Source organism: Schistocerca piceifrons, chromosome 3 (genome assembly GCF_021461385.2).
Source record: "Schistocerca piceifrons isolate TAMUIC-IGC-003096 chromosome 3, iqSchPice1.1, whole genome shotgun sequence".
Classification (NCBI taxonomy): domain Eukaryota; kingdom Metazoa; phylum Arthropoda; class Insecta; order Orthoptera; family Acrididae; genus Schistocerca; species Schistocerca piceifrons.
Window position 1 is genome coordinate 176,221,852 of NC_060140.1, and position 121,896 is coordinate 176,343,747.

General features: G+C 43.0%; 1 protein-coding gene across 1 annotated transcript; it reads left to right on the forward strand.

Annotated features, from left to right (window-relative positions):
* The first annotated feature begins 61,563 nt into the window (after positions 1-61,563).
* Positions 61,564-116,917, forward strand: LOC124789865 (tether containing UBX domain for GLUT4). The gene is made up of 9 exons (XM_047257377.1): positions 61,564-61,805; positions 72,255-72,310; positions 92,211-92,380; positions 92,466-92,625; positions 92,701-93,157; positions 93,476-93,609; positions 108,891-109,114; positions 114,121-114,304; positions 116,623-116,917. Exons 1-9 carry the CDS (start codon positions 61,719-61,721, stop codon positions 116,798-116,800), a joined length of 1,650 nt encoding a protein of 549 aa, XP_047113333.1. The 5' UTR covers positions 61,564-61,718; the 3' UTR covers positions 116,801-116,917.
* Positions 116,918-121,896: the final 4,979 nt, after the last annotated feature.

Sequence of the window (121,896 nt, forward strand, 5' to 3'; positions counted from 1 at the left end):
CTCGCAATCTGGGGAAAGCATTTGTATCTCGCAGATGAGAACGAGATGTTCATTAAGATAATCATAACTGGTAGTGTGACGTAGGTCTACGGTTGTGATGTTGAGACCAGGGTTCAATCTTCATAATGAGTCGGGAAAGGTTCTCTAAGACCAAAAAAAGCTCGTCAGGTCAGGTCAAATGTCAAAGTGAAGCTAATAGTTTTCTTTGACTTTGAAGGATTAGTTCATCATGAATTCGTGCAACAGGGAGAAACAATTAATCGATGGTACTATCGGGATGTGTTGCGACGCCTGGAAGAAAATGTGAGAAGGAAACGGCCTGAATTGTGGCAAGACATTTCATGGCTCTTGCATCACGATAATGCACCCACATATTCATCCTTATTGATGTGTGACTATTGAAGGAAAAATGAATTCACTGTGCTGCTTCATCCTCCGTACTCTCCAGATCTGGTCACTGCAGACTTAGTTTCATTTTTGAAGTTGAAAACCCCTTTCAAAGAATGAAGATTTGCAACGACAGACGAGATACAAGAAATTTCGTAGACGGCGCCTTGCTCAATCCAGCAAGAGGCGTACCAAGACTGCTTTCGGAAATGGGAACGGCGTTGGGAGCGGTTGGTTGGTTGGTTTGTTTAAAAGAGGGGGGGGGGGGGGGGGGAGGGACCAGACAGCTAGGTCATTGGTCCCTTGGGAGCGGTGTATGAAGTATGGAGACTATGCACAATCACCAAAAGGTAAGCGTAAAAAAATAAATAAATAAATAGTGGTCAAAGTTCCGGAATTTGTTGAACAGAGCTCGTATTTCATTCTATTTTCCACTATCTATACACCCTGAAACATAAACTCATGTAGACGTATAATTTTTGATGTAATTGTGTTCCCGAAAGAAGCAGTCATGGAATGGAAGCAACTTCCTCACGTTCCATCGTTATCAGGGTCGTTAGCTCAGAGGGTTAAGACTGGAAAATGAAATCTCACTGCTTTGATTTCGCAAACAAGGAGTAATATTCCTGAATTAATTTGAGGGAACCTCGGAATAAACAAATAATATGGCGGAAAGAGCATTTGCACATTATCAGGATTAGCCGCCATAGGTGTCATAATCAGAATTTTACTAACAGCTCGAATACCGGATAACGATCCAATCACTTACACAAGTTCTATCACAACTAATAGCGCAAACTGATACGTGTGAAAATATACCATAACAGACCAGAAACACGGGACTGCAAATGAGCCGTTCGAGAGGAAAGTGCAAATGTAAGTTACAGTTACAAGCCTTCCACTAACATCACTGTGAAATATCGTCCTAGATAGTACATACTTATTTGAAATGTAATCAATTGGATTATGTCCTCATCTAGTGTCGGTCAGTTTTCGCCTATGACCTACCTTAACAACAAATGCAACGCAGCTTCAGGACTTTGCTGCGACTGTGCAGTAAATTGTAACAGTAGTTTGCTACTGCCGTTCTTTAACTTATCAAAGGGGAATCTACGTCTACATCCGTACTCTAAAACCACTGTGAAGTGCACAGCAGAGAGTATTTCCCATCGTACTAGTTATTAACTTTTCTTCCCGTTCCGTTCAAGTAAGGACAGCGAAAGTATGGTCGTTTAAACACCTCTGCGTGCACCTTAATTTGCCTAATCTTGTCTTAAACATCCGTACGGGAATGATGCGTAGGGAATTGTAGTATATTCCAAGATTCCCCACTTAAAACTGATTCTTGAAACTTTCTAAGCAGGCTTTCACGGCACAGTTTGCGTCTGTCTTAAAGCGTCTGCCTGTCCAGTTTTTCCAACATCTCTTGAAACCGCCTGATGGATCAAACAAAAATGTGGCCATTCGTGCTGCCTTTCTTTGTATCCGTTCAGTATCCCCTGTTAGTACTGTTTGGCGTGGGTCTCTCACACTTGACCAATAGGATGGCTCACACTAGTGTTATGTGAACAACCTCCTTTGCAGACTTCTAGCATTTTCTTAGTATCCTTCCAAAGAAGCAATATCTGCCACCTATGTGTGTGTGCTGTAAACTTCACTTTTGAGATTACTCTAGGCAGATAAATCTAGAGGACTGAGGTCAGGTAATCTCGGGGGCCAAGAAACAGGTCTGAGCGACCCAACCATGTTGAGCCACACTGGCGTCGACTTACATCAGCAGCAAAACATGCCGGTCACACTTCATCCACGTACATATTCCTCAATCATGGGCTATCAGCTGGCCGGGGTGGCCGAGCGGTTCTAGGCGCTACAGTCTGTGCACTCGTAGTCGTTTAACGATTTGTGCAAAGTGCCGTAATAGAGGAACTGCCCAACACGTCTTTACAAAGCTTCATCGGATGTTCACTGTGGTTTCTATTTCGCGCCCGATCGGACCTTACTTTCCGATTAGCCTCGTATTTCAAAAGTAATCACCATAACTATTACTACATTTATCCCACTGTGAGACCACACCGGCCAGTGTCTTCACGGCAAAATGTTTGCGGTTTCTTTAGGGCTCCGGAAATATGGAAATCGCAAGCGGTGAGATCAGAACTGTATGGAGGATGTCTAAGGTGTTCCCCGTGAAACACCTGCAACGTATTCTAAACAACCTTGGCAACGTGTGGGCGGGTATATCCTGCAACAGAATGATAAGTTCCGTCAAAATTCCTGGAAGTTGACCTACATTGCAGAAATTTAGCTGGGAAGACTGTACACATCCTTCACACAATCCGGATCTCTCCCCACGTGATTTCCATATTTTTGGAGCCCCGAAGAAAGACAATCGTGTCCGTCGATTTGCTCTTGACAAAGACTTAACGCCTGCGTACAATCATGTTTCCTTACGGAACAACAAACATTTTCCCATGAAGGCAATGACCGTCTTGTCTCACAGTGACATAAACGTATTAGCAGTTATGGTGATTACTTTTGAAATAATAAACAGTTTAGTTACTTCTTTTCCATCTCTATAGTTCTCATTTGACTGCCCATTATACGAGGGTTGGAACTTTAATAGTGGCAACTATTTATTTACAGCTCGTACAAAATAGATACGTGTTTCATACTGACCTTCAAAGTAGTCACCAGCATTGTGTATAACCCGTTGCCAGCGATGTGGCAGTCGTAGGATACTCTTAGCAGGACCAATTGTATTGACAGTTCGAGCGGCGCGGTCTATTGCCCGACGAATTTGTAGCAGTTCTGAAGAGAATTCCGTGAAGTGTTTCCTTCAGTTTAGAAATCGAGTTGAACTCACGAGGGATTAAGTCAGGGGAGTGCAGTAGGTGGTATAGCACATAGCAGCCCCATCAGTCAAACAAATCCGTAACAGCTTGCACTGTACGTGCTTGAGCATTGTCCTGCAAAATGATGGTCAGGTTCTGCAGAAAGTGTCATCACTTCTGTCTGTAAGCTGGTCGTAGGTGGTGTTCCAAAAATGAACAGCACAGAGACAGGAGTGGTGACACTTTCTGCAGGACCTCACCATCATTTTGCAGGACAGTGCTCAAGCACGTACAGTGCAAGCTCTTACTGGTTTGTTTGACTGATGGGGCAGCTAAGTGCTGTACCACCTATTGCACTCCCCTGACTTAAGCCCTCGTAATTTCAACTCGATTTGTAAACTGAAGGAAACACTTTACGGCATACGCTTCAGAACTGCTACAAATTCGTTGGGCACTAGACCGCACTGCTCGAACTGTCAACACAACTGGCACTGCTAAGAGTATTCTACGACTTCCACATCGCTCGCAACGGGTTATACATAATGCTGGTGACTACTCTGAAGGTCAGTAAAACTTTGAAACCCGCATCTATTTTGTTCGAGCTGTAAATAAATACACTCCTGGAAATTGAAATAAGAACACCGTGAATTCATGGTCCCAGGAAGGGGAAACTTTATTGACACATTCCTGGGGTCAGATACATCACATGATCACACTGACAGAACCACAGGCACATAGACACAGGCAACAGAGCATGCACAATGTCGGCACTAGTACAGTGTATATCCACCTTTCGCAGCAATGCAGGCTGCTATTCTCCCATGGAGACGATCGTAGAGATGCTGGATGTAGTCCTGTGGAACGGCTTGCCATGCCATTTCCACCTGGCGCCTCAGTTGGACCAGCGTTCGTGCTGGACGTGCAGACCGCGTGAGACGACGCTTCATCCAGTCCCAAACATGCTCAATGGGGGACAGATCCGGAGATCTTGCTGGCCAGGGTAGTTGACTTACACCTTCTAGAGCACGTTGGGTGGCACGGGATACATGCGGACGTGCATTGTCCTGTTGGAACAGCAAGTTCCCTTGCCGGTCTAGGAATGGTAGAACGATGGGTTCGATGACGGTTTGGATGTACCGTGCACTATTCAGTGTCCCCTCGACGATCACCAGTGGTGTACGGCCAGTGTAGGAGATCGCTCCCCACACCATGATGCCGGGTGTTGGCCCTGTGTGCCTCGGTCGTATGCAGTCCTGATTGTGGCGCTCACCTGCACGGCGCCAAACACGCATACGACCATCATTGGCACCAAGGCAGAAGCGACTCTCATCGCTGAAGACGACACGTCTCCATTCGTCCCTCCATTCACGCCTGTCGCGACACCACTGGAGGCGGACTGCACGATGTTGGGGCGTGAGCGGAAGACAGCCTAACGGTGTGCGGGACCGTAGCCCAGCTTCATGGAGACGGTTGCGAATGGTCCTCGCCGATACCCCAGGAGCAACAGTGTCCCTAATTTGCTGGGAAGTGGCGGTGCGGTCCCCTACGGCACTGCGTAGGATCCTACGGTCTTGGCGTGCATCCGTGCGTCGCTGCGGTCCGGTCCCAGGTCGACGGGCACGTGCACCTTCCGCCGACCACTGGCGACAACATCGATGTACTGTGGAGACCTCACGCCCCACGTGTTGAGCAATTCGGCGGTACGTCCACCCGGCCTCCCGCATGCCCACTATACGCCCTCGCTCAAAGTCCGTCAACTGCACATACGGTTCACGTCCACGCTGTCGCGGCATGCTACCAGTGTTAAAGACTGCGATGGAGCTCCGTATGCCACGGCAAACTGGCTGACACTGACGGCGGCGGTGCACAAATGCTGCGCAGCTAGCGCCATTCGACGGCCAACACCGCGGTTCCTGGTGTGTCCGCTGTGCCGTGCGTGTGATCATTGCTTGTACAGCTCTCTCGCAGTGTCCGGAGCAAGTATGGTGGGTCTGACACACTGGTGTCAATGTGTTCTTTTTTCCATTTCCAGGAGTGTAGTTGCCACTATCAAAGTTCCAACCTTCGTATTATCACCTACTTTTATCTGCGTCAATTTACGTTGCTAATTATAATACACCCTGTCCACTGCAGCAACTCTTGTTCCAATAAAACTGGCGAAGTTCTAAGATTACATAAAAGGTGGTGGTTGTTAGTGTTTAACGTCCCATCGACAACGAGGTAATTAGAGACGGAGCGCAAGCTCGGGTTAGGGAAGGATTGGGAAGGAAATCGGCCGTGCCCTTTCAAAGGAACCATCCCGGCATTTGCCTGAAGCGATATAAGGAAATCACGGAAAACCTAAATCAGGATGGCCGGAGACGGGATTGAAGCGTCGTCCTCCCGAATGCGAGTGCAGTGTGCTAACCACTGCGCCACCTCGCTCGGTCTAAGATTACATAAAAAGTTGCATGCCATTTGCATTCTCTGACCTTTGAATTGACTTACTTAGCCAGTTGTAGGGACATCTACAGTTTACCCCTTTTGCTACCACTGGATCGCATGAGTCCCACGACAGATTATCAGCGAACAAGTGGGAATTTTCTGCACATTATTTCTATGTATCAGTGTCCAACTGGTAAGGGATAACCTGCCAATTATTTGCACAAATCTTATAGATGCGTTGTGCTGTCTTCAATTTTCACTGTTAACCCTCTACTCCGCTGCGCTCTGTAGTATCGTATCGAAATATATCGCGCCTGCAGATAAGCAACTCAACGAACAAGTTTGCATAGTGGGCTGCTGTTGCGCCTTTTCGGAACAGTCGTATCAATGAAATGAAATGTCTTGTGGCTAAAGCCTCCCGCGGGTAGACCGATCGCCTGGTGCACGTCTTTTGAGTTGACGCAACTTCGGCGACTTGCGCGGCGATGGGGATGATATGGCGATGATGAGGATAACACAACACCCAGTCCCTGAGCGGAGAAAATCACCGACCCAGCCGGGAAACGAACCCGGGCCCCTTTGCACTGCATTCCGTCGCGCTGACGTGGCGGACAGTCGTATAAATTAATCATACTTATTAGAGTTTACCGTGCTACAAATGGTACCCTTGTATGTTAAAAACTTGGAGATGCTCTATCCGCCGATGTGTGGCTGTTTTTGTTATGTCTTGTAGTTTTTGTGCAGTTGTATTCTGAAACCCCGGAGGGACGTATCAGTAACCCTGCATGTCCAACCCTCCTCGCACTGGAAAACGAAACGGCAGGAGATATACACTACTGGCCATTAAAATTGCTACACCACGAAGATGACGTGCTACAGACGCGAAATTTAATCGACAGAAAGAAGATGCTGTGATATGCAAATTATTAGCTTCTCAGAGCATTCACACAAGGTTGGTGTCGCTGGCGACACCTACAAAATGCTGACATGAGGAAAGTTTTCAACCGATTTCTCATACACAAACAGCAGTTGACCGGCGTTGCCTGGTGAGACGTTGTTGTGATGCCTCGTGTAAGGAGGAGAAATGCGTACCACCACGTTTCCGACTTTGATAAAGGTCGGATTGTAGCCTATCGCGATTACCCTTGACGCTGCATCACAGACAGGAGCGCCTGCGATGGTGTAGTCAACGACGAACCTGGGTCCACGAATGGTAAAACGTCATTTTTTCGAATGAATGCAGGTTCTGTTTACAGCATCATGATGGTCGCATCCGTGTTTGGCGACATCGCGGTGAACGCACATTAGAAATGTGTATTCATATCGCCATACTGGCGTATCACCCGACGTGATGGTATGAGGTGCCATTGGTTATACGTCTCGGTTACCTCTTGTTCGCATTTACGGCACTTTGAACAGTGGGCGGTACATTTCAGATGTGTTACGACCCGTTGCCCTACCCTTCATTCGATCCCTGCGAAACCCTACATTTCAGCACGATAATACACGACCGCATGTTGCAGGTCCTGTACGGGCCTTTCTGGATACAGAAAATGTTCTACTGCTGCCCTGGCCAGCACATTCTCCAGATCTCTCACCAACTGAAAACGTCTGGTCAATGGTGGCCGAGCAACTGGCTCGTCACAATACGCCAGTCACTACTCTTGATGAACTGTGGTATCGTGTTGAAGCTGCTTGGGCAGCTGTACCTGTACACGCCATCCAAGCTCTGTTTGACTCAGTGCCCAGGCGTATTAAGGCCGTTATTACGGCCAGAGGTGGTTGTTCTGGGTATTGATTTATCAGGATCTATGCACCCAAATTGCGTGAAAATGTAATCACATGTCAGTTGTAGCATAATATATTTGTCCAATGAATACCCGTTTATCATCTGCATTTCTTCGTGGTGTAGCAATTTTAATGGCCAGTAGTGTATTTCTCACCTGATATTACTGTCGACGACGTTAATTAAAATAACCATGCATTAATGTCTTTCACTCCGAAGAAAATGCTAACGTACTTCTGAACCACGGTGTCACTGAGTACGTCTCACATTAACAAACTTTGCTAGAGGTGAGAAAAGTGAAAAGCGACAGATAATAATCCTAGAACTAATCGAGGATCGAGATCTTTGGATTGGTAATCTTGCACTTTACTTCTGGGCCACCGAACCGCATCAGCTGCCCGATTATGGACTAGCACTCGGCGCTAGCAAAATTTACACTGGCAGGCAAAGCGGGCGTGTAATGCAGCAGATCAGGCGGGGTTGAACGACAGTGCATAATTAATGAGGCGAGCCCGTTAAAGGCGAAAACGCCGGCCGAGACCCCAGGCGGCGAGCGGCGGCGGTAACGATCAGTCAGCTAGGCACCACGCCGCGACGCGCCGCGCCGTCGTACTCTCCGCGCCGGCGTTCGGAGGAAGTTACTTGCTACTTGTTCCTCACTTCTCGAGCCTGCCACAAATAGAGTCGGCGCCGTGGATAACACTAGAGCCACATGCACTGTCTGACAAAAAACGTGGAGCACTCAGAAGGGGAAGAGGAAACGAAATGAAACTTCGCAAGTTCAGAGGATATGTCATTTTATTTCAGTGATTACAAAATCGAGCCAAATTTACAAAAAAATTGGCATTATGAGCCCGCGTTGTACCCTCTCTGGCCCCTGATGCATGCCCTTATTCAGTCGGGAAGGGCGTCATAATGCCGTTGTACCGCCTTCCGAGGCGAGATAACCCACAACTGCTTTAACCGGTCCCCAATATACTGGATACTGACACTGGGATGAACTTTATGTTCGAGCTGGTGCCCCATATGTTCCATTGGGGGGCCAGATCTGAGAATCGTGCTGGACTTGAGAGTGCCTCAATGTCACGCGGACAGTTCACAGGGACCCTTGCGATATATGGACGAGCATACTTGCATTGAAGTGATACACCCTGTCTGTTGGCAGGAGTAACAACCCTCTGCCTCTCGTAAACATCTAAACTATGATGACTCTCCCAGTAGAGGTGTTGGCAAAATATCTATATATCGATGCGTTTCCCAAAAAAATATCGATATATATCGGCGGCCTTACTTTCACCAACACATCGGTATCGAAATTACAATATCGGGTGCCGATATTTTTATTTTATATTTTTTTCGCAGTTTCCGGTAAATACTTGAAACATTCTTTTAGAATTATAGTAGAGCATAACTTTAATGTGTGAAGAATTATTATTGCTTTTTGAGCTTTCATCGGGTCTGGTCTTTCTCCTAGCTGTGTGAAGTAAGTACGGATGCCAAAAAAGAAGTCCGATTGCACTGGGGGTTGGCGGTGTGATTGGAATAACAAGATATTTGATGTGAAAAAGTAGCACACCAGTTACGTTAAAAATTGTTTTTTAGCGCAACTAGTGTGCTATTTCTTCACATCGGCATTCTTCAAAAACAGTTGCTCGCTCGGTGGTGCAGAATGACACACATTAATGCAGGATGACCGCTGCTTGTTCTCGGATCGTAAGCGCAGATTAGAAGGGGTTACACAGTGCTTGATGTATACTGCGGTGATCCTCTGTTGTGGGCGTCAGACGAGGTCGACGAGGACCTTGACGATGAGTATGCCTGCCCTCACGCTCCCACGCAGTCCAACATCCATCCACTGCCACGTGCTAATGTCCCACAAATCTGGATATTGCACGATCTGAGCAGACGACCAAATGGAGACCCATAATGAGGTCCCTTTCGGACTCTGTTAGGTGATGATAATGCAGTCTCACACGAGTACGTGGGATCTCCGTGTTATTCATAATGACCATGCAACTTCTGACGCTTTTCATAACACTTATAAATCCCGCCAGACTTGGTAAAATCACTAAACGCGAACAACACTAATGAATTCTCGTGGTCGTTCTACCTGTCGCAGATATTTGCAACTACACTCCTGGAAATTGAAATAAGAACACCGTGAATTCATTGTCCCAGGAAAGGAAAACTTTATTGACACATTCCTGGGGTCAGATACATCACATGATCACACTGACAGAACCACAGGCACATAGACACAGGCAACAGAGCATGCACAATGTCGGCACTAGCACAGTGTATATCCACCTTTAGCAGCAATGCAGGCTGCTATTCTCCCATGGAGACGATCGTAGAGATGCTGGATGTAGTCCTGTGGAACGGCTTGCCATGCCATTTCCACCTGGCGCCTCAGTTGGACCAGCGTTCGTGCTGGACGTGCAGACCGCGTGAGATGACGCTTCATCCAGTCCCAAACATGCTCAATGGGGGACAGATCCGGAGATCTTGCTGGCCAGGGTAGTTGACTTACACCTTCTAGAGCACGTTGGGTGGCACGGGATACATGCGGACGTGCATTGTCCTGTTGGAACAGCAAGTTCCCTTGCCGGTCTAGGAATGGTAGAACGATGGGTTCGATGACGGTTTGGATGTACCGTGCACTATTCAGTGTCCCCTCGACGATCACCAGTGGTGTACGGCCAGTGTAGGAGATCGCTCCCCACACCATGATGCCGGGTGTTGGCCCTGTGTGCCTCGGTCGTATGCAGTCCTGATTGTGGCGCTCACCTGCACGGCGCCAAACACGCATACGGCCATCATTGGCACCAAGGCAGAAGCGACTCTCATCGCTGAAGACGACACGTCTCCATTCGTCCCTCCATTCACGCCTGTCGCGACACCACTGGAGGCGGGCTGCAAGATGTTGGGGCGTGAGCGGAAGACGGCCTAACGGTGTGCTGGACCGTAGCCCAGCTTCATGGAGACGGTTGCGAATGGTCCTCGCCGATACCCCAGGAGCAACAGTGTCCCTAATTTGCTGGGAAGTGGCGGTGCGGTCCCCTACGGCACTGCGTAGGATCCTACGGTCTTGGCGTGCATCCGTGCGTCGCTGCGGTCCGGTCCCAGGTCGACGGGCACGTGCACCTTCCGCCGACCACTGGCGACAACATCGATGTACTGTGGAGACCTCACGCCCCACGTGTTGAGCAAATCGGCGGTACGTCCACCCGGCCTCCCGCATGCCCACTATACGCCCTCGCTCGAAGTCTGTCAACTGCACATACGGTTCACGTCCACGCTGTCGCGGCATGCTACCAGTGTTAAAGACTGCGATGGAGCTCCGTATGCCACGGCAAACTGGCTGACACTGACGGCGGCGGTGCACAAATGCTGCGCAGCTAGCGCCATTCGACGGCCAACACCGCGGTTCCTGGTGTGTCCGCTGTGCCGTGCGTGTGATCATTGCTTGTACAGCCCTCTCGCAGTGTCCGGAGCAAGTATGGTGGGTCTGACACACCGGTGTCAATGTGTTCTTTTTTCCATTTCCAGGAGTGTATTAATCATTTACATAGCTGCCGATGACGTGTACGCGTACGGAGTTACAATGACAACCGACCCTGCCTTCTGGATGATTCACTTTTTTGTCAGGCAGTGTAGTTGTCGTTAATTTCACATGTCTTCCTGCACCCACAAACTGTGTCCAGGACGGAGCGAAAATACACTGGATGCTACCGTCAACTAAAATAAAAAGTTTTAATGAAACCACTCTGGTTGTTTGGCCCTGACAGTATAAAATACTAGAACAACTATACAACAATTGTATAAAACATTCTCTGACATCTTGTCGAGGATTACCTCCATCGTCTCGTAAGAAGCAAGAGACAAAGTGCTTCTGACGAAGATGATGGAGGTAATCATGGAAAGCTCGAGGTTTTACCCTGAATTGACGCAGAAAGAAGTCAAGAATGTTTTATACAACAATGCCATCGAGAAAGACTTCGTTCTCTTATGACTACAAGATCGACGATTCGACCATCATTGCAGCAGTTGCCTTCGGGGCGACTAGACTACTAGATTATGGGGATGGGTCTTCCCTATACAGGGAGTTTGACTACTGTAGCAAAAACGAAAAGGGCGAGTACAGGGCAGGGAGACAAGCAAACAGTCCTAATAAACGTAGGTCCGGGACGTATCACGACTGAGTACATGAACACCATATAACAGAGCCCTAAGGGTGCAAACTGCTAATATGTACATGAGCACAAACACACCACAAGTGTTCAACATGGCCACACTTCATGTGAAGGCTGGCTTCAACATGTCTCCTTATCTACATTGATACTCCGCAAGCCACCCAACGGTGTGTGGCGGAGGGCACTTTACGTGCCACTGTCATTACCTCCCTTTCCTGTTCCAGTCGCGTATGGTTCGCGGGAAGAACGACTGTCTGAAAGCCTCCGTGCGCGCTCTAATCTCTCTAATTTTACATTCGTGATCTCCTCGGGAGGTATAAGTAGGGGGAAGCAATATATTCGATACCTCATCCAGAAACGCACCCTCTCGAAACCTGGACAGCAAGCTACACCGCGATGCAGAGCGCCTCTCTTGCAGAGTCTGCCACTTGAGTTTATTAAACATCTCCGTAACGCTATCACGGTTACCAAATAACCCTGTGACGAAACGCGCCGCTCTTCTTTGGATCATGGCGATACATGTTCCAAAATTCCACGCTTGTTCCGAATGCACCGACAATCACAGACAGTACATTCCCAGAGTTCATCGACACTATCAAGAGGTCTGGAATACACCGAAGATTTCAAATACTCCCTCACAAAAGAATCCATCGGGTTAAAGTCGGGGGATTTGGGAGCCCATGGTGCTGCCGAGCCACCACTGATACACCTGTAGTCGAAACGCTGTTTCCCAGTACTTGCATATCCAGAATAATGATAAAATGAAACGAGGGAAGTTTTCATTTTGTACTTTACGCCTAACTTGTGGTGTTTAGAAATAAAAGTAGCCTTGATATGAACATTGGCATGACAGCACTGGGGCATCGGTTTCCAGAACAATGTTTAGTAGGATTATTTGCTTATTTTATTGCTCTCTACTCGCCCCTTTTGTTTGCAGCTACAAGGAGCGATCACAAAGTTTCCGTTTGAAACCGACAAGTAGGTAGTGGTTTAGTGTGCCACTCATATCTTCCTCACTTGCGTGCAGTAAATGCAGAAACGTGAACTATGCTGACTTTATTACCAAATGCGTCCAAAGAGGACCGACGTGCTGTTATTCTTTTCTTGGCTACCCAAAGACAAACACTGGAAGACATCCACGAGAGAACGAAGAATATGTATGGGGCAGCACATCTACCGAAAACTACCATTCTGGAATGGTGCGCCAAGTTTCGTGCTGATCGCGATACGATAAAAGACGCCCATCGATATGGGTCGTCAGCCTCGTCCAATACGGAGAATAACAAGTAGGCGGTTGATGCGATTGAGGCGGATCGGCGCATGTCTTACGCTAACAAAGGATCTCTACGTCAGCTTCGGTAGTATGCGAAACATTATTCGGCAAGTGCCATGCTATCGTAAGGTCTTCAGCTACTGGATACCGAAGGCGTTGAGTGCTGATCACAAAGCAAACTGGATGGTTCTTTGCCTGAAACACCTGATGCCTTTCAATGTTGAAGGCGCCCGCCCGCGGAAGCTGAGTGGTCAGCGCGACAGAATGTGAATCCTGAGAGGCCGGGTTCGATTCACAGGTGGGTCGGAGATTTTCTCCGCTCAGGGACTGGGTGTTGCGTTGTCCTAATCATCATAATTTCATCCCCATCGACGAGCAAGTCGCCGAAGTGGCGTCAAATCGAAAGACTTGCACCCGGCGAACGGTCTACCCGACAGGAGGCCCTAGTCACACGACAGTGTTGAAGGCAACACGTTCCTTGAGCGCATTGTTGCAAGCGAAGAAAGCTGGTGCCACCAAAAGGAGTCGAAAGCGTTGACGATGCAGTGGTGGTGGTGATTATTTTGGGTGAGGGCGCTCAACATGTAGTGGTGTCATCCGTCATCCCCTCGTCCCAATAAGTTCAAGAGCAAGTCACCTGCTGGAAAGATGATCCTCATCTTGTTCTTTGATTACCAGGGCCCATTGCTTGTTTATATCTAGCAACCTGGTATCTCCATCACTGGGGAATGGTGCAGTTCAACGCTATAGAAATTATGGCGTACAATTAAGGCGAAACGTCCAGAAAAACTGCGACAAGGGGTACTGCTGTTTCACGTCTCCACATCGCAAATGTCGTAACGCAGAAGTTACCTCAATTCACAAGGAAGATACCCGAGTACCAGCCCTATAGTCTTGATCTCTGCCAATGCTATTATCACGCCTACGGTCCCTTAAGAAAGGCCTTGAAGCGTTGACGATGTGCAGCAGGGAGTTACTGACTTCATGACGCAGCAGCATGTGGTCTTATACCAAACGGTTATCTCCAACCTGGTGCGCCAGTGGAACGATTGCCACAATGCTCACGGCAGTTGTGCGTGACTGGCATACCAATTCTGGGCTGTAAGTTCTTCAAATGGAAACTTTCTAATCGCCCCTTATATGGTAGTTAAACACCCTGTATATATTGCTTCGTGTAGGTTGTCAGCTGTATGTAGGGAAGACAATTCTCATAATCTAGCAGTGTAGTTGGTCTATCGAGAACCTATGCAAAGCTGGTCTAAACTCCGTTTGTATAACTGTCGTAATGTTTTAAAGTGACGCAACTTAACACTCAAAGTGATTTAATTCAAACTGACACTGACTGCGGAGCTCGACGAACTTAAAGAAGATAACATAGTCGACGAGAGAAATATCCGACTGCAACAATGAAGTGGTTCGAAGATAATACTGAAATAAAATACAAGGAGACCTGTACAGTGATGCAAACGTTTGTTTCCGGAACAGCGTAATTAAGGAGTCAGTCGAAATAAAGACGTCGAAATAAATGACAAACTGGAGCGGATGTTTGAACTGAAACCAGGTTTGGAGTACGGCATTCGGTTTATCACGATTTCGTCGGAGAGCCGGAACACGCTGAGAAAATATTCATTGTTTTGTTTTTTTTAAAAAAAATTCTTTATTAAATCCAATAGTATCATACATCATAACTCACCACCTTATACATTAATGGGTCTTAAAATCTACATACATTTTAATAGTATTAGCAGCATTTTTACTTTTTTTATTTCTAGTTTTTAGTAAACCTACATGCTACAGGAGATAATGAGTTAGTTTCTTAATGCGTAAGATCTACTGTCTACTCTTAGCTAACTATTCTAAGGGCTATTTCCTTCATTTCGCTGAATAGCAGTGTGGTACCTGACAAACAAATGAGCATCGAAGGGCGAGAGCCGGGACTCGAACTCTGCTATAAATAGCGGCGCGATACCAACAGTAAGTCACAGTCTGGTTGGAGTCCAGTCTGATTAATGTGACCTCCTGTCAAAAGCCTGAATAACCACATTTTGCAGCGCGGACTGCTGCGTGACGTGCATGAAGAGTGCCAGTGAGTGGAAGGTACTGATACGCATGTGGAGCCATGCCGACTCCAGGGCTGCGGACAGCTGCGCTAGGGTTCTCTGTTGAGAATCCATAGCGGGAACAGCCCGATCGAAGTGGTCCCGCCGGCTGCTGTTGCCGAGCGGTTCTAGGCGCTTCAGTCCGGAACCATGCGGCTACTACGGTCAGGTTCGAATCCTGCCTCGGGCATGAATATGTGTGATGTCCTTAGGTTAGTTAGGGTTACGTAGTTCTAAGTCTAGGGGACTCATGATTTCAGATGTTAAGTCCCATAGTGCTAAGAGCCATTTGAACCATTTTGAACTGGTCCCACAGATTCTCGATTAGGTTTACATCAGGGACAGTGGAGTACGGTAAACTCATTCTGGTCCCGGCGGAGGTTCGAGTGCTCCCTCGGGCATGGGTGTGTGTGTGTGTGTGTGTGTGTGTGTGTGTGTGTGTGTGTGTTTGTCCTTAGGATAATTTAGGTTAAGTAGTGTGTAAGCTTAGGGACTGATGACCTTAGCAGTTGAGTCCCATAAGATTTCACATTTGAACATTTTTTTGAACAAACTCACTCTGGTGCCCTTCGAACCACGGACCTTCACAGCAAGGTGTGTGACGTGTTGCAGTGTCCTGCTGATAGGTGCCATCGTGCCAAGGAAAAACAAATTGCATATAAGGGTGGACATAGTCCCCAAGGATAGATGCATGGTTGTGCTGATTCACTGTGCCACGAAAACATTCTCCAGGCCGTAATGCTCCCTCCTCCAGCCTGGACCCTTCTGACGATTGCTGCAGGGTATTTGCTTTCGGATATTTCACGCTGTACGCGCCAGCGGTCATCTGTCCGACAGAGCAAAAATTTGATTCATCTGAGGAGGCCACTTAGTGGACATCCATTTGCAGTGCTGGCGTGCAAATTCCAACCTTCGTCACTGATGAGCTGCACTCAGTGTTGGACCACGAACCAGGCGCCTGCTGCGGAGGCCCATACGCATCAACGTTCGTTGCAAGGCCATAACGGAAACATCGTTGGTACCCCCTTTGTCCATCTGGGCGGTCAGTTGCTCAACAGTTGCACGTCTGTTCGTCCGAACACATTTCCGCAGCCGTCGTTCGCAGCTAGCATGTATGGCTCATGGTGCACTACTGCTGCCTCAGCGCCGGTTTTGGATGGCGCCGTTTCGTCATACACGGTATATTTTAACCACAATAGTGCGTGAAAATTTTACAAACTTAGTCGTTTCTGGATGATCTCTTTATGTACCCTCCATTGTTAGTGCTGCGACCTGCCCTCTATGACTAGTTATTGCACGTTGACGTCGAACATACACTCATGCTCATAAATTAAGGATAATTGCAGAATATGGTGCCACACAACGTGGCACTACACAAAACTAAAGCTAATAGCATAGGCACATAGGGAACACACACGACACAGATCTTTAAGACCACGGTATTGGTAATAAGTTGAGAAAACCGTCGCGAAACACATGCGCTACAAAACGCCACTGTTTGCTGCGCATGTGCCCCGACATCAATGTGGGATATGATCACCATGCACATGAACACAGGCCGCATAACGGGTTGGCATGCTCTGGAACAGGTGGTCGAGCAGCTGCTGGGGTATAGCTTCCCATTCTTGCACCAGTGCTTGTCGGAGCTCCTGAAGTGTCGTAGAGGTTTGAAGACGTGCAGCTATATGTCGACCGAGAGCATCTCAGACGTGCTCGATAGGGTTTAGGTCTTGAAAACAGGCAGGCCACTCCATTCGCCTGATATCTAGTGTTTCAAGATACTGCTCCACGATGGCATCTCGGTGTGGCCGTGCGTTATCATCCATCAGGAGAAAGGTGGGACCAACTGCACCCCTGAAAAGGCGGACATACTGGTGCAAAATGACGTCCCAATACACCGGACCTGTTACAGTTCCTCTGTCAAAGACATGCAGGGGCGTACGTGCACCAATCATAATCCCACTTCACACCATCAAACCACGACCTCCGTACAGGTCCCTTTCAAGGACATTAAGGGGTTCGTATCTGGATCCTGGATCACGCCAAATGAAAACCCGGCGAGAATCACTGTTCAGACTGTGCCTAGACTCGTCCGTGAACATAACCTGGGACCACTGTTCCAATGACCATGTATTGTGTTCTTGACACCAGGCTTTACGGGCTCTCTTGTGACCAGGGATCACTGCATGCACCTTGCAGATCTCCGGGAGAATAAACCATGTCTGTTCAGTTGTCTGCAGACTGTGTGTCTGGAGACAACTGTTCCAATGGCTGCGGTAAGGTCCCGAGCAAGGCTACATGCAGTACTCCGTGGCCGTCTGCGGACACTGATGGTGAGATATCGGTCTTCTTGTGGTGTTGTACACTGTGGACGTCCCCTACTGTAGCGCCCGGACACGTTTCCTGTCTGCTGGAATCGTTGCCATAATCTTGAGATCACACTTTGTGGCAGACGGAGGGCCCGTGCTGCGACCTGCTGTGTTTGAACAGCCTCCAGTCGCCCTAGTATTCTACCCCTCATAACGTCATCAATATGTGTTCTTTGAGCCATTTTCAACACACAATCACCATTAGCACGTCTGAAACGTCTGCACACTTACTCGCTGCACCGTACTCTTACATGCATCAACACATCTCTGCATATGTGGACTGCTGCCAGCGCCACCATGCGACGACCGCAGGTCAAATGCACCGCAAACCGCCCACAACAGCGTTGTTTCACCGTGTATCAGCATTATCCTTAATTTATGAGCATGAGTGTAGATGGTGGTCACATTAATGTGGTTGGACTATGTACAATTAACTACAACGTTTTAAAAATGTTGATCCACAGCTAAACCATTATCAACATATTCTTCGAGTTACATTAAGCCAACATTTAATGAAAACAAGGATAATAAAAAGATTAACTAGAGCAGGATTCATTTTGCATCACGAGAGCTTTCTTATATGACCTACATATTTTTTTTAAATTGCGTCGTACTGCTTTAGGAAATTGTTGTCCAAGCACTCGCCTTCAAATTCTATAAGCATAAAAAAAAGGAAGAGGGCCAGTCCGTATGACACTTTTGTAAGTGACACGCCTGGAAGTACTATGAAGGTGCATTCATGTTGGATTATTCCTGCAAGTGTTTCCTGGGATAAGCTTCATAAGGATCGTTTCGGACAATGAGAAGTCTTCCCTGACACAGTCTCTGAGTTAGTTTCATTCTGCATTATGCAACGGCCCCTGTCATGCGATTGCTACGCAGGCTGTGTGGGCGCAGAACTATGCACTTCCCTCACGCAAACTCTAGCACTTCACGTCTACCCATGCCACGAGCGGCACTTTAAAAGTGACGTTTTACAAGAATCTTGCAAGAACTCAAAAATCTGTAGCAGCTTTCACTGCGGCTCAGTCATCACCGGTTCAACCCTTCCTCGAACGATCCCAGACGTAAAGAACGTAAATTACGTCTTAAAAAGGGAGGAAGGATTATTAGGGTTTAAAGTGCGGTCGACAGCGAGGTAATTGTAGACGCGGTAAGAGCTCTAATTGTTTCAAGGATAGGGAAGGAAATCGGTCGTATTCATTCAAAGGAACCATACCGGCAACTGCCTGGAGTGATTTATGGCAATGACGGAAAACTTAAGTCGGGGGGGGGGGGGGGGCGACGCGCATCTGAACCGTCTTTCTCCAGAATCCGAGCCCAGTGTGTTAACCACTGCGCCACCTCGCTCAGTTTAGGGCTTAACGTCCCCTCGATGTTGGAGTCTTCTGGTCTTGTGTAAGATAGCTCCCTCGCCCATTTTTCGCTTATCCCATTCCATTTTTGTTCAGGAAATACTTACATGTGCATGATCTGAAACAAGTCTACTGAACTAGATAGCGCACTGATTAAGACACTGGACTAGCGCTCAGGTTAAAATTCAATTCTGAGCTTCTCTATTTAGATTTTCTGTGGTTCCCTGAAATAATATCATTCGAACTTTGTAATGGTTGTTTCGAGCAGGCGCCGTTCAGTTTCCTTCCCCGTCATTATGAAACCAAGTTAGCGCTCGGTCTAGAAACGTCTTTGCTATCAAAGAGACAATTATTTACTACCCTTCTTTTACGTCTCTGCCCTCATACGTTCCCATAAATACATGTAAAGTAAATTTAATTGTTATATACAAAGTTATCGTTGACAACATTATTTTATGTTATTTACGCTAGTTAGTTTTTAATATGTCATATCTGCTTAGTTTAGTCTATATAAAATGTATTTGATGTAAAGGTGAACATAAAAGCAACCTGTGACCACTGAAAGGTATCGACATTTGTATTACAGTTTATTTATGCAATCAAGTAACCACCACATAACTTTGAACCTTGTACTAATATGGTTTTTTTTCCTCTGCTGTCAGACAGTGCAACAGGTTACTCAAACTCATGCTTACAGCTCATACACACATTCCTTATTAACTGACGATAGTACACCTGATGAAAGAGGTGTACCTCTCTGAAATGCCAGTGGAAACAATACTAAGAGTATATTCAATGCCTCATCGATGTGTGGACGAGGAAGAGTAGTGTGACAAAGTTGTTATGCTTCACTCAGGTTACGTTTCGCATTGCCGGTTCACCTTGAATATAGCCTGCTAGCTGGTTCCCATGTAGGCAATCACTTACGTTGGTAATCCGTCAATTATGGTATTATGGTACGACTTTTGTTACGTGTGCTTCTTCACTGCGGCAGTGCGCTCGCTCCCCCCCCCCCCCCCCCCCCCCCCCCCGCCACGCCCCGCCCCGCCCCTGTGTGTGTGTGTGTGTGTGTGTGTGTGTGTGTGTGTGTTGTAATTTGTCAGGCACATCTGTGGACCCAGCACAGCCTAAAATGACGTCAGAAGCCTCCTGGAAGTCATGGTGAAAGGTTTAACCCAACGTGGACATTTCAAATGTGTTAGGCTTACATCCCCGATGCAAAAACAAGTGCACTACATACCATGTCAAGCAAGCACTTCATCTTTAAAACGACTATCACTAAATTTTAAAGAGGACCGAAAAAAAACAAGAACAGGAATGGGTCAAGTGACACATAGAAGAGGTTTTTTATTTCTGCACTTGGAGCCAACTGTTCGAAGAGGAGGCCGTGTCTTTTACGGCGTCGGCACTGTTTTTATTAAGGCAATGGAGCATCGAGCAAACGGCTTATTACGCTGTGGCCGTGCGCAGAATATCGGTGTACGACGAATCGGGTGTAGAATTTTTACGAATAACAGAGTAAAGTGTTTACAATAGATACATAACAACTAGAAAGGCACTCATAATTGTGTGGCAATGATGACTGCTCGAGACCGCACCGAGTAAGATAATTACCGCAGCGTGGAACTCCAATCCTCTAACTCAAGGCACCTTGAGAAGATGGATAGCTGGGCGCACTCAGATATCTGGTACACCGAATCATATATGTCAGACGACGCACACAAAACAGTGGACAATGGACTGACGCAGCGTTGTTGAGGTTGGCTTATCACGTCTTCCGTTCGCGTGAGCACAATTGTACCCGTGTGAATCGATTACCAGCCGCACCCATCCATCCATTATGTAATGGGCTTTTTTACGGACGTTGGTTGGTTGGTTTGTGGGATTAAAGGGGCCAGACTGCTACGGTCATCGGTCCCTTACGGACGTTGGCCTCAAGGGTTCCATTGAAAGGAAAAATAGTCCCAGTGACACTGCAGTCCCTCCATATAGGCGAGATTTACACAGATCCCCTGAACATCTTCACCGAATACATTCAACTACAATATTCTTCCACAAACGGTGGGGAGATTATCATCGGGAGGACGAGAAAGATTTCCGGAGATCCTGACAGCCATCCCACTCCTCGTCTCTTACGGGAGAAGATGAATACATGTGTGATGTTGAACAAGAACCATGACAGCATATTCTTTGGGGTTCGAGCCACAGCGCGTGAGGACCACCAGACCCGCAAAATAGTAGGAAATATTTGAACAGGCGAGACACCTATTATTCAACTCCAACTTTGAACACAGTTTATACTGAATTTTAATAGAGAAGTGTAATTTGAGAAACTGATACTGTAGTAACAACAAAGAAGTAGATAAGTGAATAGCGCAGTATCATGTTGCGTGTCTTTTGTATTCCGGCTGTGTATAGCTGTCCATCAGTTTGCCAGAGGGCTAAAGTATAGCAAGTAGACGTGGAATATATCGTGTAATAGGTTGGTTTCTGTTTGGGATCGTCAGTTCTCTGGCTAGTTTGTTGCCAACTGCCACAACTTCTTCTCTTGTGCCAAACTCGCCAACCCAGAGCAGCATTTGCACACAGCGTTCTCAATTGCTGGTTTGATGTATTCCAGTGTCTGTCTTCCCCTACACTTTTTACCCTCCGCATTTCTAAACCTTACCAGTCCACCTACCGTCAACACACTTCTGTAGCACCTCGTCTGAATGACTTGGATTCTCTTTCTTTCTTTTTCTTTTTTTTTCACCTTTCCGACAGTTCAATGTCCCCACGCTGTATAACATTGTCTTTATAATTTCTAAGCTCCCATGTCACTGTGCAAAGCTATCAACAGACAAACAAATACAAATAATTAATACTGGTACCATGCCAACAGCTACCACGGTTATTTCTTCTGTTATTGAGTGAAGTCTGAGACATGCTTTATCTACGATTAAGCCTATGTGATCATTCCATTTCATATTGCCCCTCAGTTGTGACTGGATTGACAGAGTGTGTGTTGTCTACGAAGCATTTGTTGTATGTTAGTAGGTATTGGTTTAACTGTTGGTATATTCGCTTTGTAAGATTGATCAGCCTGAAATTTACCTAAACTGGCGCGGAAAATAGCTTAAACTACAACCAGGCTGCAGAATGTACAACACTGAAGGCTATTAGTATAACAAGAACATCGCAACAGCTTTGGCCCACTCCTTTGGTTTTTCAAGCTAACTGTTCTACGTAATATTTAGAACTAGCGAGTAAATAAAAAATATATCATCAATCCGAATGTTGGTTTGAACAATGCAGTGCTGCAATAGAAGACGTCCTATCACAGAAAGATTACCCTTACCTTACACCGACATGAGAAGCGTCACCCTTCCAACATGCCAGCCAGAGGGACCTACATTTAAAATTAAATTCAGATCACAGTGAAACATGATTCTTTGACGTTCACAATGCACTGCCAGAAAAATTTCTAGGCTGCTCAGCGATCGAACCCATTATCTACAGATTTATATAGAGCACAAGAAAGGGCAAATACTTGTGCCCATTGTTCTTTAACGCAGACTCTGCTCCCAAGTAATATCGCGATAAGCATACATGGCTGAGATATAAACTCAGGTGCGAAATCCGGATGATACATTGTAAATAACCTTATGTACTGTTATGACACCACTTTGACAGTTGAAACAACAACTATTCTTCAAGGTAAAACAAGCAAGCAATGAATCGGAATGATCTAATTGCGAAAAAAATCATGATAACGACCACAGCAGCTAACAGAGACATTAATCTCAAGAATACTTGGACATGAGTTACTGGAGGTTTTCTTTTTAGCGGCTCTATGATAAGCTGTTGAGTACAAGGTCCAAGTAGTCACGCCTCGGCAGACAGACAGAAGATAGTCGAGATGATATAGTGGCTTATGGGAGTTGAAACAAGGAAAAGTATTATATGCCTTTTCTTTGCTACCGAAGGCGATCGCTACAGATTCTGCCAATGTTGTACTGAAATGAAACGAAATGGCGGAATTATTAATCAGAGTTTTTGAGTGGCTCGAAGATTTCTTACGTGATATACACTGAAGAGCCACAGAAACTGGAACACTTGCCTAATATTATGTAGCACCCCCGAGAGCACGCAGAAATGCCGCAACACGACGTGGCATGGACTCTTGACTAATGTCTGAAGTTGTGCTGCGAGAAACTGACACCATGAATCCTGCAAGGTTATTCATAAATCCGTAAAAGCACGAAGGGGTGGAGATCTCTTCTGAAGACATCCCAGATATGCTCAATCATGTTCATGTCTGGAGAGTTTGGTGGCCAGCGGAAGTGTTTCAACTTAGAAGAGTGTTCCTGGAGACACTCTGTAGCAATTCTGGACGTGTGGGGTGTCGCATTGTCCTGATGAAATTACCCAAGTCCGTCGGAATGCACAATGGTCATGAATGAACGCAGGTGATCAGACAGGATGCTTACGTACCTGTCATCTGTCAGTTGTATCTAGACGTATCAGGGGTCCCATATCGTTGCACATACCCCACTTCATTACAGAGCCTCCACCAGTTTTAACAGTCCCCTGCTGACATGTAGGGTCCATGGATTCATGAGGTTGACTCCATATCCGTACACGTCCACCCATTCGATACAGTTTGAAACGAGACTCGTCCGACCAGGCAACATGTTTCCAGTCAGTACCAATCCAATGTCGGTGTTGATGGCCCAAGGCGAAGCGTAAAGCTTTTATGTCGAGCGGTGGGCTTTGGCTCCGAAAGCCCATATCTATGATGTTTCGTTGAATGGCAGTGTTGCACTTTTGTACATTGAACGATTCTCTTCAGTCGTCGTTGGTCCCATTCTTGCGGGATCTTTTTCCGACCGCAGCGATGTCTGAGATTTGATGTTTTACCGGATTCCTGATATTCACGGTACACTCGTGAAATGGTCGCACGGAAAAATTCCCACTTCAGCGCTACCTCGGAGATGTGTCCCATCGCTCGTGCGCCGACTATAACACTAAGTTCAATCTCACTTAAATCTTGATAACCTGCCATTGTAGCAACCGTAACCGATCAAACAACTGCGCCAGACATTTAATGTCTTACAGCGCCGTGTTCTACCTGTTTACATAAACTATGTGATCAAAAGTATCCGGACACTTGGCTGAAAATGAATTACAAGTTCGTGGCGCCCTCCATCGGTAATGCTGCATTTCGATATAGTGTTGGCCCATCCTTAGCCTGGATGACAGCTTTCACTCTCGCAGGCATAAGTTAAATCAGGTACTTGAAGGATTTTTGGGGAATGGCAGCACATTCTTCACGGAGTGCTGCACTGAGGTGAGGTATCGATGTCGGTCAGTGAGGCCTGGCACGAAGTCGGCGTTCCTAAACATCCCAAATATGTTCTGTAGGATTCAAGTCAGGACTGTGTGCAGGCCAGTACATTACAGGGATATTATAGTCGTCTAACCACTCCGGCACAGGCCGTGCATTATAAACTGGTGGTCGATCATGTTGAAAGATACAATCGCCATTCCCGAATTGCTCTTCAACAGTGGGAAGCAAGAAGGTTCTTAAAACATCAATGTAGGCCTGTGCTGTGATAGTGCCACGCAAAACAACAAGGTGTGCAAGTCCCCTCCATGAAAAACACGACCACACCCTAACACCACCGCCTCTAAATTTTACTGTTGGCACTACACACGCTGGCAGTTGACGCTCACCCGGCATTCGCCAAACCCACACCCTGCCATCTGATCGGCACATTGTGTACCGTGATTCGTCACTCCACACAACGTTTTTCCACTGTTCAGTCGTCCAATGTTTACGCTCCTTACACCATGCGAGGCGTCGTTTGGCATTTACCGGGGTCATGTGTGGCTTATGAGCAGCCGCTCAACATGCAATCCAAGTTTTCTCACCTCCTGCCTAACTGTCATAGTACTTGCAGTGGATCCTGAAGCAGTTTGGAATTCCTGTGGGATGGTTTGGATAGATTTCTGCCTGTTACACATTACGACCCTCTTCAATTGTTGGCGGTCTCTGTCAGTCAACAGACGAGGTTGGCCTGTACGCTTTTGTGCTGTACGTGTCCCTTCACGTTTCCATTTCACTATCACATCGGTAACAGTGGACCTAGGGGTGTTTAGGAGTGTGGAAATCTCGCGTACAGACGGTTGACACAAATGACACCTAATCATGTGACCACGTTGGAAGTCCGTTAGTTCCGCGCAGCGCCCTATTCTGCTCTCTCACGATGTGTAGTGACTACTGAGGTCGCTGATATGAAGTACCTAGCAGTAGGTGGCAGCACAATGCACTTAATATGAAAAACTTATTTTTTGCGGTGTCCGGATATTTTTGATCACATAGTGTATCTCTGCATTTGAATTCGCACGCTTATACCAATTTCTTTGGCGCTTCAGGGTAGAACCCAATACGCTGTCCTGGATGTCGAGTGTTCATAAGAGACTAAGGTATCGTCAGGAGTGCCCCAGGGAAGTCTGATACCTCCGGTCCTTTTCTCTATGTACGTAAACGATATGACTGATAGGGTGAGTAGCAATCAGTGACGCTGTAGTGTATGGGGGATTGTTGCCGTTGACAGACTGTAGGATGATATAAGGTGACTTAGACGGAATTTCTATTTTGCGCGATGAACGGCAGCATGCTCTAAATGTAGAAAAATATAAACTAATACTGACGAGTAGAGAAAAACAATCCTGTAATGTTCGAATACAATATTAGCGGTGTGCTGCTTAACCCAGTCACGTTGATTAAATATCTAGGCGTAAGGTTGCAAAGTCGTATGAAATGAACTACCATATAAGGATGGTAGTAGGGATGGCAAATAACGGGCTTCGGTTTATTGGAACAATTCTAGGAAAGTGTAGCTCATCTACAAAGGAGGCCGCGTATAGAATAGTAGTGCGACAGAGTTAAGAGAACTGCTCAACTGTTTGGAATGTCCTCCACGTCAGATTAAAGGTAGAAATCGAAGGCATCAAAAGGCGGACTGCTAGGTTTGTTACCGCTAGGTTCGATCAGCACGCGAGTATTACGGTGATTTGTCGTGAACTCAAAGGGAAACCCTAGAGGGGCGACGACGCTCTTTTCGTGAAACATTAAACAGGAAATTTAGAGAAACTGCATTGTCAGCTGCCTGAAGAACGGTTCTACTGTCGCCCAAGTACATTTCGTGTAAGGACCGAGAGCACGGGATAAGAGAAAGTATGGCTCGCACGGGGGCATACAGACAGTCATTTTCCCCTCGCTCCAATTGCGGGTGTAACAGGAATGGCTAGCAATGGTAGATGGTACCCTCCGCCGTGCACCGTATGGTGGTTTGGTGCGTATTATATAGAGATCTAGAACTTATCGGGCGTGGTTACGTCGTGGAAGATTTTTCCCTTCGAGGGGGATATGACAGACAGAAGGGAAAAGTAGAGGCCGTCTAAGGACCTAAGAGTAGAAACAGTGGTGCAGAATATTGGAATTCCTTCAATCTACATCAGCAGTTGGCAAATCTCTGAACGGTGTGCGGCGAAAGAGGCCGCTCACCCCCCACCCCCCCTCCGCGCAACTTCCTATTCCATTCGCGAATGCTGCGCGAGAAGAACGGGAGACGATATGCCTCTGCCTAGGTCAGAATTTCTAATTTTAGTATTATGTTCGTAACCTAAGAGAAATCAATGATGTATATATTCAGACTAAAGCGATGAATGAAAATTTGTCCCAAGGCCGGGCTTCGAACTCGTGTCTCCCGCTCGTTAGGCAGATGCACCAACGACTGCGCCACCCTGGGACAGTAGATTTGCACAACTCTACGGACTACCCTAGCACGCCTCCCTCGTCAGTCCAAGTTCCCATTCGCGCCTCAGTCCATTTGGTATTCCTCTATACTCGAACAGCATCCCGGCCTTGGTACAATGTTTCATTCGTCGCTTCAGTCTGCATATATACAGCACAGATGTTTGAGACCTGAAAAAGTCGCTGGAATCAAAGTTTCATTTGATTAAGATAATCTCGTCAGAAAAAGTATGTTTCTTTAGTCGTCTTGAAGTTTCATTCTCGGGGCAAGTAGAGTAAAGTAAATGAAAGCTGTTACAAGCTACGCTACTATTGACAAAAATCTTCCAAATTCACTTGTGTTCGGAGTCGCAAGCAGAAGAAGGAAGGAGGATTAGGGTTTAGTATCTCGTCGACATCGAGGTCATTAGGGAGAGAGCACAAGCTCGGATCATTTCAAGGATGGGGAAGGAAATCGGCCGTGTGCTTTCAAAGGAACCATCCCGGCATGGAAAACCTAAATCTGGATGGCCGGACGCGGATTTGAACCGCCGTCCTCTGCACTGCGAGTCCAGTATTTTAACCGCTGCACCATCTCGCTCGGTGCAAGCAGAAGAGCTTCTTCTGCGCGAGATGCAGGGCGTAGTTGATAATCCAGTACGTTTTCAATGGTCTGTGCTTCTCCGAAGTCAGAATTGGTAGTATCCACAGGGAAGTGCCGTTCCTGGATATTCTCCTGGATATTTCAACTCCAGAAAGAAGACGGCTGAGTGACCTCCACAGATGCAAATCTGTTCATGCCCAGGTGGGAGGGTTTCCGGAGGGAGAGGCTAAGTAATGTTATTCTTACGTCGAGAACTGCATCATTGGGTCCTTGCTGTAGCTGCCGTTTGCAAGAGTGATGGGCTATTGAGGAAACATCTTCTGGACCTCAAACTTGGGGCTGCTGCAACGTGGCCATATAAAGAGTGGTTTTCCCGATGAATCTGATTGTTCTCTCCGCGATGGCAGCTACTTCACGACGAGTATCTCGTGGCGCTATGCATATGAGCTGGTGATATTTTACAAGTGGAGTAGGTTTCAAAAAACCTGTAATAAGCCCACACGTTTCGTTTAACTATGTTTGCGTCAGTATAATTGTACCAGTGTAGGCACGCGTTCTCTGTAGCACTGTTCCATATTGCTAGTGTCGTCGTTCTCAGGGTTTGTGGTCGAGAGCCCCACCTGCTACCAGTGATCTAGCGAAGGATGTTATTCCTGGCTCGCCGGTCGCGGTGGTCTAGCGGTTCTAGGCGCTCAGTCCGGAGCCGCGCGACTGTTACGGTCGCAGGTTCGAATCCTGCCTCGGGCGTGGATGTGTGCGATGTCCTTAGGTTAGTTAGGTTTAAGTAGTTCTGAGTTCTAGGGGACTGATGACCATAGATGTTAAGTCCCATAGTGCTCAGAGCCATTCCTGGCTCGTATTCTCGCAAAGCTATTTGTGCGTCGGAGTACGATGCAGAGTGACTCCCACATGTTTTGGATGGAGGGTTATTTCCGAAGTGTATCTCCTGTCATGTGATGTTAAGTTTGCGACGTGCTTGACTGTGCTCAACGGAACGCACACAGTTGGGTTTTAGCTGGGTCTCTATTGTTTGTTATAGAAATAGACACTCAACTATCTCAATGCTTGTGCCACGTGGGCTTCAACGTCTTCAAATTTCCCTTGACTTGCTAATGCCAGATCATCGGCATAAAGGAAACTCCATATGTTCCTCGAAGTGAGTGGTCATTCCGGACTGAAAAGAAGCAATTCCATATTCAGCCAGACTTCAGTTTGGTAAGCTATCTCCTTCGTGTATTTTTCCAATGAAATGAGGTTTATTTTTTTTTTAATGAAATTCAGCCTGGCGCCAGCCGGTGTGGCCGAGCGGTTCCAGGCGCTTCAGTCTGGAACCGCGCGACCGCTACGGGCGCAGGTTCGAATCCTGCCTCGGGCATGGATGTGTGTGGTGTCCTTAGGTTTAAGTAGTTCTAAGTTATAGGGGACTGATGACCTCAGAAGTTTAGTCCCATTGTGCTCAGAGCCATTTGAACCATTTTTCAGCCTCGCGTCAGCCTCCCCAGGAACTAGATTTATGTTCAAATGGCTCTGAGCACTATGGGACTTAACAGCTACAGTCATCAGTCCCTTAGAACTTAACTACTTAAATACTTAAACCTAACTAACCTAAGGACATCATTCACATCCATTCCCGAGGCACGATTCGAACCTGCGACCGTAGCAGTCGCGCGGTTCCAGACTGAAGCGCCTAGAACAGCTCGGCCACCGCAGCCGGCCTAGATTTATGTAATCGTCTTACACTGAATTACCTCTGATGGGAGACTGTGTCGACTAACTCTAGTCACAATCATTGCGCTGCATCTGGTTAATCCGATTATACTAGAATGAGTCTATGATGGAAGTTGTGGAAGTGATTTGGATAGGTAGAGATGGAAAAGCCTGAAACAACCGATATCAAAGTCGTTCGGTACTGTCTGAATTAGGATGTGGTGCACAAAATCCATAATCCCCACGGATAATATGCCATCACAATAGTCAATAACTACCTGGAAATCTTTGCACTACGATACCATCACCTGGAACTACTCCCACACCATTCAAATGGAGTACTACGTCGTCGGTTACGTAAGGGAACTAGTTAGCATGCGATATCCAGAAGAATCTGGGTGCGATAGAGAACCTAACAGGCATAACACAATACTTTGTGCTCGGTAGAGAGGACGATGTGATTTATTGTGTGCCACTGAAAACTGAGATAGTGTAATTGTTGATGGTACGCAGGGCAACTCAAAATGACTATAGCGATTACAAACAGCTATAGGTATTACAGAAGATGTGAAACAAAGTTCAAACTCTGGGCTATTGCGCAACAAAAAATGGTTCAAATGGCTCTGAGCACTATGGGATTCAACTTCTGAGGTCATTAGTCCCCTAGAACTTAGAACTAGTTAAACCTAACTAACCTAAGGACATCACAAACATCCATGCCCGAGGCAGGATTCGAACCTGCGACCGTAGCGGTCTTGCGGTTCCAGACTGCAGCGCCTTTAACCGCACGGCCACTTCGGCCAGCCTATTGCGCAACACAGTTAACTGGAAGCCGGCAATGCTGGATTTCAGGAGGGAGAAAGATTTGCTGCAATTCTCATTTTTAACGATGAAGGTAACCTCCTACGTGCGTGGCAGGGTAACTGCAATAACGTCCGAATATGGCGTAGAGAAAACCCTTCGTGCGCTATCGAACATCAGCCTATCTCACCGCAGGTTAATGTGTTCTATTGCGATGCCAGCACAAAAATTGCACATTTCATTTTTTTTTCTTCACTGTTTCAACAAACCTGTGTCTACACACATATGAGCAATGCTGATGTCACAGGTTGATACGGATTACTTCTTTCATCAAATGGAGCAACCCCCCCCCCCCCTCCCCAATGGAGTATTGAGGTTCACATCTTTCAAACTACTAGATCGGTCGTACGGCACTAGAAGTTGTGTTCCGCTCTTGGCCACCTAAAACCTCAGACCTGACACCCTGACGTAATTCATACATACTGACATTCAAATACTTTTTATTCGTTTTGGCTTTCAGAACGTACCCATACAGCCTCTCAACACTGGAGGTGTTATACTGCAGTTTGTTTTGACAATTCAGAGTTTATATTAGGCCTAGTTTAAGTCACATAAGCTTAACTAAGGACAGATTCCGACATGACACAAATTTTAAACCCACAGTGTACTGGTCCGAGAATTTATATACTTACAGATCAAGGTCTACAAGGATGGAGCAGGTAGTGGACCTAGGCCATTCAGCAGGAACTTCTCGGCATTTGCATGACGTCATTAGGGAAACCACGGAAAATCTAAATCAGGATGGCCGGACGGAGACTCCATACTCCCATTTAAAAAAAACAGCCTGTTTAAAATAGCGCAACATCATTCGTGTTATCTGTAGTCTACAATACAGTTTCCTTTATAGGGTGTTGCCAAGAAGTTATTTCGTAGTGCAAAAAGCTATTCGTTTATTTCTCAAAACAGATTATCCCACACACTATACTATTCACACATTATTTTATAATGAAAAGACTACACACATTATCAACCGAAATCAAGATCATGACGGCGATGTTTGGTTTCAGTTTTGTCTACCCAAAATTGTAGCAGTAATTGATTGTGTATTTAATCGTTCATAAATGCAGTCAGCCTCGTAACGCGCATATGTTCCTCCGTTGCTCTTTATAGCCTTCTGTTAGCCAGCGAGACGCCCAGCGGTCACACACTTTTGAGAACGCCAACTGGTGGACGAGTGTGTCAGCATTACCAACAGAGATGTCCAGTTCTGCAGCGAAGTGTTTGGTTGTGATCCGTCGATCACCTCTAATGAGAGTGTTCGCACGTTCCAGCTTCGCAGGAATCACAGCTGCGTGCGGCCGGCCGGCACGCGGGAAATCGGAAATGTTTGCGCGACCTTGTTGCGATGCTGAAAAACGCCTCACCCAACGACTCATCGTGCTTTTGTTCACTGCCTGGTCTCCGCAGACATTCTACAAGCGCCTGTTGTGACGTTCTCTGGCAGCACGCATCCAAAGTGAAACTTAAAAGGACATTTCGATGTTTAATGCTCACTGTAACAAATAATTTTTATGTATTTCTGTTAATTGAATTTCAAAAGGACACTTAATTTTGTGAGGAAAAAGATACTTATGAATTTTGCTATTATAAATGATTATTCAAAGAGTGTGAAATACTATCTGTGGCAGAGGATGTGAAAACCGCCACAGAAGAAACGATATGTAATTAAAAATGACAAAGAATGTACAAGAATTAGTTAAGATCTAAATAGGCAATATATTGTAATAGAATCGCTTGTCTTCTGCACGGACTGACTGGGAGAGGAATCCGTGACATTGCATTAGGCTCTTAGGTAGTCTTCATTTGTCATAAGTCGATGATCGACGCCATTTGTTGCTGGGATTGCAGAAGGTGTGTAAAGATTTTAATTGTTTCTGTTAAAATATATTTATCTAGTAAAATCTGTTTGTCACTATTACTGTAAAGTCCGCACCGGACATTACCCACTTTATTTAAGAAATTTCAGCATTTTATTGGATATCGCTGGCGGTGAGGAGCTGCCCCGCGAGCGAGCAGTCTGCAGCAGCGGCAGATCTAAATATACGATCGCAATAACGACCACACCCTAAAAAGGGTACAGGTAGAGGTGAAGGAAAATAATAAAGTGTTTCTTTTCACAGCATTCCAGACGCAGAATAAAAAGAGATAGTAGATTTTATCTTGTGCATTTACAAGTGGATACAAGCTGCAGCTTTTGTAAATTTTCATTCAAAAAAGTGATAAATTCTGAACATATCGTAAAGTGTATTTAAGAGTGGATAATTTTCATGAGAGCTTAGCAATATAAAAAAAGAAAACATTTTCATATAGTAAAGATAGTCTTATGCTTCAAAGCTAGTCGGGGTATATCCAGTTAAACAAAAATCCACTGCAACGTGAAAATGTTTGCTAAATTCGATGGACAATAATAATTTCATTCTTGCACAAACATCCTTAGTACTTGAATAAAAGTAAAACTTGAATCATTATTTTGGAATATTCAAAGAAATTCATTTTTATTAATCTGCAACAAAATATTTCATACGTAAAGTAATGATCAGAGATGAAAAATTTATTGTAACCTTTCATTTCTCATATCCATCCATGAATATGTTAAGTTCAATCTCAACGGTTTCCCAATCAAATTAAACGCAAAAAGCAAAGAAAGTGTAAAACCAGATGGTCTACTCCCGAATAATTAAACAGACAGAATCGCATTAAACTGTGAATATCTGCGATGCTCTGGTTCTCCGTCAAAGGCCACTCAACAATAACTCTCTGCTTGAATCGCATCTCCGTTACGTACATCTACCGGAACTTCATGAAACAACAGGGACCGAAGTGGGAATATTCTACGATGTCCCACAACAAATTCCGCATTTTTTTTTTCAACCGAACTTGGTGGAGTAAAAAGAGGTGTTGCATTACTTATTAGACGCCCCTCGTACATTACTAAATGGCTAGTAACGTAAGTCCTAGTTGTAGGTTGCCTCTCCAGTGGCTTCCAAGAGCAACAAACATTTGATTTCGAGTAGTTCATATAATTATTGACAGAATTTAATAATTCTGTCATTATCTACTAAATAAGAGGCATAATCTTACGTTAAAGATTTAACAACCAATTAAAGCTAGAAATAGTGTGTATGTGCCGAGAGAACTTAATACACAGCGCGCAAAGTATCCAGAATATATTCATCCAGTATTTGAGAATGAGATCACTTAGCGAATTCCACCAATCTCCACACACAATTTTAAATCTCTTCTCGGTGAACCCCCCCCCCCCCCCCCCCCACACACACAAACAAAGTAATGAAAGGAAAAATGTTTATCGCTTCCTACATTTCCGCTGTTCATGTACTGAAACTTCACATCACGCATGACGTTTTCGTATACTACTCCTTCACTACTAACTCCATTGGCGAAACACTTTGCAGACAGTATCCACACACATGTACCTGCAAAATTATATCATTGCACGAGATATAGTTCAGGATATATGACGTCATAAACACTGAGAAGCATGAAAACTGGTTTTTCTTAAACCGGAACTGCTTTATATGTGAGAGTTCGATTCTTTAAAGAACCAGGGTGGGGTTACTGGTGTCGGATTAACAGGCGAGAACGAGCTCAGAGGCCTGGGCCAGTGGCCACAGGCTTGTTAAGATCAACAGGGAATCTGCGATATTTCTGCGTATGGCTTAAATGGCAGCCGCTCTAAGAAATTAAGAAAAGTACCGAATATTTCGTGTGTATCCACGTACAGGGACTGGGTTTCAAGGTAGAATCTGTGAATATTTCTCAGATCCTCGTGTATCGCGCCAGAAGCGAAGAGGGATACGAAATAACATTGACGACAGCCTGCGCAGAAGCCTGTAAACAACCACTCTTCCCACGCTGCACGTGAATGAAATGGGGGAAAACTGTAATATGGGGTACAAAAATAAATCCCTACCTTTCACTTTATACCAATTCACAGAGATTAGGTGCGGATGCGTAATGCAACCAGGCAGCAGACTACGGCAATGAGGGGCCGAAGGCATGCTGCGTACCTGAAAACTGCTCACCTGGAACGAGCCAGGTCCACGGAACTTCTTCTACTCACTCCACTCCCTATAAAAAAGAGCTCTGAAACCGAGCGAGGTGGCGCAGTAGAAAGACACTGCACTCGTATTCAGGACGACGGCGGTTTAAATTCCCGTTAGGCCATCCAGATTTACGATATTGCAGTGCCTGTGTTCTTCAGAAATCCGACGTAATGTTCCTTGGGACATGCATGCATCTCCGAAGGAACAGGAACAGCGGCAACTACGGTCGGTCCGGCACAAATTCGCATTGTCATCATTCCATTATACAGTTGATGCCTGTCTATATTCGCAGCTGCGAATACATTTGATGCATCCAGATTTAGTTTTATGGGCTAACCGCACACAGTGGTTTCATCAAAAAGAACAAGACCAGCTTCCGTCCATCTCCAAGTCTTTCCCCAATCCGAGCTTGTACTCCGTCACTAACGACCTCGTCATCGACGACATAACCAAAACCATGCATCCTTTAAAAACACTGAAGGTATTGTTGTTGTTTCCATAACGCTGGAAGTAGGAGAGTAATCTGTGAAACATTTTCCTATGCCACGATCGTGTGGCATTGATGGCCGGGAGGCCCCATCCGGAGAAGTTCGGCCGCCGGATGCAAGTCTTATTTCAGGTGAAGCCACATTGTGCAACGATGAAGGGATGATGAGGAAAACACAACAGCCAGTCCACGAGCGGAGAAAATCTCCAACCCGACCCGGAATCGAACCCGGGCCCGCTGCATGGTAGGCAAACACCACTCAGCTAAGCAGGCGGACTTTCCTGTCGAGGACTGGACTATTTCTTAGTATTTTTCACCCACGAAGCTGCGTTATTGTTTTAATTTATTTGCGATCGGTTTTTGCGGAACTAAGGCTTAATCTTTACGCACTTTACCATTGCGATCAGTGTGGTACGACACCGCATGTAGATTCTGTCAATGAAACGTAGCATCTAGAGTCGTAGCTATGACTTATACTTTGTTCGTAGGGCTGGGCGTTCCAACGGATTCGAGATTGCCCGATACGCCCACAGAACTCCATACGGCATCGAGCGCTGCTCGAGCAATCGTTTGACATTTCACGCAAATGGCGCGAGTGCAAGCGATACGCGAGAAACTCAAACGAGCAACAACTTTGCTTGATATTTCGACAATTCACGTGAAGCACGAGTGGAGATAGCGATAAATACAAACTCCGTACAAACTCCTGTTGCGTTTAAACAAAGTCGCTATAAGAGTTCTCATACGGTTTCTATGGACATATAAACATTTATGGTGATTTTTAGGTGAACTACAGTAAAGGGAGCAAATGTGCTCAAAAATGGTTCAAATGGCTCTGAGCACTATGCGACTTAACTTCTGAGGTCAACAGTCGCCTAGAACTTAGAACTAATTAAACCTAACTAACCTAAGGACAACACACAGATCCATGTACCCAATAAAATATTTTATTTACTTATTACAGGCTATAATGATTTACCAAGTTAAGCTGCAAACGAACATTTCGGTCCTGTTCACAGATTAGAATGACGTGCATAAAAGTTACCAGTTTTGGATCGTCGGGAAACAAGACGGTAACGTTAAGATGAAAAATGAAGAAAATTAATAAAGGAATGCCTAATAAACGAACTAAATACTATTAAATTGATTGCGATCGCGAGAATAAATTACAGCGGTAAGATCCAACGTGTCAGTAGTATCAACAGACGTCACGACATCACAGAACGAGAGGAAACTGTAATTAGACTGAGTCGTGACTTCCATAATTTATTTACTCATTAGTTGCCATTTTTACATATGACCTGCACTCTTTAGACACTGCTGTCCATGTCTCAAGGTTATTTTTATTATTACAATGCATAATAGATTAATAATGCTGATCCTTTGTGGAGGAAGTATCAACTTTAGATCGAACAACGATCGACAGCTCGAACAAAGCCCGAGATTTCTCGATCTGTTCAACTGTTCGAACCATGCTCAAGCAAAGCATTATTTGTTCGTCCTAAGTTTAAACTTAATGGTAACAAACGCCCACTAAGGAAGCTCAGCGATTGGTCTTCCGGCGCAGTGCACCTAAGCCAAAAATGTTGTGACAACATTGAAACTAGGTCGTGCTTAAGTACTAGTTATTTAGTGGTTATTCTAACGCGAACGACACATTGAGGCGCGCAATGTGTAGCTTTTGTTCAAATCTCATTGGACAGTCGCTTTCTCAGTCTCCTCCATCGTGTTCACGGAGTCCTGTCGTTCGAAGGCGCTGGGAAATTTGTTTGGGAAGAAACGTCTGCTGCCACCGATACAACAGATTTCACAAATAACACCTGCGTTTACAGGTGTTTCTTTGTCGAGTGCATTAGGTGCGCGTAAACCTCGACAATACTACACATTTCTCACGCGGGTGAAATACAGGGTGATTCAAAAAGAATACCACAACTTTAAAAATGTGTATTTAATGAAAGAAACATAATATAACCTTCTGTTATACATCATTACAAAGAGTATTTAAAAAGGTTTTTTTCACTCAAAAACAAGTTCAGAGATGTTCAATGTGGCCCCCTCCAGACACACGAGCAATATCAACCCGATACTCCAACTCGTTCCACACTCTCTGTAGCATATCAGGCGTAACAGTTTGGATAGCTGCTGTTATTTCTCGTTTCAAATCATCAATGGTGGCTGGGAGAGGTGGCCGAAACACCATATCCTTAACATACCCCCATAAGAAAAAATCGCAGGGGGTAAGATCAGGGCTTCTTGGAGGCCAGTGATGAAGTGCTCTGTCACGGGCTGCCTGGCGGCCGATCCATCGCCTCGGGTAGTTGACGTTCAGGTAGTTACGGACAGATAAGTGCCAATGTGGTGGCGCTCCATCCTGCTGAAATATGAATTGTTGTGCTTCTTGTTCGAGCTGAGGGAACAGCCAATTCTCTAACATCTCCAGATACTGTAGTCCAGTTACAGTAGCACCTTCGAAGAAAAAGGGACCAAAAACTTTATTAGCTGAAATGGCGAACAAATGTACAACTAAATGAAACTTTATAGCTCCCTTAATTCGCTGACAGATAGTGCTTAGCTCTGCCTTTTGTCGTTGCAGAGTTTTAAATTCCTAAAGTTGTGGTGTTCTTTTTGAATCACCCTGTATATGTTTGCGATAGGTTTTTCAGCGGCTCGTTTCCTCTCTCCCCCTCCTCCCTCTCTCTCGTAGCTTCCACTTTCTGCTTGCTCTCTTCTCGTAGCATATTACGGAGTTTTGCCGTACATTATTTCACTGTGCTTACAAACTGTACTAAATGGATCTTGAAGTTATACGGTCTGTCGGCTGTTCATCATTTTATGAATCACGTATCCAGGGAATTTAATGTTTCGTTGCCCGGTTGTTGCAACAAGTTAATGCTACAGCGTAGCCCAGTTAATCCTTGGCGTTGATTCCAACGGCCATACTTCGTTCATCATAAGAATAAATCTGATGTAAATAAACAAAAACGTGATAATTGGCTGGCTCAAATGGCTCTAAGCGCTATGAGACTTAACATCTGAGGTCATCAGTCCCCCAGAACTTAGAACTACTAAAACTTAACTAATGTAAGGACATTACACACATCCATGCCTGAGGCAGGATTCGAACCTGCCACCGTAGCGGTCGCGCGGTGCCAGACTGAAGCGCCTAGAACCGCTCGGCCACAACGGCCGGCCGTGATGATTGGTCAGCAGCCGTACCACATGTATACTGGTGTTGTTACGCTCTTGGAAGTAGGTCTTATTTACGTATTCGGTAGATTGTTACTACGTTACGGCAAATGATACTTTAAACTCTTCTAATGAATTAACAGCCATCAACGTTTTTCTTAATCACACTTTACCTATGTAGTTTTCATTTCGCAAATCGTGTACTGTCGCAGTCTCTATGCTGTTGTGCTCTGATTGTCAAGCTTTTGTGTAGTGTGAAAATGGCTGACGCTGGTTCCTGTTCCGTAGTAAAACACGAGCGTGGAACACTGTTAAAAAGTGCCGAGAAATAGATTGTTCTTAAAGTTTTTCATAAGTTTACGGAAAAAACTGGCTTTGAACTTTTCGTGAAATTTATTTACTAAATTAAGGCGTTTTTGTAAACGGGACGTATGGCTGAAACGGTAGCGTTGTAAAATCGTAAGCTGGAATAATCTTAGTTTGGTCTTCTTTTTTTCGTTCACTTTGGAATACCTGCATATTTGAAATATAAAATTCAAACGTATGCTACTCAATATTGCTCGTAAAATTTCAGTTTTTATTGCAAATACACATTCTTGATTATCCGAGATTGTTTAAATTAAGGAAACGTAACAGATTAAATGTTTAAGACAAATTGTCTATTTGGTCTACGTTCATTGTTTTATATCGCATATGTGGTCTCACACGAGCCGGAGAGATTATGCTTTGTAGAAACACGGAAAACAATTTTCACGGCGCCGAGCACACCATACAAATGCTGCACTTTTAAACTGCCACAGTACCTCGGTAATATGAACCCAACAGAACTGATCTGGAGCCATTTAAGGTACCAGACGCATTGGGACTAATGCACTTGTCACACGTCACTGCCGAACGCCGGCAGGGTACGGAATGGCAGTTCATGAAAGACGAGGGGAAAATGTTGTGCTAGGATAGCTTCGTGGATTCCATTGTTGATCGACTCGTTATCAACGTGGCAGATCTAGAACGAGTTCAGAATTATCAGACGGCTGACTGTAAGTAACACCTTAAGTGGTTTCAATATTTAATTGTACGATGAAAACCCAGCAATGCACTTTTGAGTCAAAGATTGCTCGCGCAGAAAAATTACCCTGTGTTTCAGTTAGGCATTTTCACTACTCTGTTTATAATTACAGTACTATGTTAGCTAAGAAGGAGAGCATGTTATGCTTTCCGTCTGGTCCCCTAAGACCGATGGCGTGGTGGTAGTGCGCCCCATCTCCACCGTCAGTTTTTGACAGGGTCAAAGGAGGTTAGGTTAGAATCTATTCTATGTAAGAAGTAGGTTAGATTTTATCCTCTTAGGGTGGGGTGGATACCACGACGTATCTGTGCTTGGATACGAGTGCTGCATAGCGGCTTTTGCTTTTAAAGAGAAGTCGAACGCATGTGAATGAGCGTTCCTGTCTCGTAAGGTACGTGGCGAGTACTATATATTCTGCCGTCAGTTATCGGAATAACCTGACAAGTTTTGCAAAATTATGAGATGACGGGAGAAACGTTCGGCTGCATACTCGATGTAATTGGTGGTGACCTTGAAAATCAAGTTATAAACACTCTGTTTCGCTGTATATGTTCAAGTGTGTGTGAAATCTTATGGGACTTAACTACTCAGGCCATCAGTCCCTAAGCTTACACACTACTTGACCTAAACTATCCTCAGGACAAACACACACACCCATGCCCGAGGGAGGACTCGAACCTCCGCCGGGACCAGCTGCACAGTCCATGACTGCAGCGCCTTAGACCGCTCGGCTAATCCCGCGCGGCGCTGTATTTGTTTACTTTTGCAGACGTACATTAATTACCCTTCAATGACTGACGTTTAGCACACGAGTGAAAGACAAGCCTAAAGTGTAGCGTAAGATATCTGAAAACCTAAAGCACTAAGAAAAGGACAGTCCACATTTGTAAACAATTTCATATTAACAGAATCACTACCCTGCTGGCATAAAACGCCAGTCAGCAGTAATAACAATTTGCAGACTACTAACGACAACCTATCACAAAAAAGATCCAGTACAGTCGCTGTAAGCATATAGATACGCCACCCTTTTCACTTGAACAAATTATTTTTTGAGGTTATAACGTATGCCTAAAATTTCCAATAAAGATTTTGCCTATTTGAGGTTTCAAATAAACCTGCGATTTCAGTCCATAGCTCGCGAATTATAATACGATGGTATTTTCATCCTCATGATGCCACTAACTCATTATTTCGTGGACTAAATTTATCAGTTTCTCAAGCTCCAAATTTCGGGTGCGAGAACGTCGGTCGATTTGACCGAAGAAAGCAATTTGAATTTCGTCCGAAGTCTGTACGTTCCGGAGATGATAACGACTATGTGTGGCCGCGCATGTCGTTGCGCACTGATTTGAAAAAATCGGCCGTCTCCGGCCGATGTCTGTCGTCGGCGGACTTTACCGATATCGGAGCCAATGTGACGGCACCCTAAGAAGCGTTCTAGAATTTTGCCGAATATTATTTAATTCTGTTTATAAGTTAAATGATGTTCGAAGCTATATTGTTTCTCTGCTCGCCTCTTTTTACGTCTTAACTGCAGCTGCTTACATCACTGTAGGTTGGTTGGACCATCTGGCTGACCTGTGCTGTCCAAGTTAAGCGCGCCTGTAAAGCTTTGTCCCGTATTATCGTTCAGTTGATGTGCGTGTAACGCCAGCATAAAACGTATCGGTATTATCGTACTTAACTGTACTCTAGACAGCTTGGCTTCCGTTCCACATGAACAGAAATCCAATGAGATCTCAGCAAACGAGGAAGACTACAGTCGTATTGTTTAAATCATGTTTATTCTTCCGATGAACAAAGTATAGATGGTCAGCGCAGACGAAGGTTAAAAAAGCTGGAAGGCCATGTGCGAGTTGCAGCGCAACCGTACCGATAGGGCGCCGTTAAACTATGTGGGAAGGAGATCCCAACAAAGTAACAGCAAACATGAAGAATGTATCTACATCTACATCCATACTCCGCAAGTCACCTGACGGTGTATGGCGGAGGGTACCTAGAGTACCTCTACCGGTTCTCCCTTCCATTCCAGTCTCGTATTGTTCGTGGAAAGAGGATTGTCGGTATGCCTCTGTGTGGGCTCTAATCTCTCTGATTTTATCCTCGTGGTCTCTTCGCGAAATATACGTAGGAGGGAGCAATATACTGCTTGACTCCTCGGTGAAGATATGTTTCTCGAAACTTCACCAAAAGCCCGTATCGAGCTACTGAGCGTCTCTCCTGCAGAGTCTTCCACTGGAGTTTATCTATCATCTCCGTAACGCTTTCGCGATTACTAAATGATCCTGTAACGAAGCGCGCTGCTCTCCGTTGGATCTTCTCTATCTCTTCTATCAACCCTATCTGGTACGGATCCCACACTGCTGAGCAGTATTCAAGCAGTGGGCGAACAAACGTACTGTAACCTACTTCCTTTGTTTTCGGATTCCATTTCCTTAGGATTCTTCCAATGTATCTCAGTCTGGCATCTGCTTTACCGACGATCAACTTTATATGATCATTCCATTTTAAATCACTCCTAATGCGTACTCCCAGATAATTTATGGAATTAACTGCTTCCAACTGCTGACCTGCTATATTGTAGCTAAATGATAAAGGATCTTTCTTTCTTACACTTGTCTACATTGAGATTCAATTGCCATTCCCTTCACCATGCGTCAATTCGCTGCAGATCCTCCTGCATTTCAGTACAATTTTCCATTGTTACAACCTCTCGATGTACCACAGCATAATCCGCAAAAAGCCTCAGTGAGCTTCCGATGTCATCCACAAGGTCATTTATGTATATTGTGAATAGAAACGGTCCTAGGACACTCCCCTGCGGCACACCTGAAATCACTCTTACATCGGAAGACTTCTCTCCATTGAGAATGACATGCTGCGTTCTGTTATCTAGGAACTCTTCAATCCAATCACACAATTGGTCTGATAGTCCATATGCTCTTACTTTGTTCATTAAACGACTGTGGGGAACTGTATCGAACGCCTTGCGGAAGTCAAGAAACACGGAATCTACCTGGGAACTCGTGTCTATGGCCCTCTGAGTCTCGTGGACGATTAGCGTGAGCTCGGTTTCACACGATCGTCTTTTTCGAAAGCCATGCTGATTACTACAGAGTAGATTCCTAGTGTCCAGAAAAGTCATTATACTCTGACATAATACGTGTTCCAAAATTCTACAACTGATTGACGTTAGAAATATAGGTCTGTAGTTCTGCACATCTGTTCGACGTCCCTTCTTGAAAACGGAGATGACCTGTGCCCTTTTCCAACCCTTTGGAACGCTACGCTCTTCTAGAGGCCTACGGTACACCGCTGCAAGAAGGGAGACAAGTTCCTTCAGGTAATCTGTGTAAAATCGAACTGGTATCTCGTCAGGTCCAGCGGCCTTTCCTCTTTTGAGCGATTTTAATTGTTTCTCTATTCCTCTGTCGCCTATTTCGATATCTACCATTTTGTCATCTGTGCGACAATCTAGAGAAGGAACTACAATGCAGTCTTCCTCTGTGAAACAGAGTGTCTGGACATTTTGTTTTGATCCACCTACCGCTTTGACATAAGACCAAAATTTCTTAGGATTTTCTGCCAAGTCAGTACATAGAACATTACTTTCGAATTCATTGAACGCCTCTCGCATAGCCCTCCTCACACTACATTTCGCTTCGCGTAATTTTTGTTTGTCTGCAAGGCTTTGGCTATGTTTATGCTTGCTGCGAAGTTCCCTTTGCTTCCGCAGCAGTTTTCTAACTCGGTTGTTGTACCACGGTGGCTATTTTCCATCTCTTACGATCTTGATTGGCACATACTCATCTAACGCATATTGTACGATGGTTTTGAGCTTTGTCCACTGATCCTCAACACTATCTGTACTTGAGAAAAAAACTTTTGTGTTGAGCCGTCAGGTACAACGTGTATTTCCGTGTTAAACTTACGATAGAGTATAGTACTACTACTGCTATACTACACCACTACAAGACAGTGTCCTGGGATACATTCGTAGGGTAGAGTTGTAGTGAACTGCCTAAAGATGGAGCCACAATTGCTTCGAAATGACAGCAACTAAATTACAACAATTAGCAAGAAAATAGCCTATTTCCTCCCCTTCCACCCCCCTTCCCCCTCATAACAAACTAAAGGGATTCTTCACCACGCTTCCCCGTTTTTCGATCGTCCTTTCTCACTTTCACTCGGTGATGTCTTGTTGCCAACTGTCAGCTTGGGCAACAGTATTGTATTTCCAAGTTTTAAGAAAGTCTTGGCACGAAGGCGTGTACAAGATAATGAGGTTCTAGGCGTGTGTCATAAATTACTTCGTAAACACCCAGCAGTGTTTATACTCGCCGATTACCGCGCGCAGCTGCTGCAGCTGCTCAAGCGGATAAGGTCCGGATTGCCGCGTGACGCTTGCGACTGCAGCGTGGCACTGGCTCAGCTGTTGACTTGACTCAATCTATTCCGGAGTGCGCGCTGCCTTCCGCATGCAGGTTATTTTTAAAATGAACTGGGTCAGCGCGTACTCCCATAACCAAGAATACCAGGGCAGACTTTGTTCTGACCAACATACACCCACATGGAACGGCCGCTATGTTATCTCGTCAAAAATATCCAGACACCACTATGCAATGCAGAACGGACCACAACATGTCACGAGAGGCAGACCCCAGTATTAAAGGAGGCAACGAATACTGTGTTGTCAGTAAAGCAGCAGTAACAGAATGTATCGGTTGGAGAAATCAGTGACTTCGAAATAGGCCTGTCGATAGAACATCGATACATTTCCCAAGAGGTATCGATACACACTACTGGCCATTAAAATTGCTACACCACGAAGATGACGTGCTACAGACGCGAAATTTAACCGACAGGAAGAAGATGCTGTGATATGCAAATGATTAGCTTTTCAGAGCATTCACAGAAGGTTGGCGCCGGTTGCGACACCTACAACGTGCTCACATGAGGAAAGTTTCCAACCGATTTCTCATACACAAACAGCAGTTGACCGGCTTTGCCTGGTGAAACGCTTTTGTGATGCCTCGTGTAAAGAGGAGAAATGCGTACCATCACGTTACCGACTTTGATAAAGGTCGGATTGTAGCCTATCGCGATTGCGGTTTATCGCATCGCGACATTGCTGCTCGCGTTGGTCGAGATCCTATGACCGTTAGCAGAATATGGAATCGGTGGGTTCAGGAGGGTAATACGGAACGCCGTGCTGGATCCCAACGGCCTCGTATCACTAGCAGTCGAGATGACAGGCATCTTATCCGCATGGCTGTAACGGATCGTGCAGCCACGTCTCGATCCCTGAGTCAACACATGGGGACGTTTGCAAGACAACAACCATCTGCACGAACAGTTCGACGACGTTTGCAGCTGCATGGACTATCAGCTCGGAGACCGTGGCTGCGGTTACCCTTGACGCTGCATCAAAGACAGGAGCGCCTGCGATGATGTACTCAAGGACGAACCTGGGTGCACGAATGGCGAAACGTCACTTTTTCGGATGAATCCAGGTTCTGTTTACAGCATCATGATGATGGCATCCGTGTTTGGCGACATCGCGGTGAACGCACATTGGAAGCTTGTATTCGTCATCACCATACTGGCGTATCACCGTGCGTGATGGTATGGGGTGCCACTGGTTACACGTCTCGGTCACCTCTTGTTCGCATTGACAGCACTCTGAACAGTGGACGTTACATTTCAGATGTGTTACGACCCGTGGCTCTACCCTTCATTCGATCCCTGCGAAAACCTACACTTCAGCAGGATAATGCACGACCGCATGTTGCAGGTCCTGTACGGGCCTTTCTGGATACAGAAAATGTTCAACTGCTGCCCTGGTCGCACGTTCTCCAGATCCCTCACCAACTGAAAACGTCTGGTCAGTGGTGGCCGAGCAACTGGCTCGTCACAATACGCCAGTCACTACTCTTGATGAACTGTGGTATCGTGTTGGCGCTGCATGGGCAGCTGTACCTGTACACGCCATCCAAGCTCTGTTTGACTCAATGCCCAGAAGTATAAAGGCCGTTATTACGGCCGGAGGTGGTTGTTCTGGGCACTGATTTCTCAGAATCTAGGCACCCATATTGCGTGAAAATGTAACCACGTGTCAGTTCTGGTATAATATATTTGTCCAATGAATATCGGATTGTCATCTGCATTTCTTCTTGGTGTAGCAATTTTAATGACCAGTAGTGTATGTCGGCGATATTTTTTCCACAGATATATCTATATCGAAATGGCAATTTCGGCTGCCGATATTTATACTTTTTATATTTTTTTCGCAATATTCGATAAATATATGTGGCTCTTTTGAAACTGTAGTAGAACATAATTTTACTTTCACTGTATGAAGGCGTCTTACTGCTTCTTGAGCCTTCATCACGTCCAGTCTTCCTCTTTGACTGTGTGAAGCAAGTGTAAATGACTTAAAGAAGTAGTCTCATTGCACACGGGTGGGAGGGGGGCGGGGGAGTGGCGTGTGAATGGAATAACAATATCTCCGCTGAGAAGAAATAGCACACCAGTTGCATTAAAAAACAATTTTAACACAACTAGTGTGGTGTTTCTTCACATCAGCATTCTTCAAAAACAGCTGCTGAAACTGATGAAAAAAATCTAAATGACAAGACGTGTGAGGGGAATTGCTGACGTAATCGGCGTTCGGTGCTACCAAAAGAACCTGCAACGTTTAACTTCACCACGCATTCTGACACTACAACTGCTAGGTCGCTGGCGTTTGCAGAAACGAAGAAAACAGGGAAGTCGAAGGTTCCAGACAAACCCGTTATGTGACGAAACCGAACGACATTAGCAAAGTGATTATCGCCAAGTGTGAACGGCATAGTTTTCCTTTCAATTCTTGTATAAGGGGCATAAGCAGGCTGCTAGCTTGTTGACGTACTGAATATCTATTATCAAATCAATACTTAAACAAACGGCACTAAAACCAGCTCTATATTTACAATGTGCAGCCGATATATATATATTGCCGGTACGTCGATATGTTTTCCGTCAATACAGGGTGTTTATAAATGAATATCGGGGTTTTAACGCTTTATAATATTTGGTATATTAAACTTACAGTTATAAATGATATGTCAAAAGAAAGAGCAACTCAAACAGTTTTACCAAGAACCTTATAAATGTTCAATGTGAGCACCATTTGTCACACAGCACACATCAAGTCTATAGCCGAGTTCTTCGCAAACGTTGATAAGTGTGTCTTCAGTGATTGTAGCAACAGCTGCTTCAATCCGGTTTCTTAATTCGAGGTGGTTTGCTGGTAGCAGAGGCGCGTACACACGATCCTTGATGAAGCCCCAAAGGAAAAAATATCGTATGGCGTTAGGTCGGGTGAACGTGGAGGCCATGCAAAGCAAGCCCTGTCATTGGGCCCCTTGCGGCCTATCCAGTGCTTGGGTACAGTGAAGTTCAACCAATCGCGCATTCGCTATGCCAGTGAGGTGGTGCACCATCTTGCTGGAAAATGAAGTACTCTGGCTCATCTTCTTCCAACTGAGGGAAGAGCCATTGCTCTAGTGTATCAAGGTAAGAAGTGCCAGTTACGGTAGGTTCACCAAACTCGGCTGTAGACTTGATGTGTGCCGTGTGACAAATGGTGCTCATATTGAACATTTATGAGGTTCTTGGTAAAACTGTTTTAATGATTATTAAGAATCCGACTTGATAGCTAATAGACCGGATGTTGACCTAGGTTTCGGCGCGGATAACACGCCTTCTTCGGAACACACTAAACTACAAACTGCCTAAAGAGGCATGGTCCAACATTAACATTAGTTCTTTAGACCATGCCTCTTTAGGCAGTTTGTAGTTTAGTGTGTTCCGAAGAAGGCGTGGTTATCCGCGCCGAAACCTAGGTCAACATCCCGTTTCTATTTGCAATCGAGGCGGTTTCTTTATAATCATTAAATGACTCACGATTGTTAACGCGCTGCAATGTTAAAAGTTCTCAAAACTGTTTGAGTTGCTCTTTCATTTGACATATCATTTATAACTGTAAGTTTAATGGAATAAATATTATAAAGCGTTAAAACCCCGATATACATTTATAAACACCCTGTATATCGAGAAATTTTTCGATATGACGAGGTCCAACTGTGACATGTTTTAAATATCGATATGTCGAATTCCCGACATTTTTAAAAGTATCAACAGTCCTACTTCGAACGTCGACTACTAATTGGAGGTCACTTGAGTATCATACCCATCGGGGGCATTGCAACCCTTCCTAAAGCTGCCCAAGTCAACTGTTGGTTTTGTGACTCTGAATTAAAAGAAGCTAACGGACAATCAGACCCAAGCAGTGTCCAGACGGACCTCGTGTATTGACGAACAGGGGCTTCTGACTATTACAGAGGGCGGCTATAAAAAACCGCATGAAATCATTTCACAGAACTATCAACAGTACAGCTAGCCCAATAATTATGCGTAGGCACTTAAAAAGAATGGGGTGCAATGTGCGAGCAGCTCCTCATAAGACACATGTTCATGTGAACAGTGCTATGCGACACCTGAGGTGGCGTAAAGAGCTACGCCACTGGATCGTAGATGGCTGGAAACGAATGATTTGGAGTGTTGAGCCATGCCATAACATGTAGCAATTCCAATAGAAGGGTTTGGGTTTGGCAAATGGCTATAGAACGTTATCTGACATCATGTGTAGTTCCAATAGTAATAATAATAATAATAATAATAATGGCGTGTGACGAGTGAAGTAAAAAGCAGGTGGTGTTATATGGGGGTGTTATTCTTACGCTTTAGAAAACGCTAAATGCGGAAGGATATGAAAACATTTAACGCACTGTGTACTGCTTTCTTTTAATGAAGCTGACGCCATTCGCCTGTAATATTTTTGATTTTAATCTTATACGATCCAGATTTGGGCCTTAGACCATTTCTAAGTACAAAAACTAGAACAAACAATAGAACTATAAATCACAAAAACAAGAAACAGGGCAACCATGAAAAATAGTGCATAAATACAATGGTTCTTTACTTTATTTATGTCTCAAAAGAGATCAGACTGACACGAAATACAAATCCTTGTTGAAGAAGCATATCTGGTCATATAGGCCAAATATCTCATTAGTAAAAGTAATAACAGCTCTAAAACTCCTAAATATATTGCAGACTTTCATTGCCGCATTATTGTGTCTGTACAACAACCGGCATAGCCATAGATGAAACGGTCTTCTAAAGATCGCGTAAGAGACACCACGCAATGCAACCTGTGGTGTTAGGGAACAAGATAGATGAACCGTTTATTTTGCCTTATAATTAGATTATCTTTGCTTGCACTGATAAATAAGAGTGTTTACAGTATTAAGACATGGAACTCCACTATTAAAGTTCACATTTAAACATCGTGAAGTGTAACAAACATGGAATTTCCATCTTTGTAAAACATCTCCATCTAGATCCATCTACATCCACACCCCGCAAGCCACCTGACGGTGTGTAGCGGAGGGTACTTGAGTACCTCTATCGGTTCTCCCTTCTATTCCACTCACGTACTGTTCGTAGAAAGAAATATTGTCGGTATTCCTCTGTGTGGCTTCTAATCTCTCTGATTTTATCCTCATGGTCTCTTCGCAAGATATACGTAGGAGGGAGCAATATACTGCTTGACTCCTCGGTGAAGATATGTTCTCGAAACTTCAACAAAAGCCCGTACCGAGCTACTGAGCGTCTCTCTTGCAGAGTCTTCCACTGGAGTTTATCTACCATCTCCGTAACGCTTTCGCGATTACTAAATGGTCCTGTAACGAAGCGCGCTGCTCTCCGTTGGATCTTCGCTATCTCTCCTATCAACCCTATTCGGTACGGATCTCACACCGGCAAGCAGCATTCAAACAGTGGGCGAGCAAGTGTACTGTAACCTACTTCCTTTGTTTTCGGACTGCATTTCCTTAGGATTCTTCCAATCAATCTCAGTCTGGCATCTGCTTTACCCACGATTAATTTTATATGGTCATTCCATTTTAAATCACTCCTAATGCGTACTCCCAGATAGTTTATGGAATTAACTGCTTCCAGTTGCTGACCTGCTATACTGCAGCTAAATGATAAGGGATCTTTCTTTCTATGTATTCGCAGCACATTACACTTGTCTACATCGAGATGCAATTGCTATTCCCTGCACCATGCGCCAATTCGTTGCAGATCCTCCTGTATTTCAGTACAATTTTCCATTGTTACAACCTCTCGATATCATCCGCAAAAAGCCCTAGTGAACTTACGATGTTATCCACAAGGTCATTTATATATATTGTGAATAGCAACGGCCCTGCGACACTCTCCTGCGGCACACCTGAAATGACCCTTACTTCGGAAGACTTCTCTCCATTGAGAATGACATGCTGCGTTCTGTTATCTAGGAACTCTTCAATCCAATCACACAATTGGTCTGATAGCCCATATGCTCTTACTTTGCTCATTGAACGACTGTGGGGAACATGGTGCACTATGTAGGCGATTAGTAATATACATTGTTACAAATTGCAACAGCAATACGTGAATGCTCCTAAATGCTCCTAAAGGTCCAACACGCCAGCACAATGAACCAAGAAATGGCCCGCCCCGAAATCTGCACCGTATAACAATAAAATAAAAATTATTACAGTCAAATTGCAGCAGCATTATTCAAAAAATTTACAGTGACTGCGGCTCCAGCCAAGATAAAAATTATCGACTGTGTACTGCGTTTGAAGGAGCATCTGTGACGCGACAGTTTGTGAACAGTAGCATGTAATGGAGAGACCTGATCAGAGTCCCCACCTGAACTGAATGGAACACCTTTCAAATGGTTTCGGACGTCGACTTTGCTAGCGTCCAACATCATTACCTATCCTAGTTTGAGTTCGAGGAAGAACGGGCTGCCATTCCTCAACAGACAAACAAATATCTCACTGTAAGTGTCCTCGGAATAGTCCAAGCCACCATAAAGGCAAAGGACGGCCACAACACATTTGACGTCCAATACATTTAACGTCTCCGGATACTTCTGATCAGGTAGTACATATGCTGAGAAACACAAGGCACAGAAACATAGCTTTTCTTTTCAGCTCTGGAGTTCTTTGTTTAATCAGACGGACTACAAGAACACTTCTTCTCAATATAGATAGTTATTTACTCCTACAGAGTCTCACTTTTGCTTGGGAGATGGAAAGAAAAAAAACTGCGTCTCAGAAGGAAGAATCAAGTAGGTGTAATGAAACTAAAATATCAAGGAAGACAAATTAGTGTTGAGAAGGGTGTAAGGCAAGGTTGTAACTTATCGCACCTGTTTTTGATTCTAAATGAACCATTTGCGGTATCTCCTGACATTTGGAAAGACTACGTTCAAAACAGCGAATCTATATTGTTAGAGAATAAATTACGAAAATCTATCTGCAGTAGTTACACTGCTTGCAAATAAAATTGCAGCACCATCAAGGCGGTATATAAAAGACATCAAAATTGGCATGAAATGGACTACATGCTTATATAAGTAAATGATTGGCATTTCAGCACAATCGCATGCAGTACTTCTACGAGGAGTGTTTTTAAGGTAAGTACCGTTTTGAAATTCCGCCGCTGCAGCATCGCGGTCGGCATTTGTCGCATTTACCGCACTCTGTTGGCAAGCCACAGACGCCATTACCGAGTCATTTGGCGTGTTTAAGTTTGTTTGTGAGTATTTGAAATGCCTGCTCCGATTGAGAATCCCGTTGACTGAAGTACGTGCTGTGAATTGTTTTCTTAGTACTAGAGACGTGAAAACGGCTGAAATTCCATCGTCAAATGAGTGAAGTGTATGGGGAAAACATTATGAGCGATAGGATGGTATGGAAATGGATGAGAGCTTTTAAAGATGACCGTACGAATGTGCACGATGAGGAACAAAGTGGACGACCTTCAGTCATTACTGTTGATTTGGTGCAAAAGTTGATAAAGTGAGAGAGAACAGACCATTTACGATTTCGATGTTGTATGATAAATTTCCTCAGGTATCAAGAAATGTCCTTTTTGCAGTTGTTACAGAACGTTTAAATTATCGCATGTATGCTCACTGTTGGAAAATTTTGAGGAGCTTCTAAATGTGGAAGACAGCGACTGGGTGTTTGTTTCATGACCACCTTTAAGCTCAGACAATTTTGTGCCACCCCACTGCTCCCTGTGTTTTAAGAGAGATGTCGCACACGAGCGTCGTTTCTTCTTTTTCTTATGACCAGCTTCTTGCAGTAAAATATATGCTGCGCATGTGACGAATGCTAAATCCTCTCCTTCTCTCGCAATACTGGCCAATGAAACTGTAACTAAAACGCTACTTTATAACAATTATCAAACAGAATGAATGTAGAAAGTTGTCTTAGCCAACTGTGATTCCACATGAAATAATCTCTTGACCCCAAGCCCTTCGTTTGGTGCGGATAAGAAGCCCTGTCGTTGGTTGGACTTCGTTGGTCTACTATGTTTGCGCCTTAATTCGAGACATTGTCCGCTTGGCCTTGAAGGATCACACAGCCATGCCAGGACAGTGCGACGACATCAGAAGCAACACAGGCTGCCAACACTAAGACTATTGTTGCAGCCTGAGCTGCAACAGCAGCAGAGAAAGGCAAGCCGACTGTGGGGCACCCACAGACAACAGTGGACACAGGAGTGACACCTTGTCTTTTCAGATGAGTCCTGGTTGCGCGTAGGCATATCTGAATGTGAAGGCTCTGAGAACAACGAACGTTGCCGGACTGAATTCGTATTCGTAATACGGGCCGAGAACATGACATGGAAGTGCGGGGTGACAGTGGGTACACAATGTGATCGTTTCTGGTTTGTATAGCCAGTAACGTGGACAACAGGCGTTACGTTTCTGACGTGCAAATGCCGTTTGCTGTGCCCTATCTTCGAGGTTTCCGTGACATTTTACAAGATAATGCAAGGCTATTGGAATTAAAAAATCTGCTTATGGGTTGCGATGAGACTGCCGTGCCACCACTTGATGAATCTGGCATAGAGTTGAAGCAGCACGGAATGACATATCCGTATTTGTCACGCAAGCCTGGTTGGAGCTAATGCTCAGTCAAAGCAGAACGACTGTTGATGCCAGAGGTGGCATATCTGTGTACTAAAGTTACCCCAAAATCACCTGTATTCTGCCTGCTTTACTGCACCCATCAACAAAAGTTTTGTATCTACCGTTTATTCCGAAATTCATAAACCAGAAAACAATTTTTGCAGCCTGAGCTGAGTTGGATTGTGTCCAGAACATAAAAAAAAAGTTTGTGTAACGACAAAATCTTCTGTTTCCCACGGGGGGTTTTTACAGCACCCGAGTGACTTCAGTACAAGGTGGAATGTCCTCTTGCTCAGATGCTTACTTGAATCCGTTGTGGAATACCATCGATGTGATCATAAAGCCAGCTGTAGTCCAAATTGTGCTAGTCTTCAATGGGGAGCCTGTGTAAGATGTGCACAGTATGTGGTCACTGTCAACTTCCAAAAACAGGTCGTTTCAATCGATTCCTCACATGCTCGATTGGTTTCATCCCGGCGAACAGGCGGGCCACTCCATTCTGGTGATCCTAGAATGCTGAAGGAACGTGTTCACCAGAAGAGCACGATGAGCATGCGAATTCTAATCTGTGAAGAAGAAATTCACCAAAATGTCGGCAATGCAGTCCCACTATTGGTTGTAGGATTTCATCCCGGCACCACAGAGCAGCGAGATTGTTCTTAATAACAACAAGAGGTGTACGGTGGTCCCATGTAATGCCAACCCAGATGTCACTCGTTGCACATGTAGGATAGTGTCGGTGGCGTTCTATATTACCAGGTTGTCTCCAAACATGTCTGTGGTTACCAGGGTACAAACAAATCACAGTTTGCTCTATAAGCAACACCCGGTGACAATTCTGAGGTGTTCATCTTGCACGATTTCTTGCTCATCTGCAACGGAATCCATGGTGCTGTGCTGTACGATGTGGTGCTCGCCATGGTCGTTAGGAATGGGAGTCACATGATGCAATCATCTCCTACGAGTTTGACGTGAAACATGATATCCTGCAGCCTCTTTGAACGGCAGATTCGGTTGTCGAGCACTCAACCCACAGTTACTTTGATTTGAAAGTCGTAGGTATCTATCATCATGTGCAACTGTCGAGCCTGTATTGTAAGTCGTTTACACTACCTGCCTACTCGAACTAGTTCCATGTCCGCACCACATCACTTTGATCTCAGTGCATACGTCGAGCAAAGCCCTGATTGACAAGCCTTCTTCACATTATGTGATGATGTAGGTCCGAACATTGGTTGAGATTGTCCTTCGCGGCATGACAGATGTTCACTTCACTGTTACACAGACTTCTGCAATGCGCCCCTACTGGTGATTTACTTTCGGCTGAAATGCTGCAGTCTATTCGAGTGCGGCGTTCTACCCCACGCTGCGCTCACGGCAACTGTCTAAAAGTTTACAAACAACGTTAGAGGTGACCTTCTGATCGGTACAGAAACAGTCACAACAGCAACACACCTGCCTGACATAACCAGGTGGCGCAAAATTTCTCGCTTATAATTTAACAATGTACTTCATTAATCCAGCTACTATCCAATAGCCTGGATGTTCAAAACACCTCTATTTTATTTGAATTGTAATCCTGCCTTCCTCTTAAGACTATCCGCTGGCCTTTTTTTCCTGGCTCTCCTAGCAATTACCCACATGTATCTCTCCGTTCCTTGCTAATAAGCCCTCAGTTTTTGAATGGATTTTTCAGTAAATGTTTATGTCTCACTATAGTAACTGAAAGGAGGTGAAAGCTGTCAGAAGCTTCGCTTCCTAAATCAAACATACACTACTCTCCATTAAAATGCAGATGATACACGGGTATTCATTCGACAAATATATTACACTAGAACTGACATGCGATTACATTTTCACGCAATTTGGGTGCATATATCCTGAGAAATCTGAACCCAAAACAACCACCTCTGGCCGTAATAACGGCCTTGATACGCCTGGGCACTGAGTCAAACAGAGCTTGGATGGCGTGTACAGGTACAGCTGCAAATGCAGCTTCAACACGATATCACAGTTCATCAAGAGGAGTGACTGGCGTATTGTAACGAACCAGTTGCTCGGCCACCATTGACCAGACGTTTTCAACTGGTGAAAGATCTGGAGAATGTGCTGGCCAGAGCAGCAGTCGAACATTTTCTGTATCCAGAAAGGCTCATACAGGACCTGCAACATGCGGTCGTGCATTATCCTGCTGAACTGTAGAGTTTAACAGAGATCGAATGAAGGGTAGAGCCACGTGTCGTAACACATCTGAAATGTAACGTCCACTGTTCAAAGTGCCGTCAATGCGAACAAGAGGTACCCGAGACATGTATCCCATGGCACCCCATACCATCACGCCGGGTGATACTCCAGTATGGCGATGGAGAATACACGCTTCCAATGTGCGTTCACCGCGATGTCGCCAAACACGGATGCGACCATCATGATGCTGTACACAGAACCTGGATTCATCCGAAAAAAATGACGTTTTACCATTCGTGCACCCAGGTTCGTCGCTGAGTACACCATCACAGGCGCTCCTGTCTGCGATGCAGCCATTGTCTCCGAGCTGATAGTTCATGCTGCTGCAAACGTCATCGAACTGTTCGTGCAGATGGTTGTTGTCTTGCAAACGTCCCCATCTGTTGACTCAGGGATCGAGACGTGGCTGCACCATCCGTTACAGTCATACGGATAAGATGCCTGTCATCTCAACTGCTAGTGATACGAAGCCGTTGAGATCCAGCACGGCGTTCCGTATTACCCTCCTGAACCCACCGATTCCATATTCTGCTAACAGTCATTGGATCTCGAGCAACGCGAGAAGCAATGTCGCGATACGATAAACCGCAATCGCGATAGGCTACAATCCAGCCTTTATCAAAGTCGGAAACGTGATGGTACGTATTTCTCCTCCTTACACGAGGCATCGCAACAACGTTTCACCAGGCAACGCTAGTCAGCTGCTGTTTGTGTTTGAGAAATCGGTTGAAAACTTTCCTCACGTCAGCACGGCGCCAACCTTGTGTGAATGCTCTGAAAAGCTAATCATTTGCATATCACACTATCTTGTTCCTGTCGGTTAAATTTCGCATCTGTAGCACGTCATCTTCGTGGTGTAGCAATTTTAATGGCCAGTAGTGTATTTTATTAAGAAGCATTCCAGGCCATCATTACTCTTATGTCCGTTGTGTAGTCTTCAATTGTCTCAACTATAAATATTTTACTAGTTCTATGATTTCACTGTGAAGTATTTTCTTTTCGATGTGGTCAATGTACATCATTTTAGTCTTACTATACTTCATTTTCAGATCTAGTTTCAAAATTACTCTGTCACCTTCTTCACTCCTCCTTGAAGTTCATCTGCACTAGTGGCAAACAGAACTACATCGTCAGCAACACGAATGTGGCACACACAATTGTCTTCCATTAACCGACATTTCTACTTCGTTTTCCAGTTTTAAGGATGTGACAACTTCCCCTGGGACTGCTAAAAATAAATATGGTGATACAGTTTCTCCAGACCTGACTTTTCTTTTAATTCTCAATTTCCCACATCCCTGGTGAAGTTTATGGAAGCTGTAAACAAAAATCATTGTATTGTCTATTAGGCTGTTAGCACATATTTTGTGAAAACAAATTCAAAATTCTTTGCAGGATCTATGAATCTCACACAAAGTGATAAACGTCACTCATTGATTCACTTCATAGTAGCTTTTACAACTCGAAAATAGTCCACTGTGCTTTATCTATCTCTAAAGCCAGCTTTTTCCTTTGCTTACGTACAATGAGGTGACGAGAATCGTGGCACAGCTCCTAATATCGTGTTGGACCTCCTTTTGCCCGGTGTAGCGCAGGAACTCGGCGTGGCATGGACACAACAAGTCGTTCGAAGTCCTCTGCAGAACTATTGAGCTGTGCTGTCTCTTTAGCTGTCCATAACTGTGAAAGAGTTCCCCTTGCAGGATGTTGTGCACGAATTAACCTCTCGATTATGTCACACAAATGTTCGATGGGATTCATGTCTAGCGATCTGGGTGGCCAAATCATTCGCTCGAATTGTCCATAATGTTCTCCAAACCAGACGCGAACAATTGTGGCCCAGTAACATGACATCATTGTTTGGGATCATGAAGTCCACGAATGGCTGCAAATGGTCTCCAAGTAGCCGAATATAACCATTTCCAATTAATAACTGGTTCAGTTGGACCAGAGGACCCAGTACATTCCATATAAATGCAGCTGACATCATTTTGAAGCTACCACCAGCTTGTACAGTGCCTTGTTGACAACTTGGGTCCATGGCTTCGTGGGGTCTACGCCACACTCGAATTCTGTCAGTAGCTCTTACTAACTGAATCGGGATTCATCCAATCAGGCAATGATTTTGCAGTCGCCTAGTATCTGACCGATACTTTAACGAGTCCAGGAGAGGCGCTGAAGGCGATGTCGTGCTGTCAGCAAAGGCACTCGTGTCGATCGTCTGTTGCCATAGCCCATTAACTCCAAATTTCGCCGTACTGACCTAAAGGATACGTTCGTCGTACATCCCACACTGATTCTGCGGTTATTTCATGTAGTGCTGTTTGTATGTTAGCACTGACAACTCTATACGCAAACGCCGCTGCTCTCGGTTGTTAAGTGAAGGCCTTCCGGCCACTGCACTGACTGTGGCGAGTGGTAATGCCTGAAATTTGGTATTATCGGTACACTCTTGAAACTGGATCTCTGAATACTGAATTCCCGAACGACTTTCGAAATGGACTGTCCCATGCATCTATCTCCAACTACCCTTCCACGTTCTAACTCTGTTAATTCTCGCTGTGTGGCCACAACCACGTCGGAAACGTATTCACATGAATCTCCTGTGTACAAACAGCATTTGCACCTAATGTACGCGATACTACCGCCATCTGTGTATATGCTTATCGCTATCTCCCAACTTCTGTCACCTCAGTGCAAACAACAAGCAGCAGCAAATCTGAAGAGCACGGCGCCCACCAAGTTGGTCAATCGTTTGTAGCGCCCTTTATAGATCTCTGATTAAAATTCAAATAATCTAAAACGCGTATCTTAATTAAAAGGCCCTTGTCTAAATGGGGGATGTGTGTAAGGTATCACAGATAACTAAAGTAAATATGTCTTCGGCATAACACCAAGTTATTAACTTTGGAATGAAAGGGCGCAGTTGCACAGTGCAGTCATATGGCACTTTGTATTTAGCGTTCACTGGATAATCCATCGTACTAAAAGTCATTTGGTGTAATAACTGCACGCGGTCAGAGAGACTGCTGAAAAAGAGGCAATCAGGCAAAGAGGCAATAGTGTGACGGAACAAAACAGAGTGATATGTGGGTAATTTTGAAGTAAAACAATGAATTTTGTCCAAATGACTTTATTTTATGACTGCTACATTGCATGTTCAACTATGTAGAATCGATGGTTTAAACACAGACAGCCATGTGTTAACATTGCTTTATTGTGTGTTAAATTCTGAATTAATATAACGAGGTAAAAAATATTGAGCTGTTTGATGAAACTGCGTCTTGACATACGTTTTGAAGAGCGGTAATTATTGCTACAGATTCCGCTATCTTGTAATTACCGTAGCAATATTCACATTAACGACTATTTTCCTCATTTCGCTCTGTATTCTAACAAATCTCTGAGGAGTCGTATGCAGCGCTAGTGGTGGGCTTGGAAATGCCTCCTAACAAGCTAACTTGACAGCACACAACCTATTGTAATGGCTACTTAGATAATATAAAGTTTATTATTACTGTCTGATCTGTAACGTTGGCAGTGATCATACATTAAACACTAACAACTGGAAGTCTTCTAAGATTCAAAAATAGCGAGCTCAGCGATCAAGAAAACCTTGATAAGTAGTACAGGTTAGTCTGCCTGCATAATTTTACCAGTGCTCCTGCTTACAGGGTGTCCAAAACAAAAATTTTGTGAACATATTCAAGTCAAGACATTTCGTGCCACACTTATATCCCACAGGCTTATCAGCGTTGCGAGATTTCGTTCTCTTTCCAAAAGTGAACGGAATCATATATACTGTAGACACGGTTAGGCCCCAGAAGCAACTGCCATACATAGAAAGCATTCTCGAAGAGCTTCCGACGGACGAGTCAAGGTGTTGATGAAGCGAGTCAAACATCGGTTTTCCGATCGTCAGTTGTTCTAGGCCTCCGAAATCAGCTGTTCCGGTTTCCGATTTCGTCAGCACTCGACACGAAGGCCTTATTCTTGAATTGTATACGGAGGAAGGTAACTCTTGATCAGAGCAGAGTAGCCAACTTTTTAAAATAGATCTTTTTTTTAATAGATTGACGATGTAATTTACATTATGATGTAACAGTGCGTAGTTCATTCTTTTACCAACTGGCGATAGCTATATTTCACGTAACATGATACTGCGAATACTTTTATAAACCTGCTGATTGTCAGACGACTAAATCTGGTTGTATAATTGAAGTTATTTCCCAGCAGTTCAAGGCGCGCGCATATATATATATATATATAAGAGCTGTGGGTCATAACCTCCTGAAAATGTAGTTTTAAAAGGAAATAGAAACTTGATAATCCACGCACGTTTTAAAGACGGTGGAGCATTTACTTGGAAGCTAATATCGACTCTGAAGAGGAAATCCGGCAGCTGTAACTCCACATCCAGAACTGATATTCGGAGCATAGACTATACAAGGCTAACTACAAATGGTTTTGGGAGGGTTAACGGAAACCGAAGTTGGAAGTCTCATCTAGTGATCAGTTGTTATCATGAAATCTATACTGAAATATAAGCATTCCTAACAACAACTCCGAGAGAACCTCGTTTCTGGAACAGGGAGCTGCCGCCGTCTTGTTAGTAACCTTCATGCTGTAGGCAGAAGTATTCACGGCAACGCCTTTCATCTCAAAGTTCACGTTGTTTCAGAAAGTATATTCTTTTTAATTTCCGTGGTGACGTCTTAATTTTTTGGTACTTAATGCTTACGTCACATAGCACCTAAAAGGCGACGAAAATCATGGCAATATCTATCCCTGCAGATCAGATGAGTTATCTGTTACTTGTTATATTTCACATATTTGCTACATTCTTTCGATCTACACTTTTAGCAGCAGTTTTGTGCAAATGAATTTTCGGGTTACGTTATACCAAGACTTGAACCAGACTGTCAACCACATTGTTTTATTAAAACGTAATAAAAAAGGAGCCGCAAGTACACCAGATTTTGATATGCGTGCTCAGTAACCTTCCGCGTAGTGAACGGTGATCGTAAGGAGTCCGAAATCCCTTGGCCCCGCACCGCTATCAGCTTCGTCTTCGGACGGGCTCATAACAGCTGACGTCAATACTGCCGCTGACGGGTTAAAATGGCGCGCAACTCGAAATGAATAGCGTCGCGTACTCTAAGATAGCCAAGCGCGCTTTACAATACAAGAGTGGTAGCTACTTTGTGACAGTCGTAGGAATAAGGGAGGGCTGCTTTTTGAATCTTATTCTGACAGTAACATTTAAATCAGCGCACAGCAAGTTTCCTTAAATATATTTAGTGGACAAAGTACATATGCAAAAACTCTACACAACGAACGTAATACAACAACCCCCGAATGTAACTTGTGGGAGATCACCCTATTGTCGACAATACATGAAATAAGATATTTTCCGCGGCGACCGGTGAAGCGCTCAGCATTTAAAATAAGTCATCTAGAAAAATGTGCGGTAAGATAAGTGTTAAATTGCTGTAAATTTTATATTCTTTGTCTGTATGTATGAATGTCATGAAATATAGTATAAAAATTAAACGGCAAAGTAAGGCTCCATGTAAATTCGCCAGTTTCTATTCACAAAGCGTGCACAGTACATGAAAACTTACTACTTTCTTTTCGGTAGTCATTTCGGTATTAAGTATGCCATGCTGCAATCAGCTCCCTGTAATTATTGTGGAATTTGCTAAATCCTTGAAGTCAAAAATAACCTCTAGTTCCAAGAACGTACTGTGCAATATAATAACGTCGTAAATACGCATCCATCACGAAATTTCGAGGAACATAAACTCATCGCAGAAAATGAACCGTCGTAGATGAAAATGAATATCTGTTACTGGCCTTAAACACTTGAAGACTTACAGTAACGTAGTTGTACCTAACGAACGATTGATTCTTTTTATTTCATTGTTATAAAAATTAAATATTTTCCCCTGGTACGTGCATGGTGTATAAAATTATTCATCGCCGAGTATTTTGAAAACTTATGCCAATATCGTTGCGACCTCATTGTGCTGCGCAGTCCTGACATGGACGAAAATTCTTCAGTTCAGATTTCTAAGATAACCAATACTGGAGGAAAAACAGTTTTCGCCTACGTCTCCTAGTATTGTTTCAGGCAACACACGGTCAGTCAGTAGCGAGATGCCCTTTTTCCATAAACTTCCCGCCTCATTGTAGGTATGTTGCAGGTTCGGCAACGATTATGACACAAATACAACGCTGAATGGCAGAAAGTTCTGTAAGATCAACATAGCTGAAATTACTGTTTTCAAAAATTTCTCAAAATATACCCATTTTAATATCTATTCTTTTCTCATCTGCATAACTTATACAATATTCTGCGCTTAAGAGTTAAAGTTTAATGTCTACTTCGGTGGAATACGAGACAACAGAATCAACCAAAATACTTCTCCTAAAACAAACGATGTCTCATGCCGCTGATCACGGATTTGTCATTACGGGAAGTCAAAGCGCATCTTTCATGCTTATAATGGTTGCCGATGTTACATTCATAGAAATAAAAATTGATTACGAATACTACACGCTATGAAATTAAAGGCAAATTTTATACAAACAGCAGCTCGATCAATTCAAACATTTCTCGCAATCCTGAACACACAACAGGGGTGAACTCAGTTCACAGCATGGAAAGGTAGCCTACTGAAATTGAAACAGACAAATAGTAAAATAGATATTAAAGCAGGTATTTACCAGTTTCCACCGGCGTGAGAGGTCCTTCTCCGTTTGTCAAGATATTTCGTGGCACTGGTTTATTCCTTATCAAACACTTCAATGCTATTCGCCACTTTTGAGCTTCCTTCATATTGTCTTCGTACCTGTCAAATGATCTGAATCGCAGAGTTATTGTCATTCGTTCTCTCTTCTGTCCAGATTTCATTTTAATTTTTTTGAGTACGTAGGCGTATATGTAAAGGTACGCACTTATGTCGGTCTCATCTTGTTCACTCGAATTTTCCTCAACAACTCTTAAGTCATTTCGCTTGTTGGAGCTAGGATGACATGCACACGATTTTCCTGATCTTCTTTTACTTCTCATACAGCGACAACCCACAATATCATTTATTCTAATAGTTTCAGTTTTTGTATTGCCATTACTTTCCTTTTGCAAACTCAGTCCCTTTTCTGTCAGTTTCACCCTATAGACCGTATTTTTTTTGGAAAGAATGTAAAAAGTTTCTTCAAGAACTGGACCACCGCTTATATTCCCGCCTTCCATGTTATTTATTAAACACGCGAACCATTTAAAGCAATACACATCACACACCGCTCACTTTGCAAAGCACACGCGGACTTCGCAGCGCATCCCCCCACCGCCTATTGCAGACTGGCAGGACCTTAACAAGATATGTCAGTACCAAACAAAAACACAAGCCTGAGAGTATCATACGAAAGATAGAAGTTCGAAAGAGACTTGGCAGCCATGACCTAACACAACGTTCACACGTCAGCGAAAGTATTTTCCTCGCGAAACATTTCGTAACTTGGAAACTTTAGTTTTATCCGTAGTCTTTTGAGTAGTTTTCTTGCTGTACACTATAGAAATGAAATTCTAAAAGTGGTATTTCGTTTGAATGAAGCATATTGTCTTCAATATTCTGTTAATACTTTTCAATGCTTGTATCGAATCTTTTTAGGCGTAAAGAGTTTCTGATTTCGATCTATAATTCTCAAAATTTCTGTTTTTCTCCGATCTTCCTTTTTCATAGGAATATCTGTCGTTTTCAGTCATTGCAGATGTTCATGAATCAAAATACTTTGGTGTTGTTTTCGTCTGTTTGAATTTCGCGTAGTAATGCATTCGTGACAGGTCAGTGTTTTCACGTGTGAATAAGTGAGATGCCTTAATGAAATATTGCTGGTGAACACTTTCAGTGTCATAATGTCCGGTGGCAAATCAGTAATTGTACTAACACCGAACGGCAGACGCCAAACAGTGAAGGTTACACCGAACACCACGATTTTGCAGGTATAAAAGCAAATTTAGAGCTGTATCCTATATGATTGTGTTAACAGTTGTCAGATTACTTTTAGCTGTCACTTTTTAGCATTGACTCAACAGACATACGAAGTGGAAACGCATTTAATAGCTAATGCAATCGACACATAAACGGATTTTTTTCTTGTCTTCTGCATTTGTCAGTAATATTCGCGTGAACGCTTGTTGAGTGTAGTTGGACCACACAATATACGTAGTCTGCAAACTATGAAGTCCGGAAAGAGGAAAAAAGGAATTTGTCTCTTGAGAGCTAAATGTAGCAGTATTTTTCTTTTCCACGCCCACGTACCATTTAGATAAACCTCGACCTTTGTTGTACAAAAAAGTATACCGACCAGAGCAGGAATTGATATAAAGAAATATGAATAAATAACTAAAAATTTCCGGTTGCGTTCATAGTAAGTCCTGCCGGTACTTTTCTACCGTAAATATTGAGCGTACTACAGCCAACATTATCGGCTGTGGCATGGAACATTGTGTCTTTTGGATGATTGGGAACATGGCTTAACTTGCTGAACCACAAGGAAGGTACAAAGCTCTCTTAAAACACCCTCAAGATGTGTTATGTGCCAAGGGGGTGGATGATTGTTGAGGTGAAACAGTTGCTAGTAGGCAACCTCTGGGCATCTCTCACAATTCCATTGTATGTGGAAAGCTCAGGAAAGTGAAACTCTGCCTAAGTTGACATTTAATTCCTTAGTTGCTCATGAGATTTCTATGGGGCCAACAATACACAATATGGGAAGGACGTGCCATGAGGCAGCACCTACACCCAACCAACAAAGAGAGACTGGGCAGTTAGCCCATCTGAGAAGTAACATCAGAAAGATATAAATAGGGCTCGAGTTTGCCATTATATCTTCATAGTAATGAAGACAGAGGAGTGAATCTTTGAAAAGACCTCACCTTACTATACTCACAAATATCTGGAGAGTATTGCTGGGTGTAGGGTGCAAGACTGGGGTAGTGAAAAACTGCATGAAAACGTCACTGGTACACTGGAATAAAATGGGACCATGTATTTTAACTACCTGAAACATTATTATAGGTTGTATCCACCTTAAAATTGGATCGTATGTCCCAAACTGTTATGATACATCAAATGCCAAAAATTTGGTGATAATGCAGTGTTCTGTCATGATGAGTTACATGTGGGAGTTGTGGAGGCACAACAAACGGATCAGTAGCAACTCGGACATCAGAGCTGAGCGTGAATGTGGAATACGAGCACTTTTGGAGGTAGGATTGCATCCGATCCGGAAACCACTCCGAAGCCAACAAGAGCTTCAACACTTCACTTAAATATGCATCATCACAAAAGATGATGTCTTCATGTACACAATCACCACTTTCAGCAATCAAAGAACAACATTTAACAAAATGTCATCCATAGATAAAGAAAACAGCAGTAAAACCGTCAGCTTTGTAAGCACTCAACTTTCCAATGACGATTGCAATGTTAACGACATTGATGCACCCATTGAGGAACCAGAGAATCACACTCGGACTAATGTTCCTCAGAATCTCTACTGTGCATCCTTGTGGCTGAGAGAGATGGGAAAGGAAAACCCACAACAATCTAAGGCTCTCGCCAATACGTTTCTAGACTACAGAGGAACTTAAATAGGTTCAGAAAGTTTTGGGAGAAAGAATTGAAGCTGTTGGTGCAGGAAAAACCAATTTATACCTGTTTATAAAGCACTCATTTCCAATTCACTGACAATTTTCTAAGTGGATATGCTTCTAGAAGAACAATGATATTACAGGAAAAAGACTAAGGTTAGGGTACCTCTTTTTGTTAGCTTCAGATAACCATCTTTTCCACTCCCTCTTGCCATGGATATATGGGTGAGTGCAGTGGCAGTTCATACAGCTATCAAGATCACAGTATGTTCTACGTACCTGCCACCCCACAATCCTCTGAATGAAAATGTACTGAAGAAGCTTCTTAAAGAACTCCTTTCTCCCACCCATTTCTTGCAATGGGGCAGTTCAATGCATTTGATGTGTTGTGAGGTTCAGCTACCACATGCCCCATGTTTTTAGTCATTGGGAGGCTTCTTCGTGTAGAAGAGATATCTTTTGAACTGCAGTCAGTTGATACACTCTCATACAGCTACTAGTTTGTTTTCAGCTATTGGCTTTTGCCTCGGCTCTCCAGTTCTTGCAAACTCTGTTCAGTGAGAAGAAGCTGTAGATATGAATTCCAGAGATCACTTTCCAATGTGTATCCGTCTGATGAATGAAGCTGAGCTCGAAAAGACCCCACAAAAGTCAATACTTAACAGGGCAAATTGGACACTGGCATAATCCGTATCACTTCAGGTGGGGGGGGGGGGGGGGTACCTTCATAGTCTTGGATGTTATTGAATTTAGCATATGTTGAAAGTCAGGAGTATGTAAGAAACACACATTTTTTTTTTTGTTTCTCCAAAAAAAAAAATCCTGCCCCAAGGTGCAGGCATCCAAAGATGACACTGCGAAAACCATTTTGACTATGCAATTTTTGGAAAAAAATTTAAAATGCTATGTCTCTTTAACAGTTCTAGATATTTTGTTAACAATTTTTTTATTTCAAAGATAATTGCTTTATGATTACAATGGTATCTTCTGTTTGGACATATCTGTAACAGTTGTTTTACTGTCACCTTGTGAATTTTTTTTATTTACATTTTTTATTTTTTTATTTACTTTTTTTTTTCAGAAAATGCCAATCCAGGAAAGTTAAGATTTTTCTCTGTTGATTAATACCATGTAGTACTATATTGTCTGTAAAGGAGAGCTTCCAATTTTAAGTTGGACAGGTTTATTTTAAAAAATCTTTTTTTACTTTCAAGGGTAATGTACGTCTTCACTAAAGTTGTTTCTTATTAATTTCTTTTTTACAATGTTTATTTGTATTTTCTTTGATGCAGTTAATTGTTTTCACTTTTTTTGTTGAATATTGTGCATCCTACAGGAAAAGGTGTAAGTGTTAGCTATTATTCTAGAAACATTTTCAAAGAAAACCATTTTGAACCACGTTCCATCAGTATCAAAGTACGTGGTAGGCAAATCAAGAAATGTGTGGTGTGTAAAAGGAGTCTTTGGTAGACCAGTTCCCTGTTATAGTCTTCCTGTAGAAGCAGCTTAAGTTCAAATAGTGCAGTCATTTTATCTGGAAGATAAATGGGACTGTTCTTGTCAGAGTGCCAACAAAAAAAACACACTATAACTGTAACAGTTGAAGGTCAGAAATTTGTGAAAGTGAAGAGGTACATGACTCGTAGTATTAAAGACACTTTTGCAGTTTATAAGAGCAACTATACAACTTCACATATTGGAAGATCAAAATTTTATGCACTACAACCTAAGTGGGTAGTTCCACACCCACCTAGAGATGTCTGTTTATGTATGTACTGCACAAATTTTGAACTTTGTGTGGTAACTTTGAAGATGTTACTGGAACACTTGACGTATGACACCTTGCTTGGGTGTGTCGGACCATTAGTACTCTGTGACATAAAGTGAGAGTCTTGTTTGTTTCAAGAATGTGGTGACTGCCATGGAAAGGAAGGACTGTCTTTACAGACACTTGGCCTGGAAGACGTAGCAGGTAACTCTGCAGAAATTATATGTGTGACATGGGAGGAAAGTAAACTAATTAAGAAATTTGTTGCCTTTGACAGTTTCATTGATGAACTTGGTAAATGGTCAGTGAAACGAGTAACGCACCAGCTTCTGAAGAAATTGCAACAACAAAACGTTGCAGAAGTGGAAGGATGTGTACAGGCTGAAGAACTATATTTATTGCTTCACTATGATTTTGCTGAGAGCACTGGTCTGTAATTCTACCACAAGAAGTACAAGGATATCATTGGAGTAATGACCAGGTTTCAATTTTTAAAGGAGTGACATATTTTCAAAACAAGACCACAAGTGTTGGAGTTATAAGTGATGACACAGGACATGACTCAGCACATGCTTTGCCAGCAATGTGCAAAATTCTTCAACTGCAAACAGGGGCAGAGAAGATCTCCATTATTTCTGATGGTGCTCCTAGTCATTTTAATAATCATTGTGATAGTGTGGGCGGGCTGCTGAAGCACCTTTCTACAAAACATAATCTTTCCACACCAAATACATCTGTGATTCAGAATGCTGAGGATTTTAAGAGTTTCACGAAATCTTACACATCCCCATCTTTTGTCCAAAGAGGAACTTGAAGAATTCCGTGAGCAGAAAAAAGAATAATGGTCCAGACAAACTCCTGTGAAAGGAATTAAAAGACACATTTTTGGACTCAAAATGATGAGTGAACTCATATTGCAAGCACTTCAAAGAGCAAGAAAGAAGAAATTTCGTTCATTTGGCCAACACCTCAGAAACAGTAGGATAACATTCAGATTCGTAATCTGAGAAGGGGGGGGGGGGGGAGAGAGAGAGAGAGAGAGAGAGAGAGAGAGAGAGAGAGAGAGAGAGTGTGTGTGTGTGTGTGTGTGTGTGTGTGTGTGTGTGTGTGTGTGTGTGTGTGTGTGTGTGTGTGTGTGTGTGAGAGACTGGTGGATTGCAGAAATTATAGACTCCGAGTTAAACGAAATTGTACTTTATGCTACCACATGGACCAGCTGCTGGAAATAGGTTTCCAGCTGATGGACAGCAACAATGCCACCAGTGCTCACCTCCTGTTCAGTGTTTTGAAGACTGTAAGTACTCCAGTTCCTATTGATTCAATAGGAAGGCATCACTCTATATCAAAATCATGAAAAATGAGTCTGTTACTCATCTTTCAAAACTAAAAATATGTTAAATAAGACTAGGGTTTGATTTTTATGAGCCTGTTGTGTGATAATGTGGTAATAAAACAGATTTTATGTACGGCAAAAGTTTCAACTGTTTATAAAACATGTTCAACCTACAAGTGTAAGCTCTCCTTTTCAGGGAATGTAGAATTATATGGTACTAATCAACAGAAGAAAATCAAATTTTATGGATTGGCAGTTTTGAAAAAGAGATCCATAAATTACAAAAAAAGTTAAGAATGCTATACTAAAAGAACTTTGACAGATAAGTCCAAATGGGGGATTTCTTTGTAATCATAAAGCAATTATCTTTCAAATAATAATAAAAAAATCTAGAACTGCTTCAGAGATACAGCGTTTTAAATTTTTTTCCAAAATTTTCATCGTCAAAATAGTATGCACTGTGTCATCTTTGGAGGGCTGTATCTCGGAGCAGAAATTTTTTTGGAGAAAACAAAAAAATATATGTTCCTTACTTAGTCCTTCATTTTAACATATGCTAAATTCAATAACATCAGAGACTATGAAGGTAAGATTTTTTTTCTTATCCTGCTTGAATTGATATGGACTATTCCTATACAGCCAGGACAGGTTAGACCATATTAGCTGTTGACCCACCAAATTGCTGGAGAATCCATTGCAAAGTCTAGCAATCATATCGGAAGAAAACCTGCCCCACGGTGTAATGAAGAATGCCACACAGCAATTGGAGCCAGGTGCGTAACTTTGTGGAAGTTCAAACATAGACCATCAACAGTAAATGGAACAAATTTGTGAATTCTGTTCCCCATCAACTATGCAAGTTCAGGAGTTCATGAGGAGGCTTGGAGTGCATAATCAGAAATGAATCATGTACAACGAAGTCATTTGGGATCTGCACTGAAGGACATTACATTGATCTGAATGTATTAGACCTCAGGATAAGGAGCCAGGGATGTATCAAACTGCCACTTTGGCATCTATGGAGACCCAGAGTGATATTAAGTTTTATGGAGTGCAAGAAATCTCTTATTACACATTACATTTTTAAATGTTTGTTTTCCGCAATTCTAAGCCTGTATCAAGTATTTTCGTTACGTATTTGGATTGCTTTAAGAAGGGAAATGGAGTCCGCTGTTCAGCTGTTTTCTCTGATTTTCAGAGTTTATCTTCCAGAGCTACTACAAATTATAATGCTGGGAACAAGAAGTCATGAGTGAGAAGCCATTGCAGTAGAAAGTTTCTCGTATGATCTGACTCAGGCCCTGAAATCTGTTCATCAAATATATTGAGCAGAAAAATATTCAGACCACATAAGATGCCATACAGCAGATCAAAAATAAAGGCAAAGAGCTAGTATTATGGTGGGTATCATGATAATTTGGGATATGGTAAAAAGGTGCAGCTGTCAAAGTAGCCAAGGAAGCATGTAGAGTAGGTGTTCGGATTTGGTGTGCCGTTCTCTAGCAGAGATCATGTACTTGTTGGACAGCGCTCTGGACCGTGCTTTAGTGAGAAGACAAGTGGTTGGAGATGGTAAACAAATAATTTTTGTGGAAAACTACTGAGAAAGTTCAGAGAACAGGCATTTACGATGGATTGCAGGACAGTTGTATTGGCAATAATGCATATCTCACGTAAGGACAATAAATACAAGGTAAGAGAAATCAGGATTCATATGGAAGCATATGGACAGTTTTTGTTATAAGTAAAATGGAAAAGGGAATGGTTAACAGCAATAGAAGGTACCCTCTGCTGTGTACTGTATGGTGACTTGAAGAGTACGGTATGTATGTAGATGTGCATGAAGCACCATTATTTTAAAAGTTATGTATATTGGTATTTCAAACCAAGGCACATTCTTGGCAGTTCAGTAATATTTTTCTGCTGTGTCATTGTGTTTACCTTCCCAGTTAATTCACAGTACTTTCTGAGTTATAAGCTATCATCAAGTCACTGTATCGATTTCTTCTTCTTGTTTCAAATGGGCCTACTTTGTATCATGCTTGTTCAACAGTTGGCTTTGATCTTTGTCCAGCACTGTCGCATCCTCTGCCGATATAACTCCTTCCTTTCTTTTGTCCAGGGGGTACCATTCCTTCGGGGATTTTCCTGAAATCCTCGGACTTCCTTCAGGGTACATCTCACAGACTGTCTGCTCTGGAGATAAGTTATTCCCAGTTCTTTAATGTCCTTTTCAGTTTCTGTCAGCTAAGTGGTGCGAACCTTCTTGTTTTCCCAGAAGATGAACAGGTGGTTGGTCAATCAATTTGGAGACAATCTTGCAACATGGCTATAGAAAATTATCCTTCTTTTTCTTGCTCAGTCAGAGAGCCTCTTGATACGTTCATAGAGATCAGAAGTATGTTGCCTTCTCAATTCCCCATCTTCTTCTACCAGGCCTAGGATCTTCCTGAGGAATCTCCTCTCCCTGACTTTCAATTTCTCCATCAGACCTCTCTGGTTCGTGGAAAGACATTCAATGGCATACAGGGCATCTGGTTTGTATGACTTATGTGTAGTGCTTAAGTTTCAGGTTGCGCGACAGGCATTTTTTGTTGTAGGTGTTTGTAGTTAGTCGATAGGTTAGTTCCACTTGTTGACTCTCGTGGATAATTACGTTTTTTCTGATAAGCTGGGTTCAATCCGTTCACCAAGATACCTAAACTTCTCAGTCCTTTTGATGTTTCTCTGGTCTAGTAACATCTCTCTATTAGCTTCTTTGATGTTGGTGAAGAACTATTTTCTCCAGCGACACTTGAAGACCCCCTTTGGCTGCCTGTTTGCTGAGGCAGTTTACCTGCATTGTTGCCATTTCAAGAGAATCAGCAATCAGTGCCATGTCATCTGTGAAAGCCCCGCGATCTACAATCAGTCCCTTGTTCTTACGGCCCAGATAGACACCAACCTGAACACCCAAATTGATCAGTTCCTTACGCTATTCTCTCTCAACCTTTTCAAGGCCACAGTTGAAGAGAAGTGGGGAGAGTCCATCCCCCTGGCTCACTACAGGTTTTATCTCGAAGCTTTCTGAGATCTCAACTCTAAATTTGACCTTGAAATAGGTGTTGATCAAGGTTTATTGAATGAGTCTGCAGGTTTTGTTGTCTAGTCCTAGTACCTGGAGTATTTTGTTAAGCGTTTCTCTATCAACAGAGTTGTAGGCCTTCCTGAAACTGACAAACGTGACTACCACCTTGCGTTTTTTCATCTTGGAGTATGCAAGTATTGTTTTAAGGTTGAGGATCTGTTCAGCACAGGCTCAGGTCTTCCTGAAACCTCCCTCATATTCTCCAAGTTGACTATCCAGTCGATCTTCTGCCCTTATTACTAATATTTTGGAGAGAATCTTGTATGTTACCGAAATGAGGAATTCCACGGTAGTTGTTCAGATCAGTAAAATTTCCCTTTTCGTGAAGCAGATGGATCAGAGCCGTGTTCCAATCAGGTAGTAATTTTTCTGTTTTCCAGATGTCCTTGGCCAAGGCATTTCTTCCAGCGCATTTCCAGTGTTGAACAATGATAGTCCTCTCCAGCTGCCTTATTATTCTTTCAAAGTTGAATTATTTGTCCAACTTCTTCCAATGAAGGAGGCAGCGAGTCTGGGTTTGGTGTGTTTTTTTTGGAGTCAAAGTCTTCACTGGGTGGATCACAGTTGAGTAGGTTTGTAAAGTACTGAGCAAAGAGATGGCAGTTGTCCTTGTTGTTAAAAACCAGTTTGCCCTGTGAGTGTGTGAAGTGGAGGCTTGGCAGATTGTATTTTCTGAGTGTATACTTGAAGGCTTTGTAGAAATCACAGGAATTATACCTAGCAAAGCTCTCTTCAATTCGGGTTACTTGGTTTTGTGTGAAGATCCATGTGGTTCCTTGAATTATCTTGGCTGTAAGCCTTCTGTGTTCCAAAAAGTTCTCCCAATTTTTCTTGGTTTTCTTACAATTCCACTTCCCCCAGAGTGTCTGTCTTTGGGCTATTGCATTGTCACAGTCTTCATTCCATTACGGATGCTTCCTTCTTCTCATGAGGGAGTGAATCATTGGGCGTCTTAACAAGTCTTCTTCAGTTGGTCCCAGCTGTTTAAATCTGTACTGTTCTGTCTCTGGCTTACTTCTTGTCTGTTCGTAAGTCGCTTTTTGTCAAATCTTAAATTTAGATGACCCCTATATAGACTGTGTAACAAATGCAGAATTTCTAGGAATGAATATTGATTCTCAGTTGAAGTGGTGTGAACACACAAAGGTACTAGCAAAAAGAAGTCATCAGCATGTTATGCCCTTAGAATCCTATCATCAGTGTGTAACATGCAGTGTCTTTTAGTTACAATTTATTCATATGTACACTCATTTCTTAGCTATGGCATTCTTTTTTGGGGACACACACACAAAATATGAACACAATTTTCAAATTCCAGAAAAGACCCATAAGAATAATAACCAAAAATACTAGTTGAGCTCATTGTAAAGATCTGTTCAAAACAAAGGGGATTTTAACTACTCCATGTGAATACATTTACCAGTCAGTTGTACACATCAAAAATAACATTGGTAATTACTGCATAAACAGCTCTGTCCATGACAATGCAACAAAAGATAGACTCAGCTTACAATTACCAAGAAAAAATAAACATAAAACTCAGAACAGCATTTTCTACCAAGGAATAAAACTGTACAATAAATTACCAAAAGAGATTAAAGAAATTGCAAAATACACTTATTTAAAAAGGAAGCTAAAAAGTACCTGTTATGCAGTACATTTTATAGATTGAAGGATTACTTAGATAAAACAAAGTAGGGGTTTGATAAAAAAGTTATACAAATAAATAATAATAATAATAATAATAATAATAATAATAATAATAATAATAATAATATTATAAAACATCCAACATTCCCCATAACATCTTCACTTTATGCTTTTTCCCTTCTTTTTTCCTTTCTAGAAATACTGAGTGCCAAGCTATGCATAGCACAATACTAACACCTCTTCCTCTTTCTGAGCTCAATGTGTCACTCATTATGGAGGGATGCTGACTCAGTTTTTCATGATAGCAAATGGGAAGTTGCGGTACAGAGAGAGAGAGAGAGAGAGAGAGAGAGAGAGAGAGAGAGAGAGAGAGAGAGAGAGTGTGAGTGGAGGGGGGGGGGGGGGTGTTTACGCACGTGTTTGTGTGTGTGTGTAGTGAGTGAAGTGTTATGAAACAATGTGTGTATAGTGTGTGCATTGATTGATGATGAGATATGAGTGAACAGAGTGCTATTACATTATTTAATAAGTTATTTGTAAAAAAAGTATTGTATACCAGGAGTAAATCTAATGATTGTCTATAACTAGAAGTCTCTAAATATATGTGCATAAGAGTTACTTTATTTTAAATTGATCTAAACTTGTAAATACTTTGACTGGTCCTATATCCTTGTAAAAAGAGATCTACGGATGAATAAAGCTACTGCTACTGCTACTACTACAACTACTACTACTACAACTACTACTACAACTACAATAATTCTTGTAGAAGAATAAGACTGAGTTACCAGTAACCTAACTGATCCTAATATATTTCTAAATATTATAAATAATATAATATAAATAAATTACCTATTTGGCAACATTCATTTGTTTATGTTGGTGACAGACTGACATTATCTTTTTGTTTCATTATAGGTCCTCGAAGAAGTATGCCGTAAGCATGGATTTCAAGCAGAAGAATATGACATTAAGTATGTTCAAGTGTTTTAAGATATAGTCTAGTTTGACTAGTTATACAGTTTGTAATAGATACAGGGTGTTTCAAAAATGACCGGTATATTTGAAACGGCAATAAAAACTAAACGAGCAGCGATAGAAATACACCATTTGTTGCAATATGCTTGGGACAACAGTACATTTTCAGGCGGACAAACTTTCGAAATTACAGTAGTTACAATTTTCAACAACAGATGGCGCTGCAAGTGATGTGAAAGATATAGAAGACAACGCAGTCTGTGGGTGCGCCATTCTGTACGTCGTCTTTCTGCTGTAGGCGTGTGCTGTTCACAACGTGCAAGTGTGCTGTGGACAACATGGTTTATTCCTTAGAACAGAGGATTTTTCTGGTGTTGGAATTCCACCGCCTAGAACACAGTGTTGTTGCAACAAGACGAAGTTTTCAACGGAGGTTTAATGTAACCAAAGGACCGAAAAGCGATACAATAAAGGATCTGTTTGAAAAATTTCAACGGACTGGGAACGTGACGGATGAACATGCTGGAAAGGTAGGGCGACCGCGTACGGCAACCACAGAGGGCAACGCGCAGCTAGTGCAGCAGGTGATCCAACAGCGACCTCGGGTTTCCGTTCGCCGTGTTGCAGCTGCGGTCCAAATGACGCCAACGTCCACGTATCGTCTCATGCGCCAGAGTTTACACCTCTATCCATACAAAATTCAAACGCGGCAACCCCTCAGCGCCGCTACCATTGCTGCACGAGAGACATTCGCTAACGATATAGTGCACAGGATTGATGACGGCGATATGCATGTGGGCAGCATTTGGTTTACTGACGAAGCTTATTTTTACCTGGACGGCTTCGTCAATAAACAGAACTGGTGCATATGGGGAACCGAAAAGCCCCATGTTGCAGTCCCATCGTCCCTGCATCCTCAAAAAGTACTGGTCTGGGCCGCCATTTCTTCCAAAGGAATCATTGGCCCATTTTTCAGATCCGAAACGATTACTGCATCATGCTATCTGGACATTCTTCGTGAATTTGTGGCGGTACAAACTGCCTTAGACTACACTGCGAACACCTCGTGGTTTATGCAAGATGGTGCCCGGCCACATCGCACGGCCGACGTCTTTAATTTCCTGAATGAATATTTCGATGATCGTGTGATTGCTTTGGGCTATCCGAAACATACAGGAGGCGGCGTGGATTGGCCTCCCTATTCGCCAGACATGAACCCCTGTGACTTCTTTCTGTGGGGACACTTGAAAGACCAGGTGTACTGCCAGAATCCAGAAACAATTGAACAGCTGAAGCAGTACATCTCATCTGCATGTGAAGCCATTCCACCAGACACGTTGTCAAAGGTTTCGGGTAATTTCATTCAGAGACTACGCCATATTATTGCTACACATGGTGGATATGTGGAAAATATCGTACTATAGAGTTTCCCAGACCGCAGCGCAATCTGTTGTTGACAATTGTAACTACTGTAATTTCGAAAGTTTGTCTGCCTGAAAATGTACTGTTGTCCCAAGCATATTGCAACAAACGGTGTATTTCTATCGCTGCTCGTTTCGTTTTTATTACCGTTTCAAATATACCGGTCATTTTTGAAACACCCTGTATCATAGTTATTTAAAATTAGATTTTACGGGCTACAATTAGTTCGTTTGTGACTTCTCTTCTGTGGCTCACTATGCCCTATACAGTCAAGTTCAACATTAGATATTATTAAAAACAAATGGGCAGCTGATTGGGAGGATAGTAATTGATACACAGTCTAATGCTTGTCATTCAGCTGTTTCACACTACAAATATAGTGCTCAACCCTTAAACAAGACTATGACCAGTACTCTCCACATCTCTGCTGCATATGCACTAAATCTCGATAAAAAATGTAGTATGGATAATTGGTTGAAATTCATATGAAGTCACAGGGATTTGGTGATGTTCATAATTAGCATTTTTCCCTTCATGAATGTAGTGTTGTATCAACTGAGTAATACACATCTTTGTTTCTTTTTAGTGTATACCAAAATCTTCGAATTTTTTCCATTTCTCTTCGGTTGGGTAAAAAAAGTAAAGCCAACATGGGAAAATACTTCCTCACAGCAACATTCTTCAATAAATGTGTCGTAAGAGTCGACTAAAAGGAGTACCAAATGTTTCGGCCCTTATCTGACGGTCCCCTCTGTTGTTTGATCACCATATTTCAAAATTATTCTAAAGAGTGAGCCAATTGGGGAAGGGCGCCTTACTTCGCGCATTGTGTCCATCATGCATTGAGACATTTAGGCAGCTTATTCGTCGTTGCATTGCAGTCCCGCCCACTCTCCATCTCTTGGGCGAGGATACATTCCTGGGTGCGATTTCCACCATGCACTCTGCAGTGTCGCTTTCTACGCTGATGACGACCATGGACCTCTTGCCACCTAATATCCAGCACGGTAGCCAGTCTGTTGTGGTGGGGCCGCCATTTATCCTGTTGGTTGTAGCCTCCTGACAACACAGGGATCGCTCTACTGATGACTGCACCTTCAACTCACCACGTATGCCAAGGAGTAGATGCCTATCTCCCTGGGACATCAGGATGCCCGGCAATGGCCATCCTGCCAGGTGGCCCCTGCTGTGGCTGGGTGGCGCCCATGGGGAGGTCCCTTGGTCGGAGTAGGTGGCATCAGGGTGGATGACAAGCAATGAAGCGTGGCACATCTTATCGTACTGGTGGCCAACCACCAGCAGTCTCTAAGCATTCGAAGGCTCGCTTTAATGCAAACATGTATGACCCCAAATCGTTCCCCTCCCTGGCCACATCATGGGAGGAATGGAAGGCTATGAATGGCAGCGAGACGTATTCGCCCCGGTATGTCGTCTGTACGAGAGCTGATGGGGAATCCTTTGTGTCCACGAAGCCTCAGTTCTTCGTAGAGCATTTAGAGGACGAGTTTGGGGAGGTGGAGGGCTTGTCAAAAATGCGGTCCTGGTCAGTCTTGATATAAACAGCATCCTCTACCCATTGACGGGCATTACTCGCTTGTAAGAAATTGGGTGATGTTTCTGTTACTATCACACCCCATAAAAGCTTAAATATGGTCCAGGGCATTACCTTTCACAGGGACCTTCTTTTAAAGTCCGATGACGAGCTGTGCACCAACTTAGAGCGATGAGATGTCCATTTCGTCTGGCGCGTCCACTGGGGTCCAAGGGATAATCAGGTTGCCACCGGTGCCTTCATCTTGGCCTTCGAGGGTGACACATGACCCGAGAAGGTGAAGGTGATGATCTACTGCTGTGATGTCAAGCCATATATCCCTCCCCCGATGCAGTGCTTGAAGTGTTGGAAGTTCGGCCATACGTCTTCCCGCTGTGCTTCCAGCCTCATATGTCATGATTGTAGTCGTCCATCCCATCCCGATACTCCATGTGCCCCACCTCCCATCTGTGTCAACTGCGGAGAGCACCATCCCTCTTGCTCGCTGGACTGTAAGATTCTACAGAAGGAGCGGAAAATAATGGAATACAAGACCCTGGACCGACTGACCTACACTGATGCTAAATGGAAATTTGAACGGCTTCATCCGGTGCGCATGAGTCATCTTATGCTGTCACTGTCACTCCTGTTACAGCTCCATCCATTGCACCACATACAGTCAGCTCTCAGAGCCGAATGACCACACCTGCCCCCATGATGGTTGGGGGCACTTCCCTCCCTGTTGCTCCCGCACCACCTACATCGGGAGCAGCACCCCGCCAACCATCAGGGCCACCAGTCCCCACTTCTAAGCTGGAGAAGTGTAAGTCTTCACTCCCTTCCCAGGTTCCTACCAGTGGCAAACCAGATACCCCCCAGGGGCTGAAGAAGCCCTAGGTAGCTGGTCGTAGGACTTCATGGTCCTCTTCGGTCCCGGAGACTGGATCAAAGAAGCCCTCCCAGCAAGGGCAACCAAAGGAAATTGCAATGGCACCCACTCGACCGCTACCTACAAGCTCTGTGTCTGAGGATGCTGTGGAGATTCTGGCATCCGCTGAGGACCTAGATCTCGCCGGTCCTCAGACATGATGGATGTTGCTCCCGTCGGTACTCAATCGGTGGCAGCAAGTGGCCCAGCGGTGTAATCTGCCTCCTTGGTCCCTTCACGCCTTTCTCGGCCATGGACAATGTCATTCTCCAGTGGAACTGCAGTGGTTTATCCACCATCTCGCTGAGCTCCGACAACTTCTCAGCCTTCACCCTTTCCTCTGCATTGCTCTTCAGGAAACTTGGTTTCCGGCGATATGAACCTCCGCCCTCCGTAGCTGTTGGGGTTATTATAAGAACCGGGCAGCTTATGAGAGGGTATCTGGTGGTGTCTGCATCTACGTCCTTCACTCTCTTTACAGCGAGTCTGTCTCTCTAGAAACACCTTTAGAGGCTGTCGCTGTTCGGGTTTGGACGCCTCAGGCTGTTACTGGCTGCAGTCTTCCGCAGCATGTCTTGGCTGCGCTGATAGCCCAATTGCCGCCACCTTTTCTGTTACTGAGTGGCTTCAATGCCCATAACCCTCTGTGGGGTGGATCAGTGGCAACAGGCCAAGGTAGCATCATTGAACAAGTATTGGCTCAGCTTGACCTTTCTCCTTTAAATACTGGTGCCTTCACACATTTTAGTGCGGTGCATGGCACGTACTCAGCCATCGACCTTTCGATCTGCAGCCCTAGCCTATTACCATCTGTCCAATGGAATGTGCATGACGACTTGTGCGGTAGTGACCACTTTCTGGTCTTTCTGTCACTGCCACAGTGTCACTCTTCTGGGCGCCTCTGCAGATGGGCTACGGATAAGGCTGACTGGGACTTGTTCACCTCCATTGCCACTATTGAGCCTCTTTCCAATGACTCCATTGATGCGGTGGTTCACTCGGTCACCACCGGCATCATTACTGCCGCAGAATCTGCCATTCGCTGTTCTTCTGGGTCCCATCGGCGGAAGACTGTGCCTTGGTGGGTGCTCGAGATCACTGAAGCAATTAAAGATCGCAGGCGAGCACTCCAGTGTCACAAGCGGCATCCCTCATTGGCACACCTCATTGCCTTTAAACGGCTCCATGCGTGAGCCCGCCTCCACATTCACAAACGCAAGCAGGAGTGCTGGGAAAGGTATACCTCTCCATCGCAGGTTTGAGCCAAGATTAGGCGACTCTATGGCTATCAGACCCCCATCAGCGTACCTGCGATTTCACTAACTGGAGCAGTCTGTGCTGACTCCAACACAATTGCAAACCGCTTAGCGGAGCGTTTTGCTCGGAGTTCTGCTTCTGCGAATTACCCACTGGCCTACCGCTCCCTGAAACAGCAGTTGGAATGTCGGAGCCTTTCATTTCACACAAACCTCTCTGAATCGTACAATGCTCCTTCAGTTAGTGGGAATTCCATAGTGCCCCAGCCGCTTGTCCTGATACGGCTCTCGCATCCACTGTCAGATGCTCAAACACCTCTCGGTGGACTGCCAGCGACACCTCCTAGACCTTTTCAACCGTATCTGGGTTGAGGGTGAGTTCCCGTCGCAATGGCGGGAAAGTGTCGTAATCCCCGTGTTAAAAGCTGGCAAGAACCTACTGGAAGTGGACAGCTACCGCCCCAATAGCCTCACCAACATTCTTTGCAAGTTGCTCGAACGCATGGTGAGCCAGAGGTTGAGTTGGCTACTTGAGTCTCGGGGCCTTCTGGTTCCGTCTCAGGGTGGGTTGCTTAAGGGCCGCTCTGCCGCCGATAATCTGGTGTGCCTGGAGTCTGCCATCCATACAGCCTTTGCCTGCCGTCAGCATCTGGTCGCGTCTTTTTTGACATGCAGAAGGCATAAGATAAGACATGGCGACATCACATCCTCTGTACGCTTTATGGTTGGTGTCTTCGTGGTCCGCTCCCAATTTTTATACAAAATGTTCTGTCGCTTCGTTCCTGCTGCGTGCAAGTTGCAGCCTCCCATAGTTCCTTCCTAGTCCAGGAGAATGGGGTACTGCAAGGATCTGTCTTAAAGTGTCTGCCTCTTTTTAATTACAATTAATGGGCTCAATGCGGCAGTGGGAACGTCCTTGTATGCTGACGACTTCTGCCTATACTTTAGCTCCACTGGCATTGCAGCTGCTGAATGGCAGCTGCAGGGCGCTATTCGCAAGACGCAGTCTTGGGCTGTAGCGCATGGCTTCCAGTTTTTGGCTGCCGAGACCTGTGTTATGCATTTCTGCCGGCGACGCACTGTTCACCCTGAGCCACGGCTTTATCTTGACAGCGAACCTGTTGTTGTGTTGGAGACACATCGGTTTTTGGGATTGGTTTTTGATACCCGGTTGACATGGTTCCCTCATATTCGGCAGCTTAAACAGACATGCTGGTGGCATCTTAACGCTCTTCGTTGCTTGAGTCACGTCAGCTGGGGTGCCGATCGGTCTACCCTTCTATGACTGTACCAGGCGTTAATTCAGTCCCGTCTAGATTATGGGAGCCTGGCTTACAGTTCGGTATCAACTTCCGCTTTACAGTTGCTTGACCCCATCCTTCACAGTGGGATCCGATTCGCCACTGGAGCTTTCCAGACAAGCCCTGTCAACAGCATACTTGTGGAGGCAGGTGTCCCTCCATTGCGGTTCTGGCGCCAACGATTACTGGCCGCTTATGCTACACATGTTTGTAGCTTGCCCGGGCATCACAATTATCGTCTCCTGTTCCCTCAGTCAGTCGTCCATCTTCCGGAACGGTGGCCCCGGTTAGGGTGTACTGTCACAGTTAGTGTCAGAGCTCTTCTCTCTGGGCTTGAGGTTTTCCTTCTTCCACCTCTTTTCTGGGCCCCTCTGTGTATACCCCCGTGGTGTGTGCCCCGCCCATGCCTTCGGCTCGATTTGGCATAGGGCTCAAAGGGCTCAGTCCTCCGCCGCCACTTTCTTTCAACCCTTGCCGCATTTCAAGGCTCTGACGTTGTCTATACTGATGATTCACTGGTTGCTGGTCGTGTCGGTTATGCTCTTACTCTAGGGGATCATTGTAAACAACACTCATTGCTGGCTGGCTGCAGTGTTTTCACTGCCGAGCTGGTCGCCATCACTCGTGCCCTAGAGTATATCTGCTCCTGCTCAGGTGGGTCCTTCGTTATCTGTAGTGACTCCCTGAGCGGCTTAAGAGCTATCAACTAGTGTTTCCCTCACTCTCGTCCGGTGGTGGCTATCCAGGAGTCCCTCCATACTCTTGCCCGTTGTGGCCGCTCTTTGGTCTTTGTGTGGACCCTGGGTCATGTCGGCATCCCGGGAAATGAATGTGTTGACACGCTAGCCAAACAGGCTGTCGGTGCACCAGCCTTGGAGATTGGCCTTTCGGAGAGTGACCTCAGGTCAGTTTTGCGGCAGAAGGTACTTTGCACCTGGCGTGAAGAATGGCGCACCCATCCTTCACCCAACAAGCTTCAGGCCATCAAGGAGGCTGCCAGTGCGTGGCGCTCCTTCTTGCAGGTCTCTCGCAAGGACTCTGTTGTCCTCTGCCGGCTGTGCATTGGCCATACCTGGATAACACACAGCTATTTATTGCGCCGAGAGGACCCACCTTTGTCACTGTGGGTCAGCTTTGATGGTGGTCCAAATCTTGTTGGACTGCCTACTTTTAACTCCGCTCAGGCAGACGTTTGCGCTGCCTGATACGCTTTCTGCACTTTTATCAAATGATGTTGCGATGGCAGATTTAGTTTTGGGTTTTATTCGTGTAGGGGGTTTTAATCGCTAGATCTAAGTGTTTGTCCTTTATTTGTGTTTAGTCTGGACTTTGGCCTACGATTTTAGACTGGGGTTTTTAGTTCGTTTCTTGGTGGTTGGCTTTTCCTTTTTTGTTTCTATGGTCGGCCAACCACTGACACACTTGGTGTGATTTTAATTCCTTTTTTCTGGTCTCTTTCTGTGCCTTTCTTGTCCTGTGTCATCTCCATTGTTTGTTCCTATTCTTTGTGGGTATTTAAAAGTTCATGGAAAAAGGGACTGATGGCCCTAGTAGTCTGGTCCCTTCAATCCCACAAACCACTCAACCAATAAATGTTTCTTATACTTCTTCTTGTGCTATTTTTGGCAGAGAATGTTGTCAAAAGTTAGTTTTCAATCAAATCTGATCCGTCAGTAGAAATGAGGAAACATTATCCGAAAAAAATAGAACTGCCTTATTTTCCCTGGGCAATACCTACTTCTTTTTATTTCGTCATATAGTAGTGTCTCTTACTCATGTTTTGTGAGTCTGTATTTGTGGCTTTCTGTTTGATGATGATACACACCTATTTTTTAAGAGAGAATGATAATTTGTGCTAACTAGTACCTACTTGTACATCCACTGTTGATCTGTTTTGCTGAGTAAATATTTATTACACATATTCAGTTGCCAAGCAATGAGTGTTCTATAGCATTTAATTATTTTGGTTGATTGGAGAAGTGTGTGTGTGCGCTTCATACTTAAGCATAGTCTGCTAGCCAGCTCACTTAAAGAGATTATGTGACTTTGCACTGTTATTCCTATCCAAAGATTAATGTTACTATGTGCTAAGTGTTCGTCATCATATTTGTTGAGATGTTACTGACATCTGATTTTTAGATTTACTAAGTGATGTTATCATTTACTACACTACCGGCCATTAAAATTGCTACACCAAGAAGAAATGCAGATGATAAACGGGTATTCATTGGACAAATATATTATACTAGAACTGACACGTGATTACATATTCACGCAGTTTGGGTGCATAGGTCCTGAGAAATCAGTACCCAGAACAACCACCTCTGGCCGTAATAACAGCCTTGATACACCTGGCCATTGAGTCAAACAGAGCTTGGATGGCGTGTACAGGTACAGCTGCCAATGCAGCTTCAACACGATACCACAGTTCATCAAGAGTAGTGACTGGCGTATTGTGATGAGCCAGTTGTTCGGCCACCATTGACCAGACGTTTTCAATTGGTGAGAGATCTGTAGAATATGCTGGCCAGGGCAGCAGTCAAACATTTTCTGTATCCAGAAAGGCCCGCACAGGACCTACGACACGCAGTCATGCATTATCCTGCTGAAATGTAGGGTTTCGCAGGGATCAAATGAAGGGTAGAGCCACGGGTCGTAACACATCTGAAATATAACGTCCACTGTTCAAAGTGCCGTCAATGTGAACAAGAGGTGACAGAGACGTGTAACCAGTAGCACCCCATACCATCACGCCGGTTGATATGCCAGTATGGCGATAACGAATACATGCTTCCAATGTGCGTTCATCGCAGTGTCACCAAACACAAATGCGCCCATCATGTTGCTGTAGACAGAACCTGGATTCACCCGAAAAAATGACGTTTTGCCATTCGTGCACCCAGGTTCGTCGTTGAGTACACCATTGCAGGTGCTCCTGTCTGTGATGCAGCATCAAACGTCGTCAAACTGTTCACGCAGATGGTGTTGTCTTGCAAACGCCCCCATCTGTTGACTCATGGATTGAGACGTGGCTGCACGATCCATTACACCCATGCGGATAAGATGCCTGTCATTTCGAGCGCTAGTGATACGAGGGATCCAGCATGGCGTTCCGTATTACCCTCCTGAACCCACCGATTCCATATTCTGCTAACAGTCATTGGATCTCGACCAACGCAAGCAGCAATGTCGCGATACAATAAACCGCAATCACAATAGGCTACAATCCAATCTTTATCAAAGTCGGAAACGTGATGGTACGCGTTTCTCCTCCTTACACGAGGCATCACAACAGCGTTTCACCAGGCAACGCCGGTCAACTGTTTGTGTATGAGAAATCGGTTAGAAACTTTCCTCATGTCAGCACACTGTAGGTGTCGCCACCGGTGCCAACCTTGTGTGAATGCTCTGAAAACCTAATCGTTTGCATATCGCAGCATCTCCTTCCTGTCGGTTAAATTTCATGTCTGTAGCACGTCATCTTCGTGGTGTAGCAATTTTAATGATGCCAGATGGCACCATACATCCGTTGCATGAGACAGTGCTTTAGTTGCCTCTACTTTGGACATGGCAGCAAACAATGCAAGTGTGGGATTAGCAGTACTGAATGTAGTGCTTGTCATACAGTTGAGTCTTGTGATGCTCCTGATATTAAGTATACCAATTAAATCGGTGAACACTTCCCCACATATGATTACAATGAATTTGGCTGCAAATTCATTTCCTCCATTTCAGATAGTTTGTTCAAGCATATTGAAATATGACAGAAAAGACTGGGAACCAGTATTTGACACAGCTAAAAGAGGAGGCTGTCAGTATTCCTCCTTGCCTGGTTCATGGTCATGTTGGAAAAAGGAAGGAAGATTAGGTCTGATGTCCTGTTGACATCGAGGTCATTAGAGATGGAGCACAAGCTCAGATTGTGTCAAGGGTGGGGAAGGAAATGTATTGTGCCCTTTCAAAGGAGCCATCCTGATATTTGCCTGGAATGATTTTGGGAAATCATGGAAAATCTAAATCAGGATGGCTAGACGCTGGTTTGAACTGTCATCCTCCCAAATGAGAGTCCAGTGTGCTAACTGCTGTGCTGCTTTGCTTGGTGGTCATGTTCTAAAAAAAAGCTTCAATGACCATTCCAAGGAACACTGTTCGCCTTTCCCAAAATTAACTGCTTATGATACTATGCAACCTGGAATGCTTTTGTGCTATTGATGTAAAGGGGGGCAGAATTAAGTGTATTTTGACAACAGTTCAAAGAAAAAAAAAGTGTCTCAAATTCAAATATGTCAGCACTAGAGTGAAGCAGATCTTTAAACTATGCAAAACTGAATCTTGGAAGTAATTCTGTGCCCCACTGATGGTCAGTGCTGACATGATGGACATATGGCAGAAAATCAGGAGCTCTATAAACAGAAAATGCACCCAAAAAATTGGATAGACAGTCACAGGCTGTACGGTGGACTTTGTGGACATAATCACTTCATCGTCTGTGAAGCCTACAGAAATTTAATTCAACCTCACTGTGAAAGATTACTCTCTAAACACACACTCATTACAATGAGGGAACTGCAACTGGCAATGAAAAACTCTTTTCCTTTCTTTGATTGACAACATTTTTTAACCTGTGTTCACACACTTGTCATCAAACCCATTACAACGTCTATGAATTCTCTATTAAATGTGGCCTATGAATTGCTCCTGGTGGTATGGGTTTTGCAAATCATTGTGCCCATACTAAAGCAAGGAAAAGAACACAGTATTGTCAGGCTATAGGCTAACTGCACCAAACTCATTTGTTAGAAAAAACTCTAGAATGTATTGTTCAGGCACAAAAGGATTAATGGCTAGAACAGTATTACTTACTGCCAAACACACACAGTGTCATCAGAAAAGGTTGGAGAGCATATGACAGTAGCACAGTACTAACAAATATTATCATGGTCCTGTTGTCTCTGGGCAGCCTTCTCAATATAGTCTCCACATCTCATTTGTGTACGACAGTGGAAAAGTCGCTAAACATATGCTTAACATTCTAGAGTACCTGATACAGGCAAATCTTGTTATGTGTGATTGTTACATTCTGCACAGTCATCACACATGCAGAATTTGCGTAAATTAAGTTATTTTATGTGTAAAATACGGGATTAGGTTCTCATCTACTCACATATCAAGTTTCAAGTTGCAGTGTTTCTTAGTATTTTTACCAAAAGTAACTATTATCATTTTAGTGAAACACATTTTAATGTGAAATTTATACACATTCTAATTTAACACTGAAACACACAATAATTCACTGAAGTTGTTGTTATTCCATCTCCAATGAACTCTCAGCCTGCTCGTCACAACTCTTTAGTGCCCTAGGATTCTGAGATTGGTAGATTAAAAGGGGGTTTTAATTTTCAATCAGCCACAACATTTCCTCAGAAAATAAGGGTGTATCAGTCCTTGGCAGCCTTAAATCCAGGTGCTGTTTTTTCTTCAGTAGAAACGATTGTATGGCTCGGCACTTCTTTCTAAAATAAGCCCATTTCAGCAAGGTTGAAAATATGCTTTGCAGTGTAGCATTTTTCTGTCACAATTCCTTTAAACCTCTTTCTAATTCTTCAGCCCCCAACATCTGCTGCAGCTGCCTCTCATGTCATTATATTATTGTGAAAGCCAAAACTATGCTTGAAGTGCTCAAACCAACCAGGGCTGGCCAAGAAAGGTGCTGGATCATCCTCTTCTTTTATGAAAACTGCATAAAAGCTCTTGGATTTAGCTTGAGTTGCAGCTCCAGAGAGGCATGTGCTATTGGTCGTGGTGCTCAGTCCAATGGCTTAACATTTTTCTTTCCATTCTTTCCATTGCTTCCGTGTGAGATTAGTCACTTAACTCATACTGAAGTCAGTTTAACAGTATGAAGTTTTTCGAAATGATTCTGCATTGTAACAAACAGTTGTCACAGTCGGTTCACTAAGTCACAAAGCATGCTGAATGTCAACAATGCACCCACTTTTCTCATAGCGATCCAAAGTTGTCAGTTTGTTTCTAACGAATACCACCTTCATACATACTTCTTTTGCTCGACAGGCTCACTAAATTTCATTTTACTAAAATTTTTAGATATAGGCATGGTCAAGTGCAACTTCACAGCTCTGTTGACCTGTACTGATGAGTCATGTATCCACAAACATGACCAAAGATGTGCATTGAAATGCATTAACACAGTTTTGCATTTGTGTACTGTTAACAGGTGGCATCAGTGGACTTAAAACTAAATTCGTGTACGCGTGAAAATGTGTGTAATGAATCTGCGTGTAATGGGATCTACCTGTACCTTTGTCACAGGTATGTGTGGGCTGCAACACACTAATTGGCCAAGCAATGAGATGGTGGACCCAGGCAGAATAGCACGGGGTCCCCTTCAAGGGGTTAATCCTCAGCACAATGTACTGTATACAATGACCAGCCAAAACGTTATGACCACTAGTTTAATAGCATGCTGCTTCATCTTTGGAATTCACTACAGCAGTGACCTTGTGTGGCACGAGACTTCTACTCACAGGTCACACAGTTGCTGTAAATCATGGGCTGGTGGTTTGTGGATGTAGAACTAGCTCCTGATAGTATCATGTTCAGATAGGTGGATTTGTTGGATGAGACATCAGTGGGAGTTCACTATCATACTCCTGAAAGGTGCCAGTGCCATCAGGGAAGACATTAAGTATGAAGGGTTGCAAGTGGTCTACAATAATGTTCATGTAGTCCTCAGTGGTCACAGTGATTTTGATTACTATCACAGGTCCCATGGCCTACAAATGTGAATGTCTCTCATAGCATAATACTACCCCCACTGGCCTGCATCGGTGGACTTGTACATGTTCAGAGTTGCTGTTCACCTCGGTGAGGGTATACTCCGACACAGCCATTGTCTTGATATAGCAAATACTACGAGCTATAACACACATCATGCCGTGTAGTGGTTATCGTTGCTGGTTGGCATGCTGCGAGTCGCCAGTTCAAACCCGACCACCACCAGTATTCCTTATTATTTAATAGTTATATTTCAGCAATGTTCTTGAAATAACTTATGTTTGTAATTTTTATATGTTCTGGATTGTTCAGTATTTGCGTGAATACCAGCATTGTGGAATATTTGGTGCTCATATAAATTGTTGTTTACGACTTTGTACACAACGGTAAGGAGAGGCTACAGAGTGATGCAGCAGATTTCTTCGTAGGAAAGTTGGACGGGAGCAGAAATGATAAGTGAGCAAGTTAGCACAGCAAACAGAAGATTTACTTAACTTGTATTTCTTCAAGAGTATGAAGACTCATTACAAATAATGCAACAAGAAATAGAGCCCAGTTCTCAATATGAACAAGGATGAAGCTTGCTGTTCTAAACATGGACAATGGTGTAATAGCAAAGACACTCCAACTGCAAGTGTGTTGAGTGGTTGCTGCCGGCTGTCCTATATTGTGACAGCAGAGCCACTTGAGGTGTGGCTCAGCAGTCATTCTCCATTGGGTCTGCTGGGTCCCGTAAGACTGCTATCAGTCCCTTTCCCCAGTTTCCAGATCTCTCCTGAAAAAATACAGGTCATCCATTTCTGTCGTCGTTCTGTAGTCCATCCTGACCCAGAGCTCTACTTGAGTACCCAATACTTCAGAGTTGTTGCACAGTCCTGTTTTTTTTGAGCCTTACTTTTGATAAAAAGCTGACTACAGGGTGCCTCAAACAAATGTATACACACTTTGAACTGTCACAGGAAATTTATTTTCCATTCTACAAGGTTAAATTTCTGCAAATGGAAAGATTAAAGGCAAGTTTGAAAAGTTAATGTACTTTCTTTCTGATTGATTTCCAGAACAGTGATCTTCAGAATCAATACATTTCTGAGCATGAGCCACCATTGATTCTGTACATCATACCAAAGTGTCCAATGTGATTTCTGCACAAACTGCTAGAATCTCACTCCAAAGTAGGTTTAGGTTATGTGGTTCTGGCTGCACATCTAATCTTTTACTGTGTCCCATAAGAAGAAATCGAGCAGTGTAGTTGCCTCCTGCATCCTATGCACTGGCCTGTGAAATTTTGATACAGGTATGCCCCTATGACAACATGGTGAGGCTCCATCTTGTTGGTATCAAAATTTGTCATTATCTTACAACTCATGTATAGCAGGGAATATGGAATCAACAAGTGGTGGTAGATACTTTTCTCCAGCTACATTGCCTTCAAAGTGGAAAGGCCCAATTAGTCCCCTTGCAAACGAACCACACCACCCATTCACACCAGGACAATTCACAGCCTTTTCACCTGTAATGTGAGGATTATCTTAAGCCCAATATACGTAATTGTGCCATATTGACAGTTCCATTAAATGTAAATTGGGGTTCATCTGAGTAAATTATGCTACCCATAAATCCCGGTTCACTTATTACATCTCCTGAATCCATTCTGAACAATCTAACCTTCAGTCTGATACGTTGTCATTGAGATGTTGCACAAGCGTTGGGATGTACCCACGAAACATGCCTTTCTTCAGAATGGGTAGCACACAACTAACACTTAACAATACTCTCATGTGCCACTTTTTGTGCACATTACACAGTGTTCCGTGAACTTTGAATTTGTCTCATAGACATGTCATTGTTAACTTTGAAGGTGGTGCTATACCATACTCACTTCTCCACTGTCTTTGAACCATAATGACATTCTGAAACTTCTGGTACCATTTAATCACTTACTTCCACACTTCAAAGCTCAAACATACATCCGCCATGTCGAGGTTACATCCTTGTCACTAGCGGGATTGCACAGCGAGAGTTACAGTTCTGCTGCCACCTGTTGAAGAAATATAACATTACTTTTGCCCAGTAGCTGAACCATGTAGAACAGGAAATAAATTTTGTATGACAGTGTAGAGCGTGTATACATTTTTTGACATACCCTGTAGTAACATGCAGAAGCTTAATGCATTCTGCTTCCATGCATACACCTCATGGGGGTGTCCATCAGCCTACTCTTCTTTGTATTTACTGGACCATGATCTTGTCCTGACTAGACCGTGGGTGACAGGTTTATGACTTGGTGGAGCCTTTGGCTTTGAAATTGTTGGACCCATTACAACATTGTGGAGTTTTTCTGGCAACTGGCACCTTCCGGACTAGTCCCAAGGACAGTCTCCTTGCTGAAGCACATATCTTACCTCTTCAGTTCCATCGATACCAACTCTTTGTCTCCTGTGCAATTCCCTGATCATCCAACATATCCCAGTCTTTTTGCATACCGTGGGCATCTACCTCCTGATACATTGCCTCTCAGCCCTCTCTCATGATCTGTGCCTCTCTTCCCTCAGATTTGCCCACCTTCTTTTCACATGCAACCCTCACCCCTGCCCCTTTTGGCATTTGTTATTCAGTATTCAGTTCTTCAGGAGTTTCAGGGTACTACCAATTTTTACACTGACGGCACTAAATGTGTGGATAAGACAGGACATGCTTTTACATCTCCTGCCAGTCAGGAACAATGTTTGTTGCCAGAAAAGAGTAGTATTTTTTTAGTGGAGCTGACAAGCATTGACAGAGCCCTCCACTTAATTGTGACTGAATGAGCAGTCTTCAGACCATCTTGTCAGCCTGTGGTCTCTGCTATTCATCACCTTCTCATTGAACTTAATCATATTGACTGCTTGGCTGTCTTTCTTTGGGCTCCCCCCAAGTCATATTGGTAGGGTATTCCAGGGAATGAACAGACTGACTGTTTGGCTAGAGTGATTACTTGGCCCCATTTGCTTTACTGCTCCCAGGTGCAGACTTATGGGTGCAAATAAGATCTCTGCTCACCCAGATATGGAATGACCTATGATTGGCTAGATGGCAGTGAGGGGAGGAGACTTTAATTTACTATAGTTCAGTCAGTTCGCTTGATATATTTGTGAGCTACATACACAAGCTTTCTTTATAAAGCAGTCTATCTATTAGTGAAAACCACATCAAAATCACAGCAGTAGTTTCTGTGATTAGTCGAAATGTACAGAGAGAACTGTGGCGCGGGACTTCAGTTTATACAAGGGGTCACTCCTAAGAGTCGTAAGGTGCATTTTCACCTCATTTCAGCAGATATTTGCAATTTTGTTTTTTCATTGTGTAATTGGAGTCAGCCCAAAGAATAGTGCACATCATGTCATTCATGTGATGCCCATTGTCAGCAGAAAGCGTCAGTTTGTTTCCTGTTACAAACAAAATTATTTTCAAAGTAGATAGAACTTTCCCAAGTTAGTCTAGTGGGATATCTGTTTTATCAGTTTGTATTAACAAGGATAGTAAAACACAAAGAAAAATCAGGACTCCAGCAGAGATAGCTCTGTCCTGGCTCCCGCACTCGTTGTTAGCGCCAAACGTGCAACACTACTGAGTTGCTGCTTGATTACTGTTAATTCCTCATGTTTTGCTGTCCTTGTTAGTACATAAAACAAATATCATACTAGACTAATTTGGTAGTGCTCTATTGAATGGGAATGTAAAATTACAATTTAAAAATAATTTTGTTTGTAATAGGAAACAAACTGACACTTTTTGTTGACATTGGGCATCACATGGAAGATTGGATGAGGTGTATTTTGTGTATGCTGACTCCAGCTAGTGACCTGTTCTGGCTTTGCTTGGTAATCACTGAGTATCTGAGGCTGGACAACTTGTCTGGCATAGCTGTAATTTGGTTATCGGATGTTGCATAGAGCTATACATGAAAATTGGAGAACAGCATTAGGTAAATGAATATCATCTCTTTCATATATACAAGCAGCACACACCAGGAAAGTTCTCAGGAGTGATGAATGATATCTGTTCCCTATTTAATTGGTATTTGGAATGAATGGTAAGAATTGAAGAGGGAGATCAAGGCATGGATACACTAAGGAGATTCAAATAGATGGAGGGCACATTAGTCATTCAGAGCTTAAGAAGCTTGCACAGGATAGATTAGTGTGGAGAGCTGCAGCAAACTGGTATTGTGGCTGAAGACCATAACAGTAACTATAGACCCCTGAATAGAAATCTGTGTGCCCAATGGTTGTAAGAAAGCACAAGCCACACATCTACCAGAAGGGTAGCTGCAGTGAAAGGTGACAGGAAGCAGAAATTATTCAGTCCATATCTCTCAAATTCCGTGACCCATGGTGTGGGGAGCTATTGGATACGACAACAAGTTTGATGTAATTGTTGAAGGAGTCAGATTGCTTTCCAGTATGTGGCAATAATGGTAAATCCTGTTCCCAAACCCTTCATGATCCCAGTACCAAATGGCATATTCCAACTGGAATGCAAGACACCACTCTGCAGTTCACACCGTAAACTCCTAGGAATCTATGGATCCGTATCTGGCCTACTGCATTGCCCATAAGGCTTGTATGGAATACTATTGGATGACATAGGTCCATGTGAGCCTCCAGCCAGTAATCATCATGAACTTAGATAGCATGTGTTTCAAGTACGGCAAGAAATTTCTCAAGACGACATTCAGAGGCTATTTGCTGCCCTGTTACAAGTTTGAGTGTGTTTGTGCTCAACTGCTATTGATGGACTTCAGTTCTGAATGTAATGAAAGTTTAATCAATTTATGCCTATTGTGTGGTAAACATCTCCACAATGTCTAATAAATATTGAACTGCTGCTTAATGGTATAACACTTCCCATTTCTGTCAGTGTAGTTTGTCTTTCCCAACTGGTCTAATCAAAAGCATGTTGACTACTTAACAAAAGAAGTGAGTTAGCTGATTTTAGAACTTCCTCTTTTGAGTGTTCATATACAGGTTTGTGACAATGGTGGAAAAGGGTTTGCCCTTAGCAACCACACTGGTCTCTTCATGGCAGTCTCCATTAAAGATAAAATAGATAGAGATTGGGATGTGTCTAAATAGCACCATCATGTCATCATTGAATTTCTCATTGATTAGCTTTTTATTCTCTTCTAGTGGCACCTGCGCTGAAGAGGGGAAACAATGTCAATATTGACAAGAATGCTAGTGTTTTGAAATTTGAATTGACTGCACTGTTGTTGAAAGTCCTGTGGGTTACAAATATGGTGTTGATGTTTACCAACATACATGCTGAGAATGTCTTTCAGATACTTGGAAATACCATACGTTTCTTAAGCTGGAGCAAAATAGTACACCTTCATTATGCATTTTAGGGAGTTCGTATAACCTTCACTGTACCAGTCCTTGCATACACAACGTCTAGGTAATATTTTGTGCCAGACTGAATGCTTGGAGAAGTGTCAGTGTTTTCCCATGGACCTTCCTGGTTGGTTTGTTGTTTCTGTAGGTAGGCTAATTTAGTATGAGTTTCATCTTCTCCATATACTGCACTGGGGCACAGACTGGAGTGCAGACAGCGTGCGAAACGCCTGACTCACCCATGGTGCCTGCAGGTGTGAGTAGTAGTTGATCCAACCTCTTGGTATAAGTCCATATGCATACCTGATGATAGCATCTCATTCTGTTATTGAAATATTTTGCATGCCTGACACGACTATCCACCACTTTGACTTCTGAGGCAGATGATATATAAAAGCATACCATCACAATGTTTGACTTACTAGTAATGCTTTCTTTCACTCAAATTGTATTTGAAGACTGTAATGAACAAAGTAGATACTGAGTTCTCTATTGCAATAAGTATGCTGTTGATTTTACACACACACACACACACGCACACACACACACTCTGAAGAAAGGTGAATCCAAATAGCACGGGTTTTGAAGCAGCTGCCAAAGTCACTGGTGTGATGATGTTGGGCATAGTCAGCAGTAGGGGTGGGGGGGGGGGAGTAGGTGGGGGGCTAGAGTTGTAGCTACGCAGGCAAAATTTGGAGGTGTGGTGGATGTCTAGTTACTTGTACTGATGTAAAATGTTACAAAGTAATCACAGCATAGCTGATTATGGATGAGAAGAATGACCTGTACATTGCGGAATGGGAGTAGCTTCATAGTGATGGACTAGGATAACTGCATAAATTGGATAGGTGATGGAGTGTTGCAGTGTGGATGAGACTGCTGGCAGTTAGAAGATACTCATTATCTTGAAAATAATGGAGCTGCAGCTTTATAGCAATTTTACAATTGAAGTTAAAATAAATGATATTGGGAAGACGTTTTTGTGCATATTATCGTCTCTGCAGACCATAATGCATGATGTAAATTTTAGATCTTTCAATCTCGGTGTGTCTGCTCTGAAAGAAACATTTCCATTTGCTGTGTGAACTATTCAGCTTTATTTTCTATTTGACTTTTCAGGCCTCTTTTATTAATAAACATTTGATTCTTGAGTCTCTGTTGTTCTTTTATAAACGATGTGGGTAAGTGCTTGATGGTGAATGGTAACTGTGAACATTTATTCATTGTAAGAGGTTAATACAGTTATGAAAAAATGATTAAGAATTACATTAGTTTAATTTTGTGCCTTCAGACATCACAATCATGTCTTGGACCTGACCTCAGCAATACGTTTTTCTGGTCTTCCAAACAATGCACAATTGGAAATGGCACCAATAGCTAAGCAACGAAAAGAATCTGAAGTTACTGTTGCTCTACAGTCTGAGTCTGGAAGCAGGAACATGGGAAGTTTTGTGCCAACAGGTGATTATGTTTCAACAATAATCTAGGATGAAAGACTAATGAAGTTTCCGTTTCACTCACTGTGTTCTTCACTCTCTATTTTTAGATAATTTATGGGACATTGTGCAGAAACTTTGTCCAGAAGGAACAGATATTAGCTCAAACCCTGTGGTGATATATATGCGTTCAGAAGTAGTGGGCGTACAGAAACTTAGAGAAACAACATTAAGAAATCTGGGCATAACTGGAGGTAGAGCCATGTTGAGGTAACAGTCTTTCATTGCAGTAGCCACTACCATTCAAAATTATATTTTTCTGTTTATTAAATTTTAATTTTGCAGGTTGATTCAGCGTGCACCAGAAGAGCTCCAGTATCAAGCCAATGTATCAGCTCCTTTAGCACACAGATCTGTGGAACCTGTTGCTAAAAAGGCACCTGAGATTGCTAAATCCCCACCAGAGCAGTTAAAATTATCACCCAAGGAGTTAAAACCCCACAAAGAAACTTCAAAGACAGTTGAATCAGCAATAAGGAATGTTACTAGTGCAGACATGGAAGGGTGTGTGCATTCCACAGATGTAACCAATGTACAGCAAGTGACTACTACTAAAATTGAAGAGAAAAAAGAAAATCAGGACATATTCATTGATTCACAGAGGTGTACTGAAAATAAAACAAAGAAAATTGATAGAGATGATGCTTTGAAGATGGATGTTCCTGTTGACAGAGAAGCTGCTCCTACCACAACACATTGTGCAGATCCAGGTCCTGAACCTGTTGAAGAAGAACTTATTCTAGTAAGATGTTCATCTTTGTGAACTGGTGAAATGAGGTTCAAAAGTCATATCATCATGCTCTGTTTTAAATGATGGGTTGGCTATTTCCTTATAACTTTATTTCAATAATTGATAAGGATCTAACAATGAAACTAGTTTTTGATTCAAATCTCCAAACTTTGAATATCATAAAATAATGTTATAAGTTTTCGGTGGAAATCAATTGTGATGTTCCGTGAGGAGAAAAATTTTAATGTATTTTTACCAGCACTGTTGAAGTGCTTTGACTTTTCATAACACTGTGATACCTGTGTAAATTAAGTTTTGTTTCTTTTTCAGTTAGGTGATAGAAATGCTATTGCTTTCAATTCTGCTTGCGTGCAGAGTGCTGTTTATGATGATCTCCCAGATGATTTTTTTGACCTGACTGTAGAGGATGCACGAATATTACTGAGAGATATAAAACGTCGAAGGTAGGTTTGCAGCTAAGGTTAAATGAGAATTGTGGTTTTTGACTGTCAGTTTGACAGAATATTATTACTGAGATCGCTGCTACATTTATGAACACAGCATCTTCCGATGAAAGTTACATAAGCACCAACTTTCTCCTTTAATTGTGGGAACATCAGTTTTCTGCATCTACATAGAGACTCCGGAAGCCACCATACAGTGTGTGGTGAAGGGTACCCTGTACCACTACTTATCATTTCCTTTTCTGTTCCACTTGCAAATAGTGAGGCAAAAATGACTGACTGTATGCCTCCATATGAGTCCTGATTTCTTGAATCTTATCTTCAATGTCCTTAAGTGCAATGTACGTTATAAGCAGTAAGGTCATTCAGCAGTCAGCTTCAAATGCCAGTTCTTTAAATTTTCTTGAAAAGAGCTTTGCCTTCCCTCAGTGATCCCCATTTGAGTTCCCTAATACTCTCCATAACACTTGCGTGTTGTTTGAACCTACCATTAACAAGTCTAGCAGCTCGCCTCTGAATTGCTTTGATATCTTCCTTCAATCTGATCTGGTACAAATCCCAAACATTCGAGTAATACACAAGAATAGTAGAATTTTGTTTTTTAATATTACCTTTACAGGTATGAGGTGAAGCTGTTAAGTTTGCACAGTGATAATTAGTAGCATTCGTGTCCTACACACTGCTCAACAAAGCATTTTCACAGATGATGCTTCACCGTCAGGTTGTAAAACTTTGTTCATGAACACTAAAAAAATCTACCAACAATAATAATTATAGCGTTCATAAGATAAAATTGTATAAAGACAATTGGAATATGGGTGCTCATCTTACATTACAATCGGTATCAGTCCATGGCTGCCCCATCCCTCAGCACACACTATACCAGGCTACGTCTTGCTTCTATAGTGTGGGATCAGAGTGTCAGGTTGACGCTTATGCAGGGTTAGGGGGTTGTTGTGAAGTGACATGCATCAAAGAGAGATAACAAATTTATAATTGTGTAATGCCCTAAAATAATTCCACAAAGCGACTAAAAAATCTTATTTCATTGTCTTGTACATTCGGAACATTGCTGTGTTTCTTTTAATGAATCTCTATTTCTTCTAGCAAGTAGAGGTTCCTCCCCTTCTTTTATGTGTGCAAGATTTTTAATTCCTTTTTTATTCCCACAAGGGGATGTCCTATTTCATATATATGATTCACAACAACTGATTTGTCATAATTACTTAATCTGAATGAGTCTTTATGTTCATTGTACCTGATCAAAAATGTTTTTTTTCCCTTTGTGGGGTGACAGATAAATAATCAGATGGTTAGTACTTTGCCATTTTGAAAAGGTACTCATATTATCTGTGCGTGCTTTACACCTACCTTCGCTGTTTACAAAAGCCTGAAAACTATTTTTGCGGCCAGCCAGGAAGCAATGGAGAACATACTGACCATAATTTCTAGTCTACAAGTCCATGTTACTCTTTGTGCTCACTGAAAGAAAATGTTCCTACTTTCCGTTTAGTCAGTGGGATCAGGAGCTGTAACCATAAATAAAAGTTTTTGGTGTTGGCTGTTTGATATATTCTGTAAAAGTTCACAAAATATAATAATATCCCTAATGATGATGATCATTATAATATTCCTATCAGAAACAGTTTAGAGGGCACATTTACAGGAAATTCCAAGTAAAAAGGTGTGTCGCCCTGACTTCTAATACCAAAAGTTAATTGCTCACCTTAAAAGTGCAAAATAATTTTGCCACTTGCCATGTGTTTAATAAACATTATGGGTGGCACATCCATGAAATCTAAACGACCCAGGACAGTATACAGTCCTCAAGAGTTCACTTTCTACTTTTACCAAAAATGCCTTCAAGTCTGCCCAGTTCTGACGTCATCTGAGACAAAACATATGCAGGCATTTGACTGACACGAACAGATTTATATCTCGGTGTGAAGTGTCTCCATCGAACTGTCTCACTGACCATATTTGTAAATGGGCACAGTGGACTGCCAAACGGAACATCTGCTGTCAACTGCCCTAGACCCAGGTAGCAGTATTTAAGTGGCCCTTTTCTCAGGCCTGTGTTACTTACTATCTCTGTTGTTTAACAATTTACAATCTTCTTAATTTTGATATAAATAGTTAAGTTTGCTTTAGTTATTGAAATTTTTTTAGCTTAGCTGCATTTAAACTTTGCCAGCTAGAATCTTTAGAATGAAGTACATAGTAGAGCATGTTCTCTGAACTGCCTCTTTAAGACTCCTTGTAAACTCTGTCATTTACAATAGCATCTTGAAACTTAGTACAGCTGTAATATTGCATGCATGTAATCGAGTGTTGTAATTAGAACTTTCTATTACAAATACGAATGATACTTAATCCATCATGAAATTTTCGTTCCAAATTTGGTTTTTAGCAGGTAACTTGAAAACTAATATAGGTAGCTTATTAATGTTACTTATTTAATGCTTTTACGTCAAACTGTGGTTACATACGGACTTTCATCTATGTGACAGCTTCAACTTTTTGTCCAAAAGCAGATTTTGAACGTAGTATTGCTCTAATCAAGCTGAGACCTGTAACTTTTAACTGTGACATACATTTCCATGTTCTGAACAACTTTTAGCTTTGTAGTCTTATTATTCATGCCATTTATTTTTTTCTTAAGCTCGTATATTTTGTCTAACATATTCATTTGATCTTTCTGAGACCTTACAATGTTAATATTAATATACTGAAGCATACATACACTGATGAAGTTTGGAAAAGTTATTTTAATTTTAATTTTCATTCTTAGATACGGTGCAATCCTTTATATGTTAAGCCCAGGCAGGTGTGTTATGACAGTGTGGTGCTGGTAATAGTGAACTGGGGCAACCCCTGGCACACACGCTTGCCTCTGCACCTCTTACAATGATACAGCGCTTGTTTTGCCTTGTCACCCTTCATTTATCTTTTTGAAAAATTTATTTTTGAACAAAATTAAATATTGTAAACAAGTGATGTTACTATAGCCAACTGCTTTTAAATGGAATTGATTTTAGCTAAATTTTCCTTATTAATGTACCCACAAAGTTAACCATATAGAAAAACATAATATAATGGGTTTTTACAACCAAACTTTACCTGAATGAGGAACACACAGAAACATTTCACTCCTTTACAGATTTTTGTAGTACTCACTCGTTTAACCACAACTGTAAGTGCTGTGATATGTGTCTCCTTATGAACCACTTTCACTAAAACATTTAAGATAGATGGAGGGAAGTCACTATGGTTTGTGTCCCTCTGACAGTCTTACAAAAATGGAAAGGGGAAGAGTCACTGTTGTTGGTGTCCTCCTAGCTTTGTTATCCAGTACAGCTTGTAGGATGCCGTTCATGGAGCCTCCAATCCCTGAGAAACAGGTAACATACCCTAAGTTTCTGTTCTCAATTTATATCTAAGGGAGGACAAAGCACATTCCATACTCTAATTTCCTTCTATAATTAATTTAACAGTTATCAGAAAGAATTTTTCTTTTTTAAAATTTTATTATTTGAAAAAATTTATTATTTGGGAAACTTGTTAACTTTTTCAGAATGGTTATTGGCAGTATGTTGCTTCATAAAATTGTGATGTAACTCTAGCTCACTTTTCCTTGTTACTTCATTATTGTACTTGAATCACTAACTTTGCCTTTTTTTTAACTACAGCCATTGTGCTCTGAAAGTCAGCATATGTCTCTTTAAATGTCACATTTTGGGCTAGTTTGCAATTCACGAGTAACCTTTGTAAGCTCCGTCTTCATATGGCTCAATTATCATACAGATCAGTACACTAAAGGAGTCATTTGTCCACCAGCAGTTACTTTGCTCTGTTACACACATAATTAAAAGCTGTTTTCATTATAACATACCAGTACTCTACAATTCACATTTCTTAACACCTTCGTTTATCTGTATTGTTGTCTGTATGTGTCAGTATTTATCTGTTAATTGAGCATTTGCTTTAAGCAAGATTACGCATTTCTCAGTCCTATTTTATGAGACAGGAGGGAATTAAATCCCAAATTCCACAATTTTACCATATATATCAGCCTACGGACTTCATTTCTCATACTTCTCCCTATTTTCATTTATTCATATATTTCACTTTCCTACATATTCGATGCTTCTTTCTCCCATTTATCTTCGTCAGCCTACTGACCTCAGTATTTGTATATATGTTTGGTGTGATCCTCACACCACATTTGTACATCTTCTTCAGTTAGTATCAAAACACTTTGTCTTGCCTCAATTGGCACCATATTAGTACTCTCTATCTGCAGACAATCTTACTTCCAACATGAAAATTATTAATTTATGCAGAGTGTATTCTTTCAGATTTTAGGACTTTCCAACTTCAGTTATTTCTTTTAATGCAAAGTATCTGTATTTTTGCGGATATTTCATATTATTCGTTAACTTTAGCCATTATTTTTCAATGAGTGATGCTAAGAAGTTAACTGTTATTTGAACATTTAGAACTTGCTATTGCAAACTACCTCTTCTGTTCTCTTATAGGTTGTCAATTGGGTATAGTCATTTTCAGGAATCATTCTTACTTACTAGGAAGATATTACAAACTAAAAGCATATGGACAACATGAAGGCACATATTCCTTACTTACTATAGGTAAATAGAAGAAGAGAATGAAACTTGAAAGGGGAAAAAGATTCAACTAGTGGGACTGCACAGTGTGCAAAAATGTGTGTCCACCTAAGAGTGGCACACTCTCTGCAGAATCTAATTACTATCAATTTTGAAAAGGCTTCAGATCTACAAGGTTCCATAGACCTATTCCAATCAGTATGCGTTTGCATGAAGCTTAGCTATTGTCCTGAATGCTTCTTCATTAACAGCTTCCATTCTCACAACATACATCTTATAAAGTGTTTTAAAAATTTCTGTCCGGGCTTTACATTCAAATGACATGTATATCCATTAACTTAACCAAGCGTCTTTGAGAATACTTTGTGATGAGTGGTGAACATTTCTCCTAATTCTACTCTTTATCAGAAGTCTGACCTATTGACTGTATCCTAGCCTCTATTTCTTCCAGAATATAGTTCTCTTCTGCATTAGCATTTTGCAGATTATTCCTAAATTCAGTATCTTCCTGCACATATCCCTTATTTCTCACTACTATGATAGGCAGTTCCCATGCTTCATTATTACTGCCCACATAATTTCCAATGAAAAGCTCCATAATCCCTTGAGAATCTGTTCTGTTAAAGTTAATACTAAGTGGCTCTGATCAAAGTCAATCTTTCCTTGATATTTGGTTAAAAGGGCTGTACCAATCAACATTTTGGCACACAACCTGAACACAATTGTACAAAGTGATCTATTATTATGTTACCTGTACCAACTAATCTAAAAGATTCACTTTGCATTGACCTAGAAACTTTTCCAGTATCACCTGTTACCCTTAAACTGCTTACTTTCATGACAGTTAACACATTCTTATTGGGAACAGAATCAAAGAATGTTTGGGCCAAAGCACTGGCTTCGCCACCACTGTCGAGAAGACAGTGCACCGTTATTCCTGAGATGTTAGTTCTTGTAATAGTGTGAGTTATTCTAGTTTGAACAGGTTCCTCATGAAATTGTCTCCAACTAAAGTAAATTTGTTCAGTTGCAAGTACATTTGTGCGTAGATTCACAGAGTCATCAAACATTACATCTGTAGCTGCTTTTTTCCAACCTGTCCACCTGTTTTAAATCAAAGTACTTGATGACTTCCTGTCACGTCAGCTAAACTGTTCTCTACCTCTGAGCAACTGCGTCCCTGTGCAACATTGCTACCTTTAATACTGTTGTCTGCTTTTACAGTTTGACAGTTTGTGGCAAGTCAATATAGCTGATACGTTCCCTGACCTCATTATTATTGCTACTCCTTTCATCTTTACAATTCCTCCTCCTCAAAACCTTGCAAAACTGACTCTACTTCCTCTACCAAAACTTCAGCCTTCAGATTGCCATTATTGTCATCTTCATCCTCATATGATTTATCCCACGTAATTTGTTCTTTCCCATTATCTGTAGCATTTTCTTTTTCCTTCTTGTCCCATTTTTCTGATGTGTCCAAAATTCTGTCAGCTAGATAATGAGAGCGGTTTAGTACATTACTGTTACTGTCTTGTTATCGGTTGGCGTGTGCTAACTTTCTGTGGGCTGTTTTTTGTTACTGGCTGCGTTACTGCTTCCACCTGGTGAGCACCAGTTTCCTAATAGATGGGACGTAGTTTCTCACACATGGTGAATTATGTTCATTTGATTCAGATTCAGATCGGGTAGCATTCTGGTCTCCATCTTGTCTCAACTATACATTATTTATATTTCTGCCTTTGTCATAATAATTACTGCAAAAGCTCAGTGGCTGTCTACCTCTTCTTCATCTAAAATGGCATTCCATTCTTCTAACATTCATGTTCCCACTGTCATTATTTCAATTGTTTATATGACTGTTAGAGGACCTATTACTACTCTGCACCTGCTCCACAACAGCAGCTACTCTTTCCACTTTCTCTAGATACTCAATTAACCTAGCCACATTATCTCTAGGTGCAGAAATGATTTTCTGCCAATACCAAAGCAGCTTATCTACTAGTCCCATGATCATCCTTTGTCCTTTCTGGTTTCATCTTTTCTGTCAGATGTGACAGCTGTGAAACCCACTTTCCACTGGGCATTGGTGAGTGTGTGCAGTAGCTTGCAGTTCCTCAAGTTTACAGTGGCTAATGTTCACAATGTAGTTTCCACACTCTTGAGCAAATCTTAACACTGTTCTTGCACTGGTTTCAGCATATTTCATTTCAGTATCCTGCTAGTGTCTATCGAGTTCCTTATTTTGTACAAATCACTTTCACAGTATGGTTTGTCAGCCAGTGAACCATTTCTGGAGTGGCAGGTAAATAATCGAATGGTCGGTACTTCATTATGTCATAACACTTGAATGGTCTGTGCATGCTTTACACTTACCTTCACTGTTTACAAGAGCCTGAAAACTATTTTTGTGGTCAGCTAGAAAGCAGTGGAAAACATACTGACCATAATTTCCAGTTTGCAAGCCCACATTCCTCGTTGTGCTCACTGAAAGAAAATGTTCCTAGTTGTTGTTTATTCCGTTAGATCAGGACCTATAACTGTAAGTAAAAGTTTTTGAGTTTTAACTGTTTGATATATTCTGTAAAAGTTCACACGCACAAAATATAAAAATATCTCTATCAGAAACTGTACTACTAATAGTTCAGAGGTGACATCTACAGGCAGTTCCACATAAAATCCAGCAGTTTCATCATTATTACGTGTGGCGCACAAACAGTTACTGCCATGAAGTCTAAGCAATCCAGGATTTTCAGACGTTTCAGCAACAAATGTTGAAAGTGTTGTGGACTGGCAAGACAGCCAATCCACAGTGACGGGTAACCGAAAGGCACGCGCTTAAACTCACGCAGGCTGGCGTGAGGTCTGACACAGGATACATAATGAATGCTATAAAGAAAAGTACGTAGCTGCTGGAATACTTAACTTTAATCCACAATTGGTGAACATTGGTCTTGTTACTGTACATGCTTCGTTAGATACATTGCAAAGGATAAATGGCGCCTTGCTAGGTCGTAGCAATTGACTTAGCTGAAGGCTATGCTAACTATCATCTCGGCAAATGAGAGCGTAATTCTCAGTGAACCTTTCCTAGCAAAGTCAGCTGTACAACTGGGGCGAGTGCTAGTAAGTCTCTCTAGACCTGTCGTGTGGCGGCGCTCGGTCTGCAATTACTGACTGTGGCGACACGCGGGTCCGTCATATACTAGTGGACCGCGGCCGATTTAAAAGGCTACCACCTAGCAAGTGTGGTGTCTGGCGGTGACACCACAGAAAGCTGTGCAAACCAACATAACAGCTGCTGTTCCTGAGTACATATAGTACCACCCCCATTCAGGACTGTAGCCTAGTGGATCACCTCCATGGGAGGCAACCCTGACACTCCTCCATATTCTGGCCCTAGAAAACCCGAACCGGGCACACATGGTAATACACACCTGGAACACCAGTGTGTACATGCTTGTAGGGAACAAAGGACATGTGGACACATACAGGTGGCACATCAGGTTAGTTGACACACTAAAGTGTATTGAATGTCATCATAGCCAACTGACGGCATCATTACCGGTGGTACACACTGCATTAGAAAGCCCACCATTGCCAGTCCCACGCGTTCAAAGATATAACTTGCATCCAAGAAAACCAGTGGCAGTTTCAGTGGAGGCAGACTTGGAGATGGAATCTTCATGCAGCTTCCACAACTACAGCCAATGTGCACACATTGCCATGTCCAAATGTGATGGTGGATGTTCCCAGTTTCTCACACCAGCCAGCAGGCTTAAGTGCAGAGACACAAACTATACCACTAGTTCACCTCCTGAAACAATCTAGAACACTTCTGGCCATACACCTCGATTTCAGGGAGGGGGGCAGATCTGATATCCTGGTCAGTGGTTTCAAAAGCTCGCCAGAGAACTTGAAACTGGACCTGGCCTGTAGGGCAAAGTTGTCACGTCTATGAGTGCCAGCATACCAGCTGCAGTGCCACATGTCATTCGACCAGCCATTTACGGCCTAGAAGTCCCGCCATGCAGTGACTCTTTGGACTTTATATGTAGTGCCATCTTCCAAAGCACTGCAACTACATAAATGTGTGTGCTTGGCCACTGCCTAGGCCAAGAAGATATAATGGCTGCAAATAACTTGGAAAAACATTGACACTGTCTTCTTTTCCTGGTTCATGTCACTCTTGCACAAAGTGGTCATATGTTCCTGTCTTATGTTTTATTGCCCCCCCTCTCTCCCCTCCTTCCCCCCCCCCCCCCCCTCCTCTCTCTCTCTCTCTCTCTCTCTCTCTCTCTCTCTCTCTCTCTCTCTCTCTGTGTGTGTGTGTGTGTGTGTGTGTGTGTGTGTGTGTGTGTGTGTGTGTGTGTGTGTGTGTGTGTGGGGGGGGGGGGGGGCACATAACTTAGTGAATCTCTTCGTCTCTTCTGTGTTTGTTCTGCTACACAGTATGTGGCTGTTTATATTATATATTAATACCTTCTTGACATCAGATATACCACCACCTCCATCCCAGGGGGCTCACCACTCTTTGGCGGGTTCATGCTTGGCTACCACGTGGCCCCAGCCTTTGCAGCATTTTTTCTCTTCCGTGCTGCATGTCTATCCTCTTGCTATTCTTTTTCCCCTCCCTTGGGGAACACCGAGCGAGGTGGCGCAGTGGTTAGCACACTGGACTCGCATTCGGGAGGACGACTGTTCAATCCCGCATCCGGCCATCCTGATTTAGGTTTTCCGTGATTTCCCTAAATCGCTCCAGGCAAATGCCGGGATGGTTCCTTTGAAGGGGCACAGCCGACTTCCTTCCCTAATCCGATGAGACCGATGACCTCGCTGTTTGGTCTCTTCCCCATAACCACCCCCCCCCACCCCCTCCTTGGGGAACATGTTTGGGACGTTACTGGGAATGTTTTGCATGGTCTGTCATTGATGTAAGAACAGCCTCACCTTTGTTTTTTGCTCTCTTTTCCTTTCTTTGTTTCCCTTCTTTTCTCGTTCATCCACTTTGGCGTTTTTCTTCTTCCTCCCTGTGCGCTCCTGAAGGCTGGCCCACATGTCTGATGCGTAACAGGTGACTGGGTAACGCATAATTCCCAGTGCTGGGTTGAGAGGTACGGTTTGCACATACCCCCTGGTACAGGCCAGACCCAGGGAGGGATGATTGCCTTAGCTGCAACCTTCCCAAATTGCTGATTGGTCCCTCTGTCTGGTGTTTGGGACATGTGAACAATCACCTAAGCCGGGTGTGCACCCTTGTGAAGGGAGCCCCCAGTTGGTAGGAGCACACCATCAGACACGCCGGCAATCATAGAGATTTTCTTGCAATGAGTCAACCATCTTCCCAATCCAAGTTTATGAAACATAAACATAATGAGGCTAATGATTCCAAGACCCTTCCTGCTGCACTACAGTTCCTCGTAGTCTCATGTACTGAAGATCGTCAGTCCTTCACCATGGTCAGTCAAGTTTTTATTCATAAAGGTGTTGATACAATTCCCGCCCCTGTGAAATCCTGCTCTCGTTTATGGAATGACACTTTGTGTTTGGAGACTGCTTCTGATTCTCAAGCACAACAACTGCTTGCTGTCTCGCTTCTCCATGGCTACCCTGTTTGGGTCGAGACCCATAGAACTTTGAATTCTTTGTGTGGTGTAATGTACACCAGGCCGTTTGACGGTCTAGCTGAGGCCGAAATCCAGTCTTATCTCTCTGAACAGGATGTCATTGCCATCCATCATGTAATGAAAAAGATAGATTCCTCCTTAGTGCCCACCTGCACTCTTCTCCTCACCTTTGACAGAGTGGTGCTGCTGTCCAAAATCAAAGCAGGTTAGGAAATTATCACAGGCTGGCAGCACATTCTGAACCTGATGCGCTGCTACCAGTGTCCAGTGTCATCGTTTCGACCACACTAAAACGTCTTGTCGACAGCCAGCCAAATATGTAGTCTGTGATAGGGATGCGCTTGAGGACGATTGTCCGCCTCCTTCTCTCCGCTGTATCAACTGCAATGGCGGCCATGCCTTCTCCTCTCGGGATTGTCCTTTGTATCTTGATGAGCGGGCTGTCCAAGAGATCTGATAAAGGAAAAAATGCCTTACCCAGTAGCTCGCAAACTGCTGGTTAGTTGCAAACCCTGTGTGCTCCTCTCTGGCACCTATAGTTTTGTTCTTGTTACTCCTTGCTCCATGAAGGACATGGCCATGCAGACATCCAACCTCAAATTCAGCTCTGAGGTTGTGAAACCGTCCGGTGTCAAGGTAGCATCACATCCCTCTGTCCAGCTGTGCAACTGTCAAACTCTCACCTCAAGGGACGAAGCCACCAGCTACACAACCAATGGGCCCGAAAGGACAGGAGGAGTACTCCTATGTAGACTTCCTGCATCCCTCCAGCCAAACAACACCAGAGTCTTCCTCTAACTGGAAAGGCTCGAAGTAGTCCACCAAAGGTGAAAGGTCTTCTCCTTCGCCAACTCGAAGATTCTCTTAGGCGGTCTCGCCCCATGGTACCTTAGCCCAGCCTGCCTCCGTATTGCCAGTGCGCACCACCAACCGTTTTTAAACATTGGACTCCATCGACCAACCGCACAAGCAAGCCATGCTTCTGTGAACCCCATGGAGCAGGAGCCTCCTGCTTCTGTGCTCTGTAGTAGCAACTTTACACCAGCTGCCACTCGGCAGCCGCTGAGTTGACACCCTTACATCTCTTCCTCATCATGACTGTCCTCCAATGGAACATTCGCGGCCTTTGGTCCCACAAAGAGGATTTACGTCTGCTTTTAGCATCACAGCATCCCATTGTACTCTGCCTTCAGGAACAAAATTAGGCCCTCATGACCGCTTTGAGCTTTCGCATTACTTAGCGATTCGTTTTGACCTTCCCCCTGAGGTCGGCATTCCATCCTATGAGGGTGTCATGCTGCTCCTACGGGATGACATTCATAGTCAACCCATCTCCCTGACTACCAATCTTCAAGCTGTTGCAGTTTGCCTTTTTCTTCCCCACCTAACTTTTTCCCTATGTACTATTTATGTACCTTCGTCATTCACTGTCACCAGGATAGACTTCCTTCACCTTATTGGGCAGCTTCCTCCCCCATTTTTGCTACTCGGTGACTTTAATGTGCATCATCGCCCTAGGGGGTTCTCCCAGGACCTGTCAGAGAGTTGCCCTCTTGGCTGACCTTCTTAACCAGTGTAAGGCAGAAGAGGTTAACACTGGAGCATCCACTTTCCTTTCCTACTCCTCACACAGCTATTCACATTTGGACCTATCCTTTTGCACTGCCCAGCTTGCCCATCATCTTGAATGGTCCGTTCTTTCTGACACCTACTCGAGCGACCATTTCCTGTGTGCTATCCTTTTGCTGACTCCTATCCAATCCACGTGCATGCCCAAATGGCAGCTTACTCTGGCTGACTGGCAGCTTTACTCCTGCCAGGCGACCTTCGAAGAAAAATATTTCCCCAGTTGTGATGCCCAGGTGGAATATCTCACAAACATTATCCTTACTGTTGCGGAACATTTCATTCCTCGCAGTTCCTCTTTACTATGTCGTGTCCCAGTCCCTTGGTGCACTGAGGCATGCCATGACACAATGTGTTCTCTGTGTTTTTAACTGTCATCCTACGATGGCAAACTGCGCTACTTATAAACAAAGTGCAAGGTGTCATTGCGTTCTTCGGGACAGCAAAAGAGCTACCTGGATTTAATTCACTAGTTCTTTTAACAGTCCCCCCCCCCCCTCCTCTGTCATGTGGGCCAACCTCCGATGGCTCTCTGGGACCAAGATCCAGTCCCCAATTTCTGGCCTGAAAGTAGCAGATGATGTTATTGTGGACCCTATTGCTATCTCCAACACCGTGGGCCACCATTTTGTGGAAGTTTCGAGCCCTTCCCACTATCACTCTTCCTTCCTCCGTCGGAAACGAGCAAAGGCGGGTCAGGTGATACCCTTCTCTTCTCCGAATTGAGTGTGCTACAATGCTGCCTTTACTATGAGGGAGATAGATCATGCTCTTAGTTCATCTCGATCCTCCACCCCAGGGCCAGATGCCATCAACATTCAGATGTTGCAGCACCTTTCTCTTTTGGCAAGCACTTTCTGTTTAACACATACAACTACATCTGGGCAGAGGGAACATTTCCTGGGTGCTTGCATGAAGCCACCATCATGCCCATACCTAAGCCCGGTAAGGACAAAAACTGTCGTTCTAGCTACCGCTCCACCTCTCTTACCAGCTGCGTTTGCAAGGTGATGGAATGTATGATTCATGCCCGGCTGGTATGGTCGCTCAAGTGTCTCAACGTACTGACGAATGCACAGTGTGGATTTAGCGTGTTCATTGGTTAACCATCTCGTTACTTTGTCCACCCATGTCATGAATGGTTTTGTGCGGAAATCCCAGACTGGCAGTGTTTATCAATTTGGAGAAGGCCTAAGACACACGCTGGAGAACTGGTATCCTCCGTACTCTTTATACGTGGGGCTTTCATGGCCACCTGCCCTGTTTCCTTCAGGCATTTTTAAAAGTTCAAGTTTTCAAGGTGCATGTGGGTTCTTCCTTGACGGACACCTTTACCCAGGAATACAGTGTGCCTCAGGGTTTGGTCATGAGTGTCGTCCTCTTTGCTATTGCCGTTAACCCTATAATGACCTGACTCCCACTGGGCATCTCCGGCTCCCTTTTTGTTGACGATTTTGTCATCTATTGCAGTTCTCCATGGACCTGTCTTCCTGAGCAGCGTCTTCAGTGATGCCTTGATCGTCTTTACTCCTGGAACTTCAACAGTGGTGTTCAATTTTCCACTGACAAAACCGTCTGTATGAATTTCTGGCAACGCAAGTGGTTTCTCCCACCATCCTTACGCCGTGGGCCTGTTCCCTTCATTGAAACTACAAAATTCCTGGGGCTCATGCTCAATAGGAAACTCTCTTGGTCCTCCCATGTGTCTTATGTCAGCCTGCTGTACACAGTTCCTAAATGTCCTACATGTCCTCAATGGTACTTCCTGGGGTTCTGATCAAACCACAGTCCTCCGTTTGTACTGGTCCCTTGTCCATTCGAAACTCGACTATGGGTGCTTTGTTCATCTGCATGCCCATCCCTCTTACGCCATCTCAACACTATCCACCACTGTGGCATCCATTTCGCCGCGGGCACCTTTCACTCTAGTCCATCTGAAGCTGCTGAACTACCAGTGTCCTACCGCCATGACTTTCTCCTCGGCAGGTATGCATGCTATTTGTCTGCCACGTGTGGCCACCTATCCTATGTCTCCTACTTTGATGATTCCTTTGATCGTCAGTATGGGGCATGTCCCTCTTCTCTTTTACCTCCTGGAGTCTGCTTGGCACTTGATATGGCAGCTTAACTACACACTACCTGCAACTTTCCTGGTGGTTGTGACCCCTTCACCACCTTGGCTTCGTGAAGTGGCCCATGTTAACCTTAGCCTTCATTTGCTTCCTAAGGACACTACTCCAGCCTCGGTCTATTGCCTTCAGTTTCATGACCTTCGCATGGAACTTCGCGATAGTACCTTTGTATGGCTCTCGGACTGACAGTGAGGTTGGGTGTGCCTTCATCATTGGCACCCATGTCTTTCGATATTGCCTTCTGGCACACTGCTCAGTATTTACAGCTGAGCTCTTCGCCTTGTAGCAGGCCATGGAGTACATCCATTGACAAAGCCTTTTCATTTGTGTTCTCTTCTCAGACTCACTCAGCACCCTTCAAAGTCTGTTTGCGTTGTACACCGTCCATCCCTTAGTGCAGCGGGTCCAGGAAAACTGTCACTTGCTCACTATCAGTGGAGCCAGTGTGATGTTTCTGTGGTTCCTGGTCATGTCGGTCTGCCAGGAAATGAGGCTGCTGCCAAGGCTGCAGTTCTTGTACCTCAGACCGCAAGTACCTATATTCCCTCTGATGTCGCCATCTGTCAGGAGGTGGTACTCCTTTGGCATCGCCAATGGTCCGCCCTTAACGGGAATGAGCTCTGGCTTATTAAGTCTCTCCCAGCGGCTTGCACGACCTCCCCTCGGTCCTCCCTCCAGGAGGAAGTCATTTTAACTAGGCTGCATATTGGGCACTGCCTTTTTAGCCATAGTCATTTGCGAAGTGGTGCTGCCGCACCACTTTGTACACATTGCGCCCCAGTTTTAACTGTTCGCCAATTCCTGGAGGAATGCCCATTTTTTAACCATTTACGTTCCTGCTTGGGTTTGCCGTCTGATTTATCGGCCGTTTCAGCAAATGTCGCACGGGCTGTCGACTGTGTTTTACTTTTTATACACCAAAGCAATGTGGCAAAGGCCATTTAATTTTCAGTTTTGTGTTTTTAGCCCTTAGCTGTCTTCTACTATGTCAATTGGGGCTGAAGTATAGTCGTTTTTTAACTACTTTCTGTTGCCGTGTTTTCTAGTTTTGACTTTTACATGTATGACCCAGTTGTTTTTTGCACCCTAAAGCAAATCAAAACCAAAACCAAGCAGATTTACCACAATAAAGAAGTAGAAGCTTTAGGGAACACTTTTCAGTATAAAGTATAGTAACATACTCATATTACCATTATATTTTTAGTATATTTACTGTAAAACAATAATGCTAACATTTTGATCATATTGTTGTAATAAATATGTGTTTTTCACAGGGCTGAACTGGAGGATGCTCCAATCACAACATCTGCCATGAGGGAACTGGAAGCGTCAAAGCAGGTGCTCAACAACTTGGGCCGGTACAAGAAATCTGTGATACGAATTTATTTTCCAGACCAGCTAGTTTTACAAGGCACTTTTGCTCCTCATGAAACAGTCAGCACTGTGGCACAGTTTGTAAGGGGCTTCCTTTGTGATCCTGAATTACAGTTTTATCTTTGTAAGTTACAGCAGCTCACACTTCTTGTTTAATTTATAAACACCAAACACTTCCATAATTTACATGTAACTACACAAAATATTAGATTGGTAGTAACAAGAGTCTCTAATTATGATCTCTTGTAAACTTGCTGTTATGGTATTGATATCCATTAATCTTGCAAATGACACCACGAACAGTGAGTAAATACACATTGAAGGGAGAGAGTGATTTCTGTAGTTTAAGATTAACTACTTCTCCTCGCCTCTACAGTAGTGAGTGTAGGAGTAGGCATAGCTATGTATTGCAGTAGGCAATCATGCTCACTCGTTCAGAAATGCACTCAGGGACATTCTGTGTACATCTGCATATAAAAACTTAGAGTTAAGATTTGACAGTATTATGAAAAGGATAGATTGCCATTCACCATAAAGATAACACGTTGAGTTGCAGATAGGTGCAACAAAAAGACTGTTACACATTTAGCTTATGGCCAAAGCTCTCTCCAGAAAAAAATACGCACACTGTACATTTACACAAAACAAGCACACCTCACACATACATAAGTGGCCAGAATCTGTGTGTGCTGCTTTTCTGCAATCACTGACTTTTTTGTCTTGTGTAATTCTATGTAAATTTTCATTTTAGAAGTAAAAGCATTTCATATTAAGTTATCTTTGCATATCTGGGATCTATCTACACTGAGAGTGACTTAATTTTCAACTGCATTAAATGGAAAGTTTACTTGGGAAAACTATACATTTACACACAAAAAACATAATGATAGGCCAGTACTTACTTTTAAGAGGTGAAATTCGAATGCTGCCAATAGGCACATTTAAAAGTGAAAAAAACTGTTCCTGACTTGTGAAACTGTTAATTCCTGTCCCATGGAGGAATGAAGAGTATGTTTTGGAAAGTCAGAAAGGTCCCTCTCATCCTGGAGTCCGCGTGACCTGACCCGTTTTTTCTCTGTCCCTCTTAATGGGCCCATCAGCAGTACTGGTATTTCACCTTCTGAATGTAAGTACTGGGCAGCCATTCAGTAATTTTATAGTTTCCTCAAGTGAATTTTCTTTGGGATACAATTGAAAATCACACAACTGAACGTGGCAATAATTTCAAGATATTTCTTAAACATACAATGTATGTAAACACAAAACATACAGTGAAAAATTATAGTTGAACATTAACAAGTAGAGTACTGAGGAGCCTATAAATGAAATAACAGGTAACATTTATCATCCTCCATCTTACATGTGAGTGCATTCAAGTTACACCACCTCAGATTGTTTTTTTATCAGGATTGGAAACCAATAGAAACATGTGGTTTGTTTTAAAATATGCATGCACTCATTGACAGTGAGTGACAGAGATGGCAGCACTGTATGGCTCACAGAATCCTAGTGGCAGCAGCAAGAGTGATACTTAGAATGGCGATGTTTTCATTACAAGGAAAGTGTCTAATCATTTTTTTCTCCATAGGCATGGTGTTATACAGATTGAAATTCATTACCAATTGAATGAGATATACAGTGATGGTGTCATGGATGTGTCTAAGGAGTGTTCATGGGTTTGACAGTTCAAAGACAACAGATCATTGTGTGACAACAAACCAATACAGTCTTGGCCTCACACCAACCAGTCTAATGACGTGATGGAACAAATGGAGGAAGTTGTTGTGTAAGATCACTTAAGGAGTGTGGAACACACAGCCTCCAAAGTTGACATTTCCTTGGATCTGTACACAGAGTCTTGCATCGAGACCTGAAAATGTGAAAAGTGTCCTCCAGATAGATGCAACGAATGCTGACAGATGACCACAAGGCTGTGCACGTGGCATGTTGCCAGGTAGTGATGACAGCATGAATGGGACATTATTTTCATCTATTGTGACAATGGATGAGGTGTGGATGCTGTCTTTGAACCCTGAAATGAAGTGCCAATCAGCTCATTGGAAGTGCACACATACTCACCACCACAAAAAAAATTTCGAGAAATTTCCAGTGCTGAAAAAATGCTGGTGGCCATGTTGTGGGACAGCGATGGCATAAACCTTACTCATTGTATTCCAAAGGGCACTGTGCTGACAGGTGCATCCTACCAAGATGTTTTGAAGAACAAGCTCTTTCCAGCATTGTGTGAAATACAGCTGGAAAAGATTGCACATGTGCTTTTTCACCAAGATAGTTACCAGTTGTGCCTGTCTTCTTGTATCATAAGCATTAGGTACAAGTGCAGAACAGAATGATGATTATTTCCATTATTGAGGTTATCAATATTTACACCTTTACAATAAAAACCACTTAATGGAATGTATATACACAGTCCCTCAATGTCACTGAACGTATTATTTAGTTTTCAAGATGTGTTCATATAAAAATGGATGAGGGGCAGGGGCATTAGGTAAAACACACATAAGAAAGAATAATAAGCACAAAGAAAACAGACTCATCAACCAGAATATTTTTAACACACACATTGAATTAACAACTACTCCTGTCTTCCTCCCCCTTCGTCCTCACAACAGGCGGGTCCTCCCATCATGGGGTACGAGTGACCTGCTCTTCCTTTTTAAACTTCCCCTGTGTATTCCTCTCTCTTCAGTGAGTTAGAAACTTATAGTTCCAAAAGCTAGGATAGTGTGTGTGTACCCTTTACATGTCTGTTGAAAGTATTAAATATGGAGAGAGATTGGGTGATGGTACAAAGTCAGGGATAAGAAGTTAACTTCTCCTATGATATTGTAAACCTGTTAGGGCTTGTGAAGGAGTTCAAAGTCCAGTTGAAAGGAATGAATTGTGTCATCAAAAGAGATTATAAGATGAACCTCAACAAAATTAAAATGAGAGGAATGGACTGTAGTTAAATTACATCAGGTGATGTTGAGAGAACTAGGTTAACAAATGAGAAACTAAAAGTAGTTAGTTTCGCTTTTGCAGAGCAAAATAAATTGGTGATAACTGAAGTAGAGAGAGAGAGAGAGAGAGAGAGAGAGAGAGAGAGAGAGAGAGAGAGAGAGAGAGAGAGAGAGAATATAAAATGCAGTATTGAGAAAAAAAACTGAAAAGGAAGTATATTAGCATGTAATATAATTTTAAATATTAAGAATTCTTTTCTTAAAGTATGTACTTGGACTGTAGTTTTGTATGACAGTGAAAGGTAGATGATACAACAGAACCATCATTATGAGATCAACCCCCCTGCCCACTACATCGACACTGATGTTGTATCATGCTACCAGCTTAATGAAAAGAGTACAGACACACTTGAAAAATTCCTCATGACAGCCCAGAAGGTGGCTATATTGACAAATCAGTATCTAATGAAGTAGTAAGATATGCACTTTTTGGTTGCTCAGAGCACCTGTACAAAGCTATGGAACCTGTACTATGGACTTTTTCTTTGATGTGGCACAGACTTAATGGGTATTTCTGCTGGCCATGGAAGATTCTGAGGGTTGGACTATGATCCCTATTACACTCTGGTCTCAAGGTACTGCATAATGTACACTTGGGTTATGGAGGATGGAGGCATTGGCAAGGCTTCACATATATTGACGAAGTACTGATGCTGACATTGAATGTGAGGTTCAGGCCTACCTGACATGTGCAAAACACCTGGAATCAGGTGTGATGTTTCTCCCCATGGCCTGTTCCCAATCAGCATGGTATTACATGCATATCACTTTGCAGGCTCATTCAAGGAGACTGTGGCTGCTTGTGGTGGACATATTCTTGATAATTTCCCATATGTTATCTGTATATTATCAATTACATCAGGAGCTACAGTCTGGGCACTAGTGATGATCTTCACCATAAAGGGAGTGCCACAAATTATTGTATCCAACAATGACCCATTGTGCTTATTAGCAGAGTTCCAACAAGGAGGAGCAATACAACACATCTGACCCTCCCTCTTTATAATCTTGGGTCTAACACAGAAGCAGAGCAGTTGGTCAGAATGTTTAAGTCACAAATGAACAAAATTATGATGGCAACCTCTGAGAAAGCCTTTATACATTTTTCCTCTCTGCAGTCTTCACAGCTATATCTGTGCTGCAATACTGGCTCTCTAGTCTGGGTGGACCCAAGGAGTTGTCATTAGATACAGAGGATGTCCGTTTGAAGTAGTGACTGAACAGCTTCAGCTTCAACCGAGATGATTGCACGATGTTACACCAACCCCCACCCTCCCCAATATCATTAAGGCTGATGTAATTACCTAAGTCTGCCCCACTGCCGGCTACGCCATCCAGCATTCCTGTGTCCAGGTGACCATCTCCCAGACTTCTACACTCCTAATCTCCACTCCAGCCAACACATACTTAGAACCTACACCCATGCTGAAGACCCACTGAAGTTCTGCCCCAGTTGTCACCAAGCAATTGGCAGAGATTCCTGCTTTGCCTTCCTCCCTGTTTTTCCAGTGCTAGTTTCACACCAAGCATTACTGGCCATAAGGGCTGGTTAAAGGGGGAAGGGATCTAATATCCCAATACTGCGGTGCTATGGAAACTGACTCAGAGCAGGATGGCGATATCATCAGCGTATGCGGCAAACAAATTGCATGGCCACTGGTCCATTAAAGTAATAAAATATGAGGTCTAACAGCTGCATTGGCACTTTGTATCTTGTTGTTGAACCCTCAGCAGTGCTTTTAACTTGCCTTCTGGGCCTAGACTTGAAATGGAATGCCGTTTATTTTATATTTTATGATTTTGGCTTTGCTCAGCTTATTTAGCTCTCATTACTTTATTCATAATGTTCTCCCTGTAGGGCTGATTTTGATAGTCGCAGGTTACATGGTTCATGTCAGTGACCTACCCAGTTTATGCCAATGACAAATATAATATTTGTACAGTAACTCATTATTCCATCAAATATATGTTTCTTTATGAAATTCATAACAATAAGATATTATTAATGGTAGTGCTTGTACGGGAAAACATACTGACAGTGGAATTGTTATACAACAATTCTATTCTAGTCAGATATTATATTGTACCTTATTTCTTTTTAAATCAGTTACAGCACCTCCAAAGCAAGTACTTTCAGATGACCTACATCTAGTAGAAGCTGGCCTAATTCCCAGTGCAGTGATCCACTTTGGATCAGAGAAACCTGCTGGGGATGGATCTTATCTGAAACCTGACATCATGAATCGGCTGACATCCCCCAATGCAGCTTTAAACATTGCTAGTCGTCACAGGTAATATTCTTCCATTATCCTTGCTATATGGATTTCCTTTCAGATGTTTAATATTAATTTGTGTTATGTCAACTGAGCATTAAAAACAGATCTGCATTTTGACCCTTAACATACCAAGCTGGGTCCTCTATGGACCTCGGAGAGTGATTTTCAGTGATACTGCTGCAACTATAAGAACCAATTTATTCTTGATTTTTATATGTATTCTGCATCCGTTTAAGATATATATTGCATTATTAGATCTATAATGCATTTTTATAAAAATTTAAAAAAATGAAAACACACTTGTAGTCGTCATTCCAGGACTTGATGTAACTATGTTACATAGCTGAATGGATTTTTTATACGTAATGGTCATATAGTTACAAAAGTGGCCTGCAAGCAAATCCCAGATGGTGACACTCTTCAGATGCTGGATGAATGTGATCTCAATGATCCAGTTGATGTCTTGAGAAAACATGATGTGATCTTTATTCCAGAACTGTTGTGTCAGAATCAGAAGATAACCTTGAAGTGAATTCAGAAGAATTCGACATCGTCATCGAAAATTCTGGTGGGCATTCCAGTGGAGCAGAGGAGTTTATTTGAAAGTCGGGACAAAAATGGAGAAGTTCAGTGCTCCCAATTAACCCTTTGTTGTCAACATAACATTGTCAAATGATCTCCCGGACCAATGCGTGCAAGTGACGTTGCACCCACAGTGCCTGAACTTTTGAACATGTCCTGTGATGACCAAATTGTAGATACTATATGCACCTTCACCAATGCTGAAATGTCAGGTGTTGTTTTCATTACAGTACAAGTGCTGCTCTAAGCAGAATGAGAATTTGTGCACATACAGATTCTGTCAAAAAGAGAGCACTTTTTGGTGTGCTACTGATTGCTGGAGCTCTTTGTTGCCTAGAGGAATCAGTATCTGAAATGTGGACAACGTACAAAAATATTCATTGATCAATTTTTACTGCTGCCATGTCACATAATCAGTTTGTGTATATTATTCAGTTTATCAGGTTTGAAGATAAAACAACACATCAACAGTGTGTGTTAAATTTAAATATACCTTTAAATATCCAAAGAAGCTTATCTGAGTAACCTCCTACTCTACTAAGTTGAGAGGGGGGGGGGGGCATGGTCCCCTCAAGATCCCAGCTTGGCATGATTAACAGTGACATGCTTGATACTACATTGTAATTGTTTCTTCCAATAAGAGACAGTTAAGATCATTTTAACAGATTATTCAAAACACTAGCTTCTAAAGGTAATGAAAGCCTCTATGATCCTCTGCCTCTGCCTCGTTCCTGTTTCTAGTATATCTGTGTCTGTGTGTCATCCATCATTCATTTGCAGCTGGGTGATTACCTAGACCTTTACTACTTCCTCCTCCTCTTAACAGTTGATAAGGAGAGGAAGTTGCTAGCTTGTGATGTAGCACTGAACACATTTAGTTACATATTACGGAAAGAACTAAAACAATCTCTTACAGTTAGTGGATCATCAGAGGAGTGCTATTCTGAGATCTGGAAGTTGTTCAGGTTTCATATGCTTTATTGACTAAATTCTGCAACAGGCTTGTGATTTCTTGTGATCATGCTGCTAAAGTAACTTTTTATCACTGTTAAAGTCTGTAGTCTGTTTGAGCCTCTACGATAACTTGGAAATTGCTTTTATCGTAACCTGTTTATCACTTCAGTGTGTCTTTTACAAAAATTGCAACTTGTGCACCCGCCCATCATGTATGAGGATCATGAGTGTTGTGATATACCAAGGACAGAACCCACTGTGGGAGAAGTATTCAGCAGGAACAGAAGAATAAGGTTTTTAATAAAAATCCCATAAACAGTGGCAAACATTGGATGCTTGCAACATACAGTACTCCTTTAGCAGAGCAAATGTTGCAACATCACAAGAGAGATTGATGTCTTCCCTTCCTCTTTCCACACAGCAGACTCTTCAGTTGGAGACGAGCACTAAACCACCTACTTTATTCTTACTATTATCCGGCTCTGATTCATACTGTTTCACATAAATCCCCCTTTCCCCAAGTTGTCATTCTTTCTAGTGTCTATGTGTACTTTTATTTTAACACCGTCCACTATCCACACTTATTTAGGTATTTTGAGTCTTATATTTGCCTTTATGTTCCAACTACTTCTGTGTAATTTTTCTTCATATTAGTGCATTTATATTTTCCAGTGCTCTTGTTGATCACACTACAACTAGTAATTATGTCATTACACTTTTCAGATAAGTAAATAACACTTCTGAATTGTGGAGTATTTGATGATGCTACAGTGTGTAACTAATTGTTTGTCATGTAGGGCCACACCCCATGTCACCCAGAATCGGGAAACTGTAAATACTGATAAGCCAAGCACTAGTGGGACGCAGCCACATCACTCTAAAGAGAACCCAGTTCACAAGTCAAGCCAGAGAGCAGCTACTGTTTCTTCAGACATACATCCAAATAAAATACCTAAGTGGTTTAAACCATTATAATGTTTTGTTTATAATTGTAAGTTTTGGTTTGATTTGATGTTTTATCCACATTTTTATTAAAACTGCATGTTCATAAAATTACTATTTTGTCAATATATTTTACCTGAAATCTGAAAATTATATTTATTTCATTGTAAAAATTATATTATTTTGTAATATTTAAATATCCCTGTATCAGAGTAACAGGGCAGCTGTAATAGCAACAGCCAAGTAGAAAAAGAACTTAGTCACACATTCTGTTCTGTTCACTGTCGTAATATTGTTCTCCTATCTCAGGTGTTGGTTACACTATCAAGTGTAACCAAGAAAATTACTATTGTAAATTGTATTGGTTACATGCTTTGTTTCACTGTGCTGATTATTTTATGCAGCAAAGGCTAGTAGTGAATGTGCGCAGACAAGTGACCAGGCTATTACGATCCTGCAAAGCATACTCAACATTATGTGTTAGCAGAGAATGTGGGAATTTATGCAGTATGGAACTTTACAGATGTTACTGTGCTGCAACCACTGCCCCCTTTTATGCTGCCTACTGTCAATTTGTTATTGTAGGTCATATTCAGTTAAATCACTTATGTTTGGAGAAGCAACATCTCACACATTTTGTGGAAAATGTTGAAACCCTTGTTAATGTCAAACTAGTTGTTTTCTCTTAATTATGCTGTTGAAAATAATGGAAACAGATGCTGCCAGGTGACAACAGCTGGCCACATGTGAGCAGATTTTAGTAACACACCACAGATATTTCCAACAGATTCTGGAAAAACTCGAAGGCCCGTATGTATGTTAGTGGACACACAACCTGCAGTACGTTACTTGCCTTTCTTGGAACTGACAGTCCCACTTCACATGAGTGGATTTCTATGATGGGCCGTGTTCACAAAGTCAGTGAGTTTTTTGTGGTTTGCAGGTGACAGGAAGCTTTAGCTGCTACGAGTAATGGAGGGATTGACCAAGGACCACTTAGAAAAACTTACTACAGCATGCCTGGTTTATGGAAATTGACACGTGAACTGTACATGAACAAGAATGTAAAAGATAGGGCATACAAAGAAGTGGCTGAAACATTTGTAGATCTTATTCCAGCTGAGAACCATCTAAGCCACAAAATTTGAATGTAATTGTTGATGACTCTATCGGAGCCCATTAAAATGATTAGAGCCCAATAAATGATTAGAGTACAATCATGTTTCTTCATTCAAGATATATTCTGGCTCTGGACAGCCTTTAGCAGAAACAATGATGGAACTATTGACACCTTCTGATGGAAAGTGGTATCACCTCTACATAGATAATTATTATAACAGTGTAGAACTTGCAGAGAAGTTACTTGAAAATTTGAGTTTGTGGAACGATATGGAATAATAGAGGATTTCCGGAAAAATTAAAGTGCACAAGTCATTGTGTTTGAAGATTGTCATCAGCGGAAAGGTGAAGTACTCGCACAGGTATGGAGAGCTTCGAAAACTAAAACATACGAATGATCTCTACAGTACATAATGCCACTTTGACCGACACTCAAAGAACATGTAGAAAAACCAATTACACAATAAAAAATAACCTGAAAGTGTATTAGACTACAACAAGGAGTGGATTGGGCAGACCAATATTTGAGTTGTTATCCGATATACAGAAAAACTATAAAATGGTCAAAAAAGGTTTGCAAGTACCTCTTTAATTGTGCATTATTTAATGCATTCAGTACATGTCAATATTTCAATACAGAACACAAGAGTCTCCGATTTTATTGAAAGTGATTCATGTATAAAAGACCATGTACTTGCTTCTGAGCAAAACTTGGAGGTTGCCAGTACATTGCATCTTGATCTGGTTGACAGACTTTCCGGTCACATAAAGCAACATAAACTAATACTTATTTCCAAAACAAATAATCAAAAACAAAGAAACTGATATGTATGTTCCAAAAACAAAAAAAGAACAACAACAGACTTAATGTGCAAGTCTTGTGGAGTTGCATTACATCTTGGAGACTGTTTTGCTGCATATCATACGAAAGAGAAATACTAAGTACCAAAGACAATCCAAATAAACAAATATACGAAACAAACAAATTTTGTATTTATTTACGTATGTATATCTTCTAACTTTATTGTAAGTAGGGGAACAAGGTTGAGAACTTAGGAGAACTAACGATGAAGATTAGTAAACCTTAACAATTTATAATCTCCCAATAATGTCAAGAATGGCTGGTGACAAGCCAAGTAACCCGAATTAGTGCTGCCGGTGCCAAGCGAATCAATTTGTACGGGACATGCGGACGGCTAAGTGTTAATATATGAGAGAGAATAAAGCTATTCCTGTATTGAAGATGTGCAAGTACTCCGTATTTCCTTTTTAAAATTATTTATTGTTCAGTTTTGGAATTGGGATTATGATAGTATGTAGGGAGGCACATATGACTACAACCAACCTTCAGAATTTCAGCATTGCTCACGAAAATACCCATATATTCTTGATATTCATTTACAATTTTGGTGGGATGTTATGAGTTGAACTGATCAATATTCATTCTATGCAATACAGCTTATGGATTTACTGAATAATACCAATTCTGAAACACAGAAATATCGAGAAAACTTAACTTGGAGTAATCCTTGCAGTTAACATTTTTAAGAACATTGATTAAGTGGGTGCAAAACCATTTGTCATTTTGTTCTTGGCCAACATAATTTTGACACAGCATTATATAGCCAAGAACTTTTTCATGGTGGATGAGCAAGTTCTTTGATCACCATAATGAGACTTTTATGTGACTGATCCAGCACTTGGCAGTAATGCTGGATCACTATGGTACCTTCCTATAAGAAATGGATATTGCATGTTGGGTTCTCTCCAATTTTACTATCTTCGGTCATGGTAAAGACGCAGTCTTTCACTGACTCTATTGTTGATTTCGCTTAACAAGAAATGAACTTTGTTTGCACATTGTTGTCAAGTGTGTACCTATAGATAATAGAACAAGCAAAATAGAGTTTATGATAACAAGCACTCTGACCTAACAGATCTTTAGGTTAATCAGCAAATGTGCCAGGAAGCTAGTCACAGATTCCAAAAACTGACTAGTCTCCTCCTACTGTAAGTTAGCTCAATAGTATTTGCCAGAGATCTTCCATCCTGTTGTGAGATTAGGACATGTACTTGATACGTCTGCTGGTAGCCACTTTGGCCAGTTCACAGCACCTGCATCCCAGTCCCAGGCTGGGGGAGAAAGTCCAGCCCGTTTCAGTGGCCAGGAGAGATATGGACATGGGGGCTTTCTGCAGCTATGCAGGAGGTAGCCCTTGCCTCACTTAAGAATGAACACCTTGCGAAGAGCCTGGTGGACAGTGAGTAGCATGCGAAAAACTGATGGACCCCAGCAGCTACTGGGATGGAGCATAAATACAAAAATGTTAAGAATGTACATGTAGAGATGTGTGAATCTTCTGGCTGGCAGCAGCTGTTTTTACCGGCATAAAAAAGCGAGAATGTATCAAGAATTAAAGACCCCCATAGGCACTTGGATGGAGCATAGACACAAAGCACCAAGAATTAACACGGGGAGATGTGTGATACTAAAGAACTATGGAGGAAGTAAGCCTGCTTAAAATGTTACCAAGGCATAGGACAGTATTTCTTTTTGTCACTCTGTATGTGGACTGAGAAGGAGTACGGGGAGTGGGTATATGGCCCCTCCTCTGGCCAGATGTAAACTTTGGCAGCTTGTGTATCAGTTCCACTACTTATTCTATGAATCAACTTCTCATTTGGGCTCACAGGGTTGAATGGACCCTGTTTCACGCTCTACCCCCCCCCCCCCCCCCTCCCCCAGCCCAAAGAAAATCTGATATTTCTGATATTGAACTTCAGACCTCCATATCAATAGTTAACATGTAGATCATGGAGACTGCTGGAATAGAACAGAAAGTAGCTGACAGTGGTACAAAATTTTCTCCACCTTGCACTGTACAGTGCATTGTAAAGTGTGTAAGTAGACCAAAACTTAGTCACTGCCAGGATACATCATGCTAATACCATATAGCCTTTTGGACAAAATTCTTCAGGTATGCTGTATCCAGCTGAAGCCACTCATTGATGATGATATTTTACTGGGAGATGTGATTTGTTACATTTCACTGCTGTTCCAAACTTTCCCAGGAATTTTCTATGTATTTAGATCAGGTTACCTAAGTGTTTATCAAACCACAAACTTACGCATGTAGCTCTGTGAACACTGCTATTGTAATCTTGAAAGACGAGTGTGTCCTCAGTATACTCATAATGAACATCTAGAAGAAATACCGACATAGATCACTATAAATTCTGAAGTACACATCCTAACTTGTGTTCACAGTGAGCTGAATGAATTGGACAAGACACCATTTTGTGATGTGTTGGACACATGTTTTTGCAACATCTCTGACCTGAATTACAACTGACATGTACTGCAGTTTAAATACCTTACTGGAATGTCTGAGCACTCATATATATATATATATATATATATATATATATATATATATATATATATATATATATATATATATATATATATATATATATATATATATATATATATATATATATATATATATATATCTAAAAAAGAAAGATGATGAAACTTACCAAACAAAAGCGCTGGCAGGTCGATAGACACACAAACAAACACAAACATACACACAAAATTCTAGCTTTCGCAACCAATGGTTGCCTCGTCAGGAAAGAGGGAAGGAGAAGGAAAGACAAAAGGATATGGGTTTTAAGGGAGAGGGTAAGGAGTCATTCCAATCCCGGGAGCGGAAAGACTTACCTTAGGGGGAAAAAAGGACAGGTATACACTCGCGCACACACACACATATCCATCCACACATACACAGACACAAGCATTTGAAAATGTCTGCTTGTGTCTATGTGTGTGTGTGCGAGTGTATACCTGTCCTTTTTTCCCCCTAAGGTAAGTCTTTCCTCTCCCGGGATTGGAATGACTCCTTACCCTCTCCCTTAAAACCCATATCCTTTTGTCTTTCCTTCTCCTTCCCTCTTTCCTGACGAGGCAACCATTGGTTGCGAAAGCTAGAATTTTGTGTGTATGTTTG

Excerpts from the sequence above, each read along its gene's own strand:
- LOC124789865 (XM_047257377.1), top strand. The coding sequence starts at position 61,719 with ATGTCCGGTGGCAAATCAGTAATTGTACTAACACCGAACGGCAGACGC. Across the intron at positions 109,115-114,120 it reads TGAATTACAGTTTTATCTTT|TTACAGCACCTCCAAAGCAA; the intron begins GTAAGTTACAGC and ends TTTTTAAATCAG. Across the intron at positions 114,305-116,622 it reads AACATTGCTAGTCGTCACAG|GGCCACACCCCATGTCACCC; the intron begins GTAATATTCTTC and ends TTTGTCATGTAG.